General features: G+C 49.2%; 4 protein-coding genes and 2 long non-coding RNA genes across 8 annotated transcripts; 5 read left to right on the forward strand and 1 right to left on the reverse strand.

Moving 5' to 3' along the window:
• Positions 1-5,933: 5,933 nt before the first annotated feature.
• On the forward strand, positions 5,934-18,324 carry BPIFB6 (BPI fold containing family B member 6). Its single transcript, XM_072799756.1, has 15 exons — positions 5,934-6,033; positions 7,341-7,425; positions 8,520-8,624; positions 9,122-9,271; positions 9,420-9,483; positions 9,936-9,996; positions 10,773-10,864; positions 11,669-11,845; positions 12,925-12,978; positions 13,356-13,529; positions 14,312-14,379; positions 15,818-15,863; positions 16,727-16,790; positions 17,397-17,473; positions 18,109-18,324. Exons 1-15 carry the CDS (start codon positions 5,934-5,936, stop codon positions 18,139-18,141), a joined length of 1,350 nt encoding a protein of 449 aa, XP_072655857.1. The 3' UTR covers positions 18,142-18,324.
• A 7,600-nt stretch (positions 18,325-25,924) lies between these two features.
• On the forward strand, positions 25,925-42,399 carry BPIFB3 (BPI fold containing family B member 3). The gene is made up of 15 exons (XM_072799757.1): positions 25,925-26,039; positions 26,774-26,930; positions 28,358-28,462; positions 28,919-29,059; positions 31,001-31,064; positions 32,855-32,915; positions 33,661-33,752; positions 33,872-34,069; positions 35,761-35,814; positions 37,720-37,890; positions 38,721-38,788; positions 39,999-40,041; positions 40,745-40,808; positions 41,307-41,383; positions 42,154-42,399. Exons 1-15 carry the CDS (start codon positions 25,925-25,927, stop codon positions 42,181-42,183), a joined length of 1,440 nt encoding a protein of 479 aa, XP_072655858.1. The 3' UTR covers positions 42,184-42,399.
• Positions 42,400-47,688: 5,289 nt separating this feature from the next.
• Positions 47,689-76,123, forward strand: BPIFB4 (BPI fold containing family B member 4). Of its 2 annotated transcripts, none has more exons than XM_072800581.1 (17): positions 47,689-47,800; positions 49,362-49,485; positions 50,345-50,407; positions 51,233-51,752; positions 52,679-52,783; positions 53,579-53,722; positions 55,057-55,120; positions 55,571-55,631; positions 56,823-56,914; positions 58,495-58,698; positions 60,167-60,220; positions 62,994-63,164; positions 65,029-65,096; positions 66,409-66,451; positions 68,166-68,229; positions 70,390-70,466; positions 74,212-76,123. In XM_072800581.1, exons 2-17 carry the CDS (start codon positions 49,380-49,382, stop codon positions 74,233-74,235), a joined length of 1,860 nt encoding a protein of 619 aa, XP_072656682.1. In that variant the 5' UTR covers positions 47,689-47,800; positions 49,362-49,379; the 3' UTR covers positions 74,236-76,123. The 2 variants fall into 2 exon arrangements, with proteins under 2 accessions (XP_072656682.1, XP_072656683.1); XM_072800582.1 differs by having other exon boundaries at positions 47,703-47,800; positions 49,365-49,485.
• Positions 76,124-78,018: 1,895 nt separating this feature from the next.
• Positions 78,019-80,069, reverse strand: LOC140617872 (uncharacterized). The gene is made up of 2 exons (XR_012018024.1): positions 79,053-80,069; positions 78,019-78,393 (listed from the first exon to the last, which is right to left on the reverse strand). It is a non-coding gene; the product is annotated as an uncharacterized lncRNA (long non-coding RNA).
• Positions 80,070-94,434: 14,365 nt separating this feature from the next.
• Positions 94,435-99,504, forward strand: LOC140617873 (uncharacterized). Its single transcript, XR_012018025.1, has 3 exons — positions 94,435-96,935; positions 97,533-97,637; positions 99,370-99,504. It is a non-coding gene; the product is annotated as an uncharacterized lncRNA (long non-coding RNA).
• An 18,363-nt stretch (positions 99,505-117,867) lies between these two features.
• Positions 117,868-128,318, forward strand: BPIFA2 (BPI fold containing family A member 2). Of its 2 annotated transcripts, XM_072799758.1 has the most exons (10): positions 117,868-117,967; positions 118,770-118,939; positions 120,796-120,940; positions 121,607-121,714; positions 123,022-123,174; positions 125,420-125,501; positions 126,589-126,652; positions 127,172-127,268; positions 127,515-127,596; positions 128,145-128,318. In XM_072799758.1, the coding sequence occupies exons 2-8, from the start codon at positions 118,783-118,785 to the stop codon at positions 127,216-127,218; spliced, it is 756 nt and encodes a 251-aa protein (XP_072655859.1). In that variant the 5' UTR covers positions 117,868-117,967; positions 118,770-118,782; the 3' UTR covers positions 127,219-127,268; positions 127,515-127,596; positions 128,145-128,318. The 2 variants fall into 2 exon arrangements, with proteins under 2 accessions (XP_072655859.1, XP_072655860.1); XM_072799759.1 differs by lacking the exon at positions 127,172-127,268.
• The last annotated feature ends 12,181 nt before the right edge of the window (positions 128,319-140,499 follow it).

The raw sequence follows: 140,499 nt of genomic DNA on the forward strand, positions 1-140,499 counted from the left end.
TGTGACACTAGCCTCTCTCCTTCTAAGAGTTACAGATTCACCTCAAAGTCTCAGTGTGACAGGCTGAGGGGCCTGTAGCAAGCCCAGAGTTTGGGCGGTGGGGAGGGGGTACAAATGGCATGAAGGGGAGGGCCTGGCCATAACATTCAACCTGTCGACTGTGCTCAGGACAGCACGGCTCTGATTTCATTTGGTTGCTTAGTCAATTCATTCATTAATCCTACTTTTATTGGAACTTAATATAGGCTGAACCTAAGGCTAGGCGATGTGGAATATGAGAAAGACAAACATTTTAAGATACAGACCCAGCCAGGAGAGAAAGCTAGTGACTTAGGAAGACTGTGGGCTCAGGATACAGGGTCCTTCTATTTAGTGGTCAGTCCAGGGAAACAACCAGTCTTCCTTCCTTTCCCTCTCCCTGCCTTCCATCCATCTATCCATCCATCCAACCATCCATCCATCCATCCATCCATCCGTCCATCCATCCATTCACCCACACATCCACTCATTCATCTGATTAGCTTTTCCAACCAGTTCAGTCCTTGTCTGTCTCCATGATGGGCATATGTTCTTTCAAGAGGAGTGGGCCAGGCACCGGGGACAGGTGGGGGTCGTAGCTAGCAACAGGCTGCTCTCTAGACCACAGGCGGCTGTGTGCAGACCACATGGAGTACTTCCAGAGGGGTCCACACAGTGGGCAAGGGGAGAGGCTGTCAGAGTGGAGGGGCCCGAGGGGTAAGAGGTGAGGAGAGGTCTCTGGTTTGTTTAAGGGCCATGGATAGCCTGTCCCAGGTGGAAGCTGCAGGGTGGCAGAGGGGTCACATGCCCAGGCTGTGGTTGGGACAGGCTTCACTGTTGTTCTCACAGCCGTATGACTAACCTTGACCCTACAGGAAACCCCGCAGGAAGCGCCTCTGGAGCCTGCAACTGAGAAGGGTTAGCATCCCACTCACCCTGAAGGGGAAATGCTGATAAGAATTTCCTCATTTATCATAGGATGAGAGGGGAGGATGCATTCAGAGCAGAGGGGCAGTCACAAGGCCTGCCTCCTCACACCTCTGGCTCCTTCACAGATACCCACCCCTACCTGGCCACACACACCTTGCACACTTCCTCTCTAAGCCTTTGTCCTTGCTCTTTCTGCCCAGGACACCTGAACCTGAACCAGGTTTGTGTCTGTCCACCAGCTCAGATGCTGCCTCCCCTGGCCACACCCAAACCCCTCTGCCCTGGTGAATCTGATGTCCTTTAATTTCAGACCCTGGTTGCTGGCTTCTGGGGTTTCCCTCACAGAGCCCAGCACATGGCAAGTGCACATAAATAAATGTGTGGTTAGTGAGTAGCTCACACGTGGCCCCAGGAAGACATGTGGAGACCAATCCCTGTAGACAGGTGTGGGTGTCACCTTTGCTGGGTCCCCAAAGCATCTGTAGGGAAGGGTAAAGATGGCCCTGAGCTTTAGGACCCAAATCTTCAGTGTCAGAGAGGCAGAAGGACGAGGGGGACAGGAGGGTTCCCTGGGGGAAGCAGCCACAGTGGGTCCCAGAGAATGGCCCAATTTGTAGCAGTGGTGGGGTAGATGTTGTAGGGGACCAGGTGGGGCAATGCCAGGGTGTGGGGTAGGGAGGTCAGGTGGGCAGGCGCGAGCCCTCTTGGGTATGCTTTAACAAGTCCTGGCCTGGGATCTGGAGTCCCCGAGATCCAGATTCAGCTCCTGGTGGTACCATCTCTTGCTGTATGATCTTGAGCAAGTGACTCGACCTTCAGCCTCAGTTTCTCTACCTGTAAAATGGAGAAGATTGTCAAAGTGTCCATCTCATATGGCAGTCCTGAGGTTTAAATACTCTAGTGCAGATCAAACACTTAGCTCGATGCCGTACTCGGGGCACGGACACAGTAAATGGGCCCTCTTACTGCTATTATTAGCAGCAGAACCATAGCTGGGTCAGAGGTGCTTTCAGCAGTTCCAGCCACAAGCTTGCAGGACCAGTCTTCCCCTGGGAACCCTGAAGCCATGTGGTGACCCAAGGCTGCAGGAAAGATTCTCTGTTTTCTTAGAGTAAATTTATTTTGGGGGAGCTTGCCTCCTATCTGGCCATTAGAACTTGGTTACGACCAATTTACTTTGAACTTAGGGCAACAGGCAACATGAATGTCCTTTTCCCTCTCAGAAAGCCTGTTGTTATTCTCCCTCATTAGAGAGGGGATAAAAGAGCAGCTCAGGGTCATACAGCTTGTGAGGTGGCTGGCACGCCGGCCCAGATCGCTGGACCCAGGCAAGGGGGTTTCTCCAGCCGCCCCCATCGTGTCCTTCCTGCCTCCCTGCTCTCTCCACAGTACCCAGGGTGGCCCCGGGGGAGGCAGGGAGGGCCAGGTGACTTGAGGCACACTGGAGCAGATTTGCACTCAGGAGGAGGAGGTGAGATTTGTCTGTCCCTCTGTCTGTCGGGGGTGGAGCAGCAGGGATAAAACGATGCTATCTGTAGGCTGGCTCCTCCAGCTCAGGGCTCAGATCAGGATAGAGCCTGGCTGGGCCAACCTCTCCCCTTCTCTCCTCCTGTCCCAGCCTGGCTTCACTCCCGCTTACCTGAGGCAGGCTCTTGCCCTGTCTGGCCTCAATGGCCCCAGGTACACATTGGGCACAGTAGCTTCCTCCATCTTCCAGACCTGTGGGCTTCCTGTGGACTGGAGGAGGAAAACCTCAGTCCTCAGCAGCCCCCTGGGATTCTCCATCACTCTCAAGTTGCACCTAGCCAGGCCTCCTAGGGCATCATGAAAAGCACTCCAGAGGCTAGACACCCAAGCCCCTGCTTAATGGCCAGCTTGGGTGTGGCCCTGGGATCACCCTGCCTTCATTGTTTTCTAGGTTCAGACCTTGAGAGAAGCTCACCTGGTATTTACTAGCTCCTGGCATTTCCTCCAGGAGGGTTCCTCTGATGATCCCCGATGGGGCCACTAGCTCCTGGCCCCCTCTGTGTGTCTCAGATGGTCCAGCAATGTCTGCTGGGCTTTTGCACTTGCCGGCACTGGCCTGAAACACCTTTCCAACTGCCTTGCAGAGCTGGCTCTGCTCACCCCTCAGCTCCAACACCCTTTGCCCCAGGAGTCTTCAGCTCTAATGTCAACCACTGTCTTCCCTTCTTAATCCATCCCTCCAGCTCAGCAGTTTCCACCCACCTCACCTCCCCAGGAATGACCTGGCTCTGTGATTGTTGATTTGTGGCATGCCCATCTCCCCCACTGAAGGCTCCCAACAGCGTAGCTCAATGCAATACTCCTAGCATCCTACACAGGCCTGGCACACAGTAGGTTCTCAATAAATGTTTGTGGAAGAAACCGATGAGTGCCAGCTATGTGTCCAGCCTCATGGGAGGTGCTGAGCCTAGGAGAGGGGGCGGTGTGAGCCCTATGCCTGCTAAGGCCACCGCATCATCCCCTCCCCAGCGCCTACCCCCGTGTAGCCACCCAGGCTCTCCAGCTACCCTCCTCCTCTGTGTTATTTACATTGGAACAGACTGAAACATCACGTGAGCATCAGAGCTCCTGTTCTTTGGGCCTCTAGATAATTATCTGGGCCTTATTAAACCCTTAATTACCCAAACAGCTAATCATATTCTTGAATATAAGGACTTTCTCGTCCCAGGGTTAGAAGGTAGAGGTCAGTCATCTGCAGGATATCCCTGGGCTCAGCAAGGTAAGGACAGGCCCCATCCGTGTAACTCCCCCCAGACTGTCTTCTCCAGCCCCGTCATTTTACAGATGAGAACTGTGAGGCCCAGAGAGCAGAATGGACTTGCCTGAGATCACAAGCAAGTGGGTGGCAAGGTCAGGGCTTGGATCTATGTCCCGACCCCTGCCTGGTGCTCCCCACCTGACAGGAAGCTACTGAACATTGAAATCTTCAGATGCTGCAGGACTTAGGCCAGAAGATCTGAGGGGCCTCCTTGGGTTCCAGCTGAGGCTGAGGGAAGACCATGGAGATCCTGCTTTGCAGGAGCTCAGGGCTGAGCTGGGGTGACAGGGTAGGGAATGAGGATCTAGGCATTTTCCAGGCAGAGACTTCTGATCAAGGAAGATGTGTGAGCAAAGGATGAGCTGGGGACATCAGAAGACACTCATCTTGGGTGGGATGGATTAAGAATACAGTGAAGTTCAAGCTGTGATCTTTGGGACTGGGGGTGGTTGCGGATTGAGGGAAGGCTTCCTGGTGGAGGAGGCAAAGGCTGAAATTAGGACTTGAGGGATCAGCAGGCTGTGGATGGGTAAGAGTGTGGGGAGGGCATTCTAAGAAGGAGGGACAGCCCAGACAAAGGACAAGCAAAGCCAGAAACAAAACCCTGGCATTGACTGTCCCAGAAACACTTACATGACCCTGTAACCCCAGGCTGCTTAGTATACTAAAAGGGAAAAAAAAAAAATTGTGCAGGAGTAGCCTTAACAGCTGGCAATAGTTCTGGCCTGGGACTGGAGAGACTGAGGTGATGCTGTTTTTGGGGCTGGAAGATAGGGCTGGGGCTGGAAGAGACCTTACCAAGCCCCTTCCATCTCTGTCACCCTGGCACTGAACTTCTTCACAGGACCTCTGGACATTTTCAAAGAGGTCTGGCCTTGGGCATGCACGAACCCCACACATGCCCATGGTGCATGAATGTGTGTGTTCATAGGGTTTGAGAAAACACTAAGACTGATTGTGTTTAACCCCAGACAGATCTTTAAAAATTGAATGGGATGAGAGAGAAAGAGATCCCGCTTTCATTTAGCAAATATGGATTGTAGGCCTCAGTGGTCTCCCTCTTCTCATCCTTCAGGTCTCAGCCTTAAATGTCAGACCACACCACCTGACATGCCCTAGGTGAGCATGCAGGTGCTCACGCACGTGCACACACACACACACACACACACACACACACACACACTTTATCCCACTCTATTGCCTCTCTAAGATTTAGGAGGAGCAGGACTATCTCTGCCATGTGTACTTTGCGGCCCGGTCTGCCGGGCACATAGTAGGCACTCAATAAGTGTGAGGTGAATGAATGAATGCAGGTATGGGCTCTGGCCAGGGAGGCGGCCCCAGTAGGTACCCATCTCTGTGGGTCCATAGAGCCCTCAGTGGCCAAGCCTGCTGTTAGCAGGAGCCCAGCTGGAACTCCCCTTCTCTGGGTGACAGTGGCCAGGGCAGGCCCTGTGGTCCCTCCTTAATTCTTTTCAGCCACAGCTCAAACCTGCAATAAACACCTGGCCTCTGCTTGGGAGAATTTCAGGTTTTGGTAAGTAGGAGAGATGGATTTCTGGAGTCCAGGGATGGGGTGAGGTTTTTCTGGATACTTGAAGGGCCCGGGGAGGTCCTTATTCTGCTTTCTACTCACTGCCTATGAGACCTTGGGGGTGTGCTTCAGTTTCCCTTCTGGTGTGGCAATCTCAAGGGACCTTCAGGAGCTGTTAGCTGACATTTCTGGAAGTGAGACTGAGCGAACAAAGGGGTAGATGCCCTTGGCTGTAGTGTCAGCGTGGGGGAAGCAGAGGTCTCCCCCATTCCCATACTGTCATGGGAGTTCCCAGTCCCCTGCGCAGCCCCAGCATTGTCTGGCACGGAGCTGCACTTGAACTTATGAAAAACTGCAGCTGAACGTCCCACCAACCCCATAATGGAGGCTGGTCAGAATGCATCATGTTTACAGATGGGGAAACTGAGGCTTAGACCTGGAAGCGACCTTCCTGGGGTGCCCTGGAGGCCCTGTGGTTAATCTGGACATTCTTTGACCCCTCTGGAAGTCAGTAGTGAGGTTTGCTGAACTGGCTGGGGGTCAGAGGCTCCTGGATCCCCAAGAGAACAGGAGGCCTGTTCTCCTCTGGAGCATGGGAGGTCCCCAGGGCAACCAGGGTCTAGGAGGCACTGCACCCAATTCTGGCCCCACAGTACAGGTGGAGCCATGCTGTGGATCCTGTTTCTGGCACTCTGTGGCCTGCTGACCCACACCCGAGCTGATCCCGGGGCATTGCTGAGGCTGGGCATGGACGTCATGAACCACGGTGAGTTGGTGGGCCTGGGTGTGGGGTTGGGGGCAGGTAGCATGTGGTGCCCACTCCTGTTCGCATGGCCTTGAGCATCCCATGATCCTCAAAGTTAGCAGAAATGATACCATTCCTCCAATTTTACAGAGGAGGAACCCGAGGCCCAGAGAAATTGGGGTGACTTGTCCAAGGTCCCTCTACAAGCTGGAAACAGAGCTGGAAATCCTGCTTCCCTGGAGCCTCTCCTGGCCCTGACAGTGGGCCTGGTGGCCATAAATGGGCTGTGGGGGAGACAGACAGGAGCCAAATCCCAGCTCTGCTAACAATGTGCTGTGTGACCTCAGGCAAGATGTTACTGCTCTGTGTTACTGTTGGCTCTTCTGTAAATGTAAAATGTAAAGAAATGTCAAATAGGGTGATTCGTCCTTGCCTGGGCAGATCAAATGAAATGCGAGATTAAAATCTCCTGGAGGGACTTGAGTAAAAGTTCTTTGCCACCACCTAGCTCGATGACTGCAAGGGACACGAGGTCACAAGCAAGTGCCAAGGGCTGACTCCAGCCTGGTATTTGGCCTCTCTGGGAATCAGCCTATATGGTTGTGCAGGTGTCTCTGGCACGGTGCCACTCGGGGTTGGGGCCTCCAGGCCCCGGCAACCAGCAGAATCTGCATCTTCAATAAGCTCTCAGATGAGTTCCCTAGTTGTGCAGCCCTGAGAGTGGCTTGGCCACAGGATAAAGTCGACACTACAGCTTGGGTTTCAGTCCCCCAGGAAACACCCCCTGCAGACTGCTCCAGTCTCTGTCTTGTCCCTCCTGCCCTCCAGCCATGCTGAATTTCTCACTCTTGACTCACCATGCCACCTTCTTCCCACTTCTCCACTTTTGCATTTTTTGTGCCCTCTGCCTGGAGTAGCCTTCTTTATGTCTTTGCTTCCTGGTGAAAATTCCTATCCCTCCTTCAAGGACCAACTGGAATGGCACCTCCTCCTGGAAGCCTTCCCTAGCTCTTCTCTTCCTGGCCCGAAGCTGTCCTGTGGCTCCTCCAGCTGTCTCTGTATTATGGTTCTTGTCACTTGTTACTGTTATTGCTGGTGACTGTCTCCCTCATGAGGCTGGAGGAAGGCAGGAGCTGGGCATGTCTCCTCTCTGGGTCTCCGGCTCACCCAGCCTGGGGCGGGGGGCGGTACACAATGACTATGGGCACAGAGTACTGCCACATGTGAGAGGCCTGGCCTGTGCCTGGGATGCCAGAAAGGTTGGCCCAGGACAGGAAAGCCATGGGGAGCCCAGCTAAGTATCTCTCTGGGCACTGCCCCCCTTCCAGAGGTGCAGAGCGCCATGGATGAGAGCCACATCCTGGAAAAGATGGCAGCTGATGCAGGGATGAAACCCATCAAGGGCATCACCAAGTGAGCAGGAGAGGGGCTTCGGGGGTGGCAGGGCGAATGCTGTACCCAGGACCTAAGATGGCAGGAGGGAGAGCTGGGGCAGGGTTGGGGGCAGGGCCTGGGGTCTCTTCCTTGCTTTGCTATTGGCTTGCTGTGTGACCTCGGGTAGGTCACTGCTCCTGCCTGGACCTCAGTCATCCACTGGAGACAATTCCTGCCTCTTATGAGCAGGGTCATTGGGAAGAGGAAGTGAGGTTGAGAAGTCAAACTCCAACTCCCTGCGTGCAGCAGGGGCTCACTGAATGCATGTGAAACTGAATGAAAAGTTCTCAAATGACAGAGCCAGAAAGGTATCAACCACCACCTAATGCTGAGGCAAATTGGTTCCATTGCAAGTTCCCAGTGGGATTGATTGGTAGAGGCTGCCTGGAATGACATGCAGGGGAGGGTGGGCTCTGAGCACTCCGCATTGAACAGACATAGATATAGACTGTGGTCTATTAATAATGTCTGCTGAGAGCTCAGGAATGGGGATGGGGTGGGATTTAGATGTGCCATATTTTTGTTATTCTGGATCTCAACTGGTGGTTCTCAACCAGGGGTGACTTTGCCTCCAAGGGACACTCAGCAATGTCTGGAAACATTTTCGGTTATCACAGCTTGCTGGAGTGGGTGGGTGGAGGTGAATCTCGTGCCTCTCATGGGTAGAGGCCAGGGATATTGCTAAGCATCCTGCAAGACACAGGATAGCCCCCACGACAAAGAATTATTCTGTCCAAGATGTCAACAGTGGTACTGTTGACAAACCCTGATCTAAGCAAATCTCCCCATTTGGCAATGGGGAAACTGAGGCCCATAGAGGGGAAGGGCGAAGCCCAAGGTCACACAGCCAAGTGTCCCGACTCACACATGTATTTCTGACAAGTAATTCTGTGTACAAGCTGGTTCGTGTCCAGCCTTTGTGTTTCACAGTGGCCCGACAAGGCAGGCTTATCCCTGTGACATGGGATGGGAAATTTGCCCAAGAGTTCCCAACAAGGTGGTGGAGAAATGGGTTAAGGGCCTGGGTCTCAACAATCTGGTTCTCACTGCTGTGGATCTCTATCCCTTCCCAGTGTGAAAGTGAAGGATGTGCAGCTGCCTGTCATCACATTGAACTTCATCCCTGGGGTGGGCATCTTCCAGTGTGTGTCCACGGGCATGACCATCACTGGCAAGAGGTGAGTATGGCAGAGGAGGGGAGGAGGGGAGGAGGATGACCTTGTCTTACACAATGCGCACACTCATTGAGTACCTACTGTGAACCAGCTGCGTGCTGTGTTCTGAGAAGGTCCATATTTGGTTCCTCCATTTGGTGGGAACCAGACCTGAGCACAGATGATCACAGACTGGTGATTCACGTAGGACAGAGGAAGCACTAGCAGTGTGTGGGGAATCAGAAAAGGCTTTGGGAAAAAAAAAAAAAAGAAAAGGCTTTGGGGAGATAATGAGAGCTGAATAGGGTTTTAAAGGACGTGTAGGAGTTCACCAAAGCAAGAGGGAACAAGAAAGACTGCTTTGGTGCCCTTGGGCAGCTCCCATCCTCTTCTCTGCCTGTGGGGGTGGTGCCTCACCCTTTCCCCTTCCCAGAGCTGCTGAGACCCAGAGCAAAGAGGAGGTAGGGATAGTGGCCACAGTGGCAAAGGTGTCCATGATGCCTGCTTGCCCTCCCCTCCAGCTTCATGGGTGGGAACATGGAGATCATCGTGGTTCTGAACATCACAGCCACCAACCGGCTTCTGCAGGATGAGGAAACGGGCCTCCCCATGTTTAAGAGCGAGGGCTGTGAGATCATCCTGGTCAGCGTGAAGACCAACCTGCCTAGCAAGTGAGGGGCTCTGGGTTGGGGGTGGGGTGGGAGCCACCCCTGCCCAGCAGCCCACTTCCTGAGCCACTGTACTTCCTTAGTCACGTCCCCATATGTCCTGAGCCTAACTGCCTGCCATCTGTGCCCTGTCCCCATCTTCTGTGTCCAGCATGCTGCCTAAGGTAGTCAACAAGTTCCTGGATAGCACCCTACACAAGGTTCTTCCCAGCATGGTGAGTGCCCAAAGCAAGCCTCTACCCACGTCCATGGGGGTGCTCAGCCCCGGGGCTGGCAAGTGTGTCTTCTTGTGGGTGTGACCCTCACTGACTGGCCATAGCGGAGGAGGATTCTGAGGCTGTGGCTGGCTCAGGAGGAGAAAGTGCCTTGATCATCTAGTGATGTCTGCCATGAGCACCGAAGGAGGACATAGTGGCCTGCACACCACAGCTTGTCCACCTGCCTTGATTACCATTTGCTGGGGAACACGAGTCCCCGCTGATTTTACAGGCTGTGGTCGGGAGCTCTGGGCTCTGCCCCTGACTCCCTGTGTGACTCGTGGGCTCGGTTCCTCTCTAGTCCTTGTCCCTCCAGGGCTCTTGGGTCTCCCCATGGAGTATCATTCAGCTGTGAGGAGTGAGGCCCTCCACCAGGGGCCCCCTCAGCCCAGCACCTTCTCTGCTTCCAGATGTGTCCAGCCATTGACGCGGTCCTGGTGTATGTGAACAAGAAGTGGGCCAACCTGAACGGTGAGTAGCGCTAGCCGTGCCTCGCTCCCACATGGAGAACATCAGGATGGCTGAGTTTTGAGGCCCCCGCTCCCCATTCAAGCACCTGCTCCAGGCCCAGCCTTGGGACTGAGGAGGTCTAAGGTCACAGTGTCTGTCTATCCCCTGACTTTCCAGATGGGAAGCCTGGGGTTCTTGTCTTAGTCCTCTACCCAATCTTCTATCCATGATCACCCAGACTCCAAGGACAGCAGCCATGATGGGCTCACCCGCAGACCTTCCACCCTGAATAGTAATCCTATAGTGATGACACCTGACTCTTTTCTTTGCCAAAGGGATCTACCGCCTCTGTTATCTCGAGGTTTAGAGTGTTCCCTAGTGGGGTGACAGGAAAGCGCAATGGCTGGGAAAGAAGAAAACTGGCTCATGAGCTCAGCAGTGTGGCCTGGGACATTTTACTCCTCTGAGCCTCAGTCTGTGCATCCGTCAAACAGAGCCGAGAATCCTGATCACACCAGTCTATTGTGGGGACTGAGCCGCAACGCCCCTTAGGAAACTCTCAAGCTCTGTGCCTGCAGAGCAGTTCGGGAGAGTGGGATTCGCAGGCCAGGCACTATTGCCTCCATTCTACAGATGAAATTGTTGAGGCCCAGAGATGCTGAGCAGCTTGCCTTGGGTCACACAGAGGGCCAGGGTTCCTGGAACCCCAGCCAGCTCATGTGTCAGATGGTTGGTGGCAGTGTCTAGGACCTGTCCCCAAGTGGCCACCTCTTTGAGTAGAACCTCCTCTTGAACAGCTCCCATGCCCGTGGGTCAGATGGGCAGTGTCAAATATGTCCTGATGTCCATACCGACCACCACGGCCAGCTACATCCAAGTGGACTTCAGCGTAAGTGCCAGGGGGCCACTGGGGAACTGGGGTCTCACCAGCCTGCTTCTGCCAAGGAAGTGGCTGGACTGTGGTGTGGAGGGGGGGAGGTCCTTCAGGCCCTGGCAGACCGGGCCCACCATGAGAGTGTTCTCTGACACCAAAGCCTTCTCCTTCTGTCTGCTCTCAACATGAATCCTGAGTTCTGAGCTGACTTCCAGGACCTCTGACCCCACACTCACACCTTCTCTAAGGTGTGCTTTTCCCAATGAGTGGTCACCAGTTGTACAGATGGGAACACTGGGGCTCAGGGGAGGCAGGACTTGGCTAGGGTCTCACTGTGAGTTGGTTGCAGAGTTGGGTCCTCAGCCTTTCTCAGCCAGGTCTCCAGAACTCCAGGTCACTAGATGAGATGCCTCTTCCAGGAATGGGCAGAAAATTCCCACAATACCAACTCCCTGTGAAGTCTTCCTCCAGTGTGGTTGGTCTTCCCCCACGTTGTTTGCCATTTACCTCCTTCTGAGAATAATCAGAAAACGCCTCTTTGTAATGAGCACTCTAACTCAACAGTCAGATTAACTGGGGTTACTTAAACAATCCCATGAGCAACCACCCATGGCATAGTAACTGATTCTCTTATCCTCATGGCCTTCAGTTACCCCTCTGTACACTGAGAGGATAGCCTGCTCTTGGCTCTACCATCTAGTGACTTGCTGACCTGGGGGCTGGTTTGAGTGCCGCTTAATTTGGAGGACAGAGTCTTGCCCCCAGCCACAGTCCTTCACGGCCAAGGCTGAGCATCTCTTTCCCTGCTCCCTCCCACAGCCTGTGGTGCAGCAGCAAGAGGGTAACACCATCCAACTTGCTGATGATGGGGAGGTCTTTGAGTTCCCCGAGGACTATGCTGAAGGTTCCTCACAGCTGCTGCTTTCGGCCACCTTCCTCACCGCAGAGCTGGCCCTTCTGCAGAAGTCTTTGGATGTTTATGTCCAGGATACGAAGGTGAGCTATCCTGTAATTAAAGTCCCTGCCTGGTGGATCTGTTCTGAGAATTATCCTGGGGTTCTGGGCAGCGCCAAGACTCGGAGATCCAGGACTTATTTGGGTTTATATCATCAGGTTGCCCCAACACCCACCATCTCTCTGTCCATGTAACCACCATCTACTCATTCATCCATCCAACTGTCCATGCAAGCAGATATTTATCCATCAGCCTACAACTCTCATGCACTGGCCATCAATCCATCTTCTTTTTATCCAGTCATCAGTCACTCATCCATTCATCTCGCTATCATGTATTCATGCCCTAGACTCTATCCTTCAGCTAGCATCCATCCACCCTTAATATCATCCACATCTAGAACAGGATCTGATTCTACTGAATAAGTAAGTCTGTACATCTGTCCTTAACTACCTACTCATCTACCCAGCCAACTCTCCATTATCCTTCCTTCTACTCCTCTATCCATTCATCCATCCTTCCATCCATCATCACTGATCCATCCATTCATCCTCCCATTCATGCACCCACCATCCATCCATGTACTTTCTGATCCATCCTTCCACCTATCAATCCATTCTTTATACACTTTCCCATCCATTTATCAGACCATTCCACATCTTCCCATCCCACTCATCTTCCCATCCATTATTCCTTTGATACCTCCACCCATCTGTCCACCTGCCCATCTATTACTTGTTCTCCCACATAAGTGCTCATCCAACCATTCATACATCCACTCAGCACTCATTTGTTGATCCATTTCTCCATTCATCTATCCACTCCCAAATCCATCTGCCCACACTCCTCTCATACATCACATTCATCCATTCTCCCATCTGTATGCCACTTTTTCATCCAACATTTCCTCAGCATCTGACTTTGTCCTAAGAGCCATGGACATTGGGATATGTAAGCCACAGTCTGGTCTACCCAGGAGTTCCTTATCTACTTAATCACAGAGTGATAATATGATGATGGAGGGAACCTCAGAGTGCTTACCTCATAGAGTCAGAGGAGGTGTCTGTTAGAATGGGTGGGGGAAGTCTTCAGAAATCCTAATCTTGCTTTTATTTTACAGATTGGTCAGCTGCCCCCACAAACCACAAAGACACTGGCTGCCTTCATCCCTAAAGTGAGTGCCCTGACTCCCTATGATCACCACACCTCCCCTGCCCCATTCTCCTGTTGAAGGGACAAGGGATTTGAAAGGCAGCTTTTCAAGGCCACGTTTCCCTTGTCTGGTGTGAAATCATCCTGACTTCTCCATAAAGTACTCTTTGGGTCCAGCATAGAAACAGTTCAGCTTTTGTGAGTTGTACTTTCTGTGTCTGATAAGAGCCAGACTGCTTGTTTTGCCTCTTTTATTTCCTGATAGACACATCCCAGCCCTTGCAGGTCATGTTTCCTGTGTCCAAGGTAGCAATCACCTATTTCATTATGGACTCCTGGTTTCAACAGACACCCCTCGTCTGAGGGTGGGCCTTGAGGAGAGTGTCCTGGTTTCTGTAGGTAGCTAAAGCCTATCCCAAGCCAAAGCCGTTGATGACTCAGATCAGGATAAACAAGCCCCCCAAGGTCACCATGAAGACAGGCAACAGCCATCTGCACCTCCATGGCACCCTGGAGATGTTTGCTGCTCGGCGGCGGGGCAAGGCCTCTGTATCCCTCTTTCTCCTGGAAACTGTGAGTAGAATCTGTTTCCCATTTAGGCCCTACCTTCTGGATATTCAAAGCTGGAATATAGGATTTTAGTTGATAGCCAAGTAATGGATTAAAAGATCCTTAATTAATCCCAATTATGTGATCCTGATCCTGGGAGGTGTCACCTGATGTCTGATCCTTGGCTCTGCCACCTAACCTTTGAATGGCTAGAAAGATCAACAAACTGAGAGTCAATAGTTGAATCCTTTCTTTCTCTCTCCTCCCTCCCTCCCTTTCTTCTTCTTCCTCCCTTCTCTTTCCCCTTTCCTCCCTCCAACATTCATTAGCATCTACAAAGACTGAGAAGAGTTCACCCAGGGCAATATGGGAACCTAGAAAGATCCCAAATCTAGATGAGGAAATCACAGAGGACTTCCCAGAGCAGGAGTTGCTTGAGCTATGTTTTGAAGGTTGAACAGGAGCTGGCCAGGGAAAGGGTTGATGCTGGGGAGGCTGCTAATGGAAGACACTCCAGGTAGAGATCACAGGATGTACAAAGGCTGGAGCAGTAACATGGCGTGCACAAGGACCAGTAATGTGCCAGATATTTTTGAGATTCCTGTCCTGGGGCAGGTACAGAGAAGATGGGGAGCCTGGGCTGGGGGCACGAGACTACTGGACTCCGTTCTTGAAGGTGGGCTGGGCAGAGAGGAGGACCACTGGTTTGCCATGGGGTGGTGCTGTGAAGGTGATAGAGCCCCTGGTTTTACCAGCCCTTATCCCACTGCCTTCTTTCTGCTCTTGCCCCATCCACCTCCTGCCAGCACTTCAACCTGAAAATCCAGTACTCAGTTCATGAGAACCGGCTGCAGATGGTCACCTCTCTGGACAGGTAGGAGTCTGCTGCCCATCCTGGTGCGTCTGTTCCTGCATGGGCATCACCAACAGCACTTGGTTTTCTGCTCTAGGTTCTTCCTGGCACCGGTTCCAGAACCATTCGGGTTCATCCAGCATGGTCCACACTGCCAGGCTGCTCTGGCCATATGCCTTTTCTAGAATCCCCTATAGCTCCCCCTCATCTGCACGATCTTTTCTCAAATCTTAGCTTGGCACTCAAGGCCCTTATCAAACTCTCCCACCTCTGCTCCCCCTCTTCCACTAGGCTCTTGCACAGTGAGTCTGATCATGGGTCCCTATCTCCTCTTCCATTGATAGACTTTTGCCTGTGTCATCCAAATGCCACCTGCCACTAAGCACCCCCCTCAAATGCCACCTCCTCCTGGAAGCCTGTCCTTCTACTAATAACAGCTAGCATTTATAGAGCTGTCTATATGTGAGGCACTGGCTCCATACATTATATTCATTATCCTACTTCAACATCATGCTTTCACATCCAGTTACTCATTACTTTTTATATTTGTCTTAATCTTTGAGCTGACTTGTCTCAGTCTAGGATTCTTTTAGCACAAGGAACAATTCCAACTTAACTTGGAATTCCCCAAAAGGGAATCTTTGGGCTCACATAACTGAAAACTCTAGGGGTATATCTTAATTTCAGATATGGCAGGATCTTAGGTGCACAAAGTCCTCAGGATATCCCTCCTCCTTTGGTCTTTGCTGTCCAGTTTGTTGGCTAAATTCTCTTGCCAGGTGGTGGCAAAGGGACCCCAGCACCAAGAGAGGCCTCTTGTCCAATAGTTCTCACTGTTATGAAGGCTCTTCTCATTGGTTTAGCAGGGATCACATGATTCCTAAACTAATCACTGACTCCAGAGATGGAATGCTCTGATTGGCCAGGTCTGGGGCTCTGCATGTCTTGGCATGAGAGTGGAAATGGGAAGATCTGCTACTGGTATAGAGAACAGAATTTGAGACGATAAAGTTGCCAGATGACCATCACATTGCCTGTTGTGATGCCATCATGTATTAGTGCTTACTGGAGGCTGCGCAGGGGTGGGGGGTAGTTACATGAAGAGTCCTAATCCTGTGTCCTGCAAGGATATGAGGCTGACTCGTTGGGCAGCAAACCTCTGCATACCTGGCCTTGGCCAACAGCACAGATATGGCTGGCGGTCTCAGAGGGGAGAGTCAGGAACAATGAGAAAAGGAAATGTTTTGAGCCGTGAAACAAAATGGGCTGTGATGAAAGGTGATGAGTGTCTGTCATAGGGAGCATCCAAGCAGGGGTTTATGAGCACCTGGTCTGAAGGCCGTACTGGAACTTCTGCACCAGGGAGGGGTTGTAGGTGTTTGAGATCCCCTTTATCCAGGGCCATGAGTGTGGCTTTGACTGTCCTGCCCGCTCTTTGTCCCCCCACAACCCCATGCAGATTACTGAGCCTATCGCGGAAGTCCTCATCGATTGGTGCTTTCAATGTAAGTATCTCAAGTGCTTCTTTTCTGGTCTGGTTTGAGGGCATGACTGTGCCTATTCTTACTTGCCACTGCAGGGGTGAGCCCTGAAAAGGAGGTCAAGTGAATAAAGCAGCTCACTGTAGGACTTGGGGCAGGTGATTTGCTGTGTCACTCTGGGAAAGTCATTTAGCCTCTCTAAGTTCATCTTCTTCTCTGGATAGACTCTGGACATCTCCCTGGATTTATTTTATTTTATTTTATTTTATTTTATTTTATTTTATTTTATTTTATTTTATTATTTTTCCTGGATTGATTTTAATAACACTGTCATGCATAGTAGCAGCCTGGACTGGCTTGGTTGGCCCAGCTATCATTTTTATTAGTCTCTGTAGCCTCAGGACCCAAGACAGAGCCTGACCAGTAGGCACCAAGAATAATAATAACAACAATAGCACTTCCTGGGCACTTCCGCTGTGCTTACCCAAACTTGCTAAATCCTTCTGCATAGGTACTATTATATTCCACTTTCACAGATGGGAAAACTGAGGTACAGAGAAGTAGTGAATGAATGACTGATTGTAACTGCTGAGTTTTCTGTAGGAGCAAAATGGGGTCCATAGGTCACCCACTGTGTCCCAAATTCCTCTGTGCCTGCACCGTGACCCAAGGCCCATATGTCACTCAATAGGGACTAAGTGGAGATGTAGGTCCTCAGCCTACAGTCAGACAGGGTCCAGTGCAGTTTTGATGCTAGGTGGACAATCTGATGTCTCTATATTCATTCCTGTGGTCTCCAGACCCAGCTGAAGTGAGGGCTGCAAAACTCTGTTGAATTGAATTGAACAATGGGATGTGGGTATGCTCGCCTTCCCTCTTACCCCCAGGAGAAGAAACTGACTGACTTCATTACTGACTATCTCCGAGAAGCGTACGTCCCAGTCGTCAACGGTGAGGGCTCAAGTAGGCTTTGATTTTGTTGGTGGCAAGAAGTGCTGCAAACGGGAGGGGATGCCACCTGGGTGGTCTCAAAGCACCTTCATTGATCCCAGATACAGGAGGCGAAGAGGGAGTGGGTGGTCATTGCTGGGTCTTTGATGTCTCAATGTCACCTGCTTGGGGCCAAAGGCCCCTCCCACAGTTTGGGACCCTTGGCTTTTTTTTTTCCTTTTATTTATTTATTCATGAGAGACAAACACAGAGAGACACAGGCAGAGGGAGAAGCAGGCTCCTCGAGGGGAGCTCAATGTGGGACTCGATCCCAGGACCCCAGGATCACGACCTGAGCCGAAGGCAGCTGCTCAACCACTGAGCCACCCACGCGTCCAGAATCCTGGGCTCTTGACCCCATACCATGAGTCAGATCTTGGTCCAGACCTGGAATGTGAATACGTGGAGATCAGGCTCCTGTTCTCTATGCCTGGGCGGCTGGCAGATGTCATGAATGAGTCCCTGTGCTCTTTCCCCGCTGCTCTGTTCTGGGCGGCCAAGGAGTGGCTTAAAGGAGTAATCAGTCAACTGCAGAGCAGCCACCTAAAATGACTCTGTGCTTCTCAGATGTGCTCCAAGTCGGGTTCCCACTTCCGGACTTTCTGGACATGGATTACAACCTGGCAGAGCTGGACCTAGTGGAGGTGAGGAAAGGAGCCAAGGAAAGGAGTCAGTCAGTATCTTTGGCCAATGAGTGATGAGCCAGAGCCTGCCTCTCACAGCCTAGAGGGAGGAGCCTTGAGAAGGGCAGGGGCCATCAGTTCAATCCTGCCACTCCCTTGAGCAAGACCCTGCCCCTCAGAACCTGGGCCTCCTTTGGCCAGGGGCTCCCTGGGTGGAAACCTGAATTCGGCTACTTTCCTTTTCTGGCACCCCAGGCAAATAACATGACTTTTATCTGTTGCTTAAAATAGGGATGTTAATATCTGTGTATCCACCTCAGAGAGCTATTGAGATAATTTACCTAAAGTCATACAGTAAGTGTGTAATGAATATTAGCTTTACGTCGCATGCCACGTATTGTGCTGGGGGTGTTAAATGTACATTTTTCTCGTTTGATCTCTCCACTCTGGGAGGTAGGGATGCTGTCCCTACCTGACCGTCGAGAAAACTGACGTTAGAGACATGAAGGGCCACACGCAGGTCTAGTTTATCCTCTGCTCCTACACACCACCCTGGCTTCCATTTCCCGGCCACTGACCTGAGCCATCACTTCCTGTGTGGAGGGTAGCCCCTGCCCATAGTCCCTCACCCCACCTGGCCCTTTGTTTCCTTCCAGAATGCTCTGGTCCTGAAGTTGAAGCTGAACTGACCAGGGCAGGATTTGTCTGCCAGCTGCCCACACACCACCACCCAGCTGCGCCCTCTGGAGGAGCCCCATCTGGAGCCCGTGGGCCCGGCCCCCTACGGCCAGTGGCCTCCTCCTTTGATAAGGAGTGAGCAGGAAAGGCCTGGGCTGGGCCTTGGCAATAAACAGGAGAAAGATCTTCATGAACATCTGATGGTTCGATCTCTTTATTTGTAGTAAATTGACATCTGCCTCAAACTTGCCCTTCAGTAAATTTTGGGGTATCAGACCAGCTTGGGGTCTGAAGGATGCTGGTCACAACCTGGGGGGCAGGCATGGGCATATATGAAGTGCTTGCTGAATGCCATGCTCTGGGCTTTACTTGTACTATCTCATTTCGTCCACTGAATCACTCACGCAACCATGGCCGTTCCCACTTTACAGATGAGGAAGTAGAGGCGCAGGGCTAACTCCCTTCACCAGGTCACACAGCTAGCAAGCGGCGGAGCTCCTCTCAGCCCATCTCAGCTGCTTGCCCCACATCTTGTGTTTAGGATGGCCTGTACACAGGGAGCCCGCAGAAGCCCAGTGTGTTTCCTGGAACTCTCCTGAGTCAGCCAATCCAGTCCTCACAACACTTGAGGAAATGTGAGGACTGTACCCATTTCATGGATGAGGAGACTGAGGCTCAGAGAAGTAGAACATCTGGCCCAAGGCTACCTGGCAAGTTAGGGGACAGGGCTGGCATTGGAATTTGGGTTCTTGGGCCAGTCCGCCTGGGTTCAAATCCTGGCTTTACCTCCTCACTACTATGTGCCCTGGGCAAGTCCCTTCGCTTCTCTGTTTTCTCACCTGTAAAATGAGAATGATGACAGTACCAACTTCTGTGGCATTGTCCTAGGGTTTTAATAAATCAAATGATAAAAAGTGCTCATTAGCGCAGTGCCTGGCACACAGTAAGTGCTCAATAAATGTTAGTCTTGATGAGTTTTTGAGGCTGAGAGAAATGTGAACAAGTGTGTGTGGTCGAAGTTGGGGAGAAGGTGCTAATTGTGCATGACCAAGTGCAAGCTCAGGTGTCTGTGAGCACCTGTCAATGTATAAACATTGTATAAGCAGCCAATGGATCAGGGCAGGCCGGGGCATGTGTGCAGACGGGAGGGTCCAGTCATAGAGGTTCGTGTGTGAAAAGATCTCTGGTGTTCACCCGTGTGTGTGTGTCTGTGTGTTTCTGTATATGGAGCCTGTGCCAGGGGCATTTCCGCGTCTCACAGACATTCTTGTGTGAGGACCAGCTCCCAGTATTTGTCATATCTTCCCTTAGAAGCAATCACTGCTTCTAAGATTGGCACCACTATTTGTTCTCTAAATTGACTCCTTTTAAAAGCAAATGTTGTACACTTTCAATTTCCACAAGGTTATATGTCAAGTATATTTCAATTAAAAATAAAGAAATAAGAAATAAAAGTAAATGTATGCTTATACATAATAAAATGAATAATACATATTAAAATAAGTCTATTCTACATGGACCCTAAAAATCAGTGTCATTTGCTAGAATGTAAAAAAGAAAAACCCCATAACTTTGAAAAAAAAATGTACATAAGGGGTGATCAACTGGCGCTCCAGTCCTGGAAATGACTGGGTTGGTAGCCGTGTGTCTGTTAGAGTCCTAGTCTCCCGGGGAGCGAGTCTTTGTATGTGGGGGGTCTGGGTGGGTCTGTGAAGGTGGGGCTCCATGTCTGTGGGTGGTATGGTGTGGCCAGAGGTCTGGTCGGGAAGCCAGCACTCCCAGAGCCTGTGGGGCCCTGGCAGGTTTGCCCTGGGCCCAGCCTGGCCCAGACCCATGCCACAGAGAAGGGCGGGCCCTCCCTTGCAGTGGCCCAGATACCAGAGCTGTCTCCTTGGCCCCCGCCGCAGGCGTAATCCCATCACCCATCATTTCTCCAGTGCTGGTACAATGGCAGCATTGAGGCAGGCCTGGCAGATAGAGAGGCCTGGGCGATCTGGGGGTGGCTGAATGCCTACCCTGGGCATGCCAGAGACGCCCCTCCACTCCCCCAGTCCCGCCCTCGGATGTTCCTACAGTATGCTTATGGCCATCTGAAGCCTCGCTGCCAACCTCCCCAGGCCAGTGCTCAGATGGAGAAACCAAGGCACAAATCTGTGAGAGTCAGCAGGCCTGGGCTCTCACCTTGGTATGACCAGGGACACAGTGCATGGCCTTGGACAAACGACAGCTCTTCTGTGGACCTCGGTCTTCCCATCTGGGGAATGAAAGGGCTCAGATGCTCTCACCTCTAATCTGATTTCAACATTTTCTGAGCGGTCAGTTACCCGCAATCCCTGGGGGAAATGGGGGCTGGGCTGGCAAGGGAAGCCCTGTGCCCATAAATACTGCTCACCCTCTGTTCTCTCCTAGCCTTTTTTATTTTTTATTTATTTTATTTATTTTTTATTTATTTTTGTTTTTTTTAAAGATTTTATTTATTCATGAGAGACACACACACACAGAGAGAGAGAGAGGCAGAGACACAGGCAGAGAAAGAAGCAGGCTCCATGCCGGGAGCCTGACGTGGGACTTGATCCTGGGACTTCAGGAGCACACCCTGGGCCGAAGGCAGGCGCTTAACCCCTGAGCCACTCAGGGATCCCCCATCTCTCCCAGCCTTGCATGAAGAACTGGAAGCTCAGAGAGGTGAAGTGACTGGCCTAAGGGCACACAGGCATGCAGATGGAATATGAACCCTGTCTGCCTGAGTCTGAGTTTCCTCCTTCCCTGTCCTCCACAGTCAGCAGCAGGATGCATCATCCTCCTATAAAGAAGCCAAGGTCTGAGGGCACCTGGGTGGCTCAATGGTAGAGCATCTGCCTTTGGCTCAGGTTGTGATCCTGGGGTCCTGGGATCGAGTCCCACATCAGTGCCCCCACAAGGAGCCTGCTTTTCCCTCTATGTCTCTGCCTCTCTCTCTGTCTCTCTCATGAATAAATAAAATCTAGAAAGAAAGGAAGAAAGGAAAGAACCAAGATCCAGAGAAGGTGTGTGATTGGCTTGAGGTCACAGAATGAGAAGGAAGAGGGTCTTTGATTCAGGTTTCTGAACCTGGGCCCACAGCTATTGATTCTGAGGCCTGCCATGTAGCCCAGCCCTGGGAAGATGAACACCACACAATGTTCCCCAAATCTGTGTCCACCTCAGTCACCACTCATCCTGCCTTCTCTTGTCCCAACCCACTCTCACCTCTGGGAAGACCTCCCGGGATTTTGCCATCATCTCAGGTACCTCGAGCACCCTTTCTTAATGTCTTAAAGTCCATTTTCAGGATATTTGTCCTCAGAGTCAGATGGCTCAGGTGAGGGTGGGCACCTAATTTGCAGATGGGGAAATTGCAGCTCTGTAAGGGAAGTCACTTGACAGTGAGTAACAGAGTTGGGGTTTGAACCCTGGAATTCTGGCTCCAGCCTGCACTCTAGGAGCAAATGCCTTTGGGGTATTTGTCCTTTGCAAGTCCCTCCCCTGCTCTAATCCCTTCCTTGGCTCCCCATCACCTTCAGCAGGGCTCTTCATATAGCTGCACATCAGATTGCCCCCAGAGGCTTGTTAAACCTGCCAGTTCCCAGGCCCCTCACCCCTGGCCTCCTAGGTCACGGTGGTAAGGTGGGGCCTGGAGATATGTATTTCAGTTCCCATGGGCAGAACCAATCTCTGACTTGACTTGGGAGCCTGGGCCCCAGCTTGCAGGTGTCTGGGGGTGTTGGTGGTGATTGGAGTCTTCTCTGGGGCAGAGTCTAGAAGGAAGGTTGGCAGATAAGGCAAGTCAGACTAGATAGCACTTTTCTCTCATCCAAGGGGCCAGGCTGGTTAAAACGGGGAGTGTTAGTCAGATGGCCTTGCTGGCCTCCTGGTAAGCTCTGGCCATTGGCTTCCCCTTCAGGGCTGTGGCTCCCTGAGTATAGGACAGGGAGGAATGAGAATGTTGATCCCACGGGCCATTGGGGAAGATTTGATGGGTTCACACTTCAGTGTCTTGCACATAGCGAGTGCTGGCTTTGCCTCCTCTTCCTTCAGATAAGTGTCTTACAAACGCTGGAGATGCCCAGGCGAGGACATGGAGCAGCAGTGCCTTCCCAGACTGCCGGCGGGAGCACCCGATGGCAGAGCCACCTTGGAGAGCCCTGGCGGTATCTGGGGAAGCTACTCTTGCGCACACACCACTGCGCTCCAGAAATCCCACTCCTGGCTAGTTACCTGAGAGAAATGAAAAATAAAAACATAGGCCCACACGAAGACTTGACAAGAATGTTCCAAGCAGCTTCATTCATAATCAGCAACAACTGGAAAGCCCAGGCGCCTCTAGCAGGAGAATGGATAAGCAAACTGCGGTGTGTTCACGTGCCGGAGCAGTAGACAGCAAAGAAGAGCACATCATCACATCTCACGACATGAGTGGATTTCAAAGACACGGAGCCTGAAGGAAGCCACACACAAAACGGTATCCATGTGCGACTCCACGCACGTCCCCTGAAGAGCCCCTGGAGCTCATCCCTCATGTTGGAGGTCAGGACCGTGGTTATCCTCAATGGGCAATGACTCGGAGGGGACACAAGGGGCTTCTGGAATACTCAGTTTGTAAATATTCATCAAGCTGTAACTTAGATCTGGGCCCTTCTCCATCTGTGCTTTCTATTTGAATAAAAAGTTCGTTGTTAAAAAGTGATGTGATTGAGTCACCTGGCTCAGCAACCAAAGTGATAAGGATGAAGACTGTAAGAGCAGGGGTTCTGAGGTTATCGGGTGAATGAGGCAAAGACCATCCCTCCTCCCCATCTCACCAGGCTGAGGTTCCGGGCCCCAGGCAGGAGACAGAGCCACGAACATCCAGAAACAAGGCAATAGACCTCCATGTCACGGACCCTGACAGAGGGAATCCCAGGGGGCTGTGAATCACAGCCAGCTTGGGAGTCCGGAAGGCTTCCTGGAGGAGGGGATGCCTGAGCCAGTACCTGCAGAAGAATGGCAAACAAAAGCCAAAGTCTCTAAATCCATACAGTAACGTTCGAGCCCCATCACCTCCTGGGGCACATGTTCCCCGCTGCCCTTCCCTCTGCCTGGTGGGCTCTTCCCCAGAGATCTACCCAGCCCACGCCCTCTCCGCTGCAGGTCAAAGGCACACCTGCTCTCATCCGATGCCTCCTCTGACCACCAGATTGAAAATTGCACCCACCCCTGCTTTATTTTTGTCATTAGCCTCTGACTTATTATGTCATGGCTTTATCTGGTCCCTTCAGAGCTGCACAGTCCAATAGGATGACAATAGCCCTACAAGACAATTGAGCGCTTAAAATGTAGTGAGTCTAGATTTGGTGTGCTGTCAGTAGATTTTGCAGACACAGTGTGAGAAAAAGAACATAAATCATCTTATTAATAATTGTATATTGATTAAATGTTAAATGATAATATTTTGGATATATTGGGTTAAATAAACTGTATCATTAAAGTGAATTCACTTGTTTCTTTTTACCTTTTTTTTTTTTAAAATGTGGCTACTAGAGCATGTAAAATTGCACTATAGTTCTATTGATCATCTCCTTTGGGGTGGGGGTTTGTTCCTTCTGTTTATTGCTGTATCCCCAACACCTAACAAATAATAGGTACTCCAAGAACACCTGCTGAAGGGTGTGTGAAATAATGTATGAATGGATGGATGGGTGGATGAATGGATGGATGGATGGACGGATGATGGATGAAAGAATGAACTTCTCTTCACCATCATTGGCACCAGCCTCAGGAAGGGGAGAACCTGTTCTGGAGCCTGGGGGACACTGGGTCTTGGGAGGTGGGGGGTGGAGTTGGTGCTCAGAGTTCCTCTCTCCAGGACCCATGGCCATCTCCATGGCCCTTTCCTTGCCAGGCCGGGGATAGGGTGGCAGAGGGTCTTCCTTTCTTCTCTCCCTGGACTAGGTGGGAGGCAGGACAGATTCTGCATCATCAGGGTGGCCCTTGGGGAACCCTGGAGGGAGACTCCATAGGTGAATGCCCCATCCTGTCCCCAGCTCTGGGAGGAGGTGGCTGCCTCTGCAGCCCCACACCTTCACTCCCGCCCCCAGGGCACTAACCCCAGCCCCCACCCACTCTCCCTCCTCTCTCCCCCCAGAAGGAAGGCTTAGCCCAGGCCCACAGGAAAAACCACAATTTGCTTCTGACATAACACATTGACGGATTTCTGGCTGCTGTGCCCCTTTGTGTACTCAGAGCCGTTGTGGACATATAAGGGCTGCCCCCAGGCCCAAGAGGGTGGAGGAACCGGCAAGAGGCTGGGAACCTCCACCCACCCCTCGTGGAGCTGCAGGTGTGGGTAAGGCAGCCTGTGGCAGCCCCAGCCTTATTCTGGTCCCTAACTATTGACCCTGCAACCATCCTGCTGTCCCATCTGAATAATGGGCACAGAAAGAATGTACTGAAGAGGGCACTAGGGCTACCTGGAGGGTGATGGGAGAAAAAGCCCATTTTACAGATGGGAAATTGGGGCTCAGGCAGGGGCAAAGGCAGGGATGGGTGGGCTGAGGACAGAACGGTCCTACGAACAAGGCTTAAGGGGTGCCCATTTTTCTTTAGGCCATAGAAACCAACTGGTTTCCCATTGTGGGAATGTTTCCTTCTGTTAGGAACCCTTCCATAAGGTTACAGGGAGCCTCTCTGGGACAAGTTTTGGAGAAAGAAGACAGATACTGCTGAGATTCTATAGTGCATATGGCACCCACAGGTACCTTTGTGCAAGTGAGGAAAAGTGCCCCTCAGGGCAGACACATCCTGTGTCAAGCCAAATGGTTGGCTACTGAAGCGCAGCTGGATTTCCACCCACTCTGGCCCCCTCAGCAAGCACCCATCCAGCACACAATCATGCATGGAGGCCCCAGACACAGTCCCTGACGTCGTGGAGTTTACAGAGATGGCAAGCAAGGACACAAACACATAATATATTTTGTAAATTGTCATAGCCCCTTAAAATAAATATTCTGAGTGATGTTTAGCAGCTAACAAACTTCTTTAGATAAAGGAAAGGAGGGAGGCCTTTTCAAGCTGGTGACATTTATTCAGAACCTGAGATGAGGAGTCAGTTGTGCAAAGAACCAGGGAAAGAGTCTTCCTCATGGAAAGAACAGCATGTGCAAAGGACCTGAGGTGGAAAGGGACTTGGCATGTTTAAGCCCAAGGAGGTCGAAAAGGCAGGCAGGGATCTAGTGGGTAATGGCAAGAAGCTTAGGTTCTATCCCAAGGGCAGTGGGGAGCAGGATTTATGTAGAGGTTACATGAGGGGTTAGATGGGTATGTGAGCTGTCTTGGCAGTCACTCCATAGAGATAAGTTCCATCCTATGAAATTGGTAAGTTAGCAATGTTCTTGCCTTCCATCTCCTTCCTTCCAACATGGAAAGATAGTGGGAAAGGAAATGGGACATGTTAAATAGTGGGTCTCCAATCAGCCACACCTTCTAAAACGGCCTCAGGAGCCAATGGGAAAGCAGGGTCAGGAAGCGAAACTCCCATCCTGCTGTCCCAGAAAGGAAGGCTCCTCTGTCACTCTCCTTCAGAGATCTAGCAGGTCCAGGTTCAGAGGGGATCCAGAGGACTAAAACTTTTAAGTCAGGCACGTGAGCCACTGCTGTCCTGGGAGTGAGGCTGGACGGAGCCGGGCCAGGCAGGCGGGCAGGCCTCAGGCTGGTGATGGGGCACAGGGGTCAGGCGGGGTCTTGGGCATGAGGAACGCCTCAGGGTTCCTGCTTCTGCCCCTGACAGGTGTGCCGTCGATGACTTTGGGCATGTGGTCCTTGCTTCTCCTCTGGGGCCTGGTGACCCCTTGCCAGGGGCTTCTTGAGAAGGTGGGCACGCTCGCCCGGATCGACAAGGATGAGCTTGGCAAAGGTGAGCCTGAGGTGGGCAGTCTGTGAGGGGTCCAGCTGCGTAGACATCCGCGTTGATATGCCTAGGGTGACTGCTTTAAGGAAGCGCTGGAAACAAGCTGCGGTTCTCATCTACTCAGAGAGCTCCAGGGCTAAAGGTTTGCTTGCTGGCTCCCATGGGTGATCAGTTCACCTCCTCCTGAGAGGTGGACTGGGTGAGGTGGACTTCAGCCCTGTGGGGGCTGTGTCTGCCTCAGGGATGGGGCTGAGAGGGAGGGAGGAGGTGAAGAGGAGGGTGCTGGCTGAGCCAGAGTCTTTGCCCCTGTTTCCAGGGAGGGAGGACTCAACTAGGCATCGGGTGCTCTAGGGCCCAACGGCTCGGGGTGACAGTCTCAGGGGTAGAGCAGGGCAGTGGTGGACAGGAAATGCTCCAGGAAATTGGCCCGGCCTGCCCCAGCCTCCCCAAAGAGGACCCTTCTGTCTTGCCTTTCTCATAATCCGCAGAGTCAGGCCAGGGGTGCCCAGAAAGAGCAGAGGTCACCTCCCCCATCTTGGTCAAGAGCTGGTGGCTATGCGCTCCCTTCTTTGCTTCTGCCCTTTCTTTTGGTGCCATAGGGTGGCCCAGAACCAAGGAGCTCTCCATACTTTTGGCCCCAAACCTGATTTGCTGTGTGACTTTGGGCAAGTATCTGCCTTTCTCTGGGCCCTACTTCCTCTTCTATAAAATGAACTTTCCTCCCTTAACTCTCCCGGCAGCCATCCAGAACTCGCTGGTTGGGGGGCCCATTCTGCAGAACGTGCTGGGAACAGTCACATCTGTAAACCAGGGCCTCCTGGGCTCTGGGGGACTACTCGGAGGAGGCGGCCTGCTGGGCTATGGAGGGGTTTTTGACGTTGTGGAAGAGCTTTCTGGGTGAGTTCTCATAGGGCGGCCTCTCAACTGCCCACCTACTCTGAGCATTACAAGAAGGCTAGTCTTTTCTTTGCTCCAGGGAAGTGAGAAGAGATTGACTGTCTTCAGTTTGTTGACAGGCAGTAGGGGTGATATGAGAAGCCCAGAGCCTGAATCAGAAAATAATGAGCCCGCTGTGTATCAGGAAACACAGGAATGGCAGCATGTTTCTATAGTTGAGGGCTCCAGTTATGGGGTTGACTCCAGTTACTCACTGTGTGAGCTAGGGCAAGTTGCTTAGTCTCTCTGGGCTGATCCAGGTATCTGCCTGGCTGCCTCTCATCTCCTTTGGGTGTCTACTCCAAAGAACTGTGCTCTGACCAGCCCCTCTTTGTCCTCTCCCCTGCTTTCATGTTCTTCAGAAGATGTCTCATTCCCTTGCACCCCATATGTTTTACTGGTTTGTTTCTTGCCTCCCCTGCTAGGTTATAAACCCTATAGGGGTAGGACTTTGGTTTGGTTTGTTTATTGCCATGTCCCCAATATCATTAATAGTGTTTGATACACAATGGGTGTTCAAAACATTTTTTGAATGAATGAATGAAATTACATAATAGCTAATATTTATAACTTAATCACCACCTAGTCAGGATTTTCTGTGTAACTAGCACTGTGCTAAACACTGTAAATTAATTATCCCAAGGAATCCAGAGGTAGGACTATTATCAATGGCATTCAACAGGTGAGATTGAGGCCCCCGGCTATGAAGGGACCTGCCCAAGCTCACCCAACCAGAGTGGTGGTGGAGGTGTGTGGGCATTAATCACAGGCCTTACTGCCTGCCCCAGGTGGGTGGGAACCATTCCATGCTTGATGGTGAATCAGGGGAAGGTCAATCTGGATAGCCAAGAGGAATCAGCTAGCCGAAGGTGGATGCAGAATGGAAGGAAAGTCAAGGGAAAAGTATTCCAGACAGAGGGAACAGCCTGGAAAAAGGCCCAGAGGATAAAGAAAGCAATGAGCTGTTGGGAGCTATATTTGAGAACTCAGCTGAATTGCATGTGCATGAGTCTGGGGGGTGGGAGTGGGGAGACAAAGATCCAGGTCAGAGACTGAACCAGGTCGGAGGCCAAGGGGGTGGGGTGGGGAGAACACTTTAATTCACTGAGCCTCCAATGAGGATATTACCTTTATTGAACACATGTACCATTTGCAACATTTGAGGTGGGTACCAATATCGGCCCGCTTTACAGATGAAGAAACTGAGGCCCAGTGAGGTAAAGTAACTGGGCCCTCAGTTGGCTTTATGGGTTACAAATGGGATGTGGGACATAGCCCAGAGAGGCTCCAGGCACCACCTGGTCTGAGATGGCCCAGGTACTAAGAGACTGACACTGGGGGTGGAGGGGTCTGGGAGTGAGTGGCCCTCCCTTTGATGCCCATCCCAGCCTGAAGATTGAGGAACTCACACTGCCGAAGGTGTCACTGAAGCTGCTGCCTGGGTTTGGGGTGCAGCTGAGCCTGCACACCAAGGTGGGCCTGCATGGCTCTGGGTGAGTATGTCCCTGGGAACCTCTACCTGACTGCTCCCCAGCCCAGTCCACTGTTCCCAGAGTCTACCTGGACTCTGTTGCCTCCTCACCCCCATTTCACTGACCCGACCCCCATTTCCTCCCACTCTACTTCCTCTCCATACTGGTCCCTTCCTGGATCCCGCCCCAATATCCTCCCCAGGAACTTCCATGTCTGTCTGTCTGTCTGTCTCTCTCCCTAGACAGCCCTGCCCCATAGCCCAGGGCTCACTGGACGGGGTGGGGGAAGACAATGCAGGAACATGCCCCCTGGGGCAGGGGGCAGCGAGTGACAGGAAGGCATGGGGACCAGCCCACTCGCGGGGGCGCCCCCATCCGCCCCAGCCCCGCCCCTCAGGGCCCCTGAGCCCGGGGGTGGGGTGGGGAGGGGGGCCTGGCCGCCTGGCCACGCGCCCAGCGCGGGTCTGGGTCTCGCAGCCCCCTGGGGGGCCTCCTGCAGCTGGCTGCAGAGGTGAACGTGTCTTCACGGGTGGCGCTGGGCGTGAGCTCGCGGGGCACGCCCATCCTCGTCCTCAAGCGCTGCAGCACGCTCCTGGGCCACATCAGCCTGCTCTCGGGGTGAGTCCCGGTGTGTGTGTGTGTGTGTGTGTGTGTGTGTGTGTGTGTGTGTGTGTGTGTGGAGGCGCGCGCTTCCATCTCGGGCATGCGCCCTGGGGCGTCTCCCGGGAGGGGCCGGCTGGGCGGAGCCTGACTTCACCCAGCGGCGGTGGGTCCCGCCTGTTCTACCCGCGACTGGGACTCGGGCCCAGCCCATAGCAGTCACCCCCCGCTCCTGGGCGCCCCCCTTCTCTGCCCTGCCGCCGCCTGCCCGAGATCCAGCTGCCCCCCCCGCCAGAGCACACCCTGGCCGTCCCAGTTCCCCAGCTCGGCACGTCAGAGACCCCGCTCCGCCCCCGAGGAACCCTGGCCTCTGTCTGGACTCCATTGCCACTATCTGTAATGAGGACCTAAATTTGATGGTCCAGAAGGCTCTGGCACTTTTCCATCCGTCTCTTTCCCCAGCTGTTCAGGACACAGTGGCCCTCCCTACACTTGTGTTGAACCATCACTCCTGCGGGACAGCTGAGGCCCAAAGAGGGCAAGAGACTAGACTTGCCAAGATCACACACAGGTTGTGGCAAGGATGGAGATGGGCTGCTCTCTGGACCCATACCCAGGGCTTTTCCCCAGGGCTCTGCACCCACCCCCTGGGGCACCTGCCCCTCTGCTGCCTTACACTTTGCATCTCCCCATTGGTTTCTACACTCCAGGCCAAACCCCACACCCCCAGCCCATCTTTGTGGGGTAGCTCTGAGCAGTAAGGGGTCATCACACAGCTCTGGTAGCTCGCAGGAATAGAGCGAACCAGGGTTGCTCCTGTCTCCAGAAGGGCTTTCCAGGGTTTCCAGGTGGGGGTCTTTGGGCTCCTTTTTTTTTTTTTTTAAGATTTTTATTTATTTATTCATGAGACACACACGCACAGAAAGAGAGAGAGAGAGAAAGAGAGAGAGAGAGGCAGAGACACAGGCAGAGGGAGAAGCAGGCTCCACACAGGGAACCCAATGCGGGACTCTATCCCAGGTCTCCAGGATCAGGCCTTGGGTTGAAGGCGGCGCTAAATCCCTGAACCACCTGGGCTGCCCGTCTTTGGACTCCTTAAATCCAGGTGGCTCCATCCTGCTCCTTTGGGCTAGATGGGGCTTTGGAGAGAGTAGAGACCAGATGGTGTTGGTGTCCTGTGGTTCTGTGCTTGCCATCCCTCCTCCCCAGACTCCCCTAGTCTCCAAACAGGCCTGAGCCCACCTACACTCACTTCTCATCCTCAAGACTCCTTCTTGATCCAGCAAATATTCATTCATTCACTCAACAGATGTTTATTGAACTCTCACTCTAAGCCAGGCACTGTTCTGTGTACCAGTCCCGTGGAATCCTGGCAGCAACAATTTTTTTTTAATTTTATTTATATTCAATTAACATACAGTGTGTTATTAATTTCAGTGGTAGACATCAGTGACTCATCAGTTGCATATAACACCCAGTGCTCATTATATCACATGCCCTCCTTAATGCCCATCACCCAGTTAGCCCACCCTCCAGCAACCTTCAGTTTGCTTCCTAGAGTTAAGTGTGTCTCATGATTTGTTTCCCTCTCTGATTTCATTTTATTTTATTTTCCCTTCCCTTCCCCTATGATCCTGTCTTGTTTCTTAAATTCCACAAGGAGTGAAATCATATAACTGTCTTTCTCTGATTGACTTATTCCTTCTAATTCCGTCCACGTCGAGCAACAATTCTTTAAGGTGGGCATTGGACAGATGGGGAAATTGGGGTCATCCCCGGTTTCCACAGCAAGGCAGAGCCAAGATTTAAACCCGGGTCTCCAGAGCCTGAGTCAACCCCACCCCCTCCTCCAGGAGAGGAGACGGGAGATAGCCAGAGCCCCCTGTGACTGCTCTGCCCGTCACCCCAGTTGGCCACCCTGCATGGTGGCCACGCCTTCACACTTCACTCTCTGCACAGGCTGCTGCCCGCTCCGCTCTTTGGGGTCGTGGAGCAGACACTCTTCAAGGTGCTGCCAGGACTGGTGAGTGTGTGGGTCACAGGCCAGGCACGCCCGCCCCTCCCTTCCCTTCCGTCTCTCCTTCCTCAGCTTTGAGTAAATCTGGGCGCCAGGTAGGCTTAGGCTGTTCTTCCCTTGCACGCCCACTAGGTAATCCCATCCTGGCCTGCCCACCAGCGTCTGGGGTGCCGCCAGCCAGTCTGTAGGCCTGGCACCATCCATCCCCAGTCTTCCGGATCCTGAGTCCCCGGCTCCCAAATCCAAGTCCCTCTCTTGCCCCCTGCTCTGTCTTTGCCTCCTGTATGATTAGTAACTTGATACTTTTCTTTAGCTTTGAATTAAAATAGAGTCACTCAGTTTTAAACTGAATGAATGCTGAGCTCTGGGCTTGGCAAACATGTCCAGGAAACCGCCTGCATATGTATTAATGCATCGTGAGTCAAACACGTTGTGATTAGGCTGCTCCAGGATACTGGTGCATGGCCTGCTGGAGGAGTCCTGGGTTCCTCCAGGGGACATGAAGCACACCTGAGAAAAGCTGGTCTGTCCAAAGCCCCATTTCATGGAGGCCAGTGAGGGGATGATCTTGCCGCCAGCAAAGGACAGCCAGGCCTCCTGCCCCCCAGTCCTGGCAGGACCTCCATTGTGAGTCCTTGTGAAGAATACCTGAGGGAGCCCGTGGTTAGCAAAACTGCTGTGAGCTTGAAGCCGATTGGAAATGAAGCTCTGGGGGAGAAGGGAGGCTCGCAGCAGCAGCAAGGAGGCCAACCCAGGCCATCTCCGGCGGATTTCAACAAGGGGGAGTGGGTGGACTTAAATCACAGCCCCTAACCAGGGTCCCCAGGACAACTGACTCAAGGCAGGATTTGTGTGACTCAAAGAGGTTTTAAAATCAGGGTTAGTTACTAGCATTTAGAGATTGGAGGTTTCTCATAACAATCCAATTTCTGGCTCCCCTGGTGCAGTCAGCCACCACAGCTGCAGTCCCTCGTTCCTGCAGGTTACACGCGGGTAAGGGAGGAGTTGGGTGTTCCTCCTACCCGGCAGGGCCCCTCTGGTCTCCTCTTATTTATGTGACACAGCTGACCCCAGAAGCCCTGGGGTTGGGGGCCCTGAGTGTAAATGAAAAGGCAGTCCTCTCTTGTCTCTTTGAGAACAGCTATGACCTTGGAGAGGTCACCTTTCTTCTATCCCAGCAGTAGAATGAAGCAGCTGAGGGTCTGAAGGTTTGGACAGCGTCCCCTCTGGGCTTCCTGCTTCCGTGGACTCATATTCTGTGACTCCCAGACCCGGAATTCTGGAAGCCAGACCACGTGTCCTCATAGCCCAGGGGTTTTCAGTGAATGTGCGGTGGTGTAGTGTGTACAGTGGACGTGGCTCAGGCCTGACTCTCTGGGTGGAAGAGGGGGTTGCCCCTTTCTGTGTCTGAATTCTAGGTTGCCCAGTGCCCACCTGGATAGCAGGAGGGGCCTGAGACCTTGGAGGGGGCAGCTGCCTTTGTCTCCCTAGGGGAGAGCTGTGTCCCCACACCCCTCTGGCCTCTGAAATGTGCCTCCCCCATTCCCTGCACATCCTTTGAGGTTTTCTCAGGGGCCCACATAACTGGCCCTCTGCACCATCCACTCTGCTCTCTGACAACAAGTTCCGGCCCCTGCTCTGCCTCCCACCTGCATGTCCTCCAATCCAGCTGCACACTCTGACTTGCTTTGGTCCCCAGGACCACAGAGCAAATGATTTAGAGAAAATGCGGCTGTCCCCTGTGACCAGCTGGGGCCACTTCTATTTCCTGTAACACCTGTCTCCTCTGGATACAGCTGTGCCCCATGGTGGACAGTGTGCTCGGCGTGGTAAACGAGCTCCTGGGGACCGCGCTGAGTAAGCTGGGGCCCTGCCCCCCTTCCTTGCCCCTTCCCCCTCCCTCCCGTTATCCCAGTGGTGGTGGGGGGAGGGTACCAAGGGAAGAGGAAGGTGCAGAATCCTGGGGCCTTCACTTCCTCCTCAGACTGAGGAGGCCGCCACATGGAGGAGGTCTAATGGTGGGGTTCTGGGCTGAGGCCGGTTCCGCGGGGCCTGGAGGCTTGGAGCCAGCCAGGTCTCCCCCTGTGAGGGGCTACGGGCCACTTGTCCAGCACTGGCAGGGTGTCCGGCGCTGTCAGAAGCATGAGATATTATCTGGACAGACTAGATGACTGAGGCCCAGAGCTTAAGTCAGGAACCCAAAGTCTCCCTCCCCCCCCCCCACAGTGGCCTCCAATCTCTCTGAGCCTATAGATACATGGATGCCTTTGAAAAATATATAAAGATATAATCAAGATAAGGATAGAAAACTTAGGGGCACGTATGTCTCTATAAGTGGTGTTATGTGAGAGGCAGGGCAGTGTCGTGGTTAGTGAAATCCGCTCTGGAAAACAAAAACCTTGGCTTTGTCATTCTGTGGCTTGTGTGACCCTGGGCTGGTGGCTTCCTCTGTCTGAGCCTCAGTTTCTTCATCTATAAAATGCAACGACTATAGTGCCCAAGAGAATACTTAGTGGAATGCTAGGTATTGGATAAATAGAAGGTGGGCTTGTTATTACTGGGGGCTGGACTCATGGGGTCTTTCTCCCTCCTCCCTGTGCAGGCCTGGTGCCCCTGGGGGCTCTTGGGTCCGTGGAATTTACTCTGGCCACACTGCCTCTTATCTCTAACCAGTACATAGAGTTGGACATTAACGTGAGTGCCCACCAAGGCTCTGCCCACAGCTGGGGGTGGGGCGGGGTGCTGGCAGCAGCTGGGTAGGGGATGCTGGGTCAAAGCAAGGTGGATGAGCCAGGCTGTCTCCTCTCCTACAGCCCATTGTGAAAAACATAGCTGGTGACGTCATCGACTTTCCCAAGCCGCCCAAGCCACCCAATCCCCCCAAACCCATCAAAGTGCCCCCCAAGGAAGACCACACATCCCAGGTGGTTGTGCCTCTGTACCTCTTCAACACTGTCTTTGGGCTCCTGCAGACTAACGGTGCCCTTGATATAGACATCACCCCCGAGCTGGTAAGTGTGGCACCCTGTCCCACTGTGGCTTGACAGTGCTAGTGATGAGCTAGTCACATCATCAGGGGTCAGCCTTGACTAGCCGTCTTCTCTAACTAGAGGGGGTTGGACAAGTTTATAGCATAGATATGCCCACTCTTGTCCTTGTGGCAGATATGCCTAATTAATAATGGCCTTCTCCTTGGCTAAATCCGAATGGGACCTCTGAATGCTTCTCTATATGGCTCTCCAGGAAGTTACTTTCAAGTAGCCAAAATTGGCATATGAAATGTAGCTAGTTTTCCATCCCCATACCATATGAATCCTTCTGGAGTCAGAGTCCAATTTTATACTGAAGTATGAATGGTTAACATTTCCACTGCTTTCTCAAGAGCAGATTTGAGTTGGAGAGAAGAAAACAAGGGTTGGACTATACCTAAAGTTGCTTAGATATTTGTTCTAAAGCTTCTGGGACCTCTCTCCTTCCTTTCTGGCCCTTCTCATACCCTTACTGATGCCTGGAAGCCCCCCAGGAGCCTCACCCAGAGACATTTTTCTTAGACTCACCCTTTCCAAAGGCAGTGAGTCTGAGCCACCTGGGGCCTCTGCCTGCACTCAGGCCCAAGCAGCAAGGGTTGATCACTCATTTCCTGATAGTGGGGTCCAGAGAGCACTATGAAGGCCCATGGGAGGTAGAAATAGGGCCGTGGGCTGGGAGGCAATGTCTTATAGCTGGAGGAAGGAGATAGGGAAGGCCAGGCAGAGACTATGAGTGAAAGAATGAGTGTGTCTGAGCAGCCTGTGGGTATGTATGTGTGTGTGTGTCAGGAGAAAGGGATCTCAGTGAGCATGTCCTGGTTCAGTACACCCCCATGGGGTGATAACCGTGTGTTGGGTGAGTGTCTGGGAATCCTCTGACCAGGAGAGAATGTGTGTTTGTATGCTTATCCTGTGCGAAAAGTGACATAGGATATCCCACTGAAAAGTGGACATGTGTAGCGCAGAGACCTCAAACATCGGAGCTGGGGGGCCTGGGTCATTATCGATGAAAGTGGGCCTGATAGGACTGTAGTGAACCAGAGAGCCTGTGCCCCATTTCTCTGGCACCTGCCACTTAGCTTCCCCAAGGGGATGGGGTACAGGCCCAGTGTGACCAGGTTTTCCAAATTTTTAGCTAGAGCCTGGCAAATTTGTATGAAATTTCCTGATTCATAAATACTGGAAGCAAATTCATAGCTTTTGAAAATACTATTTGGGTAAAGAGCAGAAATGCCTGGGATCAGATCCTTGGGCCTTCAGATTGTAAGTTCTGGCAGAGTAGTTTAAGAGTTCTCGAGTCAGCCTTCCCAGGTCAAATCCTGAGGCACAACTCACCAGCTTATGACCTTGGGCAGGAACATCAGGTCTCCCAACTGTACAATGGACAATGGGAGTCATCATAGCACCCACCTTTCTGAGCTAATGTAATGCTGAAATGGCAAAGGCACACAAAACTCTTAGCACGTGCCTGGCAAGTGGTAAACACTCATCATTGGCCCAGAGAAGGAACATGAGTGTCTGTAGGGATGTGTGTGTGTGTGTGTGTGTGTGTGTGTGTGTGTGTGTGTGATTGGCAGGGGTGGGGGGCTGTGGGCAAAACTACTTTGTGTATGCTGAAGAATTCCTGTCCTATCTCTGTGTTCACCCCACACCCCATTTGGTCTGGGGTCCAGGTTCCCAGCAATGTGCCATTGACAACTACCGACCTGGCGTCTTTAGTCCCTGAGGTGAGTGAGTGACCCTCTCCTGGGATTTGATCATTGTCCCTCTTTCCTGATAAACCTGAGTGAACTCCAGAATCTTCCTCAGTACAGCTCTCCAGACAGTTGCAATTGAATATTGAGTCCAAATTCACACTAAAGTTTAAATGACTAACACTTAAACTTTCCTGACAACAGATTTTTCTTGGAGAGGAAAGGATCAGAGTTTAACGGCCCATAAGTCAGCTGGGCATTTGTCCTGTGGCTGTTCTTCCCCTCCTTCCTGACTTCCACCTGCCTGACTTCATCTTGGTCTTGAACTTCTCTGCCCCCAGGAAGACGATTCTGGGTGCTTGTCTTGAGGAGGGAAGGGAAAGGAGAGGATTCAGGGAAGTTTGACTAGTGGGCATAAATCAATATGTGACTCCAGGGCCTGGCTTCAGCTTTCCTGACTGTTCAGCAGGGGCTGGACCAGCTAGTTTCCAGCTATGGGAATCTGAATTCATACTGAAGTTGAAATGACTACTACAAGGTCCATATGTAATAGCAGATTCTGGTAGAGGTTGGAATGAGGCCCAGAAGGTCTGGATTTCTACTGGGGAAGATGGAGGGGACAGCTGACTTTGGGGGCACAAAAGGCAAACTTTGAGGATGGTGATTCACATCAGCCTTAGTGGGCATGGTTGGGGCCTCTGCTTCTTGGAGTCCTTGGCTAAAGGGCATAGGAGTCTTAGGCAAAGGAGGAGATGGGGCCAGACATGCAGAGGAACCTTCCAAGAGCAGGAGTTGTAAGATGCAGAGGGACTTGCAGAAGGCAGAGGTGGCAAGAGCGGGGACCATGCCTGCAGCGAGCCGGGCCATGTCCCTCCAGCGTGGGGAGGCTGGACCTATCTCTAAAGGCAGAAGCCTTTGTTCTTGTAGTGTCAGAGCCCATGGCTCTGCTCTGAGTCTAGTTCTGTGGCTTCAGAATCTGTGGACACATAAGGATGGCACCTGGTGATTCCCTGTCATTATAACCCTGCAACTTTGGGAGTCAGGGCTGGATTGGTCCCTAGGTTCCAACCTTCAAATGATTCTAAACCTCTGTGATTCTGTGGTTTCCAGCACTTCTACAGTTCTATGATGACATGATTGTGAAACTTGGAATCTTCTGATTGTGTGATTCATTCATTCAGTCAGCACTATTCACTGAGTACCTACTATGTCCCAGGCCCTGTACTAGGTGCTGGGAATGCAGAAGGAGCTAAAAATGAAAAGCAGGCCAAAGCCTCTGGGCTTCAGGAGCTGCCATCGTGGTAGGGGTGACAGACATTGAACAAATAAATAAGTAGAATATACACAGCGTCAGAAGGTGGAAGAGGATGGGGTGGTGAAGGCAGATTAGGAAGGGAGGGTGGTGCTTTTCAACAAGGTGCTTTGCAAAGGCCTCACTGAGGATGTGACATTTGAACAGTAGGCTGAAGGAGCAGAGGGTGGGGAGCACGCAAGTATCTGGGGAAGACATCTCCAGCCAGCTGCAGAAACAGGAAGTGCAAAGGCCCTGAGGTGGGAGTGTGCCTAGGAGGTTGGAGGAACAGCAAAGTGGCCAGTGAGTCTGGAGAGAATGAGGGGCCAGTGGTACAGGGAAGATGAAGAGGAGGCCAGAGGATGGGTCACATGGGCCTATGGGTCTTGCAGGGGATTTTGCCTGTGAGTGAGACAGGAGCCTGATTCAGTTGTTTCATGGGTTGACATCTCCCAACTTGAATGTCAGTCTGGGGTGAGGAGGGGAAGGGGGCCATAAACAGGATGGTCTGGTTCAGGTAACCTTAGCACCCAGCATGGTGCCTGGTGCCCATTAGGTGCTCAGTGGGTGTTTGTTGACTGGCTGATTCTATTATTGGAGCATTGGAGCTGCCATCATGCCCAGGCCCTGCCCCTCCTTCTCTCCAGGCCCTGGGAAATTTGCCCCCAGGCCAGCAGCTCCTGCTCTCGATGCGGGTGAAAGAAGCACCCTCAGTCACACTCCAGAACAAGAAGGCCACCATCTCTATCCCAGCTAACATCCATGTGCTGTCCTACCACCCTAAAGGGACCAATGAAGCCCTCTTTGAGCTGAATGCGGTGAGTGGCCGAGGTAATGGGAGCCTGGCACTGGGGTTCTGAGAGGGGCCGCCCTGTCCAGGGCGTTGGAGGTGCCTTCCCCCTGATTTCTGGGTGGGAGGCTGGGCAGTGTGGCACGACACAGGAAGTCCCCTTCCCCCATTGTCATCATCTGAGCTGAGGCCCAGGTGCCCACTTAGACTCCTGCCCACTCCATCATCACAAATCTGTCCCAGCCCAAGTCCTGTCTGCTCTGCTTTCCTCAGATCTCAGGAATGACACCCCCTCCCCCTGCCCAGATATCACCCCAATGACTCCCCCTACCCCCTGCTCAGATATCTCTCCAATGACCCTCCAGCTTGCTCCTGGCCTCCACCTCTGCTGGTTTTCCCAAACACGTAGCTGGTCGGAGGCAGATCCCTTCTCTGCTTGCTCTGTGCTCTGGCCCCGCAGGATCAAGCATCTTTGCCTGGTATTCAGTGCCCTCCACCCTCTGCTTTTCCCCTCCTTCTCCCCAAGCCTCAGCTACTCAGGGCTACCAGGTCCCACCTCTTCGCCTTCACTGGGCAGGGCCCACCACCTGCACCTGCAGTGCTATCTCCCCTCCCCACCTTGGCTAACTCTTCATCTTTCAGGATTCTGCTCAGGTGTCACCTCACTGGGGACGCCTTTCCTCGCCCCCCTGTATGCTGGATTGAGGGTTTCTCCAAGCTCCCAGGGGCCCCAGAACTTCCTTTCATACAACATTCCGAGGTGCCCTCGGTACTCTGCTTCTGTTGGCTAAAGCGGACCTGTCTGCAAGCTCCACCCGCCAGGTCATGGCTAGTCTCTTCCTGCTTTTCTCCGTGCAGGTTTTGACTTTGAATGCCCAGCTGGCTCCCTCGGCTACCAAGCTGCACCTCTCACTGTCGCTGGAACGGTAACGTGGGTGGGGTCCCGGGCCTTGTCCTTATGAACAAGAATTAGGGACAGACTAGAACCACCACCCATTCACCGAGCATCAGTTAAGTTGCCCCTGTTCTACCAGCCACATCCTTGCCTCCAGGACCTGCCAGAGAGGGGTCTGTATTAGCCCATTTAACAAATGAGACAACCGGGGCTCAGCGAAGCAGGATCCAGAGCAGGCTTCTTCCACTGCCCGTACTTGAAACCTGGCCTGGGAGATAAACCTGCTGCTGGGACACAGAGTCCAAATGTCTGAGTTATCAGCCCCAGAGACTAGCCACGGAGATAACTGTAAAATGCTTTGTCATTCCTGTGGACTAGTTATTTCTCTAATCTCTCCAACCCCTGTGGTAACTAAGCCCCATGATAAGCATAAACCCCAAGATGGTGATGTCGATGACAATCCTTCCTGACCCATGCAAAGCTCAGGCTCGCACAGTAGGTTGTCCCTGGAAACAGGTCTGCGGTCTGGGCCTCCACTCTGCAGGCCCAGTGATGTCACCATGGCCTGAAGCCTGGAGACCCACCTGTCCCTCCCCTAGATGTGGGGGCTTTCGCAGAGGTCTCTGGGATCCGCCTGTCCTGAGCCATAGGCACCCAGTGCTCACCTGACCCCATACTAGTGTCCCCCGCAGGCCCATCAGGTTGCCACTCCTCCCTGCAAGGCCGCATTGCCACCCCATTTCTAACCTTGCCCCCTGCCTGGGTTTGCTTCCCTTTCCTGGTGGCAGTTCACGCCTTAGCCCTTCAGGAAGTAGAGGTGTGTCTCCATGCTCTGGCCCTGGCCCTGTATCTGGGTTGCGGATGGATGCTTGAGTGCGTGCCTGCTGGATGCAGAGAACCCTGTATCTAGTGCTTAGTCTATGGGGGTGCCACCTCTTAGGGAGGTTCAGCCATTTGCCCAGGGCCAAACAACTTTGGGAGTGAGACTTAGGCTCCAGGGCCATAGAGTCAGAGGTAGCAGTCATCTCAGAAGAAGGTTAGATCCCTACAGGTCCATACAGGTGGAAAAACTGAGTGCCCTGAGTTGAGGCTGAAGAGAGGCAGAGTTGGGGCTGTAACCCTGTTTCCTGTTCCTGGAGAGCTAGGGGCGGGGCATGCTGGGAGTGGGGTGGGCAGAGCAGTGCTCAGCAGGTGGTGTGGAGGGGGCTGGGTCCCCTCAATCTCTCTCTTCTCTCCACCAGGCTCAGTGTCAAGCTGGCCTCCTCCTTTGCCCACGCCTTTGATGTAAGTTCCTGGGAGGGTGCGCAGCTGGCCAGTGGTGGGGGTCTTCAAGTGGGGGGTGGCAAGAGGCAGGGAGAGTCACGGGCTGACCTCAGTGTGGGCTCTGCCCCAACAAGCCAGAGTGGGCAAACCTCATAGCAAGTGTGCGTGTGTGTATGTGTGTGTAAAATAGTCACCATCTTAGGAAAGTGAATTTCACGATCTTCCAAAGTCTTGGAACCTCACAAAGTTGTAAGCCTTTAGAATTTCACAAGGGCTCCAAATTCTGGAACCTCACACAGGTAATAACATTCCTGAACTCATAAAGTTCTAACATTTCGGAGCTCCACAGAGCCCTTGATATCCTGCTTCTCAGAATTCTGAGTCTGGAGCCCCACATGGTCTCTAGATTCTAGAACATTCTAAGGGTCCCTGAATGGAGAGGAATCAAAGTTCTACTGGAGCTGTGCATGTTTTCTGCTCTTTCTCAGACACTGCACCTTTCTCTAGGAAGGCAACTCTTCCAAGTTCATGAGGCCTGCATGAAGCTGTCCTAAATCAGAGTGTCCTTTGGGATCATTGATGAACAGCCCCCCCAGGGGGCCCTGTGCCCACCAGGAACTGTGTCCTCAGGCTTGGTTGGGGGAGGCTCAGCAGCTGGACCTCTGGATTCCCTGCTGCTCCCCGTGAAGCCACACCTCCCAGCCTTCTCCGTGCTCTGTTGCAGGCATCCCGTTTAGAAGAATGGCTCAGTCAAGTAATCCGGGTGGCATACGTGCCGAAGCTCAATGGTATTGATGGACTTTGCTACCTTCTTGGAAACAGGGAGTGTCCGAACTCAGGACTGTCCAGTGTTCTGATAGAGACACTGAGGCTAGAGAGGGGTTGATGTCCATTTCTAAGACGTAGAAACTGAAGCACTGGTGTTTCCATTCAAACCACATTGGTTAGCATCTCCATCACACCAGACCCTGGGCTCCAAAAGCTGTCTGACCAGTGTCCTTGTCCTCAAGCTCACAATCCAGAGGGAGATAGTCATATAAACAAATGATTAGAATGTAGATGACTCAGAGTGTGCAAAGAACTGACAGGACCTCACACTGACAGAACCTGAGGGGAGCCACTGATGACAGTACAGAAAAGGACCAATTTTGTTTGGGTTTAGTAGGATGAGTAGGAGTCTGCCAATAAGGGAAACTGAGTCCTCAAGAAGAGAAATGGCTGGCTGACTCAAGGAAACTGGTCCCAGCCCCCATATACCTTTGCTCTCAACCATTTCCTTCTCACAGTGAACCTGGATGTTGGAATTCCCCTGCCGAAGGTTCTCAACGTCAATTTTGCCAATGCAGCCCTGGAGATCATCGAGGTGAGCTTCCCCCACAGGTATAGCCTAGATAAGCCTTAGGATCACCCTAAGGGGAATGCCCTGCCTGTCCCTGCATCGTTCCCTAAGTTGCTCAGGGCATTATAAGTTGCTTCACCTGGGAATGGCAAACAGACCACATGGGCTAGAACCCCTTCCTCATTCTCCCAGGGCAGACATTGCCAGTCGATCACCGCGTCCTGTCCTGTTGAATTGCAGGCACATGTCTGACCTATAGGATGGGATCTCTGATTCACTCACAGAGTCACAGCTCCCCTGGCCCAGGGGTAGCAAATCCAGGTCCCGTCTCTCCTTTATCCTGCGCCTGCAACAGGCATGGCTCATGGATCGTGACGCTTTTTCTTACTGAATATCAACACGGTCCCATGATCCTTTTCTGTTGGGTACCATTTTGAGTCTTAGACTGGCTCCGGGAGGTGGGCAGAGCAGGGACCTATGTTTCTCATTGGACGCTCAGGGATGAAGGAGGTCAGATTTCTGGCCCAAGGGCACACAGTAAATTAGCATGAGAAGTGGCACTTGAACTTGGTCTCCTGACTCGGGTTGGGAAGTCAGTGACCCCTCCCACACTGGGTGTCATTCATTTGTCAGCCACTCACTTGTTCCTTCATTCAGTTAACGAGTCCCTGCTGGGTTCCAGGTTCGTGCTAACCCCAGGGCATGGGGCCAGGGGGTGGCAGGAGGATTAGAGATGGCAGCAGGAGTGGAGGGTGCCATGGACGGGCTAACGGAGAACCGTTGCTCCTTTGCAGAATGCCATCGTGCTGACCGTGGCATCCTGAAGCTGAGCATGGCCACCCGCCCTCCCTGTTGAGGACCAGAGTCTGTGCACCTGCCCACCTGTCTCAGTCTCCCTCCCAGCCTCTAGCCTGTGTTGGTGACAGTGTTAGTGTCCCTTATCCACCCAGGACCACCCAGGCGCTCTGCCCCCAGTCTGGGGTGGGGACTGCTGGCCACAGGACTCCGCTGCGAAGAGTGCTTTGGTCTCAGTGGAGAGTTCTGAGCTTTCAATAAAGCACTCCTCTATCTCAGCACCTCCCGCCTGGTTTGTTCCTCAGGCACACAGGGGCCTCTGTTTCTCGAACCCTTGCCAGCTCCAGGCCAGGCCTCCTGGAGGGTGACGGACGTGAGGCTTGGTCATTATAACTTTGCCTCCCAAACTTACCTGGTTGGCCTGGGAAGCCCCTGTGTCTTGTCCTATCTTCCTTCACCTCTGCCTTGGGCTCCTCGTGTCCCCCTCCCCTGGCCTCCACTTCCCTTCACTCTCTCAATTTTTCTTTCTTCTTTATTTTTCTCTTTCTTTCTTTCTAAATTTTATTTATTTATTTGAGAGATAGAACAGAGATAGCAAGAGAGAGTGCAAGAGGGGAGGAGAGGGAGAAGCAGGCTCCCTGCTGAGCAGGGAGCTGATACAGGGCTTGATCCCAGGACCCCAGGATCATGACCAGAGCCAAAAGCAGATGTGTAACTGACTGAGCCACCCAAGTGCCACCTCTAAGTAACTGTGTCTTTCACTTTGTCCCTGAGTCTGTCTGATTCCGTGTCTGTCCATCTCTGTCTGACTTTGGGACACTTCTCAGAAGTGATTCTGAGCTGAAGGGTGAATAGGAATTTTTCTGGGAGAAAAGGAGCCAGCATTCCTGGACGCAAGGATGACCTGGTCCTGCCCCCAGAGGGATCCCTACTGGCTGCACAGCAGTGGTAGACTTCCCTTAGGATAGGTCTCAGAACAAACTACACCGAATCCTTACAGTGTGGATGGGGAAACTGATGCCAGAGAGGGGCCTGGCTGGCCCAAGACCACACCGCGGCAGAGTTGGTCCTGGGCTCTTCCCCGCTGCTCAGGTTGGGCTTCCTGGGTGGGTTCTGGGGAATGGCCTCAAGCTGGCACTGCTGGGTAGGCTTGAATGAAGAGGTACCAAAGAAGTTTTGGGGAGTGGCTCAGGATTTGGGGAGACAGGAGAATTGGAGCCCATCTGAATGTTTGTGCATTAATAAGAATGACCCTGTGACCACCCATCCATCCACCCTCCCACCTCCTTTCCCTTTCTTCCTCCCTCTCCACCACATCCACTCACCCTACAGTTGTCGGCCCATATTGGCATGGATGCCATGCCCAGTGCTAAGTGACATGTTGGGATTTATCCTTGACCCTTTTCTCACTCCCCTTGTCTTGCAACTCCCACGAGGCAGGGGTTAAGTGAGTGGCCCAAGTCAGCTCTCTGTTCATATCCCATCCCAGCTGCCCATTAGCCACATGGCTTTGGGCAAGTCATTCAATCTCTTTGACTCTCGATTTCTTCATCAGTAACTTGGGGATGAGAGTGATAAGATTTCGAGGGTTACCCAGCACTGAGGATGGTGAGCTCATGCTAGCTACGTGGCTCTGCCTTCTTCCCACACTTCATCTGCTCCCTCCCTCCGCCCTCCTATCCCATCCTCCTCCAGCCCTTCCTTGACCTCATTTGACCATCTCACCACCGCTGACAGCCTGCCATCGTCTGGATTCTCACTGCCAGCAGGAAAGCGTCCCAGATCCCAGCTTGGCATTCAAAGCTGCCCATGACCTGGCCTCAGCCAATTCCCCTGGGAACATGGAGAAGGCATGGAGTGACCTCTGGGCCTCAGGCTCCTCATCTGTGAAATGGGAACACTCTAGGACTCACTCACAGGTCGTTTGAGGATTACATGAGCAAATCTTTCTGGAGCACAGGGAAGAGTGCCTGGCACATGGTAAATGCGCATGACGTGTAGCCAGGCCCTCACATGGCTCTTCCCTCTTCCGGGAGCATCACCCCTCCCCAGGTGTGCCTGACAAACTTGCCGGCCCTCCATAGCAGGGCTCTGCAGCCTTCAGCCTCTCTGTGCCATGGGCAGGGCCCATTATTGTGCCCGTCACACTGGACTGTTACTCCTTGGTCCCGTTTTCCCACTTGACCAGGAGGGCTGCAAGGTCTGGGACAGTATCTGCTTCATCCAGGTGAGTCCTGAGGCTTCAGAGAGTAGCCCCGAAAGCAGCTTACCTCCACTGAGCGCTTGCTGTATATCAGTCTTGTGTTACATGCTTAACACTCCTTACCTTAGTTAATTTTCACAGCGACCATAATCAGTGGGTGTGACTGCTCTATTTTACATAGGAAGAAACTGAACCTCGGAGAAATGGAACGGGCCAGCGCCTAAGTGGTAGAGCCGGGATTTGAACCAGATCCTTCTGATCTGAAAAACTTGGGCTTTTCCTTGCTATGCTGTAAAAGTTAATATGCGCTCCATTTATTATATGTTTCATGTTCCAAGTGCTTTAGATACATTATGTTTTTGACTCCTTGAATCAACCCTGCTTTCTAGGAATTGTTTTTATCCTCAATCTATAGTTGAGGAGCCTGAGGCACAGAGAGGTTAAGTGGCCTCCGGCCACACAGCTAGGAAGCGACAAGGCCAGGCAGGATTTGAACCCAGGCCCCCTGACTCCAGAGCCCAGGCTCTGCACCTCTGCACTTAGAGCAGGGGGATGAAATAAGATGTGCAGAGAGGCCCCTCCATGGGCAGCCCCCTTGCACCCCCTGCAGCTGACAGTTCATGAGACAGACCTGGTTGAAGGAGGGGCAGTAGCGGAACTGGTTCTGTTTCCTGGTTCCTCAGCCCCCGGCACGAGCCCTCCACGTGGCCCCCTGTGTGACTGAGTCACCTTTGGATGAGTCACCTCCTGGGGGCTGGTTGCTTCAGCTACAGACAAAGGTGCCTTTTGGACACTAATCCCAGGTGATCTCCCTGGCGCCAAAGTTGTACTTAATCCTATTGAGGCTCCAGGGGACAAGCCAGACTCATGGCCACCAGGGCCTGGCCTGAGGACCAAGGAGGGCACGGAGCCTCAGGTGACTGGCAGTAGCCAATCACCTTCCTGGGTGCACTGCCCTCTACAGTTTATAGGGTACACTGGTCCCTGTGGGGACGGGGGAGCACCCAGTGTGCCACTCTTGCATTGTATTTCAATTTTAAAAGGAAATATATGTATTTAACAAGCATTTATATCACACTAAATGCCAGACAATGCGGAGCCAAAAGGGGGGCTGCTGTTTACTGAGCCCCTTTGAGGCTTTGGGCACACTCCAGACACCTGCTGCAAAATCCCACAAACCCACTGAGGGAAGGGCAGTTATGTGTATTTCTCAGCTGGCCCGGCTGATGCACCAGAGAGGGGTTGTCCAGGGTGGAGAGAGCAGAGAGGACATAGGGGGCACACAGGTATGTGTGGCTCTCGAGGTCCCTGCCCTAGAGCCCTTGCAGACCCCACAAATGATAAGGTAGCTCAGGGCTGGGGCTTATGCCCCTCCTCACACTGCTTGAGGCTTTCTCAGATTTGCTGCCATGAGGAACCAGCAGGGACCCGGGTGATGAAAACAAAAATGCCACCTGTGGATCATTACCTCCCATGTGTTGGGTCCTGTTCTCTGTGATTAAGTCCCTTAATCCTCACAACACCCTTCTGAGGTGGACCCATTCCAGTCACCATCCCAAAACCAAAGAAACAGAGGCTTGGAGAGAAGTGGAAGCAGAATTCGAATCCAGCCTCTAGCTCCAGAGCCTGGTTATTGATGCACCCGCTCTAAATGAGGAAACTGAGTCCCAGAGTGGGGCTGGCCCAGAGGCCAGTGATGACAATGAACTTGGCAGGACTCCATGCCCCCACTGTGTCCAGGGAGGGAGCAGGAAGCAATCTCCGTGCAGAATTCAGGGAAACATACTCATTCTCAGCTCGACTTGAGAGCAGGCCTTGATGGGGAGATAGAAGTGCCTCCTCACCCCCGAAGAGCTCCTGGTGGGGGCAAGGAGGAGGTGGCATCAATGAAACACATGGAAACACGGAGGCAGGACCCTGGCAGGGGGTGGGGGGTGGGAATCCAGGACTCGGAGAGCTCCTCAACCAGTGGAGAGTGAGAGCACGTGTTCATTCATTCCTTACACTGGCATCTGCACCCATGCTGGCTGGGAGTGGGGTACAGGCCTGGTTTGCCCAGAGCAACACCACCTCCTGTGGGCTGCAGAGGGCCCTGGGTGGTCCAGAGGAAGGGTCAGGGCTGAGGCTGTCACAGAAAGCTGTCCAGAGCAGTTGGCATTTCTGGATGATTATGACCAATGGAGTCTGGAGAAGGGTACTCAGTGGCAAATATTGCACATGCAAAGACTCAGAGACAGGGAATGGGGTGGGGGTAGGGGGTGGAATGAGCAGCAGGCTGTACAGAGAGGAGGACTATGTGAAGCAGATCCACCCTGGAGGCAAAGGAAGGCGCCTGGGATGTGTCCTAGCAGGTGTTGGAGGGGTAGTGGCCCCTCTGAGGCATTGACTGGGAACGGGCAGGAGGGAACATTCTGGGGTGATGGGAATGTTCTATACTGAGATAAGAGTGTGGGCTACATGGTTGGATAAAATTGTCAAAATTCAACAAATAAAACACTCAACATTGGTGCATTTCACTGTATGTAAACTTTACAGCCACAGAAAACAGTCACACTGACATCCAACTCGAAGTGTTTAAAAGGAAATGGACAGTTCTCTGCACGTTAATTTGAAACACATTTTTAAAGAAGACAGATTACTGGATGCACGGATGAATATGTGATGGAGCAAGTGTAACAGCATGTTAATGGTAAATGTAGCCGGTGGGGGTAAGGTGACAAGTGTGTGGGTCTTCAGTGTACAATTCTTTCAACTTTGCTATATGTGTGGACATTTCAGAATGAAATATTGGGAGAAAAATCTTCTGCAGGTCAAAAGAAGTCCATCTACTTGTTTTCTTCACCAGCCCCTAGTTTGAAGAATCAGACCTATATGCATCTCCCTGAATCTTCGAATCAGTCCTGTGAGGCATTTAATAGATGGAAATGATGAGAGGCACAGAGGAGGAAAGCAGCTGGCCCAAGTTCACACAGCGAGTCGGGGGTTGAGCTGAGTTGGAACCCCAGTCACCCTGATGCTGAATGCAGTTCCGGGGGACTTCTGGCTGCCCAGGCCATCTGGAGGAGGCAATGCCTGGCTTAGAGCTGAAAACCAGATGCATCTGTTGATGTTTCTAGTCCTCCCATCTGGGGGCCTAGCTGGAGTCTCCAGTAATGTGCCTAGACCAGGGGCTGATAAACTTCAGCTCATGTGACACCATCCGGGGCTGAACATAGCTCTCAGAATTAGCCACAAACCGCAAACATTTGTGGTTTTAGGGCTCAATGCCCAATTTGCAGAGCACATCTGGATTCCGATCTCTTGTAATTACATGGTGTTTCCCTCTCTAGGTCTGGGCTCCGACCCAGCTGCTATATAAGGCTGGCCTGTAACTAGACTCAGCCAAAAGCAGAGGGCCCCGTGAACAGGACCTCTCAAGTCTGAGCTGCAGGGACCTTGCAGGGGTAAGGAGGGGCCCCTTCCCTATTTAGTGTCTGGGCAGGGGGAGGCTGAGGCCTCAGGAGGCAATGAGGAGAGTCTCAGACTGGAGACCTGCCAGGGTGACCCCGCTCTGACCCTCTGTTGTCTTGCCTATAATATGGACATAGTCAGGAGAGTCTCTCAGGGACCAAAAAAAGGGTCTGAGTCACACCAGTTACATGAGTTAACAGAGCTGCACTTAACATTTCCCAGGGATTTGGGGTACCTGATACCTTTACTTTTTTGAGCCCCCTCAGCTGCTTGCCAGAAATCCCTCCACTGGAGCCCATCTTTTTAACTGAAGGTGGTGATCCATCTTTGAACACAGAACTTTCTAGATAGTGGGTTAGAATGAGGTAAGGAACCAGAAAAAAAATTGTGTCCATATTAGTCCTTCATATTCTAGTATAAATGAGTGCTTCCAATATTCTGGGAGTAGATGGGAGTGGGGGAAAACTTGGGGGCTTTGTGAACTTCAAGAGAAGTAGAACCTGGGAAAAGGAAAAGGGTACATAAGTGAAGGGAGCTGAAGCCAGTGATTTCACAATTTGGCCCAGAGGGAAGTCGATGATCCTGGGAAGCTGATAACTGCATAGACTGAGTTCAGGGAGTGAGAGAAGTGGGTGAGGGCATGGAGACACCAAAATAAAGTTTCTTAGAGGCTGAGGAGCTCACCCCTAAATGCATGCTTCTTCACCTCCAATGTCATAACACTCCACACCCACTTCTTAGGGTTCTGAAATAATAGTACCAAGACAATAACAACAGCTGCAGTTTATTGAGCTTCTACTGCATACCAAACACAATGTGTTAGTGGTTAGGAGGCAGATTCAAAAAGGTAAAGTCTCTTGTCTATGGATTAGAATCCGGATAGCTCTGATACAGAGCCCTTAATATTAACTACGTGGTGGAGAACTGTCTCCTCCAAAGAGGTAGGAGTGTTTTCTGGCTGGCTGGATGCATTGAAAAAAATGACTAGATGAATGTGTTGACAGGTTGATGAACTGATAGAAGGATGGATGGATGGATGGATGGATGGATGGATGGATGAGAGGATAGGGGGATGGGATGGATGGATGGAAGGATGGATAGATAAATGGATGGACAGATGGAAAGATGAGTGGATGGAAGGATGGATGGATGGGAGGATGGATGGATTGGTGGGTAAACAGAGGGGTAGATGCTGGAGAGATCTCTAGAACCTGTCTGCCTCTAGTTTGCTATTTTGGTTGGAATCCTCATGACCCCTCTCCCTGTTGTTCCATTTGGAAATGTCATCTTGGGAGATAATCAGATGTCCATGGCTCTAGAACAGTTTGGTTAATGAATCGGCTTTATGTATCCAGATTCATTGCATTTTTAAAAACTTAGAAGATGGTATTGGGAATTCTGGACCTGCCTTATATGTGACCTCAGTACATTTCCCAGTCTCTGGGCCTCAGGATCTTAATATGACTCTGGGGTGGGGGTGGGGGGTGCCTAGCTCCATCTGCTGGCCAGGGTGGTGACTCCCTGCCACAGCCACCTGATGCACTGTCCCCTCAGCAGAAAAGCTGCGCCAGCATGTGGACGGCCTGGTGTGTGGCTGCTCTGTGTGTGGCAGCTGTCTGTGGCACCCTCCAAGAGACAAACACTGTCCTCAGGGTTACCAAAGATGTGCTGAGCAATGGTGAGTCCAAGCCTGCAGGGGGTTAGAGGTGACATGGGGTGGGCAGGGCTGTCCAGCCAACTCTGAAGTTCCCAAGGACCCTCTTCCTCACTGGCAGATTCTGCATCAGGTGAATGGGTAAATTATTCCCCCCTTTGCTTTTGGCTACCATTTCCTGAGCACTTATGGTGTGCAAGACACCATGTTCAGGACTTTACCTCCGAGGCAGTAGACTGCAGTGACTAAGAGCTTGGGTCCTGGAGTCAGCTTTCCTGGGGCTCAAATACTGACTGTGTGACATTAAGTCCAAGACTTGAATTCTCTGAGCCTCAGTTCCCTTATCTGCAAAATCGATGTGATTTTGGCTGCATTGCAGAGGACAGAGATGAGGATGAATGAAAAAGCCTTTTGAAAACTTAGCACAGTTCCTGCTACATGGGAGGCCCTAAATGTGGGAGCTGTAATTATTCCTGTATTTAATTCTTGACAAAAATGACCTCATTTTTGAAGACAAGCCCTGCTTCAATTCCTGTTTTAGCAGGTTTATAAGCTCTAAAGTATGGAACACTCGAAAGGAAGGATGAAGAAGAAAATCTAAAAAAAAAAAAAAAAAAAAAAGAAGAAGAAAATCTTTCCAGGTTTGGTGAATGATACAGAAATCTAGTTAAAGTGTGTGCAGGTCAAGGTCTGCACTAGCTGTGCAAATACAGCTAGTGAGATTGCCACGATGTCAGGGCTGGATTGGCCTGGAGGTGTCTTCCCATTCAACCCCGACATTTTACCAATGGGAAAAGTGGGGCCAGAGATCTGAGCAGTGCTCCAAAGCTGGCACCTGCAGGCTGTGGGAGAAAGCCCTGACTGAACTTTTGCTTCTCTGCAGCCATTTCGGGCACCCTACAGCAGAGTGATGCTCTCCGCTCAGCCCTGAGAGAGGTGCCCATGGGTAAAGCTGGTGGTGATGGTGGCGGACCTTTCCTGGGGGGTCTGCTTGGTGGAAGTGGAGGTGGAGGTGGTGGGGGTGGTGGTCTTCTAGGGGGCCTGCTTGGTGGTGGGGGCGGAGGGAGTGGTGGCGACCTGTTGGGCGGAGTTGGGGGAGGCTTATTGGGTGGTGGTGGCAGCAGTGGTGGTGGGCTCCTGGGTGGTAGTGGTGGGGGGCTCCTGGGTGGTGGAAGTAGTAGCAGTGGTGGGGGGCTATTGGGTGGCAGTGGTGGGGGGCTGTTGGGTGGCGGAGGCAGCAGTGGTGGTGGGCTCCTGGGTGGTAGTGGTGGGGGGCTCCTGGGTGGTGGAAGTAGTAGCAGTGGTGGAGGGCTATTGGGTGGCAGTGGTGGGGGGCTGTTGGGTGGCAGTGGTGGGGGGCTGTTGGGTGGCAGTGGTGGGGGGCTGTTGGGTGGCGGAGGCAGCAGGGGTGAGGGGCTGTTGGGTGGCGGAGGCAGCAGGGGTGAGGCGCTGTGGGGTGGCGGAAGCAGCAGTGGTGGGGGGCTGTTGGGTGGCGGAAGCAGCAGTGGTGGGGGGCTGTTGGGTGGCAGTGGTGGAGGGCTATTGGGTGGTAGTGGTGGTGGTAAGGGCGGTGGTCTCCTGGGGGGCCTGCTTGGTGGAAGGGGTGGAGGGGGTGAAGACGGAGTTGGGGGAGGTTTATTAGGTGGTGGTGGCAGCAGTGGTAGGGGGCTGTTGGGTGGCAGTGGTGGTGGTTTGCTGGGTGGCGGTGGTGGTCTCTTGGGCGGTGGCCGACACCATTACAATGACTACAGACGCGTTGAATTCTCCCGAGGTGTCAGTGGCGTTCCCTACAACGATTTCCATGTCCGAGAGCGCCCCCCAAAATATACCAATGGCAACCAGCTTGGCGGTAATTACAAGTATGGTCACATCGAGACCAATGACAACACCGCTCAGCTGGGGGGCAAATACAGATACGGTGAGATCCTTGAGTCAGATGGAAGCATCAGGGACCTCAGACACGGCGACTACCGCAATGCCGAGAATGCATACGGGGGCCACAGGGGCCCCGGGCGGTACAGGTCCGCCGAAGGTGCGGCAGCCTTGGGCCGGCGTCACCGGAGAGAGCTGCGGCCTGGAGAGATCCCGCCCGGTGTAGCCACGGGGGCACTGGGCCCAGGTGGTTTGCTGGGCACTGGGGGCATGCTGGCAGCCGATGGCATCCTGTCGGGCCAAGGTGGCCTGCTCGGTGGAGGTGGTCTCCTTGGTGATGGAGGACTTCTCGGAGGAGGCGGAGTCCTGGGCGTGCTCGGCGAGGGCGGCATCCTCAGCACGGTGCAGGGCATCACTGGGTAAGGAGGGGCCCGGCTCTCCCTATCAAGTCCAGATGATGAACCTACAAACGAGGTGACCCCAGGGCCCTGGAGTGGGAGCCCCGTGCACATCAAGGCTTGGTGTCAGGACTGGACATCTTCAGAGTTCCAAGTGCTATGGCTTGGGTCTTGTCCTTAAGCAGTTCTGAATTTGAGTCTCAGCTCACCTTTTTATGTATGTGTGTGACTCTAGGCCACTCTTTTCATTCGATTTCCTCATCTGTAAAATGGTCATATCATAGTTAAAGTGGAAAACACACACGGCTTTAAAATTACACATATATGATTTCAAGTATGGCCAGTCTCCTCATATTCACTATTTAATTCAACAAATACTTAGCGCCCCTCCTATGTGCAGGCCACTGTGTCGGCACTGGGCATGCGGCCACGTGGTTAGCCTAAAAGACACATCTCTTGTCCTCATGGAGCTTGTAGGCTGATGGGGTATATGGGCTTTGATAAAGACACCCGAAAATAATCATACAGTTATAACACTGGTAACCAGTTCATGGGGAAATGAGGATATGTATAATGGGCGAGGTCAGGGAAGGCTTCCTGGAGGAAGAGGATCTTAAATTGACACCTGGGAATTTGTAGGAAGGAACCAGGCAAAGAGGGGGCAGGTACAAGCAGAGGAAATGGCATCTTTATAAGAAAAATGATTCAAAGGAAATGCATAGAGATGTAAACAGTGGGTCTCCAAGCAATAGGAGCATGGGCCATGGCATTCTTTCCCTTTCACTTCTCTGTGTTTTCCAAGTTCTATCCACAAACCTCAGGTCTCTTTAGAGCCAGGAGGAATGAATGCAGCACAGAGAAGGAGGTGGTGCGAGACGGGACATTCCTAGTAAGGGGTGGCGGGCAGTGGGGGTGACCAGCATCTCACCACCCTGGGTCCTCGGCAGGCTGCGCATCGTGGAGTTGACCCTACCCCGGGTGTCGGTACGGCTCCTGCCTGGCGTGGGCGTCTACCTGAGCTTGTATACCCGTGTGGCCATCAACGGGAAGAGGTGCGTACCCTCGGCCCTAGAGGGGTCCCCGTCACCCTATGTCCTGGCTGGGAGATCTTGGGCAGGTCATTTCCCCCTCTCTGCACCTCAGCCTCTTCATCCATCATGTGGGGGAATAGTAAGACCTAATGAGTTACCAGTACTCTCGGTCTCAGGTCATCTCGTGGTCCCCATCAGCAGTGAAGGTAGCCTACGTGGTTGTGAAACTCTGGGAGGCTGGAGACAAGTGACAGCTCGAGTTTGAATCCTGACCCTCTTTTAAGCTGTGTGACTTCGGGTCGGCCCCCTAATGTCATTGAGCCTTAGTGTCTTCACCTGCAATGGGCGATTTGACACCTCCTTTTCCAGGTGGCTGTGGCCACAGGTGGGGAAAGACAAGCAAATGCTTCCCTGAATAATGCCTGCCACAAAGTACGTGCTTATCAAAGGACCTTAGGGAGTGGACTTTTGCACTGATTTCTCCCTATGGGACGGGGTCATGTCTGTAAAACTAGGTCACCATGGAAACCAGAATTTATGTTATGGAATTCATATATTCACCCCTGTTCCTAGCCTTGGAAGCTCTCATAGACTAAGGGGGAGACAGATTTGTTCACAGATGTAGAGGGACCGGGGAAGCCTTTCAGTTTGGGACACCTAGAGATGAGCAAGGTGCATAATAGATGCACAAAAGCAAGAAGCAGGGATAGCAAGGATGGAGCCCAAGGGGCAAGGTGCTGGGTAGAACTGAATGAAGCTGAGCTGCCTGGAGTTGAGGTTGACTCACCATCTCCCTGGCCCCATGATCTCCTCTAGTCTCATTGGCTTCCTGGACATCGCCGTGGAAGTGAACATAACGGCCAAGGTGCGGTTGACCATGGACCGCACGGGCTACCCTCGGCTAGTTATTGAGCGATGTGACACCCTCCTGGGAGGTATTAAAGTCAAGCTGCTTCGAGGGTGAGTACCAGTGGGCAGCGGCGTGCCTGGGGGGAAGGTGCAGTGGTCTGTCTTTGACAAACCAGATGGTCATGAGCAAAGGCTCTAGAAGCAGCCTGCAGTTCAAACCTTGCCTCCACTGTTCCTTGAGCACCTCTGTTTATTGATCCGGTCCACTGGTGTGGGGACATTGCAATTTGTCTAATCTTCGGCTCTGACCAGCAGGTTACAATGAATAACCATTTATGTGCATTTTAAATGTGGACCGATGTATCTGCTGGATAATTTCCCAGAAAGAGAAAAACAGTCTGTGCCCTGAATGTACACAGATTAAATTAAAATTATCCCTCGCCCCCACATGTATGTACATACATGCACCCATGTGTGGATAAACGTGCATGTGCTTTTCAAGGGCCCTATCACCCAATGAGAATTGGAACCAAGGCAAGGCCCCATAAGGTGTGAATCCACTTAAAAAGGAGACCAAAACACAGGGCAGTGTTCAGTGGGGGCAGGGAGGATGGATCTTTAAGCGACCAAGCTGTCGGTGACACCTTGTGTTGGGATAGCCACCTTCTCGTCACTGCAGGGCCTCAGGAAACAAACTCTTGCTTTAAAAGTCTGTCTGTCTGTCCATCTACATGTCTTGTCTCTGAATCAATACTATGATCTCTTGCCTCCCTCTGCCCTTAACTTGTTGGTTAGGACAGTTAGTTTATAGCTGGGTGATGCACTTAAACTTGCCCTGTACCACTTCTCTGGACCTGTTTCCTTGTTGGTAGAACCCACCCTATCTCCCAAACTTTTCAACATCAACGATTCATTTCCTCTTGTGGACCAAATGAGCACATTTTGCCGGCCAGGGTTTCTCCTCCCCTCCCTTGCACATATGCTTATTGAGCACCTACTATGCACCAGATACGGTGCTAGGTGCTTGGATAAAGTAAGAGGTTCATTTCTCTTTGGACAGACTGCACAAAGCTGTGGCAAGCAGCCCTCTAGAGGGGCAGATGAGCAGGAGGGAGCACCTTTTGCACTCATAACTCAGGAACATGCTGGCCTGGGCCTGGCCCATTGCAGAGTTCCAGGAGCATTTGTTTGTTGGATGGATGGATGGATGGGTGGATGGATGGATGGATGGATGGATGGATGGATGGATGGATGGACAGATGAGTGAATGAATTGAATGAAAAGTCAAACTATTTGCTGGGGTAGCCTGTCCAGTCAGGTCCAGCCACCACCCTTCTGGCTTTCAAAACAAATTTCTAGTTCTTGCTGTTCAGGGCCTGGCTAGGGGCCCTGAGTGTAGACAAGCTTGGTAAGCTCCCTCCTCCTCCCCACTCCTCTCTTCTCAGGCTTCTCCCCAACCTCGTGGACAACTTAGTGAACCGAGTCTTGGCCAACGTCCTCCCTGACTTGGTAAGAACCCGCCCCAAGACAGGAAGCAAGAAGCACAAACTTTCCCCAGACTGAGGGACCACAGTCCAGCCTCCATCCCTGTGGGCGTGCAGGTGACCCAGAGGGATGGAGGAAGCCAGAAGCTGGGACATGTTCTTGGAAGTCTGGGGAGGACGGAGAGGAATATGGAGGGACGAATTAGTGAAGGGATAGGGAAGTGGAGACTAAAAGTCATGCAGTTTCTAGTTTGACTCTCAGCTCGGGCACTTCCAAACTGTGTGACAATCATATCCCCTCTCTGAGTCTTGGTTTTACCATCTATAAAATGGGGATTATGAGAGAGCCTTCCCCCTGGGAAAGGTCAGTGCCCAGCATGGAGCCCATGGTGGTAAATGTTAGCTATGATCATTATTCATGCACTCTCTCCCCAACCCCAGCCCCATCACATGCTCATGCCATCTCCCCCTACAGCTCTGCCCCATTGTGGACGTGGTCCTGGGTCTTGTCAATGACCAGCTGGGTCTCGTGGATTGTAAGTGCTTCCTGCTTTGCTTCATTCAGCCAACATTTACCAGCCCTGATCTGGGTCCAGCCATGAAAGGCACTGGGGACATAGAGTGTCTGGGAAGAGGTTCCAATATGGTGGGAACAGTAGAGCTCTCATAGGCCCATGGAGCGTGGTGTGGTTGATGCCACAAGAGAGAGGCTACCTGGCCTTTCCCCTTGGTGTCAGACATACCCCCGGGAGGAGGAGCTTCCCACTTGGCCCGGAAGCTAATACTCTGGACTGGGACTGGGCGGCTGGCTTTGAGCCCTGGTTCTGCCCCGACAACTGCGTGGACTTGGAAGGACTTTCCAGTTTCCTCATCTCTAAAATGGGGGGGTTGGCTTCAGCCCACAGAGGATTTAGAGAGAAAATAGCAGGAGACACCATGGAGACTGTCCAGGTCCTCAGTACCAGGCTCCAGTACCACTCCATGATCCAAGATTTCTTTCTCTTTTTTTTTTTTGTATATTTTTTTTTATTGGAGTTCGATTTGCCAACATATAGTGTAACACCTAGTGCTCTTCCTGTCAAGTTGATGCAAGATTTCTGAGTGAACACTCCTGAAGGCAAGCCTGCCCCATAGTTCATGCACAGCTTGGTTCCAGGGATCTCCTTTCGTATGGGCCAACATAATGGAGACACCTAACTTATGAGGTGTTATAGTTTCTATAGTCATGCAGCGAGGCCCCCTTAGGTGGTGATCCCATTTCTTGGGGACCCTAGGCAGTTTGAGGATGGCTTTCGCAGGTAGGTAAAATTCTCTCCCTTTGTGGCCAGGAACAAGGGAGGAAGAGCCCAAAAGATGGGGCTATTGGTCACAAGCAGTCAGAGAAATCCTAGCTTCAACTAAGCACCATATTGTGGAACCTTAAAACTTTTTCCCTGGTCATGGTACTTCACAGTTTACAAAGCTTATCCATATCCAGAATCTCAAGCCCAAAGAGTTATATTAAGCCTATTTTACAGAGGAGGAAATTGGAGTTCAGGGAGGTAAAGCGTCTTGCCTGAGTTCACACAGCAAGGAAGAGGCAGAGCTGGAATGTGAACCCAGAACTCTTGCTCTTTTCATGCTGTCTGGAGCTGGAACCTTGCTGCACTGCCTGCTTTGGGGCACAAGGAGGGAAGGCATCTTGGAGGGTCAAGGGGACTCCCTGTGACCTCTATCTTTCCCTACAGCTTTGGTTCCTCTGGGGATATTGGGAAGTGTCCAGTATACCTTCTCCAGCCTCCCGCTTGTGACTGGTGAATTTCTGGAGCTGGACCTCAATGTGAGTGCCGGGGCTTGGGGCAAGGGGAGGTGGGCCCGGGTGTGAGCGTCAGGCTCATGGGCTTCTACTCAGTTCATGGGAAACAATGTTCGAACAGAGCCCTCATTTGATGACTTGAGGACCTTCTAGGAGCCACATCAGGAAACAATCACAGCCAACACTTACTGCTTGCCAGGCACATTATAAGTGCTTTATGTAGATTAACTCAGGCTATCCTCATAGCAACCGTATGACTTAATAAGGTGAACTTTTATTGAGGAAACTGAGGCACAGAAGTTAAGCCACTTGTCTAAGGTCATACAGTGAATAGATGCGAGCCTGGGATCTAAGCCCAGGCAATCTACCTTCTGCTACTATGGGATTGGGTTTCCAGGAGGAATGAATCTGGCCAGTAGTGATAAGTACTAACATCTGGCTCTCCATGATTAAAAAAAGTCCCAATTTGTAGCATTTGCTGATTTCCATGATCTAAATACTGCTACTGTGGCCAATTTCAAGCTACCAACTTGATATCACTGAATGAAGTGTTGGGAAGACATGCATAGAATGTCACAGCTTCTGAGCTGGCATGAGCTGGTTCCAGCACACCACTGAATCTGGCTCCTAACTGTGCATGGGACACACGCATGTGTACCTCCCCTGGGCTGTACCAGCATGAGTACTTCTCCCCTTGCTCCATCAGTTACAGACCTGCATATGCACACCCATGCTGCCACATACACAGCATTCTTGTGCACCTATATACATCACACCTAGTATATTCATAAACAATAGTTATTCAAGAGATGTTTGTTGGATACCTGCTGTTTGCCAGATTCTGGGCTGGGGCTGGAGGTGCAATGGTGAGCAAGATAAAATCTTGGCCTTCATGGAGCTTACAATCTATTGGAGAGGATAAGCCATCCAAGAGTCACTCAAACAAATACACAATTAAAGATCATGAGTGTGGTGAAAGAGGGTCCCAGGATATCAGAGCCTAAAACAAGGAGATATGATGTACCCAGGGAGGTCATGGAGGGCTTCATGGAGGAAGTGACACTTAAGCTGAGACCTGCCACAGAAGTGGGCCATAACAAGAGAAGAGTGTGGGGGATGGGAATAGTGTGTGGGAAGGTGCCACGGTGGGGGTAGTGAGATGGTGGCAGGGACTGCCCAGGGCAGGAGGGACAGAGTGGCTCTCTGTGAAGTGGTGAAATCCCTTGGGGGGTCAGATCACACAATACCTGTAGTCCATGGAAAGGTCTGGTCTTTAGAGAGCAGATACGCCATGGCATTTTGCAGATCCATAAACATGCTGACTCGTTTTAGCAGGACTGAGGGAGGAAGAATCTATGTCACACATGTATTTAAAGCAAAGGATGTATTTATTATTAGTGGTCGTAAAATGAGAACTGCAAGAGGTTCCATTCCATCACAAATGAAGAAGACATGGGGGTCATAAAAGAAAACTCAGACCCAGTGGGTTCAATCGAGGAAGGCTGCCTGGAGGCAGATTCAGGACCTTACCCCAGTCTCAGCCTCTTCTTCCACTCATCTCCCTGTACCCTCCCCTGTGACCCCTTCCTTCTTTGCTTCCCCAGACTCTGGTTGGGGAGGCTGGAGGAGAGCTCATTGACTACCCTCTGGGGCGGCCAGCCATGAGTCCCAGACAAAAGATGCCAGACTTGCCCCCCATGGGCGACAACACCAACTCACAACTGGCCATTTCTGCCAACTTCCTGGGCTCGGTGTTGGCCCTCCTGCAGAAGCAAGGGGCACTGGATATAGACATCACCAACGGCATGGTGAGTCATGGCGCCATCGAGAGGTGGGCTGGGCTGGGCAGCAGACAGCTCCCTGTTGATCCTGTCTAGTTCCCACAGCCTTGGGGAAATTGCTTTAAAGCAGCAACAGTAGTAGACAGTCCATTCCCCACTCATAGATCGACTATGTCAGTGTTTACCAAAGCATGGTGCCTACAGTGATGTTAGCTGATTCACACCCACGGCATGAAGTAATGTCAAATCATATGATGAGAAAGTTGCTCCCTATTCAGTTCTATTTAATTTTATGCCAATCTTTCTTTAAAAGCACAATATATATTCCTATATATGTATCCCAATATAAGTGCTTAAAATGGTAAACATTGATAAATTGGTAAACATTGATATTAAAAAATGAAATGACATGTAAGAATAAGGTATAATCTAGAATAATTTTCTTTCCAAATCTTTTCTTATGAAAATTTCAAGCCTTCAGTAAAGTTACAATTAATGCCCAAATATCCTTCACCCAGATTCACCAGTCATTTTGCCATATTTGCTTCCTATATACCAATCCATCCATCTGCTTACTCACCCATTTACCCACCTACTTATCCATCCATCCATCCATCCATCCACCCATTTATCCTTCTCTCTGTCCATCTTCTCATCCATCCATCCTTTCATTCATCCGCCTATCTAACCTATCTATCATCTAGTTAGCTACCTAGCTATTGTTGAGCAATTTATGTTTTTGGAAGCATGACATTTCACTCCATAAATTTGTGTGTATCTGCTAAGAATAATATGTTCTCCAAAAAAACAGCATATGAATTGTGCCCATCTTGATTCCATCAAGAGGAAAGTCTCCATTTGGTGCTAGTATATAATTAACCTTTTCTTGCACTTTCAAGTGTCCCCTTTTTAACTCAAGAGAGAACAGAACTCACACCCCTAGCCCTAGCCCTCCACAGACAATGATATCCAAGCAGAATGCAATGGTGTTATTTTGCTTTTATTGTATTCACTCTTCCAGTTGCCATTTCTTTCTGTCAGATGGTACTGGCTTTCCATGTTTTAGTATTTGAGGTTTTCAAAAGCACGTCAGTTGAAAGAAAACGTTAAGGAAATAATAGTATAGGCTCTCCAGAGGTATGGCAGAATGATGCATTTAGTGGACACTGGGTTATGCACATGGACTCACTGAGGCTCACCTTGTTTTAATCAAGAACTACGTTTAGAGGACAAAGAGTCAGGTCTTCCCTCCTGCTCTGTAAAGTCATGTCTGTGGTGAGCTTAAGTAGCTGGCCCTGTCCACTCAACCACAGAAGACCTACCGTGATCAGTATGGTGGTGGTTGTTGGACTTGCAGTGCCTCCTAAGGAGTCTTTAAGGGGAAGACGATGCCCCCAGGGGTTGTTTGAGGGTGTGTAGAAGTTTAATCACTGCATTAGCAACTCCTATCTGTCTCCATAGCCTCAGGGTTCACATGACCCTTCTTGTCTTGCAGTTTGAAGAGCTTCCTCCTCTCACCACGTCCACGCTGGGTGCTCTGATTCCCAAGGTATGTGAGGCAGCTGTATCCCCTTGTCTTCAGCCCTACCCTCATTCTAGCTGTCCCAGGAACTGGGTCAGAAGAGGAGACACTCAGCACTAGGGTGGGTAGTGACAAAGATATGGTGCCCAAATCCCTATGAAGTGGGGGGCATGGAGGGTTGAGATGGAAAGACTCAGAGCTCTAGCAGTGGACTAGCCTGCACAGGTCTAATCCTAGCCTGGCTACTTTGTTGCTGTGTATCTTCAGGCAAGAGTCTTTATATCTCTGAGCTTTGGCTTCCTCATCTGTCAAAAAAGGATGCTAGTGATTATTCCACAGCTTGGTCTAGGAGAGTAAGGGAGATGAAGGTGATAATTCATGTAAAGATGCAGATACAGAGCACATTCAGGTGCACGATGGCTTAGATGGGAAGAGCCAGGGATGCCTGAGCAGTTCAGTGGTTGAGTGTTCTGCCTTTGGCTCAGGGTGTGATCTCAGGGTCCTGGGATCGAGTCCTGCTTCGGGTTCCCCACAGGGAGCCTGCTTCTCTCTCTGCCTGTGTCTCTGCCTCTCTCTGTGTCTCTCATGAATAAATAAATAAAATCTTTAAAAAAAAAGATGGGAAGAACCAGGTTTTGGAGGCAGAAAAAGATGAATTTGAATTCTAGCTTAGCAGGTCTCAACCACACTATCGTAGGCAAAGGACTTCTCTCTGGGCCTCAGCTTTCTCATCTGGAAAACGGGAATAACAACACCCACTTCATTGTGTGATTTGAACCTGGGATTTGAATGTAGGCACAGAGCTGGCATTTGATAAATGCTCACTATTATTGTTCTTGTTAATAGTAACAAAATCTTTTTAAAAGGGATGGGGGCAAATGTGCTCCGGTCAGATTAGTAGTTGTGTACAGCTGGAATTTTATTCTTGTCCCAGCGCTGGTCCCAAGCCTGTTACCCTGCACCTGGCAGCAAAGAGCTTCTTACGTAGTAAGTGTCACGCAGGTTTAAAGGATTGCTGTAATCTACAACCATTTTAGACATTTCGCTGTTCTACCTGTTTCTGGTAGTAATTCAGGAAGGGAGACCCAACTCAACAAATGGTCACTATCGCCCTCATGTGGTTAGAAGCTGAATGGCCGAACTCTGTGATCTAACGTCATAAACAGTGGCAGCCCTGGGAGGCAGGCGGGGAGAGCCCTCAGCCAACTGGACCTTTTATTTATTGGGCCACTTCTTACGTGCACTGCACTTTAGAGCTTATAAAAAAAGTTAATAATACTTTTTAATTTGGTTTTGATTACCACCCCACCCCCGCTCTTAGTGTGGCCAGAAAAGAGGATCAATCCATTTTACAGACAGGGCAACAGAGGCTCAGAGAGGTCACACAATGTGGCAGTGGCAGAGCCAGGCTAGAGCAGGGACTCAGACCTTGACTTGGGGCTGAGTCTGTAGCAAGGGGACTCAGACTAGGGGCGGAGTCACCAGGAGAGTCTTCATCAGAGCTGGGAGGGGCATCCTGGGTCTCCTGCTGCAGGGGGCAGAGTTTGAGGTAACCTCTCCACTGTTGCTAATTGTTGGAAACAGTGTATGTTGGGCTAGGCCCCTCCAGCTATCCTGAAAATCCCTTTGTGAAAAGACAAGTCACCAAATTATTGATTTGTCAAAAGCCCTTTTACCAAAGGGTGACTTCACTGAGTGGTTATTTGACTGAATTTACCCGATTGGCCAACAGACCAATCAAAAGGCTTTGTTCAAAAGAATTTCACCTTGAATGTGTTCAAGAAAATGAATAGTCTTCTCAAGACCAGGATTCACACTGCCTCATTGCACACGGAAGTTTCCATTTTTATGAATTTCTTTTTAAAGTAACTGTGTAGTTTTTCCCATATATTTATGTTCATTTAATATATTTAAGAAAAGTGTTTCTTGGGGACGCCGGGTTGGCTCAGTCAGAAGCATGTGACTCTTGACCTTGAGTTGTAAGTTCAAGCACCATTTTGGGTGTAGAGATTACTTAAAAATAAAATCTTAAAAAAAAAAAAAAGTGTTCCTTAAAGTAAATTTTTTGGTAAAGCAATTATTTAGCAAATATGGGAACTGATTGTCTGATGAATTATTCCTTTAGCTAATTAGCTTTTGGGGAGTCCATTTGCAGCAAACAGGCTCAGGTTCCTCCTGTAGTGGGTCTCCTGAGACCCCAGCAAATCCAGGTAGGTTACACCTTGCTCTGAGACTTCACTGTGAGGCACCCCAAACTGTGGACTTTCTGTTCCAAGTGGGGTATCCAGAGGGAGCAGGAGGGGAGGGAGGCCCTGGGCTTCTGAGTGACATACTCCTGTGTGGGAACCTCAGCTCTCCTGGTAGCCTTGGACAATTTGCTTGAGCCTCAGTTTTTTAATCAGTTTTTTACAATTTTTAAATCTGTAACATGGAGAAAAAATACCCTGTGGAACTGTTGCAATGATTTGATACAATCATGAATGTCCAGGTGAACCCATCTTGCTCGGCAGCAGATTCTAGCATTTGCAGGCATCAGACGTTGAGCTCAGAGCTTTGGCGTCACCCCCACAGTTAATTCTCCCAGTAACCCTATGTGAGAGGCTCAGAGAGGGCAGCCCCCTGCCCAAACCCAGCAGCAGGTAAGAGTCTTTGCATGTGGTGTGTAGGGCTGGAGCAGCTGTTGGATCTGAAGGTGCCCGATGTGAGACCCTGTGCCATGTGTTTAGAGATTGGCCGATGACCCACCAGGCACCCTCACTACCCGGGGCCCCACTCACTCAGGCCTGCTGTCCACCCCTAGGTGTTCCAGCAGTACCCTGAGTCCCGCCCACTCACCATCAGGATCCAGGTGCCAAACCCACCTTCGGTGACGCTGCAAAAGGACAAGGCACTGGTGAAGGTGTTTGCCACCTCTGAGGTCATGGTCTCCCAGCCCAATGACGTTGAGACCACTATCTGCCTCATTGATGTGGTGAGTGTCGGGGGGGGGGGTGCCATGTGATCTTCTTGAGTCCCCAGATCCCTTCAAATCTCCATGATACCAACCATAGTGACTACAAGCGCAACATGGGGCCAAATGATCTGATTGAAATCCAGTCTTTAGCACTTCTAGCTGTGTGAACTTTGGTGGATCACTCCCTCTCTCTGGGCTTGATTTTCTCCTCTACTTTGTGGGGATGGCAGCAGGGCATTAGTAAGATACTTGGAGAAGAACCTGTCATGCCATAAGTTTCTCATGTCCCTGGTACCTAGCAGGAGACAGATACAAATACAATAATCTCCAGTTATTTCATAGAGAAGAATCCTCTTAAAATCATGTGGCTCCTTTTCTCAAAATATTTCCTTTCAACCCTGAAACAAATATCAATCCCCTAACAATAACCCATAAAATTCTTCTAGATCATCCCTGGTTACCTTTCAGCTCCTCGCTATTTCACCAACATGCCAGGTGGAGCTCCACCCCGGGGCCTTTGCATATGCTGTTTCCTCCACTTGGAATGCTCTTTCCCCAGGTCTCTTCATTACTCACTTCCCATTTCCTTTAGGTCTCTGTTCAAATGTCACCTCCCCAGAGAGGTTTTCACAAGACCAGTTATCTAAAATATCCCCTCCCCTCCCATCTCTCTCTCCCTCTCTCTCTCTCTCTCTCTCTCCCACCCCTGCTTTACTTGGTTCTTAACCTGTCACTATACAATGTGTTTGTTAGTTTATTGCTGGGCAGAGAGGCAAATTGTCTTATTCACTACAGGATCCTCAGAGCCTAGCATAGGGTCCCACACACAGTAGATGCTCAGTAAATATTTGTTGAAACAATGTGCTGTATTAAATGCCATTTCCCCTTCAGTGGTTAAACCTTTAGATTCAGACACTTGGGGTTCTGTTCCCTCTGCTATGTTTTCTCAGTCTCTCTTCCCAGTGCTCAAGACTAAACGAGCCACCTCTAATCTGGGAAGTGGGTATTCTTGGCTAGAGCATGCCAAGTTACGGTGTGTTGGGGGTCATTTTTGGGCATCATCAGATGCCAGATTAAAAGGGTTGGTTCTCATCCAGGGAATGGAAATGGCTGCCCCTTGTTGATTAGTCCCTATGGTGTGAAAATTTTTCTATCAATCGCCCAAATGTTGTATGATTGAGCTCAGAGCCCGGCCATGACTCTCCAGTGCCCCTAAGATGCAGCCATGACTTTTCTCCAGCCCTGCCTGGTCTGGCCCCTTCCCACTCCATCATCCCAATAATTGTTACTATTAGCAGTAACATCACCTGAATGTGTTGGAGCTTCCTTTTTTTCATTAGACTAATTTACTTTATTTTATGTTTTTGGTGGGGGAAGGAGTTAAGCAAAGAGGGACTTTCCTATAATAAGGCTTCTGCTGGAGAGGGGTTGAGTCTGGACCTTTTATGCCCTCTGCTGGGGGTGGTGAGGGGTAGTTGTGCTTGACACTGGGGATGCCCAATCCCATCTGCATTGGCTCATCTGGAGCAGGTTTCATAGGCTGCAGGCCTCCCCACCCGCTCTGAGACAGCTCAGACACCGCCACCAGCCAAGCAATCGCTGCTCCCTGCGATAGTATCTTTCTGAGGAATGTTCACTTGGCTCTGCTGACTTACTTGAAAGCAACCCACGCGTCAGCAAACATAGGCAATTTATTATTCTCAACCCTTCCCTCCAGAGGGGGGCTATCCATTATTTAGGAAGCATTACTGGGATCTCAACTCGTAAAAGGAGGTTTGACCAAGATCCCGGGGGACAACTGTGTTCATGCAGCTCCTAGCCAGCTCCTGGCACACAGAGTCCGCCCAGCAGTGGTGCCTCATTCTCCTCTCCTTTCCTCCAGGACACAGAACTCTTGGCCATGTTCTCCGTAGAGGGAGATAAGCTCATGATCGACGCCAAGCTGGACAAGTAAGGAGGTTTGCAGACTCAGGCCCCTGCTGCTCAGAAAGTTCTCTTTGGTGCTGCCGTGCCTGGTGCCGGCTCCTGAAGGGACGCCCGGGAGGACACCAGAGGTCCCCTTGCATGGCTGTCAGGGCTGGGTAAATCTGAGAGTCTGCAAGGATGAAACTGGGCTGTGACTGCTAAGACCGCTGGTGAGATCTGGGCAGGGTGGGTGATGCCGTGAGCTGAATAGAAAGGACCTACCGCCAACAACTACTATATCAATAATAATAATAGCGATGGATGTGATGATGATGACGTGCCCAGCTTTGCACTTGGTATTTATAGGCATTGTCTTGTTTAGCCTTGCAATGGCCTTGCAGATTTGGGATTATTATTCTCCCATTTTACAGAGGAAACAACTAGGGCTTGGAGAGGTGGGTTTGCTGCCTCAGGGCCTTGTGTACAGCAGTCCCTCCTTATCCATGGGGGATATGTTCCAAGACCCCCAGTGGATGCCTGAAGGATCAGCTGGTACCACCCCCTGGCTACACAGTGTTTTTCTACTCAGACATACCTGAGTATGTCTTATAAATGTATAAATTAGGTGCAGTTAGAGATTAACAACAATAACTTGTAATAAAACAATTATACGAATATACTATAATAAAAGTTATGTGAATGTTGTTTCTCTCAAAATACTGTACTATACTCATCCTTTTTTTTTTTTTTAAGATTTTATTTATTTATTTGAGAGAGAGAGAGAGAGCACAAGCTGAGGGAGGAGCAGAGGGAGAAGGAAAAACAGGCTCCATGCTCAGTGCAGGGCCCAATACAGAGCTCGATCTCACCACCCTGATCATGACCTGAGCTGAAATCAGGAGTTGGATGCTTAATTGATTGAGCCACCCAGGCACCCCTATACTCACCCTTCTTCTTGTGATGGTGTAAGATGATAAAATGCCCACGTGATGAGATGAAGTCAGGTGAATGACGTAGGCACTGTAATGAAATGTCAGGCTAGTATTGACCTTTGGACAACACGTCAGAAGGGAGATTGTCTCTGGAGGCTGCCCCTGAGCGCGGGTCATTGAAGCCACGGACAATGAAATCTCAGATAAGGTGGCTACTGTGTATGATATAAAAGCCTCAGCATCACATCCAGTACATAGTGCTCAATATGCAGAGCTCAACATTGATCTCATTAACTGCCTCCGGGGTCAGGTGAGGTCTTTGAGAGATGTTGGTGGAGGGGGGCTTCTGATAGTTGATTGAAATACAAGCTCTTATGATTCTCAGGCAATCACTACTTCTAACGGGCTGTTTGCTTTACTGGCAGGACTCACCTCAACCTCAGAACCTCAAACGTAGGCAACTTTGATGTAAGTACTAAGCTCAGAGGAAGGGAATGGCATCCCTTTCTGGGATGCTGGCTGGGTCCCAGGGAGTCTGCGGATGCCAAAGCATTGGCATCATCTCTGTCAAGCCTCATTTACAGGTGGGGAAACTGAGGCCCACAAAGGCAGGGAGGGGACAGAGTTACTGACTCACAGCTCCAACTCTGCCTGCGAGGCTGCTCCGTTTTACTGACTATTCCCATGGAGACAACTTGGCCCAAATCCCTCCATTCCAGGGAGGGGAGGTGATAGGGTCAGTCATGTCCCATGGGAGACCCCTGCCTCTCTGGATGGGGGGCGTGGCACACGGGGGGGGTTGGTTTTGCCACTCCCATGTAATCTTGAGCAATGCCAACCCACTCTGAGCCTTAGCAAGCAGGCTGGGTTTATTTCTAACCACACTTTACCACCACGCTCTGGAATTCTGCTTTTCTAATCGGAGATGCTCAGCTTCTAGGGTTTGGTCCTGTTTCATCATCTCTTTGTTTATTCTTGGGTCCCCCACACCACCGAAATCTCTAGAAATGTCCCCTCTTTTCTTTACAAATTGACGACTAACAGAGGCTTGCTTTCCCAAATGAGCTTGGGTGAGATTTCCACATGGGCAAAGGAACTCAAATATCTATTGTGTTGCCTATTTTTGAGTTTTTCTGACCCCGGCCTCTACAACCCATGGAGTTGGTGTCACCAGTTTCATTCTATAGATGGAGAAACTGGGCCCCAGGGCTGGGCACTGACAAGCCTCACAGCTGGTTGTTGGGGCAAAGCTGGGACCAAAACGGAAATCTCTGGAGTCCAAGCAGCAAAAGAAACTCACATAGTGTGAAATTAGAGAATATTTCTGGGACAACAGAGACTGGCCCTGGGCACCAAATTAAGCCTTTTTTTTTTTTTAAACAAATTTCTCTTATTTAATCCTCCCAACAAACTTATGATTTGGGTACAATTATTAACCCATTTTCCAAATAAGGCAGCCAAATGCAGAGAAGTTGGGTGACTTGTCCAAGGTCACAGCGCTAGGATAAAAGTCCCCTGCTCCTGTCACTGTCCTACCATGTGGTACTACCCCAAGGCAGGTGCTTTACATAGAGGAGTTTACATTTGGCTTTTACAACCACTATACAAGGGAAGTATTATTTCCTCCTGTTTTCAGATGTGGAAACCTATGCTTAGGGAAGTTAGGAGTGCACACACATGAAAAGTCTCAAGGCTGGGCATTTTACCTGACCCGCCTGTACCCCTTGCTGCATCCTTGCAAGCTGGGCTTGCCGGCCCATTTTACAGCTGAGGAAGCTGAAGGTCTGAGAGGTGAGGGAAACTTACCAGAGGCCTGTAGAGACTGAACCAGGCTGGGAACCTGGAGCGTTGGCTACACAGCCCAAGCCCAAGGGCCTTGCATGACACCATGGTGGCTGCAGAGCGAGCTACCAGAGACTACGTGCCCTGGGCCTCCCCCAGTCCCTGCCTCACCATAAGTCTTGGACTGGAGCTTGCCCTGCTCTGGATCTCAGTCTCCTCAACTGCACAGACAGCAGGTGGACAGATGTGCCTTGCTGCTGTCCAACTGGGTGGTTCTGGAGTCACAGCAGCTGCCAGATTTCCCTGAGCAGCTCCATGCCTCCTGCTTGGGCCTCAAGGAGCCCTGGGGATCCGAGCAAGTGAACCCCTGCCTGGGCTGAGTTCTCGTTCTTTCCTGCAGGTTGGCCTCCTGGAGGTGCTGGTCGGGAAGATCTTTGACCTGGCGTTTCTGCCTGCCATGAACGGTGAGAGCTTAGGAACGTGTATGACTTGGGGACCTGGCGGCTCCTGGTTTGTTGGGCATATTTGACACACAACCATTCTGCCTCAACAGTATTTCTGAGACCTTCATTTTAAGCTTATTTATTTAACCCTCTGAATGCAAATGTTGTCTGGGTCCATCAACTTCCTTGTTTGCTGCTTCTGCTGTGTTCTTCTCCTTCTTCTTTTCCTCCTTCTCCCCCTCTTCCTTCTCCTCCTCCCCCTTCTTCCTTATCTGGCCGATTGTTTTGTTTTTCTGGTTATCTATGTAAACTTCTGATTACATATGAAAATGATATGTGTGTAAGTTATAGAAAGCCCAGAACAGCTTAGAAAGTAACATCTCACCTCCCAGAGGCAATTAATCTCAACATCTGGTTATACTTTCTTCTAAACTCCTTTTTTCTCCATTAAAGAAAAAATATAATCCAAGGTATTTCCTGATTTTTTTTAGTGTTTATTTTTAGTTGTGGTGAAACACATATAACATGAAATTTACCTTCTTACCTGTTTTTAGGTACAAGCTTAATATTGCTAGGTATATTCACATTGTTGGGTCCCTGATTGATTCTTAATCATGTATTTAATTTTACTTATACAGGGACTATATGAATACATTATTGTTGTAAAAAATGTTCATTCAGTACAGATAAAGCTAAAGTTGCTCTGACAAAGCCTTCTAACCCAGCATCTGACCTATAGGCAGCCACGTTATCAGTGAGAGGGTATTCTTTGCCCAGCTTCACAAAAGGATGGGACTGAGCATGATTCCTCCTCTCTGTGGTACCTCAGGGATGTTATCAGGAAGCTTCCTGAACTCGGGGGCTACTGGAGGCTAGGAGAGCTGAACCCCATTGTACCTGGAAACCTTACCCCCACCACTTCCGCCAATGCACCCCCACCCTCCCTTTCCCCACTTTCACTTTCTAGAGAAGAGGATGGAGAGGGCCTGGTATCAGCTCTACCAGCCGGGGTGCATTTGGGGAGCTCTCTGTGTCAAACAGAAGTTTATCCTGGAAGCTGTCACCAGAGGAGGCTGAATTGGAATCACAGGAAAGCCCTGGTCACCAAGGCCATGCATGTTCCCTGGTGGGAGAGGATGATGTCAGGAGCCAGGCTGAGCTGGGCTGACCTTTGAGGCAAGAGGTAGAGACTCTCCACCCAGCTTGGTCACCAAGAGGTGGTATGAATCTGGCAGCAAGTCGCTCATTCTCACTCCAACGAAGTTTACCATTCTCAAAAGTGAGATATTGGATCAGGGTCATGATTCAAAAGTGGGTTCCATAAAAAATTAGTCCTAAGTTACTCTTAAGAAGAGGGTTCCATGGCCAAGCCAGTTTGGGAATTTCTGAATATTTTGCTCTAGGTTAGATTCTCAATGTCCTTCATTATCTGAAAAGTCCTGTTGGAGGCAGAAAATCTGTTTATTTATTTATTTTTATTTATTTATTTATTTATTTATTTATTTATTTATTTAAGCAAATCTGTTTAACTTCACTTGAGTCAGTTACCCTCACCTACCCTTTCATCCTTCCTTTCCACCCTGCCTCCTTCCCTTCTTCCTTCCTTCCTTCCTTCCTTCCTTCCTTCCTTCCTTCCTTCCTTCCTTCTTTCCTTCTTTCCCAGAACATGAAACAAAATGAATCTGTGTAAGTTCTGACAATCTAAAAGCAAATGATACACCCATGGCGGTCACTTGTTGGGCTCCATATACAGATGCTTCCATTCAGCAAACACCTGTCCTCTCCTCTGTGCCCAGTGCAGGGCTGGGTGATGCTGGGGACATAGTCCTTGCCTGCAAAAAAACTCACAATCTGGGTAGAAGCGACAGATAGGGAAACAGAGAACTAATTTCTGTAAAGATAGGGGGCAGTTCAAGGGAATGGCAGGAGCCCAGGGTTGCTTGGTCTGGGGTGGGGGAAACCTCACAGAAGAGGTGACATCCAGAGTCTCCTGGAAAGTTCAGAAACTGGGCAGGCAGGCAAGGGTGAGGGAGTGTGCTCGGAGCAGAGGCACCTGCTAGGACAAAGGCCTAGAGATGGAAAAGAAATGGCTGGTCTCCTTGAAAATACCCGTGGCCTCCTGTAATGCCTCTTGGCCATGCTGACTATGCCTGACCCTTTGGCTGTTGTTTCATTTCACAGCTGTGCTGGGCTCTGGTGTCCCTCTCCCCAAAATCCTCAACATTGACTTCAGCAATGCAGACATCGACGTCTTGGAGGTAAGGGGAGAAGCATTCTGTTCTGCTCTTGGCTCCATGCCCAGGAGTTGGGAGGAGGAGGAGAAGGGAGTGGAAGGGTGGGGCATCAGGGGCCTCTTCCTTCAAAGGGGGGCGCTAAGGGAACAAGAAACAAGGCTGAAGAACCCTTAAGAACCCTTTCCCCATCCACCATACCTTTCATCCTTATGACAGACGTCATTGCTCCCATATTGCAGATGGGACTATTGAGGCTCAGAGCAGTAAGGGGCTTGGCCACAGTGGAAGTGCCATGTAGTTCATTGGAAAAACTTTTATTGAGTGCCAGACGATGTGCAAAGAGGTGGGAATACAGCAGAGAATAAAATGTACAGTCCTGGCCCCTGCAGATCTCTCCCAGACAGTGGGACGATGGGCCTTTGGATAAATATTCCTGAAGTAATTGCTAATTATAATCTTGGTAGGTGCCTTGACATTCAAATGCAGAAGGTCTTTTTGCCACTATGAAAGCCACATGTGCTCATTACCTGAAATTCGGAAAATACAGGAAAGATTAAACAAACACATTTATCCTCTTGGATACATATTTGCAACCTAAAAATGACCACTTAGCTCTTTTTCATTCCAATCTTTCTGGAGGTTTATTTTTAAATATGACTTTGCTCAGTAGGGCATTAGTGTTAAAGAATGTGGCCTGGGTTCCAATTCTGATTCTGCTGAGCGACCCTGAACAAGCCACTTAACGTCTCAGTTTTTACCTCTGTAAAGGGGTTAATCATAGCACCTCCCCACAGGGCTGCTTTTAGAATAAAGTGAGATTCTACTGTAAAGTGCCTTATACAGCCCCAGGCACATAGAAAACATCCTAGAAGTGTCCGTCATTATCAGTGTCTTCGTTATGATAAGGAATCCTGTAGTGAACATCCTGGTTCACAAACCTGTTTCTGGATTCAGGATTCAATATGTTCCTTAGAACATACTCCTAGAAATGGAAAGAATGGGCCTTTGCTCCAGAATGACAATTTCCTTTCAAAAGGTGGCCGCATCCATACTGCGTCCAGTGGTATGCAGAGAGCCCAGCTCCTCACACAACTGCCAGGCTTGGGTCTCAGCCCAGGGGTGTCACCCTACTGCCTCAGGGGGGCAGTGAGGGGAGGTGGGCAGTGACCTTGGAGGGGCAGTGTGGGCAGGGGTCAGATGTAGGACAGTGCTCGTGGGTGGTCCCATCTCTTGAGCTCTTGTAGGACCTCAGCAATGCTCTGAGCCTCAGTCTCATCTGAAAATGGGGAAAAATAATGTCCACTCATCAAGTTTGAAATTAAATGAGATACAGCATTTTAATGCTGTTATTCATTTTTAAAACGGGGCAGGGAAATATAGATGGGATTGGGACAAGTTTATCATGACCACAACAACACTACCACAACCACCACCACCACCATCATCATCATCCCATTTCCCAAGCATGTACTTTGCCCCATGCACTGTTTTACATACACTTGGGCCTCAGCATGGCCTGGTCACTGCTTGCCCACACATCATAGATGAAGGACCCGAGTATCAGAAAAGGTAGGCCATTTGCCCAAGGTCACTCAGCTGGTGAGAAGTCGGTTTTGTACTGGAATAATAGACGCAGTTCCAACCAGTGGTTCTCGACTGGGGCTGTATTGCAAGCCCCCTCCCAATGTAAGGGCCTTTTTTAAATCAGTGGGAATGATTTTATTTCTTTATATTCCAGCAAGGGATGTAAGAAGATTATATAGATTATGAATTTCATTTCAGAATATTAAAGGAGACAACACAAATACCTGTGATAAAATGTAAACGAGGGTGCTGGATCTGAAAGGTGCAGAACCACTGAGATCCAGCTTTGGGGCACCGGGGTGGCTCAGTCTGTAGAGCATGTGAGTTGTGGTCATGAGTTCGAGCCCCATACTGGCTGCAGAGATTACTTAAATAAATAAGCTTAAAAAAAAAAAAGACCCAGCCCAGTCTTGATCTTGTACAGCCTCCATAAGTGATAACTACTTTCTTCTCCTTCTTCTTTTTAAATATTTATTTATTTATTTATTTATTTATTTATTTATTTATTTGAGAGAAAGAGAGTGTGTGCACGTGCACATGGTGGGAGGAGCAGGGGCAGAGGGAGAGAGAACCTCAAGCAGACTCCCTGCTGAGCACAGAGTAGGGCTCATCTCCTGACCTAGAGATCATGACCTGAGCTGAAACCAAGAGTCAGGCGCTCAACCAACTGAGCTACTTAGATGCCTTCCCCTTCTTTTCTTTCTTCTTCCTCCCCCTCTTCCTCCTCCTCTTCTCCTTCTCATCATTATTATATGGATCTAACGTTTTATTTTAACTTTATCTTTTTAAAGATTTTCATTTATTTATTTGTTTTTGTGTGAGAGAGAGACCATGAGCAGAGGGTGAGATAGAGAGAGAGAGAGAGAGAGAGAGAGAGAGAGGCAGACTCCCTGCTGATCAGGGAGCCCAATGTGGGGTTCAATCCTAGGACCCTAGGATCATGACCTGAGCTGAAGGCAGATGCTTAACTGACTGAGACACCGAAGCACCCCTTAACTTTTCATTTAAAAACAATTTTAGACTTATAGGAGAGTTGCAAAAATAGTACAGAGAGTACTAGAATACTCTTCACTCAGTTTCTTGTGTGGCACTAGCATCTTATATAACCAGAGTATAATGATCAAAATCAGGAAGTTCACATTGATATAAAACTATTAACTAATCTACAGACCTTTCTCAATGGTTTTCCCACTACTGTACTTTGTCTGGTTCAGGATCCATGATCCTGCTTTGCACTTGGCTGTCGATCCAAGTATGCAACAGTGTCCTCTGATGTGTGAGAGTTCCTAAATTTTCCTTGTATTTTATGACCTTGACATTTCTGATGAGTCTGGCCCATTGTGTGGGATGCCCTACAACTTGGATTTGACCAATGTTTTCTCGTGATTAGATTGAGGTTATTTATTTTTGGCAAGAACGCCACTGAAGGGATGCTGTGCCCCTCTCAGCGCACCACATGGGGGGCATGCAATGTCAGTGTCTTATTCCTGGGGATACTGACTTTGATCATGTGGTCAAGGAAGTCCCTGCCAGTTTTCCCACTTAAGTTACTATTTTTCCCATTGTAACTGATAAATATCTCATGAGGAGATAGTTGGAGACAACTACCCAAATATCCTATTTCTCACCACACTTTCTCCCACTCATTTTGCCATTCTTTGATGGTTCTTGTCTGCAACAGTTATTACTGTGGAATCTGCCTAATGGAGACTTTCTATTGCTATCACTCCTTCCACATTTATTAGTTGAAATTTTTCTACAAGTAAGAGCCATCCCTTCTCCTCCATTAGTTTATTTACCCAATGATTTATATCAGTACAGACTTATGGGTATTTATTTCATTCTATGGGTTAACTCCATTATTTACTTTGTTGTAGATGTTTTTAGTTATGAAAATTGATTTTGGAAGAATGTGGACTGAGGCTCAAGACTGGTTCCCTTATTTGGGGGAAGAAGGAGATGAGAGGCAGGGAGGGAAGGGTCTTGCCTTAGGTCTCCTGTACTGGGCAAGCTAATGACATGGCCAGGGTGCTCCTCGGGTCCCTTTAATCCCAATAAATCTTCATTGTTCACGGTTGCTTGCTCCTGGAAATGTGCCTTACCCAATCCACAGACAGCTGACTGCTGAGGTTCTAAGCAGAAGCCATCTCCTCCACTAACTGGGTTCTCTGTTCTGACCTCCAAGGACCTTCTGGTGCTGAGTGCCTGAATGACAGAGGCAGAGATGCTACTGCAGCCCCAGAAGAAACCAGAGCTAGCCCTGGAAAGGCTCTGCCTGACACAGTCTCCAGCTCTGAGTCCCTTCCACCCCAAACAACAAATCCCTCCCAAGCTTCCCAACCCTCTTCCCACCTGCCCCCAACCCAAGAAGGTAACCAACCAGTGACTCTTCTGGCAAATAATCTTATGGGCAGCCCCTGCATTGGGATGGAGGTCCCCTGGTGGATTGAGACCTCTTGGACTCCATGCCAGACTCCACACTGCGCACTTTACACTTTCAATAAAAGATGCCAATTTCCCTGCAGTTGGGGCAAGTCTCCACAGAGGACCCTCCCTCAGGGTCTGGGTGTTTCTTCCCTCCATGGCTGCACTGGGGGCACCTGGCAGTTGTAGCTACGAGCTGATGGAGGATGGTTCAACTCATGACTGAAAAATATCAGACACCTCTGAGGACCCTACAGATGGACAGGAAGAGATTTAATTCAGTTCTCACTGCCTTGGTTCAGGGCTCAGTTTAGCTGATTCCTCTTGCCTCAGTTTTCTCATCACACCTCAGCACATGGGGGGGGGGGGCCCAGACTCAGAAGCAACAAGGTCAGAATCCTCAGGCTTCACACTGCCAGAGGCATTGCCTTATAGCCAGCCTAGCTCCTGTGTGCCATGATGACAAGGGTCTTCACTCTTTTCTTGGCTTCCAGCTGCCCCTCTCTATCCTCTCCTTTTCTGTGTTCCCAACATGACTTGCTCAGGTCCAGAAAGGTGGACAGGTGTATCCCAGGTCCCAGGGGAGAGGTTAAAGGGACCCAAAAAAAAGACTCTCTGTCCCATCTTTCTGAGAGCACATGTTCATCAAGGGCTTTCTACCTGCTGAGCCCTGTACTCGGGCTTTGTGACTTGATCTCATTTAACCTCATGAGAGCACCATAAGGTAGGTCCCTATTTTGCAGGTGGGGAAATCGAGACACCAAGAAATGCAGGGACTTGCCCAAGGTCACACAGCTGCAAAGTGGCAGAGCTGGAGTTGGAACCTGATGATTTAGCTCCAGAGCCCATGCTTTAACCACCCACCACACTGCGCCTGTTCATAAGCTAAAGGGAGAAGTTCCAGGCTAAATTTGGCCCTAAAGGTGTGCAGTTCTCAGCAGAAAGAAAGCATAGAGTCACACCCCAGCACTACTTCAGTGCATCTACTAAGAAGAGAGGCACATCACTTCCACTTATGTTTCATTAGCTGCAGCAGGTCACATGACTCTGCCTGACCTTCAGGAGGAGGGAAGTGTGATCCTTTCTTATAGTGAGGAAGGGGAGGAAAACCAGATATATTGGTGAGCACAAGTAATGTCTTCCACACTCTCCTGTGTCCTCCTGAGAAGATGAGACTGGAGACATAGCTGGGGCAGGGGAATAGTGAAACTTCTGTTGCATAGAGAGTCTACAGAAATGCAAGGCATCTCATGCCTTCAGCTGCAAACAAAGGAGGCACAGATGCAGCAACAGCCCAGAAAATGAGCAAGGAGGCTCAAAAGCCTGGTTCTTTACAAGCATGCCCTTGGTTTCTAGAAATAAAGCCCAATGATGATGAGAGCTTCAATGAAACCTAGCCCCTGCCCATGTATTGTCCTCTCAGAGCACCTGTTCCTCTAACCCCCACCCAAAGGCTCCTGGAAAACCTGTCTGCCAGACAGTGAGAGGAAGAGCCAGTGTCTTCACATTAAAAACCATCACGCTGCATTCTACAGAGAGGTTCCCCTGCCACAGGACAGCTTTATGCATCACTAAGCTCAACTCTGGCATCAGGAGGTCATTAGAGAACAAGAATCTTGGGGGCCCCTGGGTGGCTCAGTCAGTTAAGTGTCTGCCTTCAGCTCAGGTCATGATCCCAGGGTGCTGGGATTGAGCCCTGCATCAGGCTCCCTGCCCAGTGGAGAGTCTGCTTCTCCCTCCCCCCACACCCCCCCGCCCCCGCTTACGATCATTCTCTCACTCTCTGTCAAATAAATAAATAAAATCTAAAAAAAAAAAAAAAAGAATAAGAATCTTGGAGTTGGGAGGATGAGGCTCAACTTCGACCTCTGTCACTTTGTTGACTTGGTGAGGCCCTCAGCCTTCTGAACTTTAGTTCTCCCGTCTGTAGAGTGGATATTGATAATCATTATCACACTCTAAGTGTGCAGCTATCTAAATGAGATTTTTTTCCCATGAGGTGCTTAGCACTGAGGCAGGCACACAGTAAGTGCTCAATCTGTGCTTGCTGTGGTTAGTGCTGGTTTCTAAAGTGTGGGCACTCCAGAACCCTTGGCTCTGATCAGGGCTCAGTTGAGGACAAGGAAGGGCGCTTGACATGCTGGCAAGAGAGTGTCCAAGGAACCCCTCCCAGAGCAAGGCAGAGGCTGCTCTCCCAAACAGCTCTGGATATGTTTAGAGCCATAGGGCACATTTAGAGCAGTTTCAGCTTCTAGCCCTGAGAGGGCACAGAAACATTGAAGCCCCTTTTAGCATAATTGAAATAGTTTTGCCTCGCAGTCATCTTTTGAAAAAGATTTTATTTATTATGTGTAGAAGAAAGAGAGAGAGAGGGCATGAGTGGGGAGGCAGGGACAAGCAGATTTCCCGCTGAGCAGGGAGCCGGAGGCAGGGCTCATCCCAGGACCCCGAGATCATGACCTAAGCCCAAGGCAGTCTCTTTACCAACTGAGCCATCCAGGCGCCCCCCGTGACTTTTTTTTAAAGACTTTTTTTCTCATTAGGTTTATTCCTAATAGTTTATTATAACTCAATATTATGTTGGGTTTATTCCTGGCTGCATCATTCATTCATTCATTCATTCATTCATTCAATCGCTGCTTCTCTGAGTGCCCATTCTGCCCTCCTGAAGCTTAGATTCTAGTCCGCAAGACAAGCCTTACATGATAAGGCTTAATAAACAATGATATTTGAACAAGTAAATTAAAGGTTATTTTGAGATTGTCTTGAGGGCCATAGAAGGAGGGAATAAACAGGGACAAATATCAAGGAGGGAAGGGGAGGAAGAAGCAGCATTGGGTGGTCAAGGAAGATCCACCTTTCTGGGGAATAAACACATCATCATCAGAGACCCCTGTGGGCGCCTTCACAGCCCATCACTCCTCCCCTGTCTCCGTTCCCGTGTCCTTGGTAACGCCCAAATCCCAGCTCCTGAAATCGAGGGGAGGGGACTCGGAGAGGAGTGGGGCGGGACTTCCTGTCCAGGCTGCTCCGGGAAAGGCTAGAGCGGAGGAAGTCCCGCCTCGGGGGGCGGTGCCTGGAGAGAACCCGGAACTTGATTCCCCCGCAGGTGGATCCTGCGTCCCTAATTGCCGCCCTGTTAGAACCGCCTCCTGTCAATCCTCACGAATCCATTTGTTTCTATTTCTGCGTGCGCGGTGGGTCCTCCCGTTCTTTCTCCTCTGAACCACTGCTCGAGCCTCCTCACTGGTCTCCTCTCTTCCAGTCTGGCACTACTCTCCGTAGCCAGAGGGTTTCTTAAACTGCACGCGTGCAAACACCGCCCTGCCCTGCTTCGAGCCTTTCCGTGACATCCAGAGCCAAATCCAGGTCCCCCAGCGCCGCCCACAAGGCCCTGCAGGTCTGCCCCACCCCCTTCTCCAGCGCCATCCCCTGCAGGAGGGCCCCGAAGCCCTCCGTAGGTCCCGCACACCTTCCTCAGACGTTAAAGCACACCCGCATGCTCCAAGTTTAACTCCCTCTGCGATTTAATTTTCTAGGTTTTTTTTTTTTTTTTTTTTTTTAAGACTTTTGGGGGAAACTTTTGGGTTAGAAAGAACTCGTTTCATTTTCCGTTGGCTACGGTTTCTCAACCTTCAAAGGGCACGCTCGGGCATTCTTTAGAAATAGGAAAATGGAAAGATTTGGAAGAATAGGGAAGGAGGAAGAGACGAGGTCGGATCAGATCAGAATTTGAGCAGCACAGCATGGGGTTGAGAGTCCAAATTAGAATGCATGGTCCAGAATGCTTTGGATTTCTGGGGAAGCGAGAGGAGCCAGGCATGGTGGGTCAGTGCAGCTGACAGGAGAGGATCTTCACACTCAGCCCTATGGTTCAGGGCTTGACTAATCTGCCCCCTCCTCCTTCAGCTTGTGATGAACTTGATCAAATCACCACCGCATCCTGAGTTGACAATGACAAAACCAAATGAACTGTTGTTTTACTTTTAAAAGAAAGAGTTTTATTTTTTAAGTACTCTCCATACCCAATGTAAGGCTCGAACCCACAACACCAAGATCCAGGGTCACACATCCCATTGACGGAGTCAGCTAAGTGTCTCCAAGCTGTAGTTTTAAATTTAAAAGTGAGAAAAGCCTCTACTGTGCATTTCCACAAGCTTTGGATGATACTGAGGTTTCATTGGTAAACCAAGGATGCCCCTCAGCATTGCATTCCAGCTCTGGGCATGTGAGCCGGGGGGGGGGGGGGGGGGGGGTTGTCCTTGAACAGATTCATAGCAGGACCTGCAGTGAGACTTCTCCCATGACTTCATGGATGCTCTACCTCAGTTGTAGTTGACAAATAGCAAATTCTATTTGTCAACCCCACCCCCACGAAGCCCCCCACGAAGAACTCCCTTAGTAGTTTTAACTACTATTCCTGAGTAACAGGCCATCTCAAAACTTGGTGGCATAAAACATAATTTTCGTTTCTTCACAGATTCTGTGGGTCACGACAGCTTATCTCTGCTCCAAGCTGTCTGGGACCTCAAGCTGGGAAGAACAGCTTGGGGGTGACTTCAGAACTGGGGGCTTGAATCTTTTGGAGGCTTCTTCATTCACCTGTCTGGTGGTCGATGGTGGCTGTCAGCCGGAACACCTACACATGTCCTGTCCATGTGCTTGCTGGGTTTACTCCCAAGATGGCAAAACGGAAGCTGTATGGCATTTTATAATCTTGTTCTGGAAGTCACATAGTTTCACTTCTGTGATACTCATTTAGTCAAAGCAGTCACAAAGGCCCTTCCAGGTCATCAAAATGGCTATTTTGTCACAATGCCATGGAAACCTGTGAGCAATCCTACTGCCTCTGAAATTCACTGTATTCCCCCCTACCTTCACTACCCTGATCTCCGATCCCACACCTACTGTCTCAGTTGTGTAGGTCCCCTACTAGAAGGAGTCCTGTTGTAGTCCAGTCCTTCCACTTTTCAGTTGAGCCAAGTGAGGCTCAGAAATGAGAAGGCATCCCCCAGACTGAAGTAGTGCACACAGCACAGGATGGCGGTGTGTTTAATAAAATTGCCTTTGAGGATGGTAATTCCGGAAATACCTAGGAATATATTCTTAGGAAATACCTATGACTGCATCACAGACCACTCCCAAACTTAATGGCTTAAAAAAAAACTCAACAATTTATTATTTGTCATGCTTCTGTGGGTTAACTGGGCTGTTCTTCTGCCACATGTGATGTTAATGCAATGGAGGCCAGGTCCAGTCCTCAAACCCGAGGACTTCCCTTCCACCTGCTTGCTTTGTTTAGCATGCATCCAAAGAGAAGCTTGGTTTCTGCCAGCGTCCTTCTGTAGAGCCTGTTGATCCCAGGCTTTCTAGCCTGGCATTTGTCTGATGCCCTTGCAAGCCTTGCCAGTTTCTGGTTGAACCCAGGTCCCATCTGGGGCTGGAGTGCCAAGATCCTATCACCAATCCCAGTGAGGGGCATTCCCCATGTAAGCAGAGGGTTCTGATCTAGAAGCACTGTGAAGGGGACCATAGCTCTGAAGGCCACGAAGCCACTCCTTGGCTCCCAGGCTGAGCCCATCTGGTCTGTACTGTGCAGCCTGGGCCTTTTTCTGATAATCTGAGAAGGTAAGTCCTTTGAATCAACAAAGGGGAACCATCACCATCATCAATGCCATCACCATAACAACAGCCACTTATTGAGCACTTACTATGTACTGGGTACTGTGCTGAGCTCACAACTACCATCATACAAGTATGAACCCTCATCCTTCTCATTACACAGATGAGACTGTGTAGGCTTTGAGAAGCTAACTTCCCATTGTCCCACAGTGTGTAGGTGGCAGTGCTGGGGTTCTTTCCTAGATCAATAACATTCTGAAGCTCGCACCCTGCTCTCAAATTAAAACCCCAAAATACTGACACATGGATCATAATGAGGTTTACATTGGTGTAGCCATCTAATCTATTATATGAACTGGGAGAGGTTTTTTTTTTTTAAGATTTTATTTATTTGAAAGAGAGAGCACATGAGCAGGGAGAAGGGCAGAGGGAGAAGCAGACTCCTCACTGAGTACAGAGCCAGACTCGGGGATCAACCCTGGGATCAGTACCTGAGCTGAAGTCAGATGCTTAGCTGACGGAGCCCCCCAGGTGCCTCTCAAACTGGGACAGTTTTGTGAGTAGAAAGGGACACTAGTAATAAGGCATAAGCTGGGCCTGTTCTTTGCAGAAGGGATGTAAGGTCACCTTAGTAAACATGCACCGAGTGGATACCCAGTCCTGAGCCAGGCACAGAGAGGACATTCATTTAACCTACAGCTTGTCACTCCCAAACATGACCAGAGTCCCACATCAGCCAACCACCTCCTGCCACCCCAACATGAGTCTTTGGGGGAGAACGGTGTCAACATTGGTTCTTTGTCAACGATCATGTGTGTAATGGGAAGGATTTTTCTGAGGAGCAGTTATAAGGACTTTTGGTTAATCAAACATGATTGTTTTAGAATCTGTCAAAATTAGAGATTTTGTACATCCCTAGGCAAGCTGATGCTTGGATTCCTTTTTATCACAATCAGATGAATTTATAGGACCCTAGGAGAGAGAAGCCAGCCATGGAGATTTATGGACTTTTATTCCCCATTAAATATGGTGCCAGGAAGACCCAGGGGCTATTTACAAGACTCCTGCCTTTTGCCTAAAGCCAGCATCCTCAGATTTTGAGATACCCAGGCCCCAGAACCAACTCAATTCCCTTAGATTTGGGGAAAGATGAGAGCTGCTATCGGCCATTGTACTTGCTTGGTAACCCTCAGCCAGTGGATGGAGGGGGGAGGTGCTCTGATCCCTTCAGCTGAGTTCCTCAGAACAGAATCTGTGGCCCATGGTGACACCCCATCCTCCTCTGTTAACTCATTTAGGACATTAAGAGGCATAGTGGGATTCCTGGTCTTCATTAGAAACATTAAAATCTGACAAGCAAAACTCCCGGACAGATAAGAATGTTCTGTAGGGAACGTGTGCATGTCCCACGTTCTCGTTCCTTATCTCTGACACAGAGGGGAATTTAACACATGAGTGCAGCATGGCCTGGAGCAAGGTTACCTGGTCTAATCCTGCCATCCACAGCTTGTGGCCACAGGCAGGCACCTTAACCTCTCCACAGCTTTGTAAGGGTTGAATGAGTGGCCATGGAGAGACTGCTCAGAACTGTGCTAAGTGCCACACAAGTTTTGCTCATTTATCATGGGGAAAGAGGTGCCTGGATGATTGCAGGAGTGGCATGAGGACAGTAGACAATCCGCTGGTAGCAGTGGTGGCGGTGATCTTATGAGGGGCAACAAGGAGTTGGCACAGCACACACACACGCACACACAAATGGCTGAAAGGACCAGGGAGAGAGATTGAGAAAGAGACCCCATGTGTGCTTCTCTGTGTGCTGGCTTTGCCTGGAGGTGGTGATCATCTCTGTTGTCCAGTGGTCCGTTTGGTGGGACACCCATGTTGGGTCTCCTGGAAGGGTTGCTCACAAGATGATCATGTCATCTGAAAAGCAACAAACCACATGATGAACCACACTCCCTGGCCCATGGCTTGTGGCTCCCACACTCTCCACTGCTGAATCATTTCTGCTGTGAGTGTGGCCCTCCCCTGTGCCAGCACCATCCCAAATGAGAGAGCCTCTTCTTTGAATACAAACTCCCAAGAATCCTTCTGCCCTGTCCATCCCCACAATTCTGGTCATGGTCTTCTCAAAGCCACTTCTTTGAAACCACTTTCTTTGTCAACAAAGAGAGAATACAAGGGGAAGGAGCCACCATTTATTAAGTGTCTAGCAAGTTCTAGGAGCAGTGACAGGCATCTCCTACCCATTATCTTGCAAAATCCTTGAAGCTGTTCTGGGAGAAGAAGGGTATTATCCTCACTTCACAGATGAGGATGTGATGCTCAGAGAGGTTAAGTAACTTGCCCAAGTCCACACAGCAAGTGAGCAGAGGAACTGGAATGTGGCCCAGGTTTGACTTCAGAACCTGGTCTCTTTCACTTCATCAAAGAGGGCAGAAGCACAGGAGGAAAGCCCAGAGCATCTGGTGAATAGAGAAATGACTAGTCTGATCAGAGCAGATGATTAGTAAAAGATGGAGCTGGTAAGTGGGCACCGAATTGTGGAGGCCTGGACGTTCGGCTGAAGGGTTTGGATTTCCTCCTATGGACAGTGGGGAGCTATAGTTCTCGAGGAGGAGAGGAACCTAATGTTGCCATGGGCTATGCTGAGATGGACGAGGTAGACCATAGCAGGAAAGGCTGGAGTCTTAGTCAGAGCCTGGTGAACATGGAATCCCCAGGGCAGCGTGTAAAAATGCAGGTCACCAGGCATCCCCCTCCTCAGCGCTTCTGATTCCATAACTTCGAGATGGGGAACTGGAATCTGAATTTAATTAACTTCACGGGTGGATTGGGTAAAAGATCTGGAGAAACATTGTTTTAGTCAACTAGCTTAATTGTGCAATCAGGGAAACTGAGGCTGGGAGAGAGCAAGGGGCACATAGCAAGCAGGTGACAGTAGATTTTGGGACCCAGGTATTTGATGCCCAGCCCTGAACCCCACCGGGCCTGACTTACTTGAGGGTGTTGTTTTGTGTGTGGGGTTTTTTTTTAAAGATTTTATTTATTTATTCATGAGAGACACACAGAGAGAGGCAGAGACACAGGCAGAGGGAGGAACCTGTGGGGAGCCCAATGCGGGACTCAATCCCAGGACCCCGGGATCACAACCTGAGCCAAAGGCAGATGCTCAACTACTGAACCACCCAGGTGCCCACTTGAGGGCGTTTTAAGTGATCCCCTAAGTCCCGGGAGTCTGGCCCTCTCCCCTGCGTAGAGGTAACCACAACAGGGAGTCCACTCAACTGTCAACTCCTGGCCCCAGTTGCTTTCCAGGCAAAAGGTGACTTGGAAAAGGGCAAATGCAGAAACTGGCATGGCCTGGGCTTGATAAAAACAAGTCAGGCAGTTGCCCTAGGGGAGCCACAGGGCTCAGCTCTAAGGAGCCCTTGTTGTCAATGCTGAGCTGACCGTCCCTGGCCCTGCTGCCCCCGCCCCATCTCCTCTGCAGGCTAGCACCAGTCACCTGCCCCCCTGGGGAATTCTGCATCTCCCCCATCCTGCCTGGCAGGCTGCATCCTAAGAGCCCTCTCTGTCCTCACTCTACCTGCCATCCTCCCTCCTCCCAGACTTGCCACAGCCACCCTTTCCAAGTTGCCTGGATCATTCAAGCCACTTGTCACTGTCCTGGTTCAGGACCTCATTTCCTGGTTTCTGCACCAGAAAAGTCTCCCTCCTCCTGTCCCTGCCCAGATCTACCCTAGCATGGGCCACACATCTGATTCTTCATCTAATAACCATTTATTGAGCAACTACTATGTTCTGGGGTGCAAGATGAGTAAGACAGCCTCCCTTCCCTACTGCCCTTTGAATTTAGGCATCTGTACTGTTTGAGGGGCCAAGTTTGGGTTTGGAAATCTTTGCCAGGGCTGCAAGTGCTGGGACCTTGGCCCCTACGCAGCCTCTGAATGCTGGGTTCCTATCATCTCTCCACGGCACTGCCAGAGAGCCAGAGACAGACCCCAGGGCCCCTTCCCAGTCTTGGGCAGACCCTTCCCAGCTGGAAGGTTACAAAGTACATCATAGTTGTGATTCATTTGACTCTCATCTGGGGTCTGGGAGGCAAAGCTGGGGTTGGGATTCCCATTTCACAGATGGCATGGGAACGGTGTGACCTACCAAGGAAAAGGCAGGGCTCAGTGACAACCCAGGTCTCCTGATACTGCGCACAAGGCTCTGTGCCCTCATCCTAACAGCAGCCTTGGCTCAGGTTTGCTTGGTGCCTGGCATCAAGATGAGTTCTTGGCAGGTGATTCACCCAGCCATCACAACAGCCCTTCACAGTAGGTACAAGCCGTGACTCCATTTGACAGATGAGGACACAGAGGCTCAGAGGCATAGCTTGAGGTTACCCCGTGTGTGAAGAGCAGAGCTAAGATTCAACAGCAGGCTGTCCTAGCTTCAGAGCACGTGCTTCTAACCTAAGCCACAGAGATTATGGGGCGACATTTAAACCGAGCCAAACATGGGGTCATGCAAAGTGCCTAGAGGAGGGGCATGTAAGGGTGAGAATCAGCAGTCCTTATCACCGGAGTGTTCAGACTGAGCTCTTTGGTCAAATGAGGGTTTCTGGGCAGGGTGATAGAAAAGCAGCTCTTGGGGAGGGGGAGATGCTTGAGTTGCAGGAGAGTGAGCTTCAGAGGCTCTGCCCTTCCAGCCTTTCTCACTCCCAAGATAGCCTCTAATTGATGAGTATAATAATGATAAAGTAATATCATTTTCACAGAAGCAGCTAAGATTCTCTGAGCACTTGCCACATGCCAGCTGCCATATTTCCTTATTCTTGTCCCCATTTATAGATGAGGAAATTGAGGCTTAGTTGAGCTAGTTAACTAATATGAGAACCTGCTGATAGTGAAGGGAAGACTCAGGATTTCAGCCCAGAGCCCACAGATGCACTGCCATACCGAGTCCAATGGGATGGAGCAGAGACCCAAGAGAACTTTCCATGGGTTCATCTGTCGGACTCTTTATGGGACTCTATTTGCCCATTTCCTGATCCCCAATGTTTCTGTGTTCTCTCAAGAACATTCCTCTCAGGAATGGCTCCTCTCACAAAGCTTCCCACCTTCCCTGTACAAACATTCCTTCTCCCTCCTTATGAAAGATATTTCTCTCTCCCTACTCCAGTCCCCAGTCCCTACTCAAGGGCATGGGCTCGGAGCCTCACCTTCCAGGCCTCTAAACAAAGGGGCTGTGGTGACCCACCACTGTCTGGGAAGCAAGCCAGATGGCTTTCAGTTTGCTTTCAACAAGAGTGTTATTTCTGCTACCAGTCTTAATCTACTTAGAATTATTGAGAAACAATCACAATCTTTGATCACACACCATCTCATGATTTTTGGCATACATGTTGGAAGCAGTTCTAAGAATTGAGCAACACTGCCTTAATGAAACTCCCTGTGTCCACCCATTTGCCAAACAAATAAACAACAATTTTTTGTAGTGCTTAGTTCTCCAAAATTGAAAATTAAGTCTCTTCTGGGTCACTGAATCATGCCTCCTTCTTACTCATGACTGAATTAATTCACAGATAAAAGAACAAATTGAGAAAAATCACTGTTCATTGCCTTAAAACGTCCAAATCGGAATCAATATTAGTTTGTACTCAATTATTATTAATAGACTATACATGAATGTTAGTTATAATGAAAGCAATGTAAAAGATTATCTTAAATACTTAGTGCCTTGAGGTAAAAAAAAATTTGAAAAACTTTTAAGCAAGATACATATTTTTGGTGCAGTGAAGTACACTTCCCTCTTTGCCTGGATCCCCATCCCCTGTCCCACTTGTTAGCTTTGCAACAGCTTTGCTGACCTCCTAACTATTCCTCTAACACACTAGCACCTTTCCCATCCCCAGGGCCTTTGCACATGCTGTCCCCTCTGCCCCGATTGCTCATCCCCTAGGTATAATTATGGCTTCCTTTCCCACCTCCTGCTGTCTTCGCTCTAAGTCACCTTCTCAGTGAGGCCTTCTCTGACCTCTATATCAAAAATTTCTCCCCTTCATCTCAACCCCTCACACTCCCTTGCCTTATCTTTTCCCCTCTGAGCACCAATCTCCTTGTAAGTACACTGGTCAGATTGGATTAGGGCTGACCCTCATGACCCCATTCTAACTGAATTACCTCTTTAAAAACTCTCTCCAAATGAAGTCACATTCTAGACCCTGGGAGTTGGGATTTCAACCTATCAATTTAGGAGGTTGTCACAAGTCAGCCTGTAACATGGGAAGCTTCACTTTACACTAATTCCTCTAGCTCTGTGCTTAGGATTTGTGCACTTTATGTATGTATGTTCTGCTTCAATAAAGAGGATGCAAGAGGCACAGGGTTGTTTTTTTTTTTTTTAATTCTATTAGCACAAACAAAAAGATTTGGAGTCTATTCAGAGGAGGTTATTCCAACTAAAAATCATTGTGTGTCTTCCAGGGTTCTAGAGTGACACCCCATATAAATCCCCGGGGCTGTGAACAGACAGAGAGAGGGACAGCCCACCAGATTCCACATCCATACTCTAGGGAAGAGCCGGCTGCAGGTTAGGGGTGAGGCTGGTTGGGATGGTTTGTCCCATCCTCAGTAGATAAACCCCCTGCCAGGCTCCCCAGATGGAGGTCTCCAGACCCCCATATTCCTATTTTACAGATGGTACAAACTGAGGCCTTGACAGAGGGAACTTACCCAAGGGGCACCCTGGCTCTTTGGCTCTGAGGCCTTCAGCCCTGCCTGAGTGTGGCCACATTGTCCCATCCCTCAGTCCTGGCATCGTCCCACCATTATCTTCCTCCTGCTGAGTGAGGTGTGAAATGGGCCAAGATCCTGCAGGCAGGGTAGGAGGCCAGCCAGCTCTTGCCAGGCAGCCTGCCTAGCCCAGGTGTCCTTTGGCCAGGCTACCTTATGACTGACTCCAGATGCCCATACCAGTGACACCCTGAGGGCACTGGGTACAGCCTGGGTGCCTGGGAGGGATGAGGAAGTGGGATTAAGAGAGGCCTGTGGAGATCCGGGGACCTGGGTCCCTTCTTGCGCAGCACTGACTTGTTGTATGACCTTGTTGAACCCCTCTGCCTCTCTGGGCCAAGACCTCCTCTCCTCTGACATTCCTCTCACCCCAGGAGGGACCCAGGAAAAATACGCTGAGGATGAGTGAATGGCAACAGCAAGACCCACCATCCTCGTGGCTATAACAGCCCTTCCATGGCACCACCCTTTAGAGCATGCAAGCCACCCTTCCTGACCACCAGAGAAGTGCTGCTATGGCCAGTGCCTAGGGGGAAATCGAAGACCCGGGAAGGGAAGTGACACATTCAAGGTTCAACAATCGGCCAATGGCAGAGCTGGGACCTGCCCCTAAAGCCCCATGCCGACTCCAGGTCCAACCTGGGGGCTCTGATGCCCCTCTGGTGACCCTTGGCAGGAGGAAGCATTCTAGCATGAGTATTGGCATTTCCAGAGGAATTGGCATACTTCTCTCCATCAGAATTGGAATTGTCCCAGGAATACCGAAATTCCTTAGGAACATTGACAAATCCTTGGAATTCCCACAGGATTAGCGCAGCTCCCTCAGGGACACTATACTCTGATGGAACACTGGTTTTCTGAGGAAACACTGAGTTGTCATTAGAATTCTTTTAGAAACAAATAGGGGCGCCTGGGCAGCTCTGTCAGTTAGGGGACTGACTCTTGATTTCAGCTCGGATCATGATCTTGGGGTCGTGGGATTGAGCTACACAGTGGGCTCCAGCACATAGTCAACTTGTCTCTCTCCCCCTGCTCCTCCTCATATTCTCTCTCTCTCTGGAACAAATAAATAAAATCTTTTTTTAAAAAAATAATTTTTTTAGAACCAAAGTATCTCAGAAATAGATTTCTCAAGGAAAGGTTAGCATTTCTCAAGAATCCAGTTGTCCTCCCAGAAATGTGAGTTTCCTTTCAAACTTAGAGCTTTCTGACATCCACAGGAGGGCAGACAGTCTTCCCCACATCAGTGATTTTCCTCGAGAAAACCAAGAGACTCCACAGGAAGTCACCTTAAAATAGAAGCTAACTTCTGGAGTGCTTAGGGGGCCTCAGGGAATCAGGTGGAAACTGTGACCTCCTCCCAGAACTTGGCAGATGCACACACAGACACATGGACACCTGCAGAGAGCCCCTCCAGACACAGGCCCACATGCGCAGATCGCATACACGACACAACACACACACACACACACACACACACACACTCAGATACACATGCATGGATTTGTGGTGGTTTCAGGAAATGATAGCTCCCCGCCCAAGTTGGCGGCCCAGATGGCCTCATGGCCTCATCTCCTCAGGCCTCCTGGGCTGAGCCTTTGCCCTGCTCTCCACCAGCCCTCCCCCTCTGTTCTGGTATCAGCCAGAAGTGGCCAGTCTTCCAAGAGCCCGGCTCAGGTCCCCCAGGGCATCTGCCCGCCCCCTCCACCCACCTGCTACTTAAGCTTTTCTCCACCTCTGGCCCTCACTCCAGGGGCAGGTGGCTGAGATCCGAAGGTCCTAGGTGAAGGGAGCCATAACCCAGGTAAGGAGCTGGAGCCCTGGGTTCTGGTGTCAGCTCTGACACTCACCCACCCCAGTGACTCTGAGGCCTCAGAGTATCCAGATCTGCAAAATGGGGACCCTCCACCTTTGGTATATGATGTCTGTCAAATAGCCAACACCACACCTATGGGTAATTCAAAGCCCACTCATCCAAAGACCAAAAACGTGTGGGCTTATGGACATGCTGTGTTGACTTTGCTCCTTTGTGGTAAATATTAAGGATTCAGAACACTCTCTACCCAGTAAGAGGGGACACAGAAATGATGTGAGATAAGTGCTGATCCCAGGACCAGGCCTAAGGAAACCACTGGCACATTGCGGTTGTCCCTGTCACTGTTCTGGAGGATCACTGTTAGCCCCAGAGAGAACAGGTGCTCCGTGTCTGGGACTCTTTTGGCTGCCTCCCCACGGGCCCTGGGTGAGGAGGGGGCACCAGCCATCACAGGGCCTAGCTCCTACAGGGGCTCCAAGGGAGTAGTGGGGTGAGGACTGATAGCTGGGTGTCTGCAAACAATGATCATTAACTGTAGTTATTCCATTACTCTGTCCAATTTATGGGACATAATTCCCACCCCCGTCATCTGCGGGGGAGTACTCCAAAGGGACTCCAAGGGCAGCACTGGCAGTGTGACACCACTCCTTTGTATGTACTACCAAGAAAGCAGGCACACTATGAATTAAATACATTGATTGTAAGACGCCTCTTGACTTCGGGGACAGTCATGTGGAAAAAATTTTGCCTCAGAGCCACTGAAACGTGGTAGTAAAAACCATAATGGCGTAATAGATATGACAAGCTTCTCAGCCCTTGAGGGGCAAGGAGTGCCCTCCAGCCTGCCTGCCATCCTTCTGTTTTTCTTTCTTCCACATGGTTTAACTTAAGGTTTAAGTCACATACAGTACAACGTAAAGCTTGATGGCTTTTTATTAGGTGTATACCCATGTCATCACTGCCCCGATCCAGAGACACAACATTCCATTACCCAAAAGGCTCCCTTCTTTCCCATCCTGGTCAGACCTGCCCGCCAGAGGGGGCTACTCCTGTGACCTCCATCACCATGTGTGAGTTTTATCTTGTCTGTTTTTGAGCTCCACGTAAGTGGAATCATACCGGCAGCTTCTATTCAACATACTGCCCGTGAGATCCACTCCTGTTGCTGCATCTGTCAGCTCTCTCTCACATTTCCTTTCTTCTAAATCAAATTAATCCAGTTCAGAAGCCCTGGTACCTCCTTTCTCCTGCCCTCCACTCCCTGGGGTACACTGAGGCCCGAAACTAGTCCTCCCTGTCTGTGTGCTGGCTGTGCCCGCTGCCCCTCACTCAGGCTGCAGAGTGGCCCTGGGAGGTCCTGATGGTGACTCCATCTCTCAGCCCCCTGGTCAACCTGAGGCCTGGAGGAATGCCACAGGCCACTCTTTCCAGCATTTCTCACTCATGTTCAGACCATGAGCATCCATCAGGTAAGAGCCCCAACCCAACATTCTGTATGTGCCCCTCATGCCCGGGGCCTGCCCTACCCCAGTGACCTCCAATCCCAAGCTCCTTAGGGTGTTTTCCTTCCATCCAGCTCAGTTAGCTGTAGTTTTGGATTTGAGTTCTCAAACTGGCAGTCCCAGGGATGGATCCACAGGGGGGTGTGTGTGTGTGTGTGTGTGTTTATTCCACAAAGCATATTTAAATAATTTTTAAAATCTGACTTATTTGCCAGTAGCTTAAAATCAAGAGCTTCAAATCACTCTCTTGACAAATTGGTATGTCTGTGATGAGCCAGGCCCTACTGTGGAAGTTGGGAATATGGCAGTGAACAAAATGGGGACCTTGCCAAAAGGGACCCTCCATTTTACAAGCACTTGCATAAGAACTTTAAAAAAAAAATCCCTGCTTTTCTGGAAAATTCTAGATTCTAACCAGAAGGGGTCCACATTTCTCCTGTGGCAACAGTTGGCTGGTATCTCGTAAGAGCTACACATTTTAAAAGGCAGTTGCCCTCTAGTGCATGGCAGCCTTCTTCCCTCATTTGAGCTGCTTGTCTGGGTCCTGAAGGCATCTGAATTCCTTGCCTCCTGGGCTAGACTTATGGAAAGCAACTATTGTCAGTCTTGATCTACAAGAAAGACTGTTAAGGACCCTTCCCTGCCTTTCCCCTCCCTGCTCTGTTTACATTGTCTCCTCCCCACCTCCAACATGTGCAGAAAAAAAGCCCAGGCCTAGGGTTAGTGGATAGGGGCCATTCCTTCCCAGTTTCTACAATATGAAAAATAAATTCCAGGTGATTCTCAAGAGGCCACAAGCTCCGTTCGATTATTAAGCAATTATCTTTCCATGATCATTGCCATCACCAAGGGTTTTTCATTGGCCCAGTACCATGCCTGTAATGAACGGTCTGCTCTTGGCCCCATTTTACAGCTGGGGAGACTGAAGCTCAAAGAGGCTAAGGGACTCAGCCAAAGTCACCCAGCAATTAGATGGTGGAGCCGGAATTGGAAGGCAGATCTTCTTGTCCCCCATAACCACCTACAAGCCCCCACTCTGATCTACTTCCATCCTTGCCAAAGGGGAGTCTTTGCTGGTTTTCTCTGGAATTGAGGAGGTTGGCACAGCTCACGACCCACCGTGCCATGGTCTCATTGCCTCCCCAGTGACGGGACTGAACTGAAGGAAACTGGTAGAGAAGAATATTCTCATTATTCCCATTAATGCCTACTGCATACAGATAGTCCCTGTGCTATGATCCAGGGATATCAGATCGAAGCCTTCCTTCAGGAGGTGACACCCAAGGGGAAGTAGATTTCTGTGATGACTGTGATAAGGGATGGGTGTAGTTATTGTTATCATTTCCTTTTCATCTGATATTACTGCATAGCAAACTGCCCCCAACACTTGGTGGCCTCTATCAGGATTTCAGGAGCAGTTCAATTGGACAGTTCCAGCTTGAAGTCTCATGAGACTGGAATTAGGTATTGGCTGGGTTTCTAGTTGCCTGAAGACTTGCTCATTTACATGTCTGGTGGGTGGTGCCGGCTATTAGCTGGGTCCTTACCTGGGGCTGTCAGCTGGAGTGCCTACCTGTGTGGCCCGGGCTATCTCTCAACATAGTGACTAAAGTCCAGTCTAGAAGCTGTGTTCTTTTAATGACCTAGCCTCAGAAATCACAAAGCATCACTTTGGTTATGCTGCATTCTTTGGAGCAAGCACCAGTTTCACCCTGACTATAGGAGAAGGAATACAGAACACCCCCTCCCCATGGGGAAATGCCAATAATACTGTATGAAGAACATGTGGGACAGAATAAATATATAGTTGTGGTCATCTTTGGAAAATGCAATCTACCATAGCAATCTCATCCACTAGCTCAAGTATTAGAGCAAATTCAAACAATAACCATATTTCATAATTCTAGCTCTGTCATTACCACTGAGTGACCTTGGGCAAAATTATTTCACTTCCATTTCTTCGTCTATAACTTGGAGTTAACAGTGCATGCCCCTCAAGGTTGTTAAGATTTCACTAAGTGAAATGTAGGGTGGAAAGCCCCTGGCATGGGAGACTGGCACAGAGTAGGTCCTCAGTAAACGGTGACTCCTGCTTCAACCATGTCTACCAATGGAAGCATCATACCATAGTGTGGTATGCATACCATAGTGTGCATTCTGGGGCCAGCCTGCCTGGTTCTGGGTTATTACTGTCAAGTCCCAGCTGTGTGATCTAGGGCAAGTTATTTTGTTTCCCCATGCCTCATTTCTCCACCCATGAAACAAGCATGATAAAAGCACTTGTTACATAAGGTTTTTGTGAAGATGGAATGGAATAATGCAGACAAAGTGCTTGGCACAATGTCAGGCACATAACATGCTCAGTAAGTGCTAGTCATTATTAGGACTACATGTGCAGAGGAATTGCTGCACATTTACAAAGTGCTTCTATGGCCAATGTCTTGTTTTCCTCTCAAGAGATGGGGCAAGTAAAAATATGGCAGTTTTACAGATAAAGAAACTTAGTCTCAGAAAAATTGAGTGGCTTGATTAAGGCAAGTAGAAAGTGATAGAGAAAATCAGATAAGATGCCAGGGCTCCTGGATCAATGTTTCCCTCTTATGTCTACAGGGACTTGGAATGAACATGAAGACATTTTTGTGGGTTCTCCTCCTCCCCTGGTACCTGCTTGGCACAAGCCATGCTCAGTTTGGAGGTTCTAGCTCCCAAATAGGTAAGTTGCCCCATCCTTCCTGGAAGCTCCTTCCAAGAAGATTTCAGAAGCAAACTCCCTTCTGTTGGACAAGCTGACACCTGTCACCAAGACTGATTCATTAGAAGTTCTTAGATATGCAGGTGATACAGGAGGAATTTTGCCTTTCCCAGAGGTTCCTAATCCTTTTCAAATACAATTTGGAGTCTAGATCATATGGGTTTTTTTAAAAAGATTTAATTAATTTATTTGACAAAGAGAAAGAGAGCATGAGCAGGAGAAGTGGCAGAGGGAGAGAGAGAAGCAGGGTTCCCACTGAAAAGGGAGCTTGATGCAGGACTCGGTACCAGTCCTGAGCTGAGGGCAGATGCTCAGCTGACTGAGCCACCTAGGCATTCCTAAATCAAATACAAATCACACATTGCCTCTCTACTCTCTGATTATAATATTCTCCTGTTACACATTGTTCCCAGGCAAATCTTTCCAGTCTTAGTCTCTGATGACCTAAGTCCCAGGAGATTGCAGCCAAGTGCTGAGCCAATGGCTTTGGAACCACATAGCATAGATTTATAGCTCCCAATCTTTTGATAAAAGACTGGAAGCTATTCATATGCCTCAATTCCAGAGTCTGGTCCATATTTTCTCTGAAGATTTCTTATCTGGAACCCTAATCCTGATACCAATTTCTGTTTTAGAGATTATTTGGTTGCAAGATACAGACACTTTCCCTACAAAATGGGTAGCCCGAGTGGCTCAGTGGTTTAGCGCCGCCTTCAGCCCAGGGCCTGATCCTGGAGACCTGGGATCGGGTTCCACGTAGGGCTCTCTGCATGGAGCCTGCTTCTCCCTCTACCCGTGTCTCTGTCTCTCTCTCTCTCTCCCCTCTCTGTGTCTCTCATGAATAAATAAATAAATTCTTTAAAAAAATAGTTAAGTAAAAAAAAATTATTTATAAAAAGGGGAGAGGTGTAATCCCAGTGATTTCAAAGTTCAGAAGCCTCCCAAGGCCTCCTAGAACACTAACACCAAGATCTGAGAGCTGTCAAAAACTAAGTGATTACCTGCTCCCCATCCCCATGAAGCCACAGTGCTTGTTTTTCAGAGCATAACTTCATCATTTTCTCTGTTCCACCACAAATGACCCCAGTGTGATCACCTTGTATCTGACTTGTCATTGCCTCCTGAGTCAAAGCTCAAAAAAATCTAGTAAGGGATTTAGTCTCAGTTCTTTTTTTTTTTTTAAAGAATTTATTTATTTATTTATTTATTTATTTATTTATTTATTTACAAAAGAGAGAGAGAGGCAGAGACAGAAGCAGGATCCACGCAGGGAGCCCGACGTGGGACTCGATCCGGGGTGTCAGGATCACACTCTGGGCCGAAGGCAGTGATAAACTGCTGAGCCACCGGGGTGCCCTCAGTTCTAAATCTGTGAGGGCAATCCTTATTCTGGCTCCTGGGCTTGGTCACAGAGCTAGTTGTGGGCTGAGCTCCTCATTCTTGTGGTGCTAGTGGGAGGATGTGGTCTTGGACTCACCTATGCGTCTTTGTCCCAGCAGGCAGTAGAAGTGGAGGTCTCCTGGGCAGCGGTGGCCTGTTGGGCACAGGCCTTCTCAAGACCGGCCGGGTGCTTGGCAATGGTGGTGTGCTTGGCACAGGCCTTCTCAGTGGGAGCAACCAGCAGCTTCAAGTCACCAGCAGTTCAAGTAGCAGAAGAGATGCCCGCTTCTCTGAACAGAACTCCCCTAAGAATGACCAGAAGTACATTTCTCTGAAGGACCCTAACACTGAAGATGTCACTGAGTACAGTTTCCAGCCTAAGAAATCTAGTGTGCTCCCAGCCCTGACTCCGAAAACCAACCTGTTGACCGCACCCCCAGTGAGAATGGCTGGTCCGAGTCCTATTCCACCCATGAGAACCCATGTGGCCAATCAGGTCACTGTGGGTTACCTTGGTCAAAGTGAGATGAGGGGTCAAGGCCCTACTGACAAAAGTGATGTGATTAGCCAAAGATCTTTAGGCCACAGAGGAGTGACTCCCCCCAGACAGTTTGGTCAAGATGATAGGAAGACAGGTGTGGGAAGTATGAATGTCTCAGGCAGTGGTCTTCCCACAGATGCTTCTGTAGAAAGTGCTGTCATATCTAGGGTGGCTGTGCCTGCCAGTTATGGTCAGTCTGGGCCTAGATCATCTGGTGGTTTGGGTCAGTCTAAGGAAGAGCCAGTAAGTGGTCAGCTTGGGTCAGGGAAAACTGGTGGTTTTGGTCAGTCTGGGATGGGCTTAATGAGTGGTCAGTCTGGTGATAGATCATCTAATGATTATGGTCAAATTGGGGATAGGTCCTCTGGTGATTATAGTCGAACTGAGGATAGGCTATCTGTTGGCTCTGATCACCTAGGGAGTGGGTCATCTGGAAGGTATGGTCAGTCTGGGGCAGAGTCAATATATGGTCAGCCTGAGTCTTGGTCATCTGGAGTTTTGGATCAATCTGGAATAGGGTCTATGACCAGTCTGACTAGCAGGAGGCCACTGAGTGGTTATAGTCAAACTGAGGCTGGGTCATCTGGTGGCCACAGTCAGTTTGGGACAGGGTCGTTTGGACAATATGGTCAGTCTGGACCTGGATCATCTGGTGGTTTGGGTCAATCTGGAGCAGGGTCAATGAATAGTCCAACTGGGGATAGGTCATCCAGTGGCTATGGCCTATCTGGGGCAAGGACACTAAATGGTCAGTCTGGGCCTGGATCATCTGGTGGTTTGGGTCAATCTGGAGCAGAGTCAATGAATAGTCCAACTGGGGATAGGTCATCCAGTGGCTATGGTCTATCTGGGGCAGGGACACTAAATGGTCAGTCTGGGCCTGGATCATCTGGTAGTTTTGGTCAATCTGGGAAAGGGCCAGTGAATGGTCAGCCTGGGTCAAGGAAAACTGGTGGTTTTGGTCAGTCTGGGGTGGGGTTAATGAGTAGTAAACCTGGGGATAGGTCATTTAACAGGTATAGTCAAATTGGAACAGAGTCATCTGGAGAGAATAGTCAATCAGGGGCAAGGTCAATGAATGGTCATCTTGGGAGTGGAACATTTGTTGGTGGCAGTCAGTTTGAGGCAAGATCACATGGAGGATATGGCCAACCTGGGTATGGGTTATCTGGTCATTTTAGTCAGTCTGAAACTAGATCAATAAGTGGACTGGATCAGCCTAGAGTCGAGTCATCTGGTGTGTTTGGTCAGTCTGGGGCTTTGTCAATGAATAGTGAGCTTGAGGCTGGGCCATCTGATGCTTATATTCAATCTGGGCCTACGTCATCAGAAGGAAATGTTCAGTTTGGAGAAAGGATATCTAATCATTATACTTATTCTGGGGCTGCGTCATCTCCAGATTCTGGTCAGTTTGGGGCTAGAGTATCTTTCGGCTATGGTCAGTTTGGAATTAAGTCACCTAATGGTCATGGTCAGTCTGGAGTTGGGCCATCTAGAGGTTATAATCAATTTGGGGCTGCAGTATCTTTTGGTTATGGTCATTTTGGAGCTAGGACACATAATGATTATGGCAAGTCTGAGGCTGGGTCATCCTTAGCTCATAATCAGTTTGGATACAGCATCTCTGGCCCCTCTGGTCCCAATATAAAAGTGCAATCTGGAAATCTTGGCCACATCGGAACTCCAGTGAATGGCAGGGCTCCCCAACACAGGAGTCCAGTCAAAGGCAGTGTGCTGCCTCCCCTGGTTCATCATAGTCAAGGAAAAGGTGTTGAAATGGAATCTAGAGACCCTCTCAGCCAAACAAATGTCCTCAACAAAGATCTCCTGGCTCAGGAAGGACTTCTGGGAGCCATCATTCTCAACAGCCAGAACTTGGTCCAGAAGAGGGAAATGCTACTTAGGATCCTCCTGGGCAGCAGGACCTTACATGCTGGCGAAGATCACCTCCTGGAGGCAGCTGGGTCCTTGGCTCTGGAGGGCCTGCTCTGCAAGGGTTCTCTTGGGGGGCTCTGTGGCCATGGGAGTCTTGTTGGAATCAACGATGTTCTGAAGAGCACAATTCCTTTTGGGAAACTCAACAGCTGGTGAGTTTGAGTCTTTTAGCAATAAAATAGTTCTCCAAAGCATTAATTAGTAGAGGTTGCAGGTATTTGAAAGATAACACCCTGTGCTGTGAACATCAGAGTTTCACTTACTTGCTTGGAAAGTCGACATTGAGAAGGCAGCATCAGACATTGCTTCCTCTTCCAAACTGTCAACCCACTGCCCAACACTCTCCTGTATGGCTTCATCTCTTGGATTTATGCAAGCTTGTCCAAGCCCCTACTGAATTACAAATGTCACTGGAAAAGGGTACAGAGGAAACCTTTCTCAGCTGATATCTTAGCTATTATTTAATACCCCAGTGATTAAAACAGCATCTTTGTTATAAGCTAACACGACAGTTCCCAGGGATGCTTTGAATCTGTCTTGATTTTCCCTTAGCATTTTAATGAACTGAAAACACTTCATTTATTGACTAATACTTTCCCTGTCCAGTAGGGATAGGATTCAGAATGGAAACCCAGGTTAAGGAAGGGAGGGCTCAGGATGGAGGAAAGGCCACATTGCAGTTTGGGTGTTGAGTTTAAAGACTGGTAATTTCTGCTGGTTCACTTTCTCTCACACTTCCTATTCTGCAGGCTCAAAATCACTGACTTTGACATCGTCCAGGTATCGTGGAAGGTCCATCCTTTCTCTGACCTCCAACTGCAGTTTCAGACCAGACTGACTATCATTTTCCCAAGGTTAAGTAACCATTCATGGCTAGAGAAGGGGTCATGGAAGGGAATCCCTGGAGGTATGGGTAGTTTTTAAATTTTTTTAAACAACTGCAAAATGCCCTTGACAATATCTTTCTAAACATGTAAGCTTCATAGCAATGATTGTTAATAGGAAGTTAGGTATGAAAGTAAATCTACTTTTTCTGCCACTTTTGTATGCTTTGTTGTAACAAACTTGGAGAAAAAATTGAAGTATAAACCTAAACTCACAGCCCAAAGACAATGGCCATTAACATTTTAGTTTGCTCCTACCCAAACCTTTTTCAGCACCATTTTGAATGGCAATAAATATTCCATCACATAGATGTACCATGATACATTTTAACCATTCCACTCAAGTTAAATACCTGAGTTGTTCCAAATTTTCATTGTTCTTTTTAAAGATTTATTTATTTATTTGAGAGAGAGAATGTGAGTGTTGGGGCAGGAGCAGAGGGAGACAGAGACGGAGAGAGAGAATCTCAAGCAGACTCCCCACTGACCATGGAGTCCAACTCAGGACTCAATCTCATGACCCCCAGATCATGATCTGAGCTGAAATAAAGACTAGAACGCTTAACCGATTCAGTCACCCAGGCATCCTCCCAATTTTAATTCTGATAAATAATTCTATGATTACTATCTTGCCTTATAAATCTTTGTTCAGATATCTGATTATTTACTTAGGAATTCTCAGACGTATAATTTATAGCTTTTGGTAAGTATTGCCAGTTGTCCTCCAAAGAGATGACAACAGTGACAAAGCATACCTAATATTATTGAGTGATTAATATATTCCAGGGACTGTGCTGAGGCTTTTATGAATTATATTTATATATGAATTATTTTATGAAATGTATATAAAATATATTTTTAATATATATAGTATATTATTCACCATAACCTTAGAAGAAAGTTACGCCCTGCTATTATGCCCATTTCACAGAACAAGAAACAAAAACTCAGAGACATTAAATTAAACACGTGTTTGGGGGCACCTGGGTGGCTCAGTGGTTGAGTGCTCAGGTCATGATCCCGGGGTCCTGGAATGGAGTCCTGCATCAGGCTGCCCACAGGGAGCCTGCTTCTCTCTCTGCCTGTGTCTCTGCCTCTCTCTGTGTCTCTCATGAATAAATAAATAAAATCTTTTTTAAAAACCCAGCATATATGTGGATGGGATGTGCACATAATATCTCTAGGAGGAGACATTGAAATCATTGGTGATGTGTGTGATCCCAATGGGTTGCTGGGTGCCTGGGGATCACTGGCAGAAGGTGGGTTTTTCACTGTGCATTCTCTCCATCTTTTGAATCTTGAACTGTGAAATTTTATTACCTATTAAAAAGTAAATTAAACCAAAGAATTTACTTTAACTTACTTCCTAATATATATTCAAAAACAAATTAAGTTAACAATATATACTGAAAAGCAGGCACCATTTAAAAATGTGTATAGGTCACCTCTCAAACCCATAAATGCCAGTGGTTATTTCCAAGCTTGAGGGAAGCCTTTAGAACAGCTCCAAACATTTGTTCTGGAAGGGGAGGGTTTTCTGCACTGCAGAGGTGGGGAAAATAAGCCCAGTGACTTGCCCCTAGGACTGGCCTGGGACTGAGGGAGTGCCCTGGCTATGACTTCCCAGGTTGCTCTTGCATAGGCCCCCATCTGGAGATAACCCAGCAACTCAGCTCACACTGTCCTCCTACTGGGTGTCCAGGCTGCTCAGCTTCCTCAATGGCTCCATGCTGGATGTGACCATCAAGGCTCCCTTAGCACTGCCCCAGACCAGATCTGGCCAAGTCTCACTCACTCTGCAGAACTGCCAGCCTGTCTTCACCGGGATCCACATGCGAGCACAGTAGGTACCATGCAGGGAAGGCTGAGCACTGTGCAGGGTGCAGTGGGGGATGATGGTATGCACAGTGGCAGCTTCCAGGCTCACTGGGGACCACAGCCAGGACACAGCAAGCCATACCACCAGAGCATCTCTCATTTCAGTTCAACCTTTGCCCAGGTTTTTCCACCAAGGAACGTATATTTCTAAACAGGAGAGGTTAGCTTCTTGCTAGAAGCACACGTCTTCCCTAAAAGTGGCCCTCAGTATTGCATGATCCCTTGTCTGTGCTCACACAGAGATCCTGGGCAGGATCTCTGTCATATCACTTCTCATGTTATGTTGTAATTGAGTATGTCTGACTACATGAGCAGAAGCTGCCTTATATTTATCATTCATTTGTTCATTTATTTACTCAACAAATATTGAGCCAGTCACTACAGTGTTGTTCTTGGAGATACGCTAGAGAACAAGACAGAGAAGGATGAGTAGTTGATTGGATAGGAAGATGAATGGGAGGATGAGTGCAAGGATGAATGGTGGAGGAGGATGGATGGATGGATGGATGGATGGATGGGTATAGGGGTGGAGGGATAGATTGGAGAGTAAAAAAATAAACTGATGTCTCAAAAACACTTTTGTGGTCTTCCCTAAAAGCCTCAGCTTGGTTCACTAGAAGAGATCTAAAAATGCATGCTTACTTAGTTTAAGAGCAATAGGCTAAGGGTTAATCAGATCCTGTAGCACTATATTTCAGACAGACCAGTCCCTAAAAAGGTGTTCAGAGGCTGGGCTGGAAACTTAATCACCATCTAAATGGATGCTCTCTAGAATCATTATTTCATGGTTGAGAAAGATACTGTAAATCACAGATGGCTGCTGTAACTCAAGGTTTAAAAAGGCTAGCCTGAAAAAAAAAAAAAAAAGGCTAGCCTGAGAACCCAACTGCCTGCTGTCTGCGGTCCTTTCTAACTCCCAGATTCTTAATTCAATGCCTTAGAACAAATATTATAAATTTAAATACCCACTAGGGGTAGGAAGTTAGCAGAAATTAGTAAGTGGGCTCCAGTTAAGAGAAATACAACATCCAAGTTCAATTTCAATTTTAGGGATACAATAAAGAATGGCGGGCACTGTGGCAAATCAGACATTATATGCCTCATCTGAAGAGGGCAGTCCCTCTTTGGCTTCAGCTGACTGTAGCCATTTGAGAAGGTGGGTCCAATCTTATCTGATTTCTGTATCTTAAACAGGACCTGGAAGTTTGGGTTTTTATGTAAAGTTACCTATTTCTTAAATTTGAAAATTTACTGTAAAACTCTAAAAGACTGTCCTAGCAAAAGAAAACACACCTGTGGGCCTCTTCTGGCCTGAGACCTGCCAGTTGGCAACCACTATGTTAGAACATGGTTTCTAAGAGGAAATGCCTTCTATGTGCCTTAAATCAAGTCACAATGAATGTGAAAGCTACCATCTGTTGGGGAGGCGCTAGCTGCCCAACTGCTGATAGGTTGTCCTCCAGCCCATCTCTATCTTTCATTTATTGAATCTTCACAACAACTCTCTTTTACATATTATACAGGAGAAACGCAGAGAGGTTATGTAAATTGGACAAGGTCACACAGCCAGGAAGTAGGGCATGGCGTGGGGAGGCAAATCATCTGTTTCAATAGTTTTTAACTATTATGGTAATTTGAGTTACTGATGCCAAGTGCTTAGACTAATCTCTGGAGTGGAAAAAACATTTTGTACCATTAGCTATAATGTTGTTATCTTGAATATCCCTGTTCCCCTTCCCAGTCTGCTCTCTTCAGTGACAAAATTCATGCTGAAACGGACTCTGCAGAACTCCTTACCTAACATGGTAAGTTTGGCAAAGTGGGCCCAACAGACCCTGCAGATCAGCTGGAGGTACAGAGGAACAACCAAGGTAGAGAGAGGGAGCTCATGCAATACAGTTTTATCCCTGGACCCTCCAGCCTCCCAGAACTTTGCTGCCCTGTTCTCTGTCTGGGTCCCTGATGCTGGGGGGAAGGAGGGCAGAAAGGGACATTTACTGAGGGACTAATGTGTGCCAAGTAGTTTTCACCTGTGAAAGAGAGAGATTTGTGTTTACAAAAAGCTCTGATAAAATCATTCCACTGTACATGGCCAGTCAGAGGCTGGGCTGGGCTGGGCTGGGCTGGGCTGGGCTGCTGGAAGGGTGGCCCAAGTCCCCCATCACAGGGACCTCTGCTCATCTGTATTTCAGCTGTGTCCAGTAGTCCGATTCTGGTTCTACATCATCAATCAACAGTTGAGCATTCTGAAAAGTAAGATGTGCTATGGGCCTGAGCATTACTCTCTTGCTGGAACATTGAGGTAGTCACCCAACCCACTCCTGTTTTCTCCCCTTCATGACTTCCAGAGATATTTTTCTGAACTACACCTCTGATCAGAATCTTCTGTAGCTTCCCATTACCAGGTGGATCAAATTCAATCCCCCAAAGCTGGCAGTCAAGGTCTTTCCTGCAACTGCTCCAGCCAGCTGATCTCCAGGCCCTTTTGACACATCATAGCTCTGCTTTAAATGACTTCTTACACCCTCCATCTGCCTGGAAAAATCCCACACCCCTTCAAGGTGTGATTCCAATGGTTTATCCTCCCCAAAGCCTTTCCAGATCTCTCCGGGTAGAATGACTGACTTCCTCCTCAGGACTGCCACGACATTGTGCACACCTATCCAGCATGCTTATCATATTGTGTAGTAATTGTTGGTTTCTTCCACTAGAACAGAAGTTCTTTGAGGGGAGGGACTCTATTATAGTCTTTTTTGTGTTTGTCTCATTGTTTCTAGTTGGGTACAGAGTAGTTACTTCATATATACTTTGTTGGAGTATGAACTGGAGATGAAAGGGGGGACTATGGATGAATGGAACAAAGGACAGAAATATGAAGAATGGTAAAATAGAAAGATGAAAACATGTGTGAAAGAATGGGTGGATTGAAGAATGAAAATACAAGGAGATATGGGCAGAATATGATGGAAAAGAGAATGGAGGAAAGGGAATTTAGGTGTATGGATGAATAGATGAAGAATAGAGGAAAGATAGAAAAAAATGATAAGTGGATATAAGAGAAGTAGGAAAGATGAAGGATGATGGATAGTTGATGGATGGGTGGATGGATGGATGGGTGGATGGACAGATTACTATGTGCCAAGTTAAGAATGTTTCACTCTCTCATCCTGGAAGCTGGTAGGGCTCTGGAGCTACAATGTATTTTTCCAGCAGTTTTGGAATTATTCCCTCTGCTGGATAAGTCTGTATAAGACAGAGGACAAAGGAAAGACTCATTTCATGAGTCTGCATCTCAGTCAACTTGATCTTTTGTGTTTCCTCTTGTCTTCCTTCCCACTGTCACCTCTGTCCCTCTGTCTCCTTCAGATGTTCACTCCCTTGGATTATTTAGGAGCCTTTACTCTGCTCTCACCCAAGTGCCACCATCATCTGAGCCTTATTACCGCCTGGACTTTCAGGTACAAGCAACATTTTCTCTCCTTAGGAATCTTCTGAGATTAGCTATATCTTTGCATCTGAGACTAGCTCATTGGTGGCCCCATCCCATCACTCACTGTGGTTCCTTTGGCCAGACAAATGTGCTACAGTTACCCTATTAAGAGAGGTGCATGTGCCATGGTTTTGGAGGCAGGCAGGCTTGGCTGCTGCTTGACTATGCAACCTCAGGCAGATCCCCTTACTTTCCATGCCTCAACTTTCTCATCTATCATATGAGAATGATTATCAGACCAATGTGAAGTGATCATAGATCATCAATTCCAAGATACACATTCCCCCCCCCCCCACATATTGTAACATTTCTGAAACTGGCATATGTCTTAGATTCAGTGGTATGTCATAGTCTAGCTGACAATTTTAAAAAGTTCTTAGTGGCACATTAAACAATGTGTATCTTAATCAATGGTATCTTGATACACATGAAATATCATCATATAAATGATTAGATGAGAAGATGTCTGGTTATTTGTCCAGCACAGAGTAGGGACTCAAAGCTTATTGGTTTACTTCCCTTTCCCTTTGACTTAAATACTTAAAACAAAAACAGTCAAGTTAGTTACCTGGCATCACAATATGTAGGGTCCATGGTGGAGGAGTGATCCATGATGGGGGAGTGGCCCATGGTGGCCTCTCCTGCATCCTTCCCCTCTGAGCTTCTTCTATGCATGAACATGATCCTGCCAGCACCTCAACTCATGGGAAGTTCTCATTATTAGGAATGTGTTTTGTTCCACAAAGTAGAACCTTCAGGGACCTTGGAAGCTCAGCCCCCATACCTTCCAACACTCAGGTGTCCAGGGTCAGAGTTGGGAGTCCAGATTTTAGGAACAGCTCTGCCACCAGCTCATTGTAAGACCTGGGCAAAGCTGTTCACATGTCCAAGTCTCCTTTTCCTTGTCTACAATCCCTATATTGTGAGTTTGTTGAAGGATCAAATGAGAGGCTAAGGGCCTGGCATACAGATGGTGCTCAATTAATGGAGGCTTTCTGGTTTTCCCCAGGACAAACACTTCCCAGCATCTTTCATTAACTGGCTGATTGAAAGTAAGTTTTTCTTCTTATATACATCCCCACTGCCCCTCGACCTCACTGCTTTCTTCAGTGTTGAGCAGTCCTTTCTTGGGGGTTCTGAAAGCATGTGTAAAATCCTGGGGCCATGGAGAGCCCACCTGACACAGAATCCATATTTTAATCCATAATGACCACTAAAGCTGGATTTTTAGATAGTAATGCCACAGTGACCAGTGTTACAGTGGGGTTCCTGAGACAGCCCACTCCACAGTGATTAGTGTCACACTGGAATTCTAGGGTCTCCTATTCCATTGTGATTTTTGTAGATTTTTCTGAAGTAGCCCATCCGTAGTGATCAGTGTTCGAGTGGAGTTTTTGGGATAGCCCATTCCATAATCATCAGCATTAAGGTAGAGCTCCTGAACCAACCTACTCCATAGTGAAGAGTTTTGAAAGAGAGTCATTCACTCTATAATAGTTAACCCTTCAATAAAATTCCTGAAATTTTCTGCTCCATAATGATCAGCGTTATGGGATTTCTGAGATATCCTTCCCCATTGGGAAGATTACTATGAAGTCCCTAAAATATTTCATTATTGCAGTCAATTATTGGAATATCTCATTCCATAGTGCAAGTATTACCATTGAGTTTCTGGGCTAGCTCATTCTCTTGGTATTAAAATGAGGTTGTTCTTAGTATTATGGTTAAGTTTCCAAGCTAACTCACATTATGGTGAAGAGCATTGTGGTGAGATTCCTGAGATATCCCACAGCTCCATTGTGAGAAGCTTTCTAATAAAACCAACTGACTTCGGAGTCTCAGAGGAATTTTGTTTTGTTTTGGTTTTATCATGTCACTGTGTTTCCAGGCTATTTCCCAAACACCCTATGTTCTTTGTGGGGAGGGAGAGAGGGCAGTGGACAAAAGAGAGCAGCCCTGGCCAGGCTTCAGAACTATCATCATAGCTTACCTCAGGCCACCTCTGCCTCCTCTAGATTTCTCACCAAGATTGGGTCTCTGGGAAGAGGCACGGAAGGAAACAAGACCCCCCCCCCCTCAAGCAGGAAGGGCAGCCTATAGTCTCCCTGAAGAGCCAGGGGTAGCTTGGCTCATCAGAGAGCCTTCTAGCTGCTTCCCTGGGAGTTCTCCATGATTGTGGTGAAAGCCAGGGAAGATGGCCAAAAAGAGCCCTGGCCTGGGCATCCAGAGACCTGATTTCAAGCCACAGTTCAGCTTCCAGCTCTCCAGGTGACCTTACACCAGTCCCATCCTCTCTCTGGGCCTCTCCTCTCCTCACCTATAAAGTATGCACAGTCTCTAAAATGTTGGGAAAATGGAAGAGGATAAGACCAGAGGCCAGAGGGGCCTCTGGAAAAATCATGACTACCACAAGGAGGCATCTTTTCATGTTTCTCTTTGCTGCCAGTTGCAGAAACCCAGCGGTCCTCCTATCTCTAGGATCAGCATGGCACCCCTGCCAGGACTACGGTAAGGATGTTTACACCCTGGAGAGTCCCTGTGGAACCCTCTGACCCCACCTTGAGGGGCTGTCATCTTGATTCACACACCGATGATCTCCCACAGCCAAGCTGCAAATAGTCCCTTTGTTAGAGCTTGGGTTTGGATAAGCTCAAAACTGGTAAGATGGAATATCTCTCCAGAAAGGTATTTCAGTGTGGGGCTGGTTAAGCAGAAAAGCTTCTTAAGAACTGAACCACAGGGAGGTGCTGTAATAGGGGAAGGCCAGGCTGTGACCATCGTGCCCCCGTCAGGGGGTTGTTTCAGGGAGTGGGTGGCCCCTGTTGCAACAGTGAAGGGCACAGGCTTTGGAGTCAGGCAGACCTGAGTTCAAATCCTGCTCTTCCATTGATTCTCTGAACCTCAGCTTCCTCTTCTGCAAAATGGGCGTGAGAATAGCCCGTATCTTACAGGATAATCCTGAGAAAATGCATGAAGCGTAGCAAACTGCCACCACCGGGTAACAGTCTAAAAATGATGAGGCAGAGGGGGCAAGTGGGCAAAGATGTGGACACGAACCTCAGGGAGTGTGAGAACGCACAAACCCTCCGCGGCACCCCTGCGCCCCATAGACGTGCCCCTACAACGAAAGGGGTGGAAGCCGCAGGAGCCTTGGCTGCCCCCACCCCTCCCCCATCCCCCGGAGCCAGCAGAAGGAGCAACCAGAAGGGGCAACCAGAGCAGACCGGAAGGACGTCTGGGGGACGGGGTGCAGTTTCCAGGCCACACCACCAGGTGGAGCCAAGTCCCCGCTAACCACGCTGCCTACACCGCGTCTGAAGATCCTTGGGTAAAACAGCATTTTTTTCGTCAGGCGCACTGTGCTGGCCACTTGGCTTTCATGACCTTGCTTGGTTTTCAAAGCCATCCCTCAGGATCAGTGTCATTTTAAGTATGGAGAAACTGAGGCTCGGAGAAGTGATATGACTAAAGTGAGGGCTGGGGACTCAGAATTCCTGGGCTCAAATCCCAGTTCTACAGCCTACGAGGATACTTAAACCTGTTTGCACCTCAACCTCGGGATTTGAGAAATGAGGCTAATAATAGCAGTAACATTATGGTAGCTAATAAACTGCAGCTATTTGTTTTTTAAGTAGGCTCCATGCCCAGTGTGGAGCCCCATGCACTCACGACCCTGAGATCAAGACCTGAGCTGAGATCAAGAGTTGGACGCCTAGCCCACTGCGCCACCCAGGCACCACTTTAGCTATCTGTTTTATTCTGTGTCCAGCCCTGTGCTGTGCGCCTTACATAAATCATTCATGAGGTCCTCACAGCTACCTTAGGAGGTGGCTGTTAATATCTCTGTTTTGCAGATAAGGAAACAAGGCCCAGAGAGGCTAGCTGCCCGTCCCATTCCCACACAGGAATTTCCACCCAAGTCTCTGGCAGAGAGCAGTAGGAGGTGGGGGTCATCCAAGGTCTCAGGGAAGTGAGATGCCCTAGGTTCTTGTCCTGGCCTACAACTCTGCATCAAGGCTCCCAGGCTGCTCTGGCCTCAGTTTCCCCACTGGTACCAAAGGAAACTGAGATGCAGGAAGCCAAGACCCCTCTGCAACCCCCTGGCTCTATGACTCACAGTTTGGCAGCCAAGAGACCCCAATCCTGAAGGTACCAGAGCTGGGTTATAAGGAGCCCACAGTGAGAGGAGGGCCCCAAGTCCAGGGGTAGCCCCACACCCTGAACAAAGCGACCCCCAGCTCAAGTCCCTCTAGGCCTCCCTCATGTCACATGGGCCCATGGCTTGAAGACACACTGACAGGGGTGGCTCACAAGGCTCTTCTGCCTAGCGACACCAGTGACAGCATCCATTCTCTCAACCTCCTTTTCCAGAAACATCTTTGTGAACCTGAAGGTCCCTGGCGGCCTGGAGCAAAGTCATGCAGAGCCAAGTGGGGAGACAGGAGGGAAGCAGAGTGGCCTTTGGTGTTCTCCCAGAACCCCCAGCACCTGCTTTCCTTGGTCCAGCAATAACCCCGGGGAGGCCTTCAGGTGCCAAAAGACCCAGAGTGGGAGGCTCTCAGGATGTCTGTTCTTTCAGGCAACAAATACAGTCAGGTCACATTTGATGTGACTCTGATTTATGCAAACATGAAACAATGTCCTGTGAAATATTAATGAAGTTTCACTTTGTGAACAGAAAGCTAACTTTTTTTCCCCTTGTTAAGAGCATACAACTAAACACAGTCCAGTGTCTCCCACCTTAGGAAGAATCCAGGTCCTTTCTTTTGACACCCCACTCCCTCCAGCTCCACCCCCCTTTCCCTTCTCAGCCAAGTTCCCCAGAGCTGAGCTTCTCAGCCTTGAACCCTCATTAAAATGCAGGTCCTGGGGTGATTAGTCTGGGCGGATGAGGTTCCTCATTGCCAACAGTCTCCCTGCAGAGCCCATGGGTCACCCTTTGGGCTGCAGGCTCATCTTGGGCACATTTAGCCCTCTATCCCCTGGTTTCCACCCCACAACCCAGCCCCCACCAGGTCCTCAACAATTTCCACGCAGAAGGAACCTGTGGGCCCTTGTTAGCCTCATCTTACTCAGCCTGGGCACCCACACTACTTCCTCCTCCTTGAAACCTGTTCTTCCCTTGGCCATGCTCCCCTGACTGTCCTCCTACCCCTCTGTCCATTGCGCCCCTGCCTCCTCTCATGGGTATGTGTGTTCATACCGGCCCATCTGTATTCCTTCGCCCCAGTCACTGTGAACTCTTCAGAGCTCAGCATGTAACCCTACGGTGGACCAATGGGGCTCAGCCCTAGACTTCTGAAGGAATATTAAGGAAGAAATACCCTCTTTCTGCTAGGGTTGTTAAGACAGGGCATGGACCCGGAGCTGCCAGTGGCTGTTTCCGCCACCTCTTAGGGGCAGTCAGTTTGAGAATGAAGCCAATGAAGAAGAAAGCAGAGCCACGTCCTGAAGAGAAGCAGCCCCCAAAATTTCCTTTGAGTGCTCGGATTCAGCCACGCCTGAAACCCACAGACCTTCAAGTTATGTGAGCAAGGACTCCCTTTCACGCATAAGTCAGTTAGGGTTGAATTTCCCATTACAAGCAACCCAAAGAACCCCAATGGATGCAACTGACAAACACGTATCAGTCCACTCTGCATCAGCCATAATAGGAAGTGAAGCAAATCCCAGCCAGACCTTGGCCTCCGGGAGTTGACAGTCGTGTGTGTGTGTATGTGTGTGCGTGTGTGTGTGCAAGGAAGAGACCTGTCCAAAAACCTACAGGGCAGAGAGTGAGAAGGGCCAGCTAAGTGAGCCAGTGAGGGCTTCCTAGAAGAGGCACCCTGAAGGATGGGGAGACCTGTCTGAGGTGTGACATCCTCAGACCCGGCTCCAGGCACTGGAGGCGTTGATGCAGAGCAGGTCCTAGAGGCCAGAGAGGAGGCTCTAGGGATGCTCTGGAAGAGACGAGAGCCTGGCAATGGTGGGACGTGGAGTTCCCACTAGATCACAGTCCCAGGAGGAAAGGCAGGCAGCTCTGCTGTTCTCTCCATACTTTGTCCTCCCCTTTTACTTAAGCAGCCACCACCTGGTGCCCCAGGACTCTGTATTCTTTTACTTACTGTTCCCCGGTCCCTCCTTGCCAGGATCAGAACCTGAGAGGAGGTTCAGAGAACTGACTTGCTTTGCCTAAAATCATATAGCTGTAGAAGCAGGGTCAGGATAGAGACCCACCCCCTCCGTTTTCTCCCCCCTGAGCAGGCACTTGGAGCTGTCTTTACTGAGCACTTACTGTGTGCCAGGCCCTGGCCGGGGACTTAAACCTCACCTAGTTCTCACACCACTTTCAGCAAATTGATCTCTATTTTGCAAATGAGGACTGGAGGCTGAGGTGATGTAACTTGCCTAGGATCACACAGCTAGAAAGTAGGAGGGTTAACACTTGAACTGAGGTCTGAGTAATTACTAAAGCCCCTGCAAGGCAAAAATACTAAAAGCTACCCCAGGTGTGGAAATTATGCCAATGTCTGCCTCGTCTTGTCTCCATCTATATCACAATGTCTTATCACTTCCTCTTTCAAGTCCCAAAGTGGTCAATTCAGCCCAATTTGTTTTTGTTTTTGTTTTTGTTTTGTTTTGTTTTTTAATTCAGCCCATTTTGGTGTTTATAAAGGGCCTTCATCAGGACCAGGCTCTGTGCCAGGGATAGCAGTGAAGCCTTGAGAGGAAAAATTCTGACCATTCGCAGCGGGTTTTTTTTCTTTCTTTTTTTTTTAATTTTATTTATTTATTCATGAGACACACACACACACACACACACACACACACACACACACAGAGAGAGAGAGGCAGAGACACAGGCAGAGGGAGAAGCAGGCTCCATGCAGAGACCCTGATGCAGACCTCGATCTCAGGACTCCAGAATCACGCCCTGGGCTGAAGGCAGGCGCTAAACCGCTGAGCCACCCAGGGATCCCAAAGGGGTTTTCAAAGTACAAAACATTTTCAAGTATGTTACCTGTTTGGTGTGTACGTTCGCCTCTATCCTCTGCTGGTGGGGTCTGCGGGTAGATGCACATGTGAGTGCTCTCTGGGGTCCAGAGCCCGGCATGGGGCAGGGCCAGCATAGAAGCTCCATACATATGTGATGAATGAATGGATGATGGGATGAGTGGATGGCTGAAGGGATAGGAGGGTGGATGGGAGAGATGGAGAGAGGGATAGGATTCTGGAAACTTCTCACTGGGCTCTGGATCTCATCCTCTCCATTTATCTATTCAGCCAGTTGGTCAGCCTGTCAATTAACTTGTTGTTTGCACTTTATTTTTTTTATAAATTTATTTTTTATTGGTGTTCAATTTGCCAACATATAGAATAATACCCAGTGCTCATCCCGTCAAGTGCCCACCTCAGTGCCCATCACCCAGTCACCCCCAGCCCACACCACCCCCACCCACCTCCCCTTCCACCACCCCTAGTTCATTTCCCAGAGTTAGAAGTCTTTCATGTTCTGTCTCCGTTTCTGATATTTCCCACCCTGGGCTCAAATCCCCAGTACTCATTACATGTGTGACCCTGAGCCATTCACTTCACCTCTCTGTGCCTCGGTTTCCTTGTCTATAAAATGGGAACAAAATAGCACCTGCCTCTGGTTGTTTGGGGGAGTGAGCAAACATGAGACCATGCGTTCCTACCACTCATGAGCTGATGGCAGTGGTTGAGTGCCCTGGAGGGGTGGCCCATCTCTGGGACAAGTTCATCTCAGACTTAACACAGGGCACGGCACTCAGGAGGCACCCCATAAATGGTGATCAAATGGAAGAGTGGTCCCAGCTCAAAACAGTTTACGTTAGATGAATGAACAAATAGGTGAATGAATGAATGAATGAATGAATAAAATGTTTAAGAGCTGAAGAAACAAAATGCATTTCCTCTAAAATCAGAAAAACAGCAACGACAAAATTGTGACATGTATAATTAAAGGTCTTCAGACTGTAACATCGTGACAACTTTATTATTGTTGTGTACAGCAGGTGTGAAAATGACAATGTGTTAGAAAACATTTGTTCCTTGGGTCTTCCTTATTTGCAAGGATTCCTGAGTGGGCAGTTCAAGTGTGGGAAGCTGGGGCCTATTATAAATTGGATGAATTATTCGTACCTGGCTGAATTCAAAGGAAAAGCGACAATCCTTTCCGCCTCTTTACAGTAAAATAAAGGAATTTCCCTCAGTGGGTGAAAGTTGGGTGCACCTCTACATCAGCCATCCCCCCGGGGAAAGGGTAGAGAGGGGGAGCCAGTGAGCAGATTCTCAGTCCAGGACCCCCCACCCACCCCTCTGCCACCCCAGCCTCATCGCCCCCCTCTCTGGTCTCAGTGGGCTGGATGACTTTTTAGGACCTTTCTTGCCAAATAATTGAACGTGTTTGGAAAAAGATACCAGCTCAGAGGTTAAGGGCTAGGTCAGTGGGACCAGGAAGCTGCGACAGTAGGGATTAGTAGTCATACCAAGGTAGCATGACCCAGAGTTGAGATAGCTAATCCTTAATGCCTCACTGGAGATTTTCAATGAGAAATTCATCCCTCGACCCTCCAGGCTGGGGCCCTTGTCCCCAAAAGGCAAATACCTGCCATGCAAGAACTGCCTGTACCCTGAGGAGGGGAGAGAGAGGTACAGGATGCGCCAGAGGAGCTGTCATCACTTCTCTTTCCGGGATGACCCAGACAAGCAGGCCTGGACCTCAGATGACCTCTGAGAGTACCAACCTCTCCACCCACCATCAGAGACCCTTCACGTGCCCCCTCACATTCATGTCCTGGGGCGGGGGATTTTGGAGAGTGTTTGCTGGGGTGAAAGGGGGCACGGATGCAGCACCCCAGCATCGAGCCAGCCCCAGACTGACGTCTTCTCATGGCACATCACAGCAGACTGGACAAACACGGAGCCTGGCATTAGCACCCAACACGGAGAAACAACAGGCTCGAGAGGCCAGGGATGGCCAAGGCCACAGGGCTGAGGGGAGAGGTCGGCCTGGCCAGTCAAGCCCACGCTCGAAGCCGCTTCCCAGACCAAGGGTCGCCAGGAGCAAGCAGGCACCGGAGAGAGAAAGGAGAGATGGGTGGTACCATGACGTCTAGGGAGAGGCAGATACCCATGGAAAGTACTAGAAGACAGAGCGCCATGGCTCTCCCTTGGGGAGCTGCCTGTGGGCAAAGTCCTTGACCTTTGTGTAGAAATTATAACAGCAACTCATTGAACATTTCTTCAACAAGGGGTTGTGATGGCACTGAGGGCACGGCAGGGGACAAAACAGAATCCCTGCCTCCTGGAGCTTCCATTCCGGTGGGAGAATGAGAGCCACAGGTCTTTACAGAGTGCTCACCGGATATGTCCGGGTTACCTTGTCTGCTCTTCAGACCAGTCCTACGAGGTAGGCACACCCACTGTGCCCACTTTACGGACAAGTAAGCTGAGTCTCTGAGAGGGTAAGATGGCAGGGCTAGTAAATGGCAGAGCGAGGATTTGCACCCAGGCCCGTTGTGTCCCTCGTCACACTCCCAGTTTCCCTGGGCTCCTAAACTCTGTGCTACATCACCACGCACTACTGTTTTATTGCACTAATAACGATGATGGTGGCAACTCTGATCCATGGAGAACCTTCTCCAGCAGGAGCAGAGCTGGGTTCTCTGCTCACATTTCCTCCTTTAGCCCCTGCTAGCAGCTCTTCTGAGGTAGAGACCACTCTAATTCTCATTCTATGGTAGGAAATAGAGGCTCAGAGAGGTTAGGGCACTTGCCTGCTGTCACACAGGCAACAAGGGGAAAGGCTGAGACACACACCCAAGGTCCACTCCAGCCTAGATGTGCTCAGACCAAGCTGGAGGGACCGTGAGCCACCACCAAGGCTCTGCTTGTCCGTCCTGAGTGGCGGCAGGCATCACCGATCCACCGTCCCCTCCCAGCCCAAGAGCTTCCCCCAGAGGGCTTCTCAGCAGGATGCTACTTCCTCAGGAGGAAGTGTAGCAGGATGCTACACTCAGGGAGAGTCATCCACGAGACCAGAGTACTCAGACTTCCTTAAATTGGTCCAGGAGGGGAAACTGAGGCCTAGTGAGGAAATGCACCTGTCTGGGTCCATATGCCAGCAGATAACAGAGCCAGAATTGGTTGCACTGGCACGTCAGAGGGCTGAACCCACTTTAGCTCATCAGGACCTCACTGCGCACAAAAATAAGAAGCACAGTTGCCATCAATTGAGCATTACGCATGCTGGATGCACGGCCTCATTCAATCTTCTCCATAATGCCATCGAGGCACGGCTACATGCAGGTGGGGAAACTGAGGTGGGGAGCAGTGTAGTGACCAGAAGCCAGCAGTAACTATAATCATCATCATCATTGTTGTTACCATGTGGGTTGTCCTCCTCATCCTCACAATGTACCTGGAAGCAAGGCCTGTTGTCAGTCCCATTTCCCAGATCAGCAAGAAGAAATTCAGCAAAATGATACCCCTTGTCCAGGTCATTCATTTTTTTAAAAGATTTTATTTATTTGAGAGAGAGAGAGAGAGAGCACATGAGCAGGGGGAGGGGCAGAGGGAGAAGCCAACTCCTCGCTGAGCGGAAAGGTTGATGTGGGGCTCGATCCCGGGACTCTGGGATCATGACCAGAGCCCAAGGCAGATGCTTAACCGACTGAGTCACCAGGTGCCCCAGTCCAGGTCATTCAGCCAGCAACAGCCAGGCTCGGCCCACCACTCTCAGCACCCGCTCGGCACCCCTCTGATTCCCAAGGACCAATGCCAGGCCTGAGGTCTGGGCTGTGTTCCTGAGGCAGGAAAAACTCTCTTCAGAGATTTCAGCACTGCCATCGGCTCCATGCCCCATGGCGGGAGGAAGAAGGCCTAGACGTTTGCAGAACTAAGTGTCAGGCAGCCAAGGAGGAGACTCTGATCACCTGGTCCAAGGCCACCTTGCAAGGCTATACTGGAAGGGTTCTCCAGGCCCTAGCCCCAGGCTTGGGGAGCCAGGCTGCCACCTTCCCCCTGCTCTGTGCTCTTACGGTGGAGCTATGGGCAGTGTGAGCAGAGCTAGGTCTGAAGCCACCAGCCTTTTCCCACCCTCCGAGCCACGACCGTGTGAAGGACAGGCCTGCCGAGTCCTTGCTGGGTTGCACGTGAGGGAGCAGAGAAGACATGCACAGGGTGCTCCTGAGCCCTTGGCCAGTGCTCCCCAGCCGGATGCCAAGTGGGCACATTGGAGTTTCCTGTGGCTTGTTCCAGTTGACACGGGCCCAAGGCACCAGGCGTTACAACCAACTCAAACAGCACATTCGGAGGGATAAACAGGATGTTCAAACTCAGACTCTCCTGCCCCGCCAGCTGGCCTCAGTGTGACAGGGGTGGTGGAAGCACCTTCTCTGGGACCCAAACACCCAGTTCCTGTTTGTGTAAGGCCTGGCCAAGCCATCCCCGCTCTCGGAGCCTCAGTCTCCTCCACTGGTAAGGGGGCTCTCCAAGGCTCCTTAGGGGAGTTGTCATGAGGATCACCTGGTGAAAGTGCCCCTAAAGCATTGAGCGCAGCGCCAGGCACACAGCAGCTACGGGGTACCCCAGGCACCTTCCCCAGGCATGGCCCCTCTGCCGGCCAGGACACAGACTTGGGGTGACTGCTTCCCAGCCCTGCCCTTTCCTGTCCGCAGCCTGGCTTTGAGCAAGTGGTCCTTCCCCTCTGAGCCCCACGTCCCTCATCTGAAACCCAGGGCAAGTGACGCAAGGTTGCTGAGGGGCTGAGACAAGATAAAGTAGAATCACCTATAGAGAGCAGGTGCCAGATCAGTGGTAGTTGTTATTATCACCAGTTTGCTCTAGGGCTCTCAGCTCCTGTAGGACCATCAGGCCACACTGTGGAGTGCTGTGCATCTGAGCTGCAGGGTTGAGAGGGTCGTGTCTAGGCTCAGCTGGGGCTCTCGGAGGTTGGGGTGGGGGCCACAGCTCACAGGACTCAAGGTACAAGGCACAGGGCACCATTGGGTCACCCAGTCCAGTGGTTTGTGTTCAACCACCAGCCCCACCAAGTAGCCAGGACACAGACCACCCTGGGGCGAATGAGCTAGGGATGAGACTCAAGGGCCTGGAGGGTAAACATACTTCCTAAGTCCTTTTGTTTCATCTTTTTAGTAAGGCTATTGCCCAAAATCAAAACTGAAAGATATTCAATAAAAGAGGAAGAGAAGCGGGGTCCAAGGTCACTGTGCAAACTTGGACGAGTCCCCCTCCTTTTCTGGGTGCCAGGCTCCCCAGACTTCCCAGTGAGGAGGTTAAACTTCTGCACCCTAAGCTCCCTCTGGCTTCAGGCTCTGCAATGTTTCAAGGATAGTGTGTGAGCCTCAAGCTGCCATCGGAAGGGAGGAGGCCAGTGTGAGCGATGAGTGCCTGACTGGGGACTGCTGTGGCTGTGAGTGGCAAGAGTGCCATTCATGGGCTTAAACAAAAAAAAAAAAAAAAAAAAAAAGGGAAGAAGAAATTCATTTGAACTCAAAAGTCCAGGGACATAGATGACTTCAGGCACGGTTGGATCTAGGTGCTCAAATGACATATTTTCTCATTTCCTTAGTATTGGCTTCATTCTCCAGTGGGCCTTGCCAGCTCATTGTGTCTAAAGTATTTAAGGAAGAAAACAGACCCAGGCTATCTGTGGAAATGAATCCCCCTTTGTGGGAAGTGAGCTCTTTCATGCAAAACAGTGGTTAACACTGATCTCTGGGCTTCTGTAATTTCTCATTGCAGGCAAGGAACCATTGTTTTCTTCATAGGAGTCTTGCTTGTGCCATCTTGCTCTTGATGGGCACATACACATGCATGCATGCATGTATGTGTGTGTGTGTGTGTGTGTGTGTGTCTATACACGTGTGTATGTGGACTTGTTCAAGTATTCCGCACCACTGTTGGAAGTAGGATCTGGAGAGCCTCAGGAAGAAGGGGGCCTGGTTTCTCCCCACTTTGGCAAATTTAGCCTGGTGTACATCAGGCTTGGGGGATCCCCCAAATGTTTCAGCAGAAGGGGGCCCTTGAGGCTGTGGCGGAAGGTCCTATCCTCGTGAGATCAGAGCCAATGAAGCTGCAGAGGAGTGAATGACTGGGAGAGTATGGCTCCTTAGGCAGCAGGACCTTTGAGCTGCTCAGGGGAGGACAGGGCCAACTACTCACTCATCTGCCTCTGTGCTACCCAAGGCCCGCACGGGGGCACGGGAGCTTCTAGTCAGCATCACCTCAGAGCTCAGCCGTGAGAGGCAGCTATGCCAGGGGGAGAGGCTGGCTTTGTCCTGATGCGCTCCATGCTGAGGAGGGGCCCTGCACAGCCACGATGGCTCCAGGAGGCCACAGCAGGGAAAGGGTGGGGTCTCTGGGGATGGGGGGCGGGTGAGAAAAGGAAAGAAGTGGGAAGCCTGAGGGAACCACATCCCTGCAAGGCAGCCAGATCCAGGCAGAAAGGAAACCTGAGGGAAAGAATCATAAAATTTTACAACATCGCTCTTTAAGCACTAGGCCAAGGAGATCTAGAATCATGGCTCCAGCTACGTGAAACCACACAGAACCTCAGCAGTCACCTATTCCAATTTCTGAGCGTCTCTGGTGCTGGGGACCTCACCACCTGCTCAAGTGGCAGCTGCTCTACGAGGTGCTCCAAGGAGAGGCTTGAAACATTCTAAGGACAGATTAGGGTCTTAGGGACCTATGTGACAGAGCAGTGGAACCCAGAGCACAGGGTGTTAACAATTTACTGGGGGCAGGGAACCAATTAAAACAAAAAAAAAGAAATCCAATTGTGATTATTTGTGATGAAAAAAGCCAACAAGTCGCTGAGGGTGGGCAAGTTCAGAGAGTCTGGCCGCCTCAGCTAGATAGTTAGGGAGCTTCTGAGGAGGTGGCATCTAGGGCTGGGGACAGATGGGGAGAAGAGCTCATGGCTGAGAGCACAGCCTATGCAAGGGCCCAAGGCAGGAAAGAGGTTGGCATCTTTCTGGAACAGAAGGAAGAGCAGTAGGGGCTGGGGAGAGAGAGGTAGGAGGTGAGTTTTGAAAGGCAGAGAGCAGATGCCACAGGCTCCATGGGCCATGGTGAGGACTCTGCAAGTGACACCTCTCTGGCAGCTGTGTTGAGAGTGAAGCAAATGGTGGCAAATGGGCAGAGGGAGACCTGGTGGTATGTATCTCCTGACACTGGCTGTGCAGCCTCAGGTAAGGCTCTTAACTTTCCCAGGCCTCGCTTTTGCCCACATATATGGGGGTAATGTGGGGGCAGATTTTGTTCACTCTGAGGAGGAACTCCTGACCAACTAGATGGAGCAGGCAGGCTTTGGGGGATAGTGGGCTCTCCGTCATCACAAACATTCACACTGAGGCTGGCTCCACCCTCAGACACCAGAGGAGGGTTGGGCAGAGTGACCTCCCTGGTCACTGACCCTGACTGTCTGTGAGGTCCACCACTGAACTTCTCTTACTGGGTGACCTCAAACTGGTTGTTTCCCCTCTCTGTGCCTCAGTTCCCAAGTGAGGACAGAATTAGCTGCATGATCACTATGGATCCTCCCACCAGATCATTCTCCTATTCATCTGTACTCCATCGTCACCCCAACTCCCACTCATGATGGTTGCTGTATTGGCCTCTGGAGGCTCCATGAGAACCTGGTCATAGTCTTGGCAGAAAGGCTTCTGCACGTCCATCCATTTCAGCTCAAGCATCCTAAGTGACCTTTGGGTCGGAAATCTATCTGCTCATCCTGGACAGGGTTATTTTCTTTGGAATCTCTCTGGATGGCCCTGGAACCAGCACTTGCTTCTGTGTGTAGCCTCCCATCCTGTCACCACCATATAAAGGCCACCAACACCTAGCAGAATCCCAGGAGACCGTGCAGAGGAGCAAGGATTTACGAACATCCTCCTCCAAACCTGTGAGTGATGGGCTTCCCCCTACCCCCAATGGCACTCCACATGGAGATCTTCAGAATATTTTGGGAGCAAGAGGCAGAAGGATGGGGCCACTTGGATTCACTAATATTTTGAATATAGCATATTAAGAGATATATTATGTTAGGAGAAGTGTCAAACTGATGAACAACGTAGGGTCGTGACATGGTGCCCATTTATTTGCCCATACTTTTATTCAGCAAATATTTATTTATTGTACTTCCTAGACCCAGGTTTTTACTGGGGGCTGGAGAGTCTACAGTAAAGTAAGTTGTAGTCCTTCTCCTAAGGAGTTCACAGCCTGGTGGGAAAGGTAGATAAGTCATCACTAACTGACACCTAGAACTCTGAAAAGAAGACAAAGACAGTAGGATGGTGTGGTGGGACACCCTAACCTCAACTTTGGGAAGAGAAGGGGCCCAGAGTGAGCTTCACAGAAGGCATGACATATTCCTGAAGCTGGAGAGTCAGTAGGAAATGACTTAGGCAAAATTGCAGAGACGAGGAAAGATGTTCCAGGTAGAGGAGCCAGCATACGTAAAGGACCTTCGTGTGAAGAGCATAGACTTGGAGATAACTGTGACTTTTCAAATTTTAGCTCTTCTACTCACTGGCTGTGTGCCTCTGGGCAAGTTGCTCTAGCTTTCTGACCTGAGTTCATCTGTAAAACAGAAGTTAGCCATATCTATCTTAAAGGAATGTGAAGTGTAAGAATGATAGGTGCTTATCAAAGATTTCTTTTGTCTCTGGGTAATTCTCACTTCTGTTCCTCCTATGACTGTCCAGGTGTCAAGACAAGATGCTTCAGCTTTGGAAACTTGTTCTCTTATGCGGCCTGCTCACTGGGACCTCAGCGTCTCTCCTTGGAAATCTTGGCGACGACCTGAATAATGTTGTGGACAAACTGAAACCTGTTGTTGAGAAAGGACTTGAGACCGTTGACAATACACTTGAATGTGAGTCAACAAGAGGGATGATCAGTGGCACCTAGGAGCTTGCCTCCTGAATACTGTGCCTGCATTACCAGAGGCTGCCACCAGGGGTTGCTGTTTAAGGGTGGTTTACTGAAAAAAGGGGGCTGTTCAGTTCCTGCTTCATTCATTCATTATTTTTCTAGGAACAAGCAATGCTGAAATGAATATCCTTTTACACATTATATTATGGCAAATTTTCCTAATATGTGCATAGGATAAATTCCTAAAAAGTTCCAAAGGTATGCACATTTTAAAATATAGGAGATGTTGACAAATCCCCTACACTAACCTTCTCTCCAGAAGTCTTGGAAGAGTGCCTTCTTTTTACTCCCTTGACAGCACTTGTGTGGGCAACTTAAATGTTTTGGTGATTCCATAGATAAAAGATTGTAACTCATTTCACTTTGCATTTCTCCAGTTATGAAAGAATTCACTCATTTTTTTCATATTTTATTAACTATTTACATATTTTGGCATAAATATTTTGTTCATATTCATAGAATATTCTTCTGCTAGGTTGTTCAATTTTCTTATTGATTTGTATTAATTCATTGAAAATTAGCCATACCTCAGTCTAGTAGCCTTAGAGCTACCTAGCTTTCTATTTAATCATGTCTCGTTTTTATTCTGATTTCTTAAGAGAATTTGGTTTTCTTTTCATTTTCTTGAAACATTAACAGCACACTGACAAACATTCTTTATAGGAGGAAGTAAATGCTATAAATGGCTACCATTCAAACCTTGTCAGGGCTTAGGCAACCTCCAAAGATATAGAAAGGATCCACTCTCTAATTTCACTGCTGGGAAAACTGAGTTCAGAAACAGAAGTGTCTGGATCAAGGTCACCTAGTGAATTATAGGACCAAATATACTTTTATTGAAATTGGTAGTCTCCACTTGCACCATCATAACTAGGTAGATACTGTCCATTGCAGAGCCAAGTTGCAGAACTATAATTACATGGCTTCTCTTGTATACCTTTTTGTTTTTCCTTGGATTAATAATTGTCTTGTTTCTCACTTGATTTATTTCCTATTGCATAGCCTTAATTCTTTTTATATGCACCATTCTACATCTGCTATGACTATCTAATCCCTCTTTTCTCTGGAGCCCTCCCATTAGAACACTTTGTTTTCCTGTTCCTGTATGAATTATTGCTATCTGAGCCTACTGCAAAGCTGTCATTCTGGGACTCCCATTTGTCACTTTTGAGTTGGAGCCATACTTTTTCCTTCTAGATTTTCCATTTCTTAGTTTATTCTCTCATTTTGTTTGACCTAGTTTTTTAAACTCGTGTGAACATCTCATTTAGAGCAATAGACCTCTTCTCAAGTCACCACTAGAAGCTGCTGTACAATCAACATCAATTGCCTGGTTAGTTGAGTGATAACTTTGTTTACGAGTGATGAGTATATATTAGTATGAAGGCAGCATGGAAGGAACAAGGGCTCTCCAGACTCATGACTTCAGGCACATTTCCCTTTTTTTAAGATTTTATTTATTCATGAGAGACATAGAGAGAAAGGCAGAGACCTAGGCAGAAGGAGAAGCAGGCTCTATGCAGGTAGCCTGATGTGGGACTCGATCCTGGGACTGGGATCATGCCCTGAGCAGACACTCAACCACTGAGCCACCCAGGCGTCCCCTTTAGGCACATTTCTTAACCTTTTGATCCTTTATCTCCTCATTTAAAAATGCAGATAATAACAATATCTATCTCATTTGGGTAGTTATGAAGAGTAAATGAAATAACAGGCAAATAGTCTTACCTAGTGCCTGGTGCAGAGTCACTGCTCCGTAAGTGATGCATGACACTAAATGACCATCGTTTTTGTTAGCTGTTCTTCAAAAACTGAAGGCTGACTGGAAGATAATTCAGAAATCCAAGGCTTGGCATCTGGCTGAGGAAAAGGTGCAGGAAGTGAAGAACTTGGTGAATGATGCTCTTTCTAAGATTGTTCCAGCTAAGGATGACACTTTGGGGTAAGTTGATGTTTCAGGGTGGAGATCTTTGCTCCAAGAAAAGGGAACACCCATCTTTGGGGAGGTGAGTTTAAGGTCAAAGACAGAAAGGTAGCTAAACCTTGTTCCTCCCCACAGAATCAAGGTGGTCTGAGGCCAAGTTCATCAGAGCTTGAGCAAATTAGAAGCAGGACTGCAGGGCCAATCTGGGCATCTCATGGATTTAGGCTTCCATGTTGCATAATTTTAGGATCAGGGCAAGGATCCTCTTAATCCTTAACTCCACCTGTTTGCTGGTGCCTGAGGTCCCTTTTCCAAGGAGCATGACTTTCTTCACCAAATATAGCTGAGGATAAAAGTCAGAATCTCCTCAGGAGAGAGAAAACTGGAGTTCATACCACATAGCTGGCTCTACACATGGGGTTTTGGAGTCAAACAGTTCTGGGTTCAAATTCAACTCTGACACTTATTCCTCCCTGGAACCTTTGTGGGAAATTACATCTGCCTGAGCCTCAGTATGCCATGTCATAACATGGAGAGGACCAAACCTCTGAACAGGGCTATTGTGAAGGCCAGAGAAGGTAAGGTTGGTGAGGCCCAAATGTTCAGCATGATGCTGGTGTAGAGAGGTGTTCAGCACATGGCTGTCATGTGGAATAACAAAGGGAAATTGTGGTTTTTGCACAGATTGAACATCATTAACTCCCGCATCCTGAAAATCAAAGCTGAACTGACTCTTGATGGTGAAGGCCTTAACATAAGGATCCCCGTTGTTGCCAATGTCACCCTGGCCCTGTGAGTATGCATTAGGGTCTGGGATTTGGGAGAGGAAGTGCACCATGGCCAATGGATCTCCAAACTGGAATCAGGCACTTCTCCATGCTACTGTGTGGCGTTGGGCCTCAGTCTTCTAATTTGTAAATGAAGTGGACTTTCCAGCTCTAAAATCTGAAGTAAATGTTCTAATGAACTTTGGCCAGAACAAAGTCTCTTTTAAAACAATCCCCTATTAAATATTTCTGAAATCATAACATTTATCTAATTATAAAATTTGAAAAACTGAGAAGGCATGAGCATTTATAACTCTTTGGCAAAATTTCCACCAGCATTATTTTGTCTCTTGAGATTCTCTTGAAAAAAGCAGTGATCATTATGGCTAAACACACATAGTAGTGTGCAGTATATAGTGAAGGACATGTGGGAAATTATGATTTTAAATTATTTTAATTATTTTAAAAGAGAGAGATAGGAAAAATGAGCATATGTGGAAGAAGACAAATTGAAGACACGGAGATTCCATCATTCATTAGCCATGAGATCTCAGGATGGTTACTTAACCTCTCTGTATCAGTTTCCCCATTTTGAAAATAAAGATAATAATAGTAATTTTACCTCATGGTATCACTGTAATGATGAAATGAATTAATCCAGGAAAAAAATATGTTTTTTTAAAGATTTATTTATTTTTAGAGAGCAAAGAGAGAGGAGGGGGAGGATCAGAGGAAGAGGGAGAGAGAATCTTAAGCAGAGTCCTCACTGAGCAAGGAGCCTGACGTAGAGCTCAATCTCAGGACCCTGAAATCATGACCTGAGCCAAAATCAAGTCAAACTCTTATCTCACTGGGCCCCCCCAGGCACGCCCAAAAACTGCTTTTTAGAAATGCCTAACATAGGAGCACTTGGGTGGCTCAGTGCTTGAACATCTGCCTTTGGCTCAGGTCATGATCCTAGAGTCCTGGGATTGAGTCTGGCATCAGGTTCCCCACAGGGAGCCTGCTTCTCCCTCTGCCTATGTCTCTGCCTCTCTCTGTGTGTCTCTCATGAATAAATATTTTTTTAAAATGCCTAGCATATAATTTGCCCTCAATAAATGTTAACTATTATTATTATTTTCATTATTAGAGTGGTGCTATATAAAACTGTCATATGAACCAAATCTGTGGCCAGGTGAAGAAGCCCTTAATGTAAATGTTAATCGCATTAGGAATATAGACAGTGCTGACATTATCCATAGACATCTTGGAGAGTAAATATTCATACTGGTGGAAGAACCCCAGTGGGCCTTCTAGACCTCTGTTCACTGGGAATCTTATTTCCTCCAGGCCTCTCATTGACCGGGTGGTCAACCTGAAGGTCTCTTTGGACCTCGTGACTAGCGTCAGACTTGCAACTAATGCCCAGACTGGTGCCGTCACAGTGATCGTGGGAAAATGCAGCAGTGATGAAGACAGCATCTCACTCACCGTGCTGGACAGGTAAGGCCCATCCATCTCAGCAGAGCTGGGCTCTCAGAGGAGTTGAGGACCCCTAGCTTCAGCCTTATTCCTATACCCACGAAGTGGCACCCTGTGGCGAGAAAGAGTTTAGGCTCTGGAGTCAGACAGACCCTGGTTCAAATACCAACTCGATGCTGACTTACCACTTTGTGACCTAGTTAGCCCCTCTGAGTCTCAGTTTACTCATCTGTAAACTGAAAGTCACAATAATGCCTCCTCATTGGTTGTTGACCATATGAGAAAATATGAGTGCTTAGCACACAGCCTGGCACACATTAAGCCCTCAGTGATGATAATATCCATGCTGACTGTCTTCTTGTTCTTTCCATTCCTGAGACAGGAGTGTTGGCCTCTGATCACTTTGCAGTTCTGTCAGAATTCCGATTCCTGCTGTTAGAAGCTCTGTTGTTAGGTGCATGCACATTTAGGATTCTTACTTCTTCTTGAAAAAGTGACCCCTTTATCATTATACCTTTCAATAATAATAATAATAATAATAATAATAATAATAAATTGTATTTTCCTTCCTGCCTCCATGTGGGAGAGGGAAGAGAAGTAAATGCTCACCGTGGGCTCTAATTTCTGGGATTGTCCCCAGAGAGTCCTCCATTCACTGGAAAGTTCCTGAAATGAGATCTTGAAAACCGAATCCTCTCCATTTAAATCACTGATCCCTGTTAATCCACAAAATCTACTTCTTAACCTGTATGCTTGAAAGAGCAGATTTGGTGGAGGAAGAGGGTCGAGGGAGGAAGGGCTTGGTGGCTGTTGGAGGAGAATTATCTGGAAATTGAGGGCTGGGGCAGGTTAGCGTTGAGGCAAACAAGGCTGGGGTCTGTGCTCTCAGCCCTGAGGGCCTTGAGCAGAGGTCATTCCACCCGACCCCTTCAAGGGATTTGATCACAGTTTGCAAGGATCCCCCCAAACCGAAGAAAAACTCCACTACCTGATGTTATTTGGGAAGGCTGGGGTGCAAACTGATAGCGCTGAGCCCTGCTGGATCCTGCCTTGTCTGCAGTCCCAGGGAATTCCTCCTGCTGCTCTGGGTCTCAATGTCCACATCTGTGAAATGGCACCCCTCTCTGCTGCTCCACGTCCGCTCACGCCAAGCACTCCCCATGACTGTCTTAGCTCAGTCGGATCTGGCTCCGGACTTGCTCACTCTGCTCCAGACACACTGGCCTTTGCTCCAGGTCTCCAACAAGCTCTTTCTCACCTCTAGACCTGTGCCCACGTTGATCTGACCTTCTAGAAAAACCTTTTCCCCTCCACCTGCACTTATTTCTCAACTTTCAGGTTCTCCCTCAAAATAATCTACTCTTGCCCTTCAGAGTACTTGTTACAAGCTGTCATTCTATTTTTTTCAAAGATTTTATTTATTTATTTGAGAGAAAGAGAATGAGGGGCGGGGAGGGGCAGAGGGAGAAGGAGAAGCAGACTTCCTGCTGAGCAGGGAGCCCAATGCGGGACTGATCCCAGGACCCTGGAATCGTGACCTGAGCCGAAGGCAGATGTTTAACCAACTGAGCCACCCAGGTGCCCATTATTCTATATTTAATTCTATGTTTACTTCAGTCTTTCAGCCAAAAATGCTTGAGCATCTGTTATGTACCAGATAGGCTCTGAGCTCTGGAGAATTTATTGGTGACAACAGACAAGGAGTTTTCCTTGTTTTCCTGGAGTTTATTGTCCTGAGGAAAAGGTAAACAGACAAGCGTCCAGTCCATCAGTAAAGAGCCCTCAAGGAAAATGTCAGGTTACAATGAGCCCTCAGCAGAGCAGTGCACGTAACAGGACCGAATGATAGAAAGCCCTCCCTTAGGCAAGCAGACAAGGAGGGCTGCCCTGAGGAGGTGCCAGTCATGCTGGGAGCTGAAGCGAAGGAGCCCGCCATAGCAAGACTTGTTTCATGTTTAGGCACCAGGTTAGGAGCTGCTTGGGCTTTGCTCATCCCCATGTCCTCAGCATAGCTTGATGCCTGGCATGCAGGCAGTGATCTGTGGATGTGTCAAATGAAAGAGTGGGGTCTTAAGGTTGAAGTGAGCCTCTGGACAGAAGTGTGGTGCCCCTGAATAGAGGCTCTGCCTGTGGTTAGAAAGTCACTGCACTACTCCTGGGTTTACCTCATTTCAAGGTGGTCCACCATCTCCTACCCTCTCCCCACCCCACTGTGTGGCAGCTCTGCCCCCTTAACTGGGCTTTATCAGTTGCCTGTCTTTTCCAGCCACAATGGTCTGATCGAGAAGGCCGCGAACACCGTGAGCAGCTTCCTGACAAAGACCCTGTCCCGCCTGATAGAGAAGGATGTGAGTCCCCCTCTCCTTGGGGCCCAGAGACATGCCTGGGGGTGAGGGGGAGGAAAGGGAGGCAGGTATGCCATTCACAGGTATGCCCTAACTGTACTCTCTGGCACCTTTTCTTCTGGGGTGCAAACTTCTCATTGGGCTGTCAGCTAGAACCTGTGCCCCTTTACTCAGCCTGTGGAGAAGGAGAGAGGAGCGGGGGGGGGGGTGGGAGGGGACGGCTGACATGAGCTGAAATCACTGGGTCCCAAGCTTGGTCCATTCACCATATCTACCTGCCCGTAATATGCCTTTTTAGCTAATGCGTTCCTCCTTTAAACAACATGATTTTACTTAAACTTATTTAAAAACATTAATTTTAAAAAGAAAACTGTATCTCCACCATAATTAGAAATTAATATCACTTATGTAATTAATTTTAAAAATATAGAGACCTATAAAATCAGTATTTTCATCTGTGCATCATACAAAACCATATGTACTATGTGTCCAAAGTTCCAGAGATTCTGAATCAGTCATTCTGGAAGGGGGCTGAGAATCTGGGTTTATGAAAGAAAAACCCTCTAGGTGGTTCTGTCATTCATTGAACTGGAGGAGTCTCACTACTCAAAATATGGTCCTCTGACCAGTAGCAAGGGTGCCTCACCCGGGAGCTGGTTAGAAATGCAGCCACTCTGTGCTGCGCCCTCCTACCCACCCCCAGACCTGCTGAATCAGAATTTGCATTTTAATGAGATCCTCAGGGAATTGTACACACACATTGTGAGAAACTCTGCTCTATGGTTCCCAGGGCCCCCTTTGATTCCTTAAAATTCCAGGGTTCCAAAGTTCAAGGTTTCTAAGAGTGTAGGCTTCTGAGATGTTAACACTCTAGATTCTCAAGGTTCTAGGATTCCAATGTTCTAAGGATTTAGAATTCTGGCCTCCTATGGTTCTCTAGTTTTGGGCTTCTAGATTTCTATTGTTCTGAGATCTTGGTAGGTGGCTGGCAGTTTGATCCCAGCTGATAATGATCTGTCCTCCTTCCTGCTCTGGCCCTCCTCTCCTTCCCTCCCTCACTCATTCTCTCTCTCTCTCTCCCTCCCCCCAGGTGTGCCCACTGATCCATACCTTACTCTCCAACCTGGATGGGCATATTATTCAGGACATCATTGGTAAATCACAGCCTGGGGACCGGGGGTGGAAAGGGGCTTTCCCTCTGCAGCCTCCCAAGACCAAGCATGAGCCCTGTGCCCACCCACAGCAGGGGTGGTCAGGGGGCTCTGGAGAAGCAGGAAGACCCAGCATCTGAGCAAGCTGGGAGAGTGTGGCCAAACTGAGGGAGTTCCAGGCCTCTGTGAGCTCTCTACCATCACCGCTCTTTAAACCCGCAGAATCTGCCTGGCAGAATGATGTGAGAAAGATGAGCCAGATCTGGGTTCAAATCCTGGCTTTGCTATTTAGCAACTGGGGGGTTTTGTTCAAGTGGCTGCGCCTCTCTGAGCCTGTTTCCTTCTGGGTGAACCAAGATTTTAAACACTGGAAGGTGATGAGTGGATTAAAAGAAGGAACATAGAGTCTAATATCCAGTAGGCATTACTAGTAAACACCTGCCCTTCCCTCTCCCTCTTTACGAAAAGCTATGGTTCCTCCTCCAGCCATGGTGGGGACTTTCTTTGGCCTTTGGTCTCTAGGCAAGGCTGAGGTTGCTAGGGATGCTGGAGCAATGGAAGTGGAGTAAATGAAGGTGTCAGGGTCCTGGAGGCGGCCCTTCTATGGAAAGAGCCACAGGTCGGTTTCTTGGGCCATCACTCTACTCCAGCTTTGCATACACCTTCCCATTGGATCCTTGTGACAACACTGTGGCCTGGGAATTGTCGTTATATACATTTTACAGATGAACAAACTGAGGCTCAGAGAGGTGGGCTGACATACCCGAGGTCCCATGCCTGTTAGACTGACCCATTGGAGAGTGGCAGCCATTGGGATCTGGTTTCTACTGGAGACCGAGACCTGCTATTCATTTTGTTCCTTCAGATAAATTTCAGAAGGAAGACCACGTGCCTAATGCTGCCTGAAGAGAGAGATGAGGAGGACTGCTGGTGAGGCCCACCTGAAGGTAAGGGGTGGCTCTGTACTCCATAAGAGGTTGAGGCCCCTCTATGCTTGGCTTCTCTTTCCTTTTCAGCAGCAGGCTGAGCCCCCTCATCTTGGTCATAGACTGAACTGTGACTCTGGTCTGATCCTGGTCATACTCTGTACCCTAAGCCTTATTCACTCACTCAGACTGTGAGCCTGGATCCTGCTTACAAACTGAGCTTTGACCTCAGTTATTTACTGAGCAAGAACATCGGTCGCAGACCGAGCCATGACCTTGATCTCAGACCATGATCCTGACCCCGACCCATGATACTGAGCCCTGAACCCTGGCTCCTGTCTTGGCCTCTGATCAGTCTTTTCACATCTGCCACTGTTCATAATGGATCGTTAAGGAGAATATGGGGAGGAGGATAGGTCAGTGCCAGGTGCCAGAGACACACCCCAAACCACAGTGCCAGCCCCTTCTCCAAAGCCTTAGACTCTGCAGGATATTGTAGAAAAGAGTTCAGGCAGCAGTGTCTGGTGGCTGGCAGGTATCCACAACAATCCCTTGTGGTCTCATTCCAGATCGGTTCCAGTGGCTCAATGGTGTCCCTTATAGCATTTCCATCCGGGCAGATGCAGCCACCTTCCAACCAGAGTGACAGCCTGAGCGCAGCCAGAAGCCCTCCCAGATACTCCTCCTCGCAGTAGGAACGGCTCACCACCCTCCATCCCCTGCAATAAAAAACCATTTCTGCACCCTCCTGTGTGGCACATTTTATTCCCTCCATTGGGATGAGGGGTCAGGCAATTAGGGCGGTAGAGACCAGGGTGGGAGCTGGAAGGGACATCTGGAACTATCCAGCTTGTTTTACAAATGGGGACACCGATGCACAGAGAAAGCAAGAGACCACCCAGGGTCACATCTCCTTGGTTTATCCATTCATGTGCCCAGCAGGCATTTAGTGAGTGTCTACTCTGGGCCGGGCAGGCAGTGAGAACGGGACAGTCACATTTTGGGTAACCCCACCCAGTGCTCTTCTCCCTTCCCTTCTACTCTGAGAGGCCTTGTGGAGAATGGGGAACACCTGGTCTGTGGGATCAGGAGTATAGTGCAGAGGGACATAGGGTCAAGGCCCTAGGCTGCATCCCAGCCCGTCCCTCTGAAGGGCTAGGGTTCCAATGAAACGGAGATCCATTTAAGCAGCACCTGTGAGCAGACTCTTAGTCTCTAGACGCAGAGCTCACTCCAACTCCTATCACCAGCCCTGAGAGCCTGTACGCCCACCTGCCGAGCTGCATTGAAGGCCCTGTCTGCCTGGTGAAGCCAAGTGCCTTGAGGGTGCTCAACTATCCCACGGAGACCACCTCTTCTCTCTGGCCAATGCCCCTCCATCCACACCCTAGAACTCAGCTCACCCCAGGTTGTGCCAGGCCATGGTCAAGACAGCACCACTCTGCTTCTGTTAATACCACCACCATCATGGAGAGCTGCCTTTGCAGGCACACATGACCTCACCAATTCCTATGCTTGTCCCTATTTACCAGATGAGGAAACTAAGGCTCATAGAGGCAAAGTGACTTATCAAGGTCACACAGTGAGCAAGTGGCAAAGTCAGGATTTGAACACATAATTATGAGAGCCTTTGCTCAGAGAGGTGACATCCCGTCGCCCACATATTTTGCCTCTCCGGCCCCCAGCAGGCACTGCTTTTCCTCTGCTGAGAACAGATGAGAACCTCTCCAGGCTGTTCTTCCTCCCTTTAGGCAGGGCCCAGTCTCCTCTTTGTCCTACAGGGAGGAGGTTGCCACCCCTTCTATAAAGGCCTTCCCTCTGAAGAAGGCTGCCTCACCTCAGGGGACCCTTGAGCCCTTGGAGTGGCCTGGAGAGGCTGTGGGCCAGCTCTCCTGAGCAATCCTGTGAAGACCTCAGTTCAGGTTGTGGGGGAGGGGCTGCTGGGCACTGGGTGAGTGGGGATGGGGTTGGGGACCCGGGAGGCACATCTAAGCACTATACAGCCTCTGCCACTCTCCAGCCCTAAAATCATGAGCTGGTTCCTTAGTCTCTGGGAATCTCAGTTTTCTTATCTGTCAAATGGAATTAGCAAAACAAGCCTCCCTTGCTGAGCTGTTGTGAGGGTGGGAGGTGTTCGTTCAACTGGGGCCTGACCGCTAGTGAGCGCGATGAGCGTCCCTTCTATAGCTGAAAGTGCTGTTATAACCATACCCCTGTGTTTGTTGATTGATGAAAGCCCTGATGTGGTAGAGAGAACCACAGTCCCCAGAGATCTTGGGTTTTCACCCTGTGTTTATGGCAAGAAGGCCAATGGTCCCCCAGAGATCATTCTTCTCTTCCCCACCAGGTTTTAGCTGGGCACATGGCCCCCCAGCCAGAGACTACAGTTCCCAGCTTCCCTTGCAGTAGCCATGTGACTAAGATCTGGCCAATGGCAAATCAGCAGAAGTGAGGCGGCAAATTCTACTTTGCACTTTAAGAGAAAAAGGCACCTCACCGGCTCAGTCTACAGAGCCTGCGACTCTTCATCTTGGGGTTGTGAGTTCAGGCCTCACACTGGGCATTGCGCTTACTTAAAGACAGAAGGGGGCATTCTGTCCACTTCCTCCTGAGCTCTCTTGTCTCAAGTTAGAAACAGAAGCAGGTGGAACACCTGCCTGAGATCTAGAGGTGGAAGCCCTGAACTGAAGATAGCAGAGCTGCTCCATCAGCCCCTGACCACCCATCTCTGGGCCCTGGGACAGTAAAGGAATGAGCTAGCTTATTTGAACCAGTGTGTTTTGGAGTCTCCTTGTCAAGGCTTCTTTTCTCTATTTAACTCATTCTGCCAATAACATGCTGTGTGACATTAGGCTGCTAACTTCTCTCTAAGCCATTTCCTACTTGCAAGGTGGTCACTAAAGGCCCTGCCCCAACAGGATAAGAATTAGTGCTCCCTCCAGACTTGAAGGGGAAAAGAAATAAACATTTACTGAGCCACTACTACATACCAGGCACTTTATTAGGCTGGTGATTCTCAACTTAAGGTGACTTTGCCACACACCCCCACAGGACATTGGCAATATCTGGAGATATTTTAATTGTCACAGATTGAGTGAGAGATGCTACTGGCTTCTCGTGGGTAGAGGCCAGGGATGTCGCTAACCATCCTACAATGCACAGGACAGCCTCTCACAACAGAGAATCATCCAGGCCAAAATGTCAATAGTGTTGAGAAACCCTGTATTGAACCTTTATGTACACCAACTCATTAAATTCTGTTTTTGTTTTTTTCTGAGTGGTGCAGTGTATGGATCTTGGGGGAAGATGAGGCAACAAAGGCTAAGAGAGGTGAAGTGACTTGCCCAAGGCCACACAGCTGGTCAAAGGCAAAGCTGATTTAATCCAAAGTCATCCTCCTCTAGAGCTGGTGCTTCCCTTCCAGCCAGGGAAGAAGAGTGAGTTTTCTTTTCTCACTATTTTGTGACAAACCCACCTCCCACAAAAAATACACAAAGGAGGTCTCAAAATCCATGGCTTCTTTGGGTAGTAACCAATCTAAGTCAGTGTCAAGTCTTTGTCCATGCTGTTAGATCTACTAGGGCCAGTGTTCCTTCTCCTTCTCCAAATGGCTAAATCTTGCTTAGCTTTAAAACTTGGCTCAGAAGTCACCTTCCAGCTAAGTGAGGGCTGCTCCTCGGTCTTTCCCAAAAAAGACACTGTGTTTCCCAACATAGAGGTCTAACCAAGCTACGTTACCATCACTGTCCAATACAGAGAGAGAGCATTTCGAAAGTATCAGCTCTGACTAGAATGGTTTTCACCTTCTTTATTCATTAATCTGCCCCAAGAGCCTGCAAGCTTTTTGAGGGCAAATACCTCCCTCTTCTCAGCAGCTCCAGTATCCAGAGAGGGATCAGATAACAGTATAAGCACTGACATATGTTGAATGAATGAATGAATGAATGAATGAATGAATGAATGAACCCCTTCTTTCTGTACACAATCAGACACCATCCTTGGGACACCTGAGTGGATAGGTTTACAGGAAAATTCTAGCAAGCCAGGATTAAGGGTGGAGGAGACTTGTCATTGTTTTCTGCCTATCAGGACCAGATCCCTGGCATTTGAGGACATACGTGATGGACTATGGACCAAATGTGGGGCTCCTGGTGAGTGAAGCCAGAACATGGGGTAGGAGGCAAGGCCACTCAGCTCCACTGGTGACTGATGCAGACAGTGGACAGGAAAGGGGACGTGGGGAAAAAGTGAGGGAGCATTCTCCTGCTGTCAGCCCGGCACCCTTGGGACCAGCTGTGGCTCCTGGCCTACTTGGCCCAGACCACAAAGAGGGGTGCGGTCTTCCTGGAGATAGTGACACCCCATGAAGGAGGCATCAAGGAAGAGGAAGACCCTTGGAAGAGGTGAGAGAACAACTGTCATAAGGGAATATATGGGAAGAAAGAACGCAAAACCTGATTGGATCCCAAATCATCCAGAAACTGGAATGTAAAACTTTAATGCAGGCTACAATTTTGAAGGCTTAATCCAGTTAAATAAATGCTTGATCTTTCCAATGTTTGCATGATTCCTTGAGGATAACAACTCAGGATCAGAATTATTTACTTTATGTGTTGGAAAATTTTATGACCCCAAGAACACATCACAGAATTTACCAAACCGGATCTTTCTATTTACACGATGATGAGAGAGTATATACATTTCACCATATATTTGCCAGCAGATGGACACTTTAATTTTAAATATTTGCTCTTTTAATGGGAGTAGAATAAACTTCAACAAACTGGAAAAGCCAAAGGTCTCAAATCAGGAGAGTCATTTGTTACATCAACCCCATAGATTAGAACTACTTTTTTTTTTTTTTTTTTTAACACGGGGAAATACTGTGTTTTTCAGCTGAGTGAAAATACAGATCTTAGGACTATACTTAGCTGGTATCACAATGATGCACAAATCTGAAACTGGGTGGGGAAACTAAACAGGGATGCAACAGCTTGACAGATTTCATTTGATGGGGTGACTTGTTTCTGTGTTAATGTTCATACAATAAATAAAATGGATTTTCAAAAAAGTAGGAAGGTTATTGAGCACCCAACTAAGCCAGGCCCTGTGCTAGGCAGTTCAGGGGTGCCCAGAGTGGGACCCCACCTCCAAGCCTCCAACCCCACCCCACCCCACCCCCAGTGCAGCAGCATGGAGGGAGCTCCTGCAAAGCTCCATGCCCATGGGAGGGGAGAGGACAGGACTCAGGCACGCAGCCTCCTGGAGCAGGTGGGTGCCGTGAGGAGCACTCAGGGAAGGCCTCCCAGAGCAGGTGCTGATTGAGCTGAAATTAAAAGCCTGGCAGGGAGACAAAGGAGGTGAGGGCATTACAAGCAGAAGCGACCACATGAACAAAGGCTGGGAGGTGAGAATCAACCTAGTGTCATCTGGGGACCCACAGGATCTGAATGCTGCTGGAAAATAAATGTGTGAAGGTCAAGTGAAGGGCAGGGCCTTGAATGCCAAGCTAGAGGCAGTTTAGACGTGATCTTCTCAGCCAGGGGTTACATTTCTTTGTCCTTAGCAAACCCTCAAAAACCAAAGATCTCAAAGAGTTTTTGTCTACATGGATTCTACTCATCAATATTTGCCATAAAAGAAACTAATATTGGGCAGCCCGGGTGGCTCAGCGGTTTAGCACTGCCTTCGGCCCAGGGCGTGATCCTGGAGACCCGAGATCAAGTCCCATGTCAGACTCCCTGCATGAAGCCTGGGCGACTTTCCATTGTCACCGCTCTAACCTCTCCTCCACCTCACTGGCCAGAACAGAGACAGCAAACCAGCGCGTGCCCCCGGCTACCCATCGCGTCTGCGCGATGGACCTTGCAGGCCCCAGGAAATTTCTAGGGGGCACCTCTAGACCACACTTTGAGAACCACTGGGCTAGGTACTAGGAAGTCATGGAAGGTTTCTGGGCAGGGGAGAGACACCCTCAGCTATCAGTTTCTAGAAGTTTCCTCCGGCAGGTGTTATGTCGGATGAATTGAAAGGAGGCAAAGGCCATGGCTGGGAGTGTTGCAGGAAGGGGCAAGACCTCACCTTTGGTTCCAGAAGAAGGAACAAAGTGATTCCGTTTAGCTCATATCCAAGGTCAGCTGGCAAAGTCACATTTGTCCCTATTGTCCTGTAAACACTTGCCCATCCAACTGACTAATGGGAGCAGCTGTGCTGACAATGGTACCTGTGGACCTGCATTTCACAACCCTGATTGGAGCTTCCAGAGTGTCTCACCACACCATCCAGCAATCACACTCCTTGGTATTTACCCAAAGGAATTGATAATATATGTCCACACAGAAACCTGCACGTGGAGGTTTTAGCAGCTTTATTAGTAATTGCCAAGACTTGGAAGAACCAAGATGTCCTTCAGTAGGATAAATAAACTGTGGTACATCCAGATCACAGAATATGATGCAGCACTACACAGAAATGAGCTATTAAGTCATGAAAAGACATGGAGAAAACTTAAATCCATATTACTAAGTTAAAGAAGCCTAGTAAATGAAAAGGCTATAAACTGGATGATTTCAACTATCTGACATTCTGGAAAATGCAAAACTATAGAGATAGTTTTTTTAAAAAATCAGTATTGTTAGGGGTTCAGAAGGAAGAAGGGATGAATTGGCAGAGCACAGAGAATTTTTAGGGCAATGAAACTGCTCTGTATACTATAATAGTAGATGCACGTCATTGCACATTTGTCCAGACCCACTGAATGTACAACTAATTCCGAGCGCAAACCCTAATGTAAACTGTGGACTTTAAGCGATAATGATGTGTCAGTGTGGGCTCATCATTAAAACAAATGCCCCACTCTGGTGGGGGTGTTGCTAATGGAGGAGGCTGTGTGTGTAGCAGGAGGTATGGGAAAACTCTGCACTTTCTGCTCAAATTTGCTATGAACCTAAAACTACACAGAAAAATAGTCTATTAAAAAGGAAAGAGGGATCCCTGGGTGGCGCAGCGGTTTGGCGCCTGCCTTTGGCTCGGGGCACGATCCTGGAGGCCTGGGATCGAATCCCACGTCGGGCTCCCTGCATGGAGCCTGCTTCTCCCTCTGCCTGTGTATCTGCCTCTCTGTCTCTCTCTGTGTAACTATCATGAATAAATAAAATCTTTAAAAAAAAAAAAAAAAAAAAAAAAAAAAAAGGAAAGAAAAAAAAGAAAAAAGAAAGAAAGAAAAATAGTCTATTAAGAACAAAACAGCCACCCGGATGGCACAATCAGTTAGGTGACTGACTCAGTATCAGCTCAGGTCATGATCTCAGGGTCATGAGATGGAGCCCCACGTCAGGTTCCCTACTCAACAGGGAGTCTGCATGAGTTTCTCTCTCCATCTCCCTTTGCCCTCCCCCTCTCTCTAAAATAAATAAATAAAATCTTAAAAAAAAATCTTCAGGGTGGAGGCTCCAAGCCTGGCATTATGTTTCCCCTAGAATCTGACCCCTGCCTGCCCTTTCTGCCTTCTCTCCTGGACTTCTTCATCCACATTCTACAAAGAGGAGGCATGAGGTTGTAATGGCTGGTCATGCTGAAACATCTGCTCGGAACCCCTGCTCTCAAATGACCCAGATTAGAATGCCCTTCCAGCTCTAACACGAATCCATAGTAGAACACATATTGGATGAAATTGAATTGTGATTAAGCCCTTGGCTCTACCTCTTAGGTGTGATTCTTGGCTCTTCCAGGGGCTGAAAGCACAATGCTCAGCTTCTCAGAGCATAGCCTCTTTGCCCATAATTTAAGTGTTGGAGTATCAACACCTCATAGGGTTTAGAGAGGATAAAATGAGATGTGGTGTGCAAAGTGTGTAGTATAAGAGCATAAGGAGTCTTAGAAAAACTTAGACACAGTCCCTAAAAGCTGACAAATTAGAGGCAAAAGCTGGCATCCTCAGATCTGGGGTTGAAGAAGGAGAAAAATGTCCAGCTTTGGAGTCAGAGAGAGACTAATTTCTACCAGGCAAATCTGTAATACTTTTTCGGTAAGGGTGAGACTAGAACAAGTCTTCAAAGAATGGGTCCTTAATTCATTCATTCTTTTAACACAGATTTATGGAGTGTTTGCCATTTCCCGGCAGGCCATAGGAACAGCTTGAACAAAGGTCCTGAGGCAGGAGGGGCAGGGCGCACCAGGGAAACAATGACTAAGTGGCATTGGACGTAGATGGCATTTAGGGATGGTTGGTAGGAGATGAGCATGACAAGGTCCCCATGGTTTAGATTCTGTGTATCTGTCTGATTTTTGCCAGAATGGTTAAGTGACTTAATGTAGCAGACAAGAAAGTATACTGTTCAGTTCTCTTTTTAGGAAGACCTGCTATGACGAGGTAAGCTGGCTGACTATTCTCACATCTATGTGTATATCCAGTCACATAGAATGAAGACTAGAAAACAATGAACTGAAGTGCTAACAAAAGTTATCTCTAAATAGAGATATTGTTTTCTTTATGCATTTCTGTATTTTAAAATGTTCCCTTATAAACAAGGATCATGTGAGTAATCTGAAATATATGTTTCAATACATTTTTTTTTAAATTAAAGCTTAAGTGGGGTTCCAGTTTTTGGAGGAAATGATGGAGCATATCTGTCCTTCAGGCCTTGAGGAACAAGCCTTCCTAGTGCAACAGAGAGCTGTTACTATTCCCCAACAAGAAGGCCTCAGCTCTGCTCTAAAAGGAGGAATTTGAGGTGTGGTGTCAAGGTTACAAGCTGGGGCATAATGCAGAACTAGACTCAAAGCCGGACTCTACTATAGACTAGCTCTATGACCTTGACTTAAGTTCACCTGTGCAGTGTGAGACTGGTGATATTATGATTCATAATAAGAAATATATATTTCTTCTCTTGAGTCTTGGTTTCCTCACTGGTAAAATGGGACTAATAATAGTTTTTATATCATAAGGATGCCATGAGAATTCCATAAGCATTTGTGAAAATTGCCCATCAATGCCAGCTACTGTTATTATAGATGGGGAAACTGAGGCCCAAAAAGCCATAGGAGTGGAGCTGTTCAGTGTCAAACAGCAAGGAATAGGTAGATCCAGGTTAGAACCCAAGTGTCTCTCAACTGAAGCCAAGGTACATCCTCCCCTTGCCTTCACTCAGAGCAGACTGAGTGGCTTCCCCCTTCACAGTCCATGGGTCCACTTCATTCATGGCACAGATGAGAAAATCTGCAGGACAGGGCCATGAATAAGAGTCTTGAAAACAATCTCCAGCCTCTCTCAATGCTCCCTACATTCTCTGTGCCTCTGCATTTGGTGAGATTCATGATGTACAGTTTGAAATATGTTATTGGCACATCAATTGGCACAAGTGAGTCCCTACCCTTTAAATTCCCCCAGGCCTTTTATGCAAGAATGTTTGCTTTGGAGATGTTGGACAGATGTGGTGAGATTGAGGGCTTCTCACCAGTTTCCAGCTGTCCATCACCCAGTGCCACGTCTCTCCAGCAAAGGGGGGTCACTCACCATTTATAAAGTCTGCCCCACTACACAGCCAATCCAGAATCAACTGACAGAAACCCAGGGCATCAGAGTGGTCCCGAAACTGACTCTACTTACCTGGGATCCTCACAGGTACTGCCTCCAAGATGCTGAAAGTCTCAGGTCTCCTTTTCATCCTCTATGGGCTTCTTGCCATGTTTTCTGCCCAATATTTAAATGATTGAATCTCCTATGGGTCCATTATATCGTACATTTTAATTTATTGGATTTCAGTCCATTTGTCCTGTGTGTGTGTGTGTATGTGTGTGTGTGTGCGTGCCTTGTAATTTTTATTGGATGCTAGACATTATGATAAAAATTATAGAGTTCTGAATGGTGCCATCTTTTTCCAAAGAGGAAGGAAGATAGCCAATAGAATATAAGTGGATTACTTTGATTCTGCTGAGACTTACATTTATGTTTTATGAGAGTGAAACTATTTTGATTTTGCTCTTACTCCTCAGAGGGAGCCTTTATTTCTAGGGCATGGCCCTTTCTCCTACAGCATCATCTTCTAGGTCTTAACTAAAAGTTCAAGGTGTCCGTCAAGGCCACTCCATCTTAATATGGCTTGAATTCAAACCAGTGTCTCCCCAGCACCACCTAGGGGAGATGCTGAAATCTTTGCTCAGCTTTTTAACTCTCAGTTGCTATCTTCTACCAATGTCTACTGATGTCTAATGATTTTGACACCAAACATAATGTGTGTGGGTTTTCCTCCACACAACCAAGCAATTCTCTGACACTAGCTGAGTGTCCTGCAACTCCTCTCAATTCTGACACTACCTACCCAGAGATGGCATGAGATTCCACAGCTTAAGGGCTCTGTCCTAAAAGACTGCCCTCACTTCACCTGCCAAGCTCAAGTCCATATGGTGGACTTGCTTGTGCTTCTGATTGACTGGCTATAAGTCAAAAGTTCCCATAACCTCCTACTTGGGTTTGACTAGATTGCTAGAGAGGCTCACAGAACTCAGAGAAACATTTTATCTCCTAGATGATTGGTTTATTATAAAAGAATTTGACCTCAGGATCAGCCAGGTGAAAAAGAGACATAGCACAAGTTATAAGGAAAGAAGCATGGAGTTTCCATGCTCTCCCTGGTGCACCACTCTCTTTGAATCTCCACATGTCCACCAACCTGGATGCACTCCGGACCCCAACCCCAACCTCTGGAGTTTTTATGGAAGCTTCACTACATAAGCATGGCTGATTAAATCACTGGCCACTGATGACCAAATTCAATCTTTAGCTCCTTTCTTCCCCACAAAAGCCCAAGCATGGAAGGTGGGACTGAAAGGTGCACCCCTCTAATCACCTGGTTGGTTCCCCAGGAAACCAATCCCCATCCTTAGGTGCTTTCCAAAAGTTACCTCATTAACATAACAAAAGACATCTTTACTACTATCATCACTTAGGAAATTCCAAGGGTTTTAGGAGCTCTGTGCCAGAAATGGGGCAAAAACCAAATATATAATTCTTATTATGAATCATAATATCACCAGTCTCACACTGCACCGTTGAGCTTAAGTCCATGGAGTTGAGGGAAGTCTGTACACTGATTTTGGGGTTCTTTCCCTGTGGTACCTCCCTCTGGGATTTTGTTCCTCAGGTCCCAACTGCTCTGGAAGGCCCCTGTCCAACTTCTGCCTCCTCAGCCTAGTGAGACTTATCCTTTTGTCTGAACTCTATTTCCCCATATGGCAAATTGGGAAATGAGGCAGAAGTTGGGGTGAATGTGGAGATCACCTCGAAAGATTCCTAAGAATCACAGGCTCTCCAATTGTACCTATGTAGTTTCTCACTGATACCCTTGAACCATTGTTTCATATATTTCTTTTTTTTTAAGATTTTATTTATTTATTCATGAGAGACAGACAGAGAGAGAGAGATAGAGGCAGAGGGAGAAGTAGGCTCCATGAAAGGAGCCCGACGTGGGACTCGATCCCTTGTCTCCAGGATCACACCCTGGGCCGAAGGTGACACTAAACCGCTGAGCCACCCGGGCTGCCCCTGTTTCATATATTTCTATCTTTTATAGCGGATTTTGGTGGGAAATTTGGTGTGGTAACTACATCATGACCAAAACCAGAACCTTGCAGCTAGAATTTGAACTTAGGAGAACCTGGGTGGCTCAGTTGGTTAAGCATCTCACTCTTGGTTTTTGGATCAGGTCATGATCTCAGGGTCATGAGATCGAGCTCCACAAGGCTCCACATAAAGTCTGATTGAAATCCTTTCCCCCTCCATCTCTCTCCCCTCTGTCCCTCCTCCTGCTCACTCATCTCTCTGTCTCTGTCTCTGTCTCTCTCTCATGAATGAGTGAATGAATGAATGAATGAATTTGAACTTTTTAGCCACTCATTTAGGGCTCAGGGTGAGAAGTTCCAACATAGGAAATGCTGTATCCTTAAAAAAACAAAAACAAGAACAAATAAATTTCAAGGTTGTTTATTTCCAGAAAATATCTGGGAAATAATATGGCAAATGAGCCAAGAAAAATGCCCAAGTATGTTCATCCTAGGGCCGTTTGGGTTATTAATCCAAAAACTGCCACAAGGAGGAGACTGATTAAATAAACATTGGTCAATCCATACATTAGAACATTCTGCAGATAAGGAAGTAGAAAGACTGTTGTGATGTGTTATTATTTTTTTTTGTGATGTGTTATTATTTAAGTGATTCTATAGGAGCCTTGCAGGGCAATCTTATTTTTTTTTCATGTTACATGAATGCATGTATGAATGTGTGCATGTGAGTATGTAAAGAAAAACTTCTGATAGAAGACACAACAAAATTTAATCTCCAAGAAATGATTTTTATTTACTTTTTTCTCTTTGTATATATCTCTTCTAATTTTTCTACTTGTCTGAAAAAAAGATCATCAAAATTATAATACTAGACCAAATGGGTCATTTACATGGGATTGGTGACTGGGACTGTCTTCCTGGAATTTGTCAGGTGTCTAAAGAGAGGATTGGGCCCTACCAGCATCCACCTATTAGTCTCAGGTCCCAAAAGGGGCCATTTGTGCTGTCATTTGACTGAAGCCCCTGAAAGTCCCACCAACATGTGCAGAATGTCTTTGACCCATAATGGAGAATGAGGTAAGTGTCAAGGTCCTGAGGACCTATCTCAGCTCAGAGAGCATGTGATGTAAGCAGAGAGTTTCAACCCAGAAGCACTACAAACTGGACCACAGTCTCCACATACTCCAAACCAGCCTTTATCCCTTGGCCTGAGGGACATGTCCATGCCACTGAGTCTATTGTTTCCTACCAACTCAGGAAGATAAGTCCTCTGAATCACCAAATGAGAACCATCATAATTAAAAAACTCATCAACATAATGGCAACTATTCATGGAGCACTTCTTCCAATGTGTAGAGTGCTGTG

The sequence above is a fragment of the Canis lupus genome, chromosome 26, assembly GCF_048164855.1.
Source record: "Canis lupus baileyi chromosome 26, mCanLup2.hap1, whole genome shotgun sequence".
Classification (NCBI taxonomy): Eukaryota; Metazoa; Chordata; class Mammalia; order Carnivora; family Canidae; genus Canis; species Canis lupus.

What these genes read in the sequence shown, in the direction of transcription:
- BPIFB6 (XM_072799756.1), top strand. Translation starts at nt 5,934, where the DNA reads ATGCTGTGGATCCTGTTTCTGGCACTCTGTGGCCTGCTGACCCACACC. An exon ending in ACAAGGTTCTTCCCAGCATG is followed by an intron (nt 9,484 to 9,935) that starts GTGAGTGCCCAA and finishes CTCTGCTTCCAG; the next exon opens with ATGTGTCCAGCCATTGACGC. An exon ending in ATGGTCACCTCTCTGGACAG is followed by an intron (nt 14,380 to 15,817) that starts GTAGGAGTCTGC and finishes AACCCCATGCAG; the next exon opens with ATTACTGAGCCTATCGCGGA.
- BPIFB4 (XM_072800581.1), top strand. Translation starts at nt 49,380, where the DNA reads ATGTGGACGGCCTGGTGTGTGGCTGCTCTGTGTGTGGCAGCTGTCTGT. An exon ending in AAAGTCAAGCTGCTTCGAGG is followed by an intron (nt 53,723 to 55,056) that starts GTGAGTACCAGT and finishes CTCTCTTCTCAG; the next exon opens with GCTTCTCCCCAACCTCGTGG. An exon ending in CTATCTGCCTCATTGATGTG is followed by an intron (nt 63,165 to 65,028) that starts GTGAGTGTCGGG and finishes CCTTTCCTCCAG; the next exon opens with GACACAGAACTCTTGGCCAT.
- BPIFA2 (XM_072799758.1), top strand. Translation starts at nt 118,783, where the DNA reads ATGCTTCAGCTTTGGAAACTTGTTCTCTTATGCGGCCTGCTCACTGGG. An exon ending in CGTTGACAATACACTTGAAT is followed by an intron (nt 118,940 to 120,795) that starts GTGAGTCAACAA and finishes CGTTTTTGTTAG; the next exon opens with CTGTTCTTCAAAAACTGAAG. An exon ending in TATTATTCAGGACATCATTG is followed by an intron (nt 126,653 to 127,171) that starts GTAAATCACAGC and finishes TTTGGTCTCTAG; the next exon opens with GCAAGGCTGAGGTTGCTAGG.
- BPIFB3 (XM_072799757.1), top strand. Translation starts at nt 25,925, where the DNA reads ATGACTTTGGGCATGTGGTCCTTGCTTCTCCTCTGGGGCCTGGTGACC. An exon ending in TGGCGTCTTTAGTCCCTGAG is followed by an intron (nt 35,815 to 37,719) that starts GTGAGTGAGTGA and finishes CCTTCTCTCCAG; the next exon opens with GCCCTGGGAAATTTGCCCCC. An exon ending in CCCTCTTTGAGCTGAATGCG is followed by an intron (nt 37,891 to 38,720) that starts GTGAGTGGCCGA and finishes TTCTCCGTGCAG; the next exon opens with GTTTTGACTTTGAATGCCCA.